Here is a 140,669-nt window from a genome sequence, read left to right on the forward strand (position 1 = left end):
ATGCTTGGTTTAGTGGTTGACATCTAGTTTTATAGCAATTTATCCAAAATTAACAATGATAATCTCACATAACAGTTTCATTTGTCTGATACCAAGTTTTTGATGACCTAAAGATAACATTTCAATATTTCTTTTTGCTTTCTTTCTTAACAGAGAATATTTTTTCTTTTTTTTTAGGTGAAACTATCATACATTTATTTATTTATTTTTCAGAAAAAATCTATCCTAATATGGAATATGGACTCTAGATACCCAAAATGATCTCAAAAAAGAACAAAGCTAGAAGATGTATATTTTCTGATTTCAAACCATATAAAGCTACAATAATTGAAACAGTGTAGTACTGTTCTAAAGGCAGATATATAAACCACTGGAGTTAAATACAAGCCTAGAGCTAAATTCTTCCCTATATTATCAAGTTATTTTTGACAAGGTTTCCACGAACATTTGGTGGTGGAAATAATAATCTTTTAACTAAATATTGTTGAAAAATAATAATTACATGAAAAAGAATAAAATTGGAGCCTTACCTAACACCTTATACAAATATTAACTCAAAATAGATAAAAGACCTAAATATAAATCTTAAAACTATAAACTTTTAGAAGAAAATTTGGGTCATAAAACCTCACAACATTGAACTTGGCAGTGATTTCTTAGATATGATTTCAATGGCACAGGCAACAGAAGGGTATACAAACTCCCTAAAAAAAAAAATATTGTATATCTAAAGACAATGTAAACAGAGTTAAAAGTTACTGATAGAATGGGATAAAATATTTCCAAATGCTATATCTGAAGGTATATTAATATTCCAACTAGAAATCCTAAAAATTAGCAACAATAAAAGCAAACAATACCCTTTAGAGATAGGTAAAAGACTAACATAAATAATGAATCTCCACAGATAACCAATCTTAGTTGTCTGTTGGATGGAAAATCTTGTTTCTCTGGTTCTGGTGAGTGTTACCTATTTCTTCTTTGTAGTTAATCTCTTTGAGTATTTTCTCTAGTGCTGGTTTTGAAGACATAAATTCCTTCAGTTTCTGTTTGTCATGGAAGCTTCTTATTTCTCCATCTAATTTGATAGAAAGTTTTGCTGGGTAGGAAATTTTTGGCTGGAAGTTGTTTTCTTTCAGAGTTTGGAATATGTTACTCCAAGCCCTTCTGGCTCTCATGACTTGGTTTGGGAAGTCTGGAGTGATTCTAATTGGTTTGCCTCTGAATGTCACTTGGCCCTTTGTTTTTGTTGCCTTTAAGATTCTCTGCTTGGCTTCCACAGTGGTCATTTTGACAATTATGTGGCGTGGGGATCCTCTTCTCCGATCCTGTCTAAAGGGAGTTCTATAAGTTTCCTGGACCTGTGTATCAACCTCTTGCTCTATGTTTGGAAAATTTTCTGCTATTACTTCCTTGAAGAGATTGTTGATCCCTTTGGTTTCACTTTCTTTTCCCTCCTCTATTCCAATTATTCTTAGGTTAGCTCTCTTAAAATGGGCCCATATTTCTTCAATGTCAGATTCCTGCTGTCAGATATTTTTTTCTAAATTAGAAACTATGTGTTCATTTTTGGAGTGCTCATCTTCTAAGAACAAGATTCTATTCTCCATTATGGTCTAATCGGTTGTTTGTACTTTGAATTGAGGCCTTTACTTCATTAATTGCATCCTTTATCTCTTTTTGGCTCTCTCTGAATTCTTTTCAAAACACCTCTATTATTTCTACAGTTATTTTCCTGATTTGATCTTCTAGAAATCTCTGATTTTCTGTTTTATCGGGTTCTGATGTTGTGGGGTTGTGGGCATTCACTGCTCCATTGTTATTCCTCTTTCCCATGATTTCGGAAGTTTGTGCCTTCTCTGGGTTCTTCCCTGGGTCACTACGACTTCACTTAAGGTGCTCTGGATCTTGAGTCTGTGGTATCTCAGTCCCCACTACTCTTTACTGGGTTATATGGCAGAGTCTCCGACCCAGGGAGTCGATAGAGGCTGCTTTAAACTATGGGGGGTGCCAGGTTGCACGTTCTCCTATGGTGTGATATCTCTGCCACCGCCACTCCCCCACTGGGTCAAGTCCCTGGGAGTGCCGTACTGGGATTTCTCCTCTAGGGCCGCAATTTGAATCACTGTTGATGCGTGCACTGATGGAGCTGTGGTGGATTCGGTGAATTCGCTGCTGCTGCCGCAGGTGGCAATATGGCGCCACTGCCACGCCCTCAGCCATGAGGCTGGCGTATTTCTTCTCTGGTTTTGAGCTCCGCTCTGAGTCCCTGCAGGGTGTGCTGAGCCCAGCCCCGGGGAGCTTATGATGCTCCCTGTGCTGAAAAATCTGCCAAATTTCGCCCAGCTGTTCCGCAGCAGCTCACCTTGGCTCACTGTCCGCTGCTCCTCTCTGGAGCCGGGTGGGCTGTTGAGTGTGTTGGTCTGGTGCTGTCTGGTGAATTTGCCGCTGCCGCCGACAGTAAGCCGCTGCTGCCTCATTCTCAGGCGTGAGGCCGGCGTATCTCCTCTGTGGCTCTGAGCTCCGTTCTGAGTCCCCCTCCTCTCTGGGGCCTGGTGCTGCAAGGGAAGATGGCGCCTGTGCTGCTCCGTGCCGCGGCTCCAGCCGCAGCACTGTGGTCTGGTTTCTTTCTGGTGTCTCGTTTTTCCAGCCCTCTTTTTCTCTGTCCCTTATAATTACATTTCTTGTTTCTCTGCTGATGGTGTTTTCTGGCTATGAAAGGTGTTGATTTTGTGGTAATAGAGATTGGTTGTTAGCGGGGCTCCCATCGCCATCTTCCCAGAAGTCCGTCTGTTTTATTTTTTTGAAACAGTGTGTCATGAAGTTGCTGAGGCTGACTGAACCTGAGCTCCTCCTGCCTCAGCCTCCCCATTCCTGGGAGGACCAGCGTGCGCCGCCGCGGCTGGCTCTTGTATGCTCACGTTGCATTGTGACTGTGACTTGTCTCTTGGTGGCGCTTTGCACTGTGGCATCACGTCCAGGCTCCAGAAATTTCGGATTTGAGGTTTTCAGATTAGAGCTGCTCAAACATGTATATACTGGGAGATATTTCTGCTCTATATGTGACAAACAAAGGTCTTATTTCTCCAAGTTCTGAACAGCTTGTGCAAATATTTGAGTTAAAGAAAAGAGTAGAAGAGTTGACAAAGGGCGTGGTGGGTGACGCACTCGTCGTCCCAGCATTTGGCGAAGACAGGAGGATCGCGGGCCCGAGGCAGGCCTCAGCAGTGTAGCAGGCCCTCAGCAACCTGGCAAGACCTTGTTTCAAAGTAATAAAAGGAGCCGGGCGTGGTGGCGCACACTTGTAATCCCAGCGCTTGGGAGGCTGAGACAGGAGGATTGCACAGGTTCGAAGCCAGCCTCAGCTACTTAGTGAGGCTTCCAGCAACTTAGTGAGATCTGTTTCGAAATAAAATATAAAATAGGCTGGGCGTGGTGGCACATGCTTGTCATCCCAGCATTCGGGAGGCTGAGACAGGAGGATCGTGGTTCCCGGACAGCCTCAGCTACTTAGTGAGGCCCTCTTCAATTCAGTGAGGCCCTGTCTCAAAATAATGAGTAAGAAATAGGGCAGGGGTGTAGCTTGGAGGTAGAATGCCCCCCGAGTTTCATCCCCAGTACCGCAAAAAAAAAAAAAAATTAACGAAGGATATCACATTGGTTCAGTGGCCTGCTGTAACAAGGGGTCATAAACTGGGCTTTTATTTATTCTGTCTCTGAGCTCCACTCCCAAATAAATAAATAAATAAATATTTATTTATTTTTATTTTTTTGCGGGTCTGGGGATGGAACCCAGGGGCATTCGACCTCCGAGCTACACCCCCTGCCCTATTTTTTATTCTTTATTTTGAAACCAGGTCTCACTGTGTTGCAAAGGGCCTCACTAAGTAGCTGAGGCTGGCCGCAAATGGCGATCCTCCAATCTCTACCTCCCGAATCTGGTATTACAAGTGTGCGCCACCACACCCGGCTTATTATTTTATTTATTTATTTATTTTATTTATTTTTTTTGGTGGTACTGGGGTTCCTGGAAGCCCTTCTACCTCTGGGCTACACTCCCAGACCTATTTTTACATTTTTATTTGGAAACAGGGTCTCCTAAGCCAGCGCACGCGGCTGGCTTCGAACCTGCGCGATCCTCCTGTCTCTGCCTCCCAAGCGCGGGGATTACAAGCGTGCGCCACCACGCCCGGCTTATTTTATTTATTTTTGATACAAGGTCTCACTAAGTTGCTGATGCTGACTGTGAACCTGAGATCCGAGAACTGGGATCCCAAGTGTGTGCCAGATGCCTCTGGACTTTCTGCGTGCTCTCTGGCCTCTTCCTTACCAACCTGGCCTGCTCCTGGTGGGAGCGACCCGCTGGGTTGACCAGGACTAAGGGGTCCAAATCCTCACCGCATCCCTTCCGCCCACATGAGGCTGAGGGTCCTGAGCCCCAGGGCAGGACAGGCCAGGCTGACAGAGGAGATCCCCCAGGGCTGGCCCTCCCGGGAGATGTGGCAAACCTCGTGGGGTGGGGCGGGGAGGCCGGCCATCAGTCAGCCTCCCTCTGCAGCCCCTGGCTTGGTGGACGGGATCTGGGTGGGAGTTAGCACTTGTGACCCTGCCAGGTGACCGTCCCAGGTGTGATCACAGCCCCAGCCTGCGGTGGACTCAGCCTGTGGCCCGGGGTTCCTTAGAGGAGAGATGGATCCTGTGAGAGGTCCCCTGCTGGGGCTCCACCGGCAGGCAGCGGCTCTTTCAGGCCCGCAGGCAGAGGCGGTACCCCAAGAAGATGGGCTGGGAGAGCCCCACGGGGACTCGCAGCTGTGCGGGCAGCAGGGCAAGGCGTTGGCAGCACGGGAACACCACTGCAAAGCAGAGCCCGGCGGCGGGGCCAGCAGCCCAGGGAGGTGCCGGCAGCGGCAAAGCCCAGCCCGGGCGCTGAGAGAATGCGGTCGCTGTGGCAAGGTGACGCGGAGGCCGCTGAGGCCCATCAAGGACTTGCCTTAGCGGACAGTCTGTCCACGGGTGGGAGCATTTACTCCCCTGCATCAGGGCCAGCCTCACAGGCGAAGTGCACCCCACCCCTTTGGTACTGGGATGGAACCCAGAGGCAGTCTACCTTGGAGCTACACCCCCAGCCCTTTTATTTTTAATTTTTCATTTTATTTTATAGTACTGGAGATTGGACCTGGTGGCATTCTACCTCCAAGCTATACTTTATTTATTTATTTATTTATTTATTTATTTATTTATTGTGGTACTAGGAATGGAACCCTTCTACCTCTGGGCTATACTCCCAGACCTATTTTATATTTTATTTGGAAACAGGGTCTCACTAAGTTGCTGAGAGCCTCACTAAGTAGCTGAGGCTGGCTTCGAACCTGTGTGATCCTCCTGTCTCAGCCTCCCAAGCGCTGGGATTACAAGCGTGCGCCACCGTGCCCGGCTTATTCTTTATTTTGAAACAGGGTCTCACTAGGTTGTGGAGGGCCTCATTAAGTAGCTGAGGCTGTCCCCAGCCCAATCCTATTTATTTTTTGTACTGGGGATTGAACCCGGGGCATTCTACCTCTGAGCTACACCCCTAGTCCAACTTATTTTTTTTCTTTCTTTCCTTCTTTCTTTTCTTTTTTCTTTTCCTCTTTTTTCTTTTCCTTTTCTTACCTTTTCTTTTTTTTTCCTCTTCTTTTCTTCTTGTGGTACCAGGGATGGAACCCAGGGGCATTCTACCTCTGAGCTACACCTCCAGCCCTATTTTTTATTCTTTATTTTGAAACAGGGCCTCACTAAGTTGCGAAGGGCAGAAGTAGCCATGGCTGGCTGCGCACCTGCGAGCCTCCTGTCTCAGCCTCCCACGTCCTGGATGACCAGCGGGCGCCACCACGCTACCTGGCTATTTTACTTAGTCGCCATCCCGGCCAGGCAGGTGGCCAGTCTTTCCCCCACTGGTACAGATTGGGAAACCCAGGTCCCCGTGGGTTCAACCACTTGTGCCCGGCCTCGCAGCGGCAGGTGGCGAGCCTGGAGCCATGCCGGGACCCCCGGAGCCCCCCTTCATCTGCACAGCCTCGGGGTGCACGGTCGCTGCCCCGGGGGGAGTCCTGACCTCGCCCCGCCGCCTCTCACCAGCGCCTGGAGATGGAGGTGGCTCCCCTCCCCTGCGCGGGCCAGGCCAGGCTGCCCCCTCGTGGCCGCACAGCTGACCGCAGGCCCAGGCCCGCGGCGGGGCTCCAGGGGCAAAGAAAGGTGGTGTAGGTGTTGGAGGCTGCAGGAGGTGAGGACAGCAGGCAGCGAGTGTAGACGGTGGGTTGAGTAGCCTGGCAGCTGATGCGAAATTAAGGAGATAATAAAAGAGGCTGGCGAGGGTTTTGTTTCTAAGAAAGGACACTTAAGACCCGGGCATGGTGGCGCACGCTTATAATCCCAGTATTTGGGAGGCTGAGACAGCAGGATCCGAGTTCGCGGCCAGCCTCAGCCACTTAGTGAGACTCTGTTTCAAAATAAAGAATAAAATATCAGGCTGAGGGTGTAGCTCAAAGGTAGAGAGCCTCTGGGTTCAATCCCCGGTGCCACAAAAAAGAAAGAAAGAAAGACTAATTTAGCTTTGCACACATGTGATCCCAGCTACCTGGAAGATTATAAACTAGAGGTCAGCTTGGGCAACTTTGATAGATAGATCCTGTCTCAAAATAAAAATATAAAGGGCTGGGAGTTGTAGCTCAGGGGCAGAGCACTCTGGTTGAACTGCAAAATAAATAAATAAACTACGCATACGGGCAGAAACAGGTGCCCACCACTCAGACTGCACACTTCAGAGCGCTCTGCCCAACCCCACAGGGCCCAAGCCTTGTTCTAGGCTTTGCAGCAGGCACTTGGACCCAGAATTCCCGGCCCCAACAGTGCAGAACCATACGGGTGCCTCCTCCAGGCCGACCCCTACCGATGGGCCTGGCCCCTGTGGCGGGGGCAGTCAGGCTCTTGTCTCTAATGTTCTGGCACAGTACTTGGAGGATTCTGGAAAGTTCCAGATGGAACCACCTTCCAGGTGTTGTGTGGTGTAATGGTCCAGCCCAGAGGGTGGAACAAGCCTTCCTTATTTCACAGCTCGTTCACTGATATGGACCTTAAAGAAAATCCAATGGCCTCAGCTGGGAGTGCTGGGGGAGGCTGCATTGGGAGGATCACGGGTTTTGAGGACAGCCTCAGGCACAGAGCGAGAACCCTCAGCAACTTAGTGAGACCCTGTTTCAAAATAAAAAATCTTACAAAAGGTCTGGGGATGTAGCTCAGAAGTAGGATGCCTCTGGGTTCAATCTCCAGTACCGAAACTATCACACAAGACAGCAAAAAAAGACCTCATAATTTTTTAATCTTGCTTCAAGATTTGTTAAGGTCTCGCCACGCTGGCCAGAAATATAGATATGTTGCGGAGTCCGTGAGGCTTCTCCACAGTCTCATTCGGAAGACATTTCCTGAGGACATTCTCCCATGCCGTGGGATCATCTTGCTGTGCCTGCAAGAAGACCAGGTAATCAGAGGGATTTTTTTTTTTTTTTGGTGGCACTGGGGGTGGAACCCAGAGGCTTTCTACCTCCAGGCTACGCTCCCAGACCTTTTTTAAATATTTTATCTGGAAACAGGGTCTCACTAAGTTGCCGAGAGCCTCACTCACTAAGTAGCGGAGGCTGTCCGCGAACCGTGATCCTCCCGTCTCAGCCTCCCAAGTACAGGGAGCTGGGGAGGAGGGCAGGAGGGATGGCACCCGGTGTTTGCACTGCCCCTGATAAGCTAAAGGCCAAGCCCGTGGCTGTTGTTGCCTGGCCGCTCACGGGTCATGGGGCAGGGTGGCCTCGCCAGGGTTGGCTGAACTTTCCAGATCAGAGGCTCAAGGCAAGCACGCGCAGGGATCACAGGCTGCGTGAGATTGTCCACGGCGTGGGAGAGACGGAGTCAACGCTCAGAACCTGTCAAACCTGCGGGCTGTGAGGGCGCCAGCCCCAGCCCCTTCTGCCCAGAGAGAAGAGGCGGAGGAGGCTCCTCCACCAGGGGGCTCTGCTGCCCAGCCCGGCCCCTACACGGGGAGGGATGGGGAGAAGCTGGTCTAATGATGCAAAACCCCAAGTCCACTTCACAGGAATCCCATCTCCGATGATGGCCATCATCAGCCGGGCGTGGTGGCGCACACCTGAAATCCCGGTACTCGGGAGGCTGAGACAGGAGGATCACGGGTTCAAGGACAGCCTCGGCAAGCAGTGAGCCTCTCATCAACCTAGCGAGACGCTGTTTCAAAACAAAAAAATAAAAATAAAAATAAAATAGGGCCAGAGGTAGAATAGCCCTGGGCTCAATCCAGGTGTCCTACTGCAGCCTGACATCGCACGGCCCCTCAGAGCTCGTGGGTCGGTGTTGGGGTTGATTAGTTGTCGTGAGGGCCGTAATCACATCCGTAGATGTCTGGTGTGGCCCTGGGTGTGGCCTCGGCATGCTGCTTGTGTCTCTGAATGGCCTCCCTGGCTTGCTCTCTGCTCCCCGCCGCCATGTGCGAGCGGAGTCTGGGGAACTCGCCCTCTCCCCCTCGCTCTGCTCCCGGCCGCCATCCCCTGAGTTTCAGACCCTGGCCTCCCATGGACTGAACCCAGAATCTCCAGAAAACTGAGATCAGTTCAATCCTTCCTCTCGGTTGCGTGGTTAGTTGTTTTGGGTCACAGCGTGAGACTGTGGATTGTGACGGTATCCGTGTTTATGGAACTCAGTTCACCCTGGTCAAGTCAGGGAGTCGGCTTAGGGATCCGCCAACAGATAGATTAAAAAATGTTTTAAACTCTCAAGTTTACTCAAAAGAGGGAGGCGAAGAGGAAAAGGGAAAGAATCAGGGAATTAAGTTAATCAAATTATGTTATAGGCATGTTTGAAAATGTCACAGTAAGTCCTCCTAACTTTGTTTGCTTGTTTCTTTTATTTCTTTTTTTTTTTTTTTGCCTTTTTTAAAATTTTTGTGGTACTGGGTGTTGAACCCAGGGGCATTCTACCTCTGAGCTACAACCCTCCCCAAGACCTATTTTTTATTCTTTCTTTTGAAACAGGGTCTCACTAAGTTGCAGAGTCCTCACTAAGTAGCCGAGGCCGTCCTCGAACCAAGATCCTCCTGTCACAGCCTCCCACATACTAGGACTACAAGTGTGCGCCACCGCGCCACCAGCTGGGCTTGGCTTGTCTCTTTGCCTTGATACTTCATATCCCAGGCTCCCATCATGCACCTGGCTCTCAGTACAAGCCAGATAGCTGAGAATTATGGGATTTTTTGTTTTTGTTTTTGTACTGGGGATTGAACCCAGGGGCATTCAACCTCTGAGCTACATACCCCCAAACCTTTTTATTTTTATTTTTTTGGAAACAGGGTCTCGCTAAATTGCTGAGGCCGGCCTTCAACCTGTGACCCTCCTGTCTCAGCCTCCTTGCACTACTGGGTCTGCATGCCTTTCTTTTGTGGAGACACCCACCGCTGGACTTAGAGTCTGCCTGGATAATCCCGGATGAGCTCATCTCCGTGTCCTTACCTGAATTCCACCTACGGAGGCGCTCTACTAAAATTCACTGACGTTCAGTTTCCAGAGATCAGGATATTGTTTTGGGGGGATACCATCAAACCCACCACAGGTGTCTTTGAGGCACTTAAAAAGAAAAATAATAGCCGGGTGTGGTGGCGCACGCCTGTAATCCCAGCATTCGGGAGGCTGAGACAGGAGGATCACAGTTCGTGGACAGCCTCAGCAATTTAGTGAGGCCCTCAGCAACTCAGTGAGACCCTGTTTCCAAATTAAAAGGACTGAGATGTAGGTCAGAGGTAGACTGCCCCCCAGGTTCAACCCCCAGGACCAATAAAACCCGCATGTCCACTCCGCAGTCTGTGGGATCACCTGAAGCTGTACACTGGCTCGCTGTCCAGCCTGGCCAGGGCCAGCTCTCCCCTGAGGCCGGCTGCAGGCTGGCAGGAGGACCGGGAGGGCTGAAATGCTGGCTGCAGACTTTTTTTTTTCTTTTTTGGGGGGTCTGGGGATGGAACCCAGGGGCATTCAACCTCTGAGATACACCCTCTGCACTACTTTTTATTCTTTATTTTGAAACCGGGTCTCACTGAGTTGCGGAGGGCCTAGTAGCTGAGGCTGTCCGCGAACCGCGATCCTCAGATCTCAGCCTCCCGATGCTGGGATCACAAGCGTGCGCCCCACGCCCGGCTGGCTGCAGACTTTTGGAGGGAGAAGAAGTAGGGGGTGACTGCCCCGGTGCCCGGCACATCCGCCCTCCCCCCATCTGGGCTTAGGGTTAATCATAATTTATGTGAACGCAGTGTTTTAAGACATAAAGAATATTTTTCAAGTCTTATTCAAAGTTTAAATCAGCACAGAAAGGTAGAGGTTGAACAGATATCCCCATTCGTGTGTGTGTGTGTGTGTGTGTGTGTGTGACTGAGGATTGAACTCAGGACTCAGGGGTATTCTTTTTCTTTTTTTGCAGGTCTGGGGATGGAACCCAGGGGCATCTACCTCCGAGCTACACCCCCTGTCCTATTTTTTATTCTTTATTTTGAAACCGGGTCTCACTGAGTTGCAGAGGGCCTCACTAAGTAGCTGAGGCTGTCCGCGAACCGCGATCCTCCAGGTCTCAGCCTCCCGAATGCTGGGATTACAAGCGTGCCTACACGGTCAGCCGGCTACATTCTCATCTTATGAATAAGGAAACTGAGACTCAGAGAGGTGGAAGCTCAGCCTGCGCCCTCCACACCCTGCTGTTTCCATAGAAACCTCGAGCCGGGCGTGGTGGCACAGCCTGCAATCCTAGTACTTGGGAGGCTAAGACAGGAGGATTGTGGGTTGGAGGCCAGCCTCAGCAATTGAGCAAGGACCTCAGTAACTCAGTGAGGCCCTGTTTCCAAATGAAAAATGAAATTGGGTTGGGGTGTAGCTTAGATGTAGCAGGCCATGGGTTCAATCCCTAGCACCAAAAGAACAATAATAATAATAAGAAGAAGAAGAAGAAGTAAATACAAAAAGGAAAGAAAGAGCCAGCCATAGTGGTGCACACATGTAATCCTAGTACTTGGGAGGCCGAGACAGGAAGATTGCAGGTTTGAGGACAGCCTACAGCCTCGGCAAGTAGTGAGACTCTCATCAACCTAGTGAGACCCTGTTTCAAAATAGGAGCCGGTCGTGGTGGTGCACGCTTGTAATCCCAGCATTTGGGAGGCTGAGACTGGAGGATCGCGGTTCGCGGACAGCCTCAGCTACTTAGTGAGGCCCTCTGCAACTCAGTGAGACCCGGTTTCAAAATAAAGAATAAAAAATAGGGCAGGGGGTGTAGCTCAGAGGTCGAATGCCCGAGTTCCATCCCCAGACCCACAAAAAAAAAAAAAAATAGGGCTGGGGGTGTAGCTCAGAGGTAGAATGCCCCTGGGTTCTGTTCCCTGTAACACACACACACACACACACACACACACACACACACACACTCATTGTGGTTTAAGCACTCAGTCCGCAATGTAGAATGTCTCTGGGCTCAATCCCCAGTGCCACACACATACACACAAAGAAAGAAGAATATGTGGTCCTGCAGCCTGACCAGGGCCCACCTCCGCACTGCGGGGTGCCCTTGGGGGGCTGTGAGGGCGGCAGGAGCGGGCTTCCCCGCGGGCCCCCTGGGGCGTAGCTCTGACACTGCAGCCAGGCTGGCCAGGCGCGAGGGCCCAGGACAAGTCTCCCTGGGAGGGACCCCAAAGGCGCTTTCCGCCAAGTGGAACGGGCTGAGATGCCCTGGGACAGAGTCCCTGCCTGGGAAAGGATTGCCAGGGGACAGGTGCTGGGCCCGGTCCCTGCCCTGGGCTGGAACTGGCTTCTGAGGGCGGGCTTGGGTGTGAGCGCTTCCAAGCAGGCCCAAGGACAGCGTGCCAGGTGACCTTGTGGGGAATGGAGGCTTAGCGCGTCCTCCGGCGGCTCACCACACTGGAAGAGTCTAAAAATTACTGTCCTCGCCCGGCCCGGTTCTGCAGAACGAAATAGCTGTGAGTTCCGGTGCGTTCTTGGCATATGACTTTTCTGAGACTTCTGACTGGAGTCGGGCAACCGGGGATCTGCTGCTCACCCGCCTGGGGGGCCCAGGGTCCCGGCCCCTCCCTCCCTGGGGTGGGGTTGCTGGTGTCTCTGGTGGTCCTTCTTGGGAGGCTGAGACAGGAGGATTGCCAATTCGAGGTCAGCCCCGGCAACTTAATGAGATGCTGTTTCTAAACAAAAAGGTGGGGGTGTAGCTCTCTCCTCAGTAACCCCCCACCCGAAACAGAGGAGGTCAGGCTTCCTCCCACCTCCAGACACTACAGCCTCCACCTCCTGTGTTTCCCCTACAAGTACAGCAGCCAGGCTCCCGGCCAGGTCTTCATTCTGATTGTTTTTTCTTTGCAATACTGGGATGAAACCCAGGGGTATTCAACCTCCAAGCTACACTCCCAGCCCTATCTTTTATTTTATTTTATTTTTGTGGTACTGGGGGTAGAACCCAGAGGCTTTTTACCCCCAGGCTATACTCCCAGACCTATTTTATACTTTATTTGGAAACAGGGTCTCACTAAGTTGCTGAGAGCCTCACTAAGTAGCTGAGGCTGGCTTCGAACCCGCGCGATCCTTCCGTCTCTGCCTCCCAAGCGCGGGGATTACAAGCGTGCGCCACCACGCCCGGCTTTCACCCTGATTTTCTCTGCCTGAAATGCGTCCCCCAGGCACAGAGCCATGTTAGCATTAACTGGATAGCACAGCACCTTCACTTTCCCGGGGCTCCTAGCGGTCTGTTAATGAAAGGGCTGCTTTTAAATGTCCTCTGCAAGCCGGGCGTGGTGGGGACGCTTGTCATCCCAGCACTTGGGAGGCCTAGAGGAGGATCGCGGTTCGCGGACAGCCTCAGCTACTTAGTGAGGCCCTCTGCAACTCAGTGAGACCCTGTTTCCAAATAAAGTATAAAAAATAGGTCTGGGCCGGGCGTGGTGGCGCACGCTTGTGATCCCCGCACTTGGGAGGTGGAGACAGGAGGATCGCGGAGGTTCCAGCAGTGAGGCTGGCTTAGGAGACCCTGTTTCCAAATAAAAATATAAAATAGGTCTGGGAGTGTAGCCCGGAGGTAGAAGGGCTTCCAGGAACCCCAGTATCACCAAAAAAACAAAAACTAAAACAAAGAATAAAAAAATAGTGCTGAGGGTGTTGCTTGTAGGTAGAATGCCCCTGGGTTCCATCCCCAGTACCGGAAAAAAAAAAAAAAATCCCTCTGCCATGGTGTCACCGCCTTCCTTCCTAGTGTGCAAACCCCACTAGGGCAGGGCCCCGGCCTGGCCACCGGCTTCGCGCGCTCACAAGTGCCTGGGGACAGGTGGCTGGGTCCGCAGGTGCGCGGGGGCTCTGCTAGTCCCATCTGCACGCAGGCCCCCGCTGAGCTCGGCGGATAAGGAGCAAGGACCCCAGGAGGGGCTCCAGCCAGGCCGCGGCGCTTCTGGAGAGCCGCAGGGCCGGGCTTCGAACCCGGCCAGGCTCCGGAGGTCCTCGGGGCCGACGTGACCTGCCTGGGCTCCCGGGCCTGGAGGGGCTCCCCAGCCGCCCCGCGCTTCCGAAGGAGGAAAGCAGAGAGAAGCCAAGAGTTAAAAAGTCAAACCTGAGCCGGGTGGCGGCTGGTCATCCCAGTACTTTGCGGGCCTGGACAGGAGGGTCCCAGGTTCGCGGCCAGCCTCGGCTACTTAGCGAGGCCCTCGGCAACTCGGCGAGCCCGTTTCAAAATGAGGAATAAAAATGGAGTTGGGGGCATAGCGCGGAGGTCGAACGCCCCCGGGTTCCACCCCCAGTGCTGCAAAGAAAAAAGAAGAAAGAGTGAAACCCGGGGTCAGGGCTCCCCGCCCCGCAGGTGAGCCACCTGCGGCGGGCCGGGGCGGGGCCTCCGCGCGCCCCGCCCCTCGCCCCGCCCCCCGCCCCGCCCCCCGCCCGCCCCGGCCCGAGGGAGGCGGAGCGGCGCCATGGGGCCCGAGTGAGCGCGGGCGTCCGGCCGCCGGACGACATGGACGCGGCGCCGCCCCGGGCCCCGCCGCCGCCGCTGCTGCTGCTGGCGCTGTGCTGCGGCCTGGCCCCCGCCGCGGGTAGGTGCGGGGCGCGGGCCTCGTGCGGGGGGACCGGCGCCGGCCCCACCTGCGCCCGGCCGGCCGATGGCCGCAGGCGCGGGGCCGAGCTGCCCGGCCGGGCGCCCTCTGGCCCGCGAGCCCCAAGTTGCAGCCAGAAAGTTCTGCGCCCCCGGCCCCCGGCCCCCGGCCCCCTGGACCCCGGACCCCGGACCCCGGACCCCCGGCGGACACCTGCCAGGTGCCGGCGACCCGGTGACCCCGGGGGGCCGGGGGTGGCCGCCCGGGGCTGCCCCCACCCTCGGCGCGCCCCGGGTGGGCCGAGGTCGCCGCGCCGCACAGGTCCTCTCCATCCGGAGGTCGCCGGCCCGCCGCCCCGGCGTGGCCGGAGGCGCGTCCAGCGGCGTGGCCGCCGGGGTGGGTGTGCACACCTGCGCGGCGTGCTGGGGTGGGGGCGCAGGTCCCTTTGTTTGGGCTTCCTTAAGGCGAACAGCTGTCTCCAGCATTTCCCTGCGCAGCACTGGGCGAGGAGCTGCGGGCCTGGCTCCAGTTGGCCGGATTCCGGCCGCTCGCCCTCCGGGGGGCGTGGGGGGCGGGGGGCGCGGGGCTGGAGGCGCGGGAGTTTCACCCCACCGGGGCTCTCGGGGGAGTGTTTACGCGGTTGGCGTTAGCCAAGGCAGGTGGAGCACGGCCTGGTCCCGGCCCCTCTTTCCGGAAATGCCTGGGTCCCTCCGCCGGGGGCTTTGGAAGCGGGTTGTTTTAGAGGTGGGCTTCGGAGGCGCCGCCTTCGCCCTGGAAGCCCCTGGACCCCGCCGCAGCTTTGGACTTCCTGTGTGTTTTGGGGGTGACGTTGTTGGAATCCAGCGCCGGTCGGGACACCCCTTAGGGAGAACAACATTTTGTTCTCTTAGGAGAACAAAATTGCGCCTGTGGAGTTCAGTTGTGTGTGTGTGTGTGTGTGTGTGTGTGTGTGCGTGTGCGTGTGCGTGTGCGTGTGTGTGTGTGTGTGTGTGTGTGTGGCAAAAATAGAGTTGATTATTTTAACATTAGGAAGCCTGGCCCAGGGACACCAGCCAACATGGTAATCCGGCCCCAAGATGGAGGGGAAGGGAGGATCTTTCTGGAGCAGAGTTTTGAGTTCCTGAGAGTTCTGCCCCTGAGGTCCTCTGTTAGACACACTTCAGGTCCAGAGTGACGGCAGTAAGCTGGCACTTTTTTATTTTCCCCCGATTGCTTCCTGCTGCAATTTGAAGCCGGGAGCCCAGGGAAACGCCTTTGTTGCAGAGGTTGGCGTTTCCCAGCTCTGGAGCCCGGGCCTCCCTCCTCTGGGCCCAGGGCACTTGTCCCAGGACTGGCCCGGCCTACCCCGCTCCCCCCGGGGAGCCAGGTTTTTGCAGTAGGGCACAGTGCCTGTCCCCCCGGGGAGATCCCAGCCGACAGGTGTGGAGTCCCCGCCACAGCAGGCAGAGGGCCTCCCTCCCAAGCGGTCCAGCTAACATTTGTGTGTGCCTCTCCCAGGGGTCCCCTTTTTAGTTACCATCAGGTTTTAAAGCCTTTCAGTTGGGGCTACAATGTGTCACTGTGCAGGGATTAAGCAGAATTGCACATGGGGGTCACGCAGCCCCATGAGGACTCAGCGTGGTCCTCCCTCTGCCCTACGCGTCAGGGCTGGGGCGAGGGGGTGGCACGCTGGGGTCAGACTTGCCTGGGTATTTGCACGCTCGGTTGCCGTTAGACTTTGGGCGACTTACTTGACCTACTGTTGTCAGGCTCCCTCCTCTCCCAGGTCCAGAGGGTATTTCCTACCAGGTCTGTTTTCTGAGCTGGGTCTTGGTTCCTGTGTGTGCGTGGGGGTCCGGGTGAGGGATGGTGGGGGCGGAGCTCCGGTGCCTGCAGTCCCTTGGCCCGGCCTTGATCCTCTCTGGTCTTGAAGCTGCAGGGTCGGCTAGGGCGCAGCCGGGGTTTTCCAGCCACTGACGGCCTCCTTTACGGCTACAGCGCGGTGCAGGGCGGGCGGGAGATAGGGAGTGGACAGCCCTGGTGCCCTGCCTCTGTCCGGCTTTGCCCTGTGCCACCTTTGCGGGCTCGGTTTTCTCTCCCGTCACAGGGCGGTGAGGGTGCTTCCTATCACAGATGCAGCGAGTTAGGCTGGACGGAGCTGGCATCCATCAGCTCCTGTTGTCAGGGCTGCTTCTCTGTGGTGTCTGGTGGCCGGTTAAGTGCTGGGGGTGGAGCGGGCTGGGGTGGTGAATGCAGCCCCCCAACCCCGCTCTCCACATGGGGGGTGGACAGGAAACCTACGTGTGTGCCCAGAGGTGTTCATAGAAGAACTGGAGGATGGCAGGCAGGGGTCGTAGAAGATGCAGGTGGAGTCAGGGTGATTTTAGGTGGAAAGTGGACCCAATTTATTTGTCTATTTTGTGGTACTAGGGATGGAACCCAGGGGCATGCTACCTCTGAGCTACACCTCCAGCCCTATTTTTTTTATTCCTTATTTTGAAACAGGGTCTCACTAAGTTGCAAAAAGCCTCACTAAAGAGCTGAGGCTGGCCAATAACCCGCCATCCTCCTGTCTCAGCCTCCCAAGTACTGGGATTAAAAGTGTGTGCCAACACTGGTTGTGGTGACGTGCGCTTGTAATCTCAGCTTTTGGGAAGCTGAGACAGGAGGATCTCAGTTTGCAGCCAAACTCAGCTACTTAAGCTTGTAATCGCAGCATTCCGGAGGCTGGGACAGGAGAATGGTGGCTCGAGGACAGCCTCAGCTACTTAGGCCTTTTGCAGCTCAGTGAGACCCTGTTTCAAAATAAAGAATAAAAAATAGGGCTGGGGTGTGTGGCTCAGAGATAGAATGCCCCTGGGTTCCATCTCCAGTACCACAAAAAAAGTATGTGCCACCATACCCAGATCTGTTTTTTATTTTAACTGAGCTGAAACTTACATAATATAAAATTAATTTTTTTGGCGGTATTAGGGATGGAACCCAGGGGCATTCTACCTCAAAGCTACACCTCCAGCCCTATTTTTTATTCTTTCTTTCTTTTTTTGCAGGTCTGGTGATGGAACCAGACCTATATTCCTTTATTCAAAATAAGGGATAAAAAAATAGGGCTGGAGGTGTAGCTCAGAGGTAGCATGCCCCTGGGTTCAATCCCTAGTACCACAAAATAAATAAGTAAATAAATTAACTATTTTAAAATTAACTATTTTAAAGTATATAATTTCATAGACATTTTTGGCAAATTTACAATGTTTGCAACTATCGCTTCTAACAGGCTTCTGCAGGGCTGTGGGTATAGCTTGGAAGTAGAATGCCCCTGCGTTCAGTCCCCAGTACCCCCTCCACAAAGATGCCTGGGATTGTACCGGCTGAGGGTTGGCTGCCAAGGGGTGGCCGGAGCCCCAAGCCAGGTGCAGAGCTGGCTGTCCTGCTTGGGCCCTGGGCAGGATGGAGGGGTCCCTGTGCCCCGCAGAGGTGCGGCTGGGGCACCCTGGCCCCCCTGTCTGGTCACCGCCCTCCCCCCCAGCCCTCAGCTCCGGGCAGTCTTCACGCTGCTGCTGCTCCAGGTCCAGACGTTGTTCCCGAATTGTCCTCGCTTGCGGGGCCTGCGGGCTGCGGGGTGGCGGCGGCCCCGCAGCATGAGCCCTGCGCTCAGATGGAGCCGGCTGTGCCGGGATTCTGCCGGGGTTTCCTATTCCAATATTGTTCTTTACGTGCGGAGTGGGGTTGGGGTGTCTCTCTGCCACTGACCCCCTGGGAAGGGGGGGTGAATTTGCCTCTGAGCCCAGTTTTGAGGTTCAGGGGACTATTCTTATTTGTTTAACCGGATGATATTCAACTCAGTATACATTACAAGCGTGGTGGCGCACGCTTGTCATCCCAGCATTCGGGAGGCTGAGACTGGAGGATCTCCGTTCAGGGACAGCCTCAGCTACTTAGTGAGGCCCTCCGCAACTCAGTGAGAACCTGTTTCAAAATAAAGAATAAAAAACAGGGCTGGGGCTGTATCTCGGAGGTAAAATGCCCCTGGGCTCCATCCCCAGTGCCACAGCACAACAATAACAAAGTCTGTTCCTGCTGGCGGCCAGCGGCTGCCCCTCCTTGAACCTCACCACCGTAGGGCGGTGGGGTCTGCCGACACAGGGGTCTGCCCGGCCCATCACAGGAGTCGTCCCTGTGCCCCTCCTGCCTGGAACACCCTGCCTCGGTGGGCCCTGGCGTTTCCCGTAGGTGTGCGGGCGGGGGCTTCCGCAGGGGGCCTGCCAGGCGGCTTCAGGCTTCCTGGGGAAATGGGCCGGCCGGGAAGCCACTTTCCTGGAGTCTCTCCTCCCCCTCCACGCCTGAGGTGCGTGTGCGTGTGTGTGTGTGTGTGCACGTGCGTGCGTGTGTGTGTGTGTGTGTGTGTGTGATCCAGGGCCTCTCACACGCTAAACTCACACTCTACCCCTAAGTAGCACTCCCAGCTTCTCCAACTGAGTATTTTTTCAATTCACAATTACTTTTTAAAAAATTATAGTCAAATATGAACTTTGCCATGTAGACTATATTTACATGCAGAGCTCAGTGATGTTAGTACATTCTTTTTTTTAAAAATTTCTTTTAAAACTTTTTTGCGGTACTGGGGATGGAACCCAGGGGCATTTTACCTCTGAGCTACACCCCCATCCCGATTTTTTTTTTTCGGCGGTACTGGGGTTCCTAGAAACCCTTCTACCTCTGGGCTACACTCCCAGACCTATTTTTATGTTTTTATTTGGAAACAGGGTCTCTTAAGTCAGGGCGGCTGGCTTCGAACCTGCGCGATCCTCCTGTCTCCGCCTCCCGAGCGCGGGGATTACAAGCGTGCGCCACCACGCCCGGCCTTATTCTTTATTTTGAAACAGGGTCTCGCTGAGTTGCAAAGGGCCTCACTAAGTAGCTGAGGCTGTCCATAAACCACGATCCTCTTGTCTCAGCCTCCCAAAAGTTGGGATTACAAGTGTGCGCCATCACGCCTGACTTTGGCTTCCTTATTTATTTATTTATTTATTTATTTATTTATTTATTTATACTGAGGAGTGAGCTCAAGGACATTCTGCCTCTGAGTTACACCCTCAGCCCGTTTTATTTTGAAACAGCCTCACTAAATTGCTGAGGCGGGTCTTAACCCGACCTTTGTCTCGGCCTCACCAGCGCTGGGGTTTCCCAACGCGCCACCATCCCCAGCTTGTCTGGCTGATCTACGCGAGGTTTTTCGTGAACACTGACTATACCATTTTTGAGACTTGTCTGAGCTGTAGCACGTGCGTCAGGATCTTCCTTTTAAAGGCTGCCTAGTACTCCGTCGTGTGTCTACACCGCCTTCTGCAGCTCTCTGCCCTGGCTGCTGGGTTGTCCCCAGCTTGGGCCGCTGTGGATGGTACTTGTGGACACAGCGGTACGCGTCTCCACTCAAGGCCCGGCTCTCGCTTCTGCTGTGGCCAGGCCTAGAAACAGAATGACTGAAGCAGATAGTAATTCTTTTTTTTTTTTTTTTTTTGGTGGTACTGGGAGTGGAACCCAGGGGATTTCTACCTCCGGGCTACACTCCCAGACCTATTTTATATTTTATTTGGAAACAGGGTCTCACTAAGTAGCCGAGGCTGGCTTCGAACCTGTGTGATCCTTCTTTTTCAGCCTCCCAAGCGCGGGGATTACAAGCGTGCGCCACCACGCCCGGCTTTATTTTATATTTTATTTGGAAACAGGGTCTCACTAAGTTGCTGAGAGCCTCACTAAGTAGCTGAGACTGGCTTCGAACCTGCGCGATCCTCCTGTCTCAGCCTCCCGAGCGCGGGGATTACAAGCGTGCGCCACCACGCCTGGCTGTCCCCATTTATTTAAAATAATACTCTTTAATCCTAGCATTCAGGAGCATGAGACAGGAGGATTGTGGTTCACGGACAGCCTCAGCTACTTAGGCCCTTTGCAATTCAGTGAGACCCTGCTTCAAAATAAAGAGTAACAAATATAAGCATGTACCACCATGCCTGGCTGAAAATGCTACTCTTGAGGCTGAGACTGGAGGATCACAGGTTCAAGACCAACCTCAGCAATTTAGTGAGACTCTTAGCAACCTAGTGAGACCATGTTTCAGAATAAAAAAATTTAAAAAGTAGTGCTAGGGTAATAGGTTGGAGGTAGAATTGCCTTGGGTTCAAACCCCCCAAAATAAATAAATAAGCCCCTCTTTGACGCATGGCTCTGGGCATCTTTCTGTCCGCTGGGCTGCTGTTCTGATCTTTGTAGCTGTCAGAGTATATTTTGTGATCAGTTGTGTGAATTCCCTCCTCAGCGGTTCTTTTCAGAAATGGTGTTGAGCCGGGCGTGGTGGCGCACGCTTGTAATCCCCGGGCTTGGGAGGCAGAGACAGGGGGATTGCGCAGGTTCGAAGCCAGCCGCGCGTGCGCTGGCTTAGGAGACCCTGTTTCCAAATAAAAAAAATGTAAAAATAGGTCTGGGAGTGTAGTCCGGAGATAGAAGGGCTTCCAGGAACCCCAGTACCACCAAAAAAAAAAAGAAAAAAAAGAAAAAAAAGAAAAAAAAAAAAGAAATGGTGTTGACTCTTCTGTATCTGACGCTTTCACGGTAAGCTTCAGAGCCAGGTATCAGGGCCTGTCCTTTGATCTCTCGGTCTGGGGACAGTAAGCGGCGACATCGGCCGGTGCCAGAGGGCCGGGTTTTGCTTGTTCTGACCCCTGAGCCAGTTCCTGGTTGAAGTTAATTCACCTGCCGCCCGCAGATGAGCCGGTCTTGACATCTGTGGTTTTTTCTGGACACCGCGCTGTGCTTTCCAGGTGCCGGGCGGGCTGGACACCCCCGCCGCCCAGCTCGCTGCCTGATCCCATCATTAGCTGGAAGGCAGATATAATTACTGAGTAAATTACTGCTCCCTTCCCCTGGTTCATTCTCGAATAAAACGTGACCACCTTTCATTTCTTTCCAGGCCAGGGGGCCGGAGCTGCCCGGCAGACCTTGGGGAAATTGCTCGATGGGTGGAATATCCTCCAGGGCCATGGCCCTGTCCTTGTCAGTCTTGGACAGCTGCCACCCTGGATCCAGCCGGGAAGGGCGGCTCGCTGCGTGGCGGGAGCTCACCGCGGCCAGGTGGTTTAACGTGAGACCGGGTCTCGAGCTCGCCGTCATGGGCGAAGGCCGTTTCTCCCAACTTTGTCTTCCGGGAGGAGACGGGCTGCTGGGCAAGGGTGCCGGCGCCCGAGCTCCCCGCTCTGGACCCCAGGCCCTGAGGCTTCTCCCCCCAGAGGCCTGGAGCTTCCGTCGGTGAAAGACGGGATTCAGAGCCGATGACATCAGCTTTTAATTGGTCTTGCTTTCTGGAACCTTCTCCTTGCCCATTTATTTTACTGGCTCTGGCCAGAACGATTTCTTCTAAAATGAGTTTTCGCCATGTTCTTTTCTTTCTCAGTAGACCATACGGCTCCCCAACATCTAAAGTCGGGGCTCAGCAGGGCGCGGGGGCGCACGCTTGGAATCCCAGCACTCGGGAGGCTGAGACCGGAGGATTGCGGGCAGCCTCAGCTCCTTAGTGAGGCCCTCTGCAACTCAGTGAGACCGGGTTTCAAAATAACGAATAAAACGTAGGGCTGGGGGTGCAGCTTAGAGGTAGGGTGGCCCTGGGTTCCATCCCCAAACCTGGGGGAAAAGTTGGGACTCCTTGTGTCAGCCTTTCCCTCCTTCCCCAGCGCACAGTGTGAGCCCTGGGCCAGCCAGAGCCTCTCTGCAGCGTCTAGAACCTTCTGTGGCCCGCTGCCTCATCCTGTCTTCTTGCCAAGAGGATCCAGTCTGTAGACGCTGGGGACCCCTGCCCCCCAATAAGAGCCTGTGTTTGTGAGACTGGGGGCCTGCAACGCAGAGCGGGTTTACTGTGCCCCGTGCTCCCACCCGGACCAGGGAGCCCCCAGTCCACCCCGCACAGACCCGCCTCCCGCACCTGGGTCGGGGGCCATGGGGCGCGCGCTCCACACTTCACTCGGCACCTGCAGTATTTTCAGGAAACATCATGTGAGCATTTTTAACAGTGGGAAATGGGATAATGGGGCTATGTATTTTTTATGCTGAAAAAGTTTTGGTGCTTTTGAGTTGGAACTATAGAGCAGGTAGCAGAGCTAGTGGTGTTCTTTATGGTATGGTGCTATTATTTTATTATTATTATATATATTTTTTATTAGTGCAATGCAGTCATGCATTTCAGGAGGGTACTAGATGGTAGAGGCAGACACGCACACATCACTCATTTAGCCCTTCCTATTAATTAATTAATTAATTAATGTGGTGCTGGGGGTTAAACCCAGGGGCATCCCACCTCTGAGCTACACCCCCTGCCCTATTTTATTTTGAAATAGGGTCTCACTAAGTAGTTGAGGCCGGCCTCAAACCTGCGATTCTCCTTTTTCAGCCTCTCAAGTCCTGGGATTACAAGCATCTGCCACCACATCTGGCTTATATATATATATATTTTTAAATTTTGAAACAGGGTCTCGCCGAGTGGCTGAGGCTGGCTTCAAACCTCCTGTTTTAGCCACATACTGAGTACCGAGATTATGGGCGTGTGCTACCCCACCTGGCCTGGTGGTGCTTTAGAGAAGAGGGGCACCCCTCTGAGGTCGTGCCCCGGGGGTCCAGGGCTTGTTCAGGTCTCGTCACCGCCCAGGGCCAGGCGGCTTTGCTGCAGGCTGGACACCCAGGACCTGCGTGCACACCTCCCGAGAGGCCCTCCGCCCTCACCCACGCCTTCAGGGGCTTCGTATGTGCTAAGGATACCGTGAGCCCGGGTGGTGGGCGCTGCGGTAGGGTTCGCCCTAACTCTGATGCTGCCGCCAGCGCCTGACTCCTTAGAACCAAGTGGCTACAGCTCTGGGCCTGCTGTGGAGTGACGCCCAGGTGCAAGGAGTCAGGTGCGCAGCACCGTCTCCCTGCAGATGACGGGCCATCGCCCCTCGCCATGGTCTGGGAGCAGCACGTGACCCCGTGCCAGGCCCCAGGCCCGATGGGCTGGGATCTGGGGAGCTGCGTCCCTGGGGAAGGCTGAGAGGTGGGCAGGACCCAGGGTGGCCCCATCTGCTGGCTGGGGCGGTCTGTGCTGTGTGGTCCAGGACCGCCCAGCCTTTTTCCTCCAGATGACGGGAACAGCTGGAGAACAGCTGGCTGAGGACTGAGGGTTTTTTCAGCCAACCCTAGAGGGCACCTGAGTGGTGGACATTCCGAGACACCGGCGGGGGGCTGGCTCCCAGTGAGAGCCGGGCGAAGGGCGGCTTCCATTCTCTGGCCACCGGGTTTCATTTTCTTTTTAAATTTTCCTCCTGCGGGGCGTGGTGGCACACGCTTCTAATTGGAGCATTCGGGAGACAGAGACCGGAGAATCGCGGTTTGCAGACAGCCTCAGCTACTTAGTGAGGCGCCTTGCAACTCAGTGAGACCTTGTTTTGAAAATAAAGAATAAAACAATTAGGGCTGGGGGTGTCACTCAGAGGTAGAATGCCCCTTGGGTTCCATCACCAGTACTGCAAAAAAAAATTATTTTTATATTCTCCTGTTTTGAAAGATTTTATCCTGTTAAGGACGGGGCATTTGCCCGGTGCCAGCCTCTTCTGCCGCTGGTGGCTCCGCGGCTGGTGGCAGAGTAGCTTGGGTCTCACGAAGCATCACTTTGCCGGGCCGGTGTTGGAAGCCCGTCAGGTACCAGGACGTCTCCGTGACCCCAACCTTGGAACAAATGATGTGAGGGTGACGTGGGTCTGCTCCGGGGCCCAGCGGGCCCGCTGACAAGGTGGACGCTGGGCCCTGTGTGGGCTCCTGCACCCTGACCCCGTGCTGGACACCAAAGATTTGCCTGGAGTGTCCGCTTACCCCCCCCCCCCCGAGGCCTTCCTAGCACCCACCCCACTAGGTTGAGACACGCCAAGCGTGGGACCCCATCCTGCCTGCTCCTCCCACCCCAGGCGCAGTGGCCACACCCGAGGATCCTGTCAGGACGCTGCCTGGCCTGGCTCTCTGGATGTTTTTGTGTGTGTGTGAGCTGCACTGGGGATGGAACCCAGGGGCATTCTACCTCCAAGCTACACCTCCAGCCCTATTTTCTTCTTTATTTTGAAACGGGGTCTCACTGAGTTGCAGAGGGCCTCACTCAGTAGCTGAGGCTGTCTGCGAACCGCGATCCTCCTGTCTCAGCCTCCTGAATGCTGGGATTCCAAGCGTGCGCCACCACGCCCGGCTGGCTCCCAGGATTTAACCAGCGGTCGTACGGTGATGGGGGTTCAAGGTCCTCCGGTGGCTGGGTCCCAGGGATGGCGCGGATCTGATGGGGAACCCCTCAGGGCTTCCCCGGCTTCTCTGGCTGCCCAGTGGAACAGGATGTAGGAGTGAGCGGAAGGCGTGTTCAGGAGCGCGTCCTGGTCCGCGATCCCCGGGGTCCTCGGCCGCGTCCTGGTCCGCGATCCCCGGGGTCCTCGGCCAGCCGCGGCGCAGGGGTTGAAGTGTGCCCTCTTGCTCTTTGTGGGTGTGGAGAGGACAGGCGGGGCTTGCTGGCTCATGCTTAAGGCCAGCTGGACACTCCGGGAGGCCACTCTGCTCTGGCACCGGCGGCCTGGCGTGGACGTCCACCCAGCGGCCACGGCAGAGGCTGCTATCTTGGGCCCTCCCGGACGGACTGAGGATGCCCAGTCTACCTGCATTTGCTGTAAACAGCTGGGGCTTAACAGAGAGCCGCGGAGGTCCCAGGGCTGCCCGGCGTGGACTCTGGCGGGGCGTGTCCCGGCCGCCTCACCTGCTCTAGGCGTGTTTCTGCACGGCTCTCTGGTCTTGGATGAGCCGGTCGACCCTTCTGGGCCTCAGTTTCCTCTCCTGTAATGGGAAGGGAAATCATCGTCACGCCCTCCCCACCCCAGTTCCTTGGGAGGGTGCAAAGAGGCAGTGTAGAAAAGCACTCAGCAATCATTGCAGTTATTAACAACTAATAATTGTTAGTTATTAGGATTATTAGTGCGGTCGTAATTGTTACTCTAGCGGGAGGGCCCTCAGGGGATTCTGTACTCGGGCACGGCCATCTCAGCTCTCCAACTCAAGCCCGGCAATTTGGTTAGAAGGGAAGGGGAGGGGAGGAGGAGCCGGGCGTGGTGGCACACACGCGTGTAATCTCAGTACTTGGGAGTCTGAGACAGGAGGATCGCAGGTTGGAGGCCAGCCTCAGCAACTTTGTGAGACTCAGCAACTTAGCAAGACCCTGTTTCGAGGTGAAATAGGGTTGGGAGTGTAGCTCAGAGGTAGAAGGCCTCTGGATTCAACCCCCAGACCCCTCCCCTGCCAAAAGGGTGGGGGAGGGGCATGGGAATCCATCCAGTACCATCTCAGCCCCTGCTCGGTGAGGTTGGCATTTATTCTTAGTGGGAGCCCTGGTCAGGGTGGTCTGGGAGCCTGGGATCAGCTGCAGGGATTGAGGGGCCCTGCTCCCTGCTCTCCCTCTGGGGCGTCTGACGGCCTGCTAAGGAGCCATGTAGAGCCCTGCCAAGCACTGGGTGCTGGCGGGCCTCCCTGCCCCACCAGCCTTTCCAGGGCCCACCCCCTCGTCCAAGGCCCTGCTCTGCCCAGCCTCCTCCCCCAGGACGCGGGTGGTCAGCGCTTTCCTTGGCCTGATGATGGGCGAGCCTGGTAGGTAGGTGCTTTGTGGTGAGCGAGAGGCTGGTCTACAGTGGAGGGCGGAGCTCCCCGCCCTTCCGTAGGGCCGTGGCTCTCTATGGCCGGCAGGCAGGGTGAGCGCAGACCCTGCCCAAGCCCTGAGTCCTGGCGCTCTAGGCCTGGGTCCTGGCCGTTCCTAACTCCCTGGCTGCCTCCAGCCCGGGATCCTGTGTGTCTCAGCAGGTGTGGGCTGAGTAGCTGCTGCGCCTGCCTCAGAGTTAGGCCACCGGAATCAGGGTGGGGGGCGGGCCAGGGCCCAGAGACAGCAGGCCTGTCCGTGTGATTGCGCCAGGGGACACTGGGAGGCACTCTCCTCCCCTGTGCCGCCTGGACCCCAGCTTCCTCTCAGTGTGTGTGTGTGTGTGTGTGTGTGTGTGTGTGTGTGTGTGTGTGTTACTGGGATTGGAACCAGGAGCATTCTACCTCTGAGCTACACCCCAGCCCTGTTTTCTATTCTTTATTTGGAAACAGGGTCTCATTGAGTTGCAAAGGGCCTCGCTAAGTAGTAGCTGAGGCCATCTTCTGCGATCCTCCCGTCTCAGCCTCCCCAATGCAGGGATTACAAGCGTGCGCCACCATGCCTGGCCATGTTGGGACCCCTTGGGGCACTCACCCCTCTATCTGTGCTCCCCTGCCTGACCCTTTTGCAGAGACATGGGGCCATTCAGGGGGCAAGGTGAGTCGTTTTTACGCATTGTGGACCGGGCACTTGAGGTCTGAGCGGACGCCAGGGCTCCTCCGCGACGGCTCCTGCTTTTCCTTTGATGGTCTTCGTCTGTCCTGCTGAGGCGGGTCTGCTGTTGGGTCCCAGGCAGCGGGGTCCTCGGCCTTGGCACGGCGCACCGCTGTCTTCCAGGAATAGCGGATCATTTGAAAGCGGAGCCTGTGGATTTTTGCTCAATAAACAGATTTTGTAGAGTGATGAGAAATTTGGCAGGCCTTTTTTTTTTTCAACCGTTAAAGAAAATAAGAACGGGTACAAAGGTATGTTTGTTTCTGGAATGGGCTTCCTTTTGCAGACGTTCCTTTCTGCCAATTCCAAAACGCATTCTGAGCTCCGATCTCCAGTTTCTTCTCTGGGGCAGAACAATGAGACCTTTGTGGCCACACGGAGCCGCTTCCCTCGCCGCCGGCCGGGGGGGCCGACCTGCCTTCTCCACCTCCGCCTGTGCCAACCTGGCCAGAGGGCTGGCGCGCTGCTGGGCTGGCACTCTCCTTTCCCGCGGTGGTAGTTTACAGGGGTGTGGCTCAGGGCTGTCCTGGTCTGCGCCTCTGGTCCAGGACCCTTGAGATGGCCGAATATACGTGCACTGAATTCTGTTTTTGTTTTTAAACTGGGGATTGAACCCAGGTGTGTTCTATGCCTAAGCTACATCTCTAGCCCTTTTATTATTATTATTATTATTATTATTATTATTATTACTAGCGGTACTGGGGATGGAACCCAGGGGCATTGTATCTCTGAGCTACACCCCCAACCCTTTATTTATTTATTTATTTACTTTATTTATTTATTTATTTTTGAGGGTCTAGGGATAGAACCCAGGGGCATTCGACCTCCGAGCTATACCCCCTGCCCTATTTTTTATTCTTTATTTTGAAACTGGGTCTCACTGTAATCCTAGCATTCCGGAGGCTGACACTGGAGGATTTCGGTTCATGGACAGCCTCAGCCACTTAGTGAGGCCCTCTGCAACTCAGTGACACCCTGTTTCAAAATAAAGACTAAAAAATAGGGCTGGGGGTGTAGCTTGGAGGTAGAATGCCCCTGGGTTCCATCCCCAGTACTGCAACCACAAAAAAAAAAAAAAAAAGAAAAAGAAAAAGAAATAGAATCTTACTAAGTTGTGGAGGGCCTTGCTTAGTTGTAGAGGTTAGTGTTGAAACTGCGATCCTCCTTTCTCAGTCTCCCAAGTGCAGGTGTGAGCCACCACACCTGGCCATTTTTCATTTGAGTTTGTGGGGTGCGGTGGTGCATGCTACTAACCCCAGTACTCTGGAGGCCAAGACCATACTGAGGCCCTTAGCAACTTAATGAGACCCTGTTTCAAAATTAAAAAATTGCCAGGCATGGTGAACGCTTGTAATCCCAGTGCTTGGGAGGCTGAGACAGGAGGATCGCGTAGGTTCAAAGCCAGCCTCAGCTACTTAGTGAGGCTCTCAGCAACCTAGTGAGACCCTGTTTCCAAATAAAGTATAAAAAGAGTAGGTTTGGGAGTATAGCCCGGAGGTAGAAAGACCCTGGGTTCCATCCCCAGTACCACAAAAATAATTTTTAAAATATATAGGCTGGAGCCGGGCGTGGTGGCGCGCGCTTGTGATCCCCGCGCTTGGGAGGCTGAGACAGGGGGATCACGCTGGTTCGGAGCCAGCCTCGCTGGCTTAAGAGACCCTGTTTCCAAATTTAAAAAAATAGGTCTGGGAGTGTAGCCCGGAGGTAGAAGGGCTTCCAGGAACCCCAGTACCACCAAAATAAAATAAAATATATAGCCGGGCGTGGTGGCGCACGCTTGTAATCCCCGCGCTTGGGAGGCAGAGACAGGAGGATCACTCAGGTTCAAAGCCAGCCGCGCACACTGGCTTAGGAGACCCTGTTTCCAAAATGAAAATGTAAAAATGGGTCTGGGAGTGTAGCCTGGAGGTAGAAGGGCTTCCAGGAACCCCAGTACCACCAAAAAATAAATAAATAAATAAATAAATAAATAAATAAATAAATAATAAAATAGGGTTGCCGGGCGTGTGGCGCACGCTTGTAATCCCCGCACTTGGGAGGCGGAGACAGGAGGATCGCGCAGGTTCAAAGTCTCCTCGCTGGCTTAGGAGACCCTGTTTAAAAAAAAAAAAGTATATATATATCTATATATTGGGTCTGGGAGTATAGCCTGGAAAAAGGTTTCCAGGAACCCCAGTACCATCAAAAAAATAAATTAAAAAATTAAAATAGGGTTGGGGTGTAGCTTGGAGATAGAATGCCTCTGGGTTCAATCCCTAGCACCACAAAACAAAACAACAAGAACAAAATAAAAATGGTTTTGTTAAGTTGCAGAGGCTGGCCTCTGACCTGCGATCCTCCTGCCTCAGCCTCTCAAGTTCTTGGCTTTCAGGCATGCACTTCTGCCAATGGTGTGCCACCGAGCCTGGCTCTGAATGTGCGTGTGTGTGTGTGTGCGTGCGTGTGCGTGTGCGTGTGTGTGTGTGTTGCAGGGGATGGAACCAGGGGCCACGCACGGGCTGGGTGTGTGCTCCGCCAGTGAGCCACGCCCCAGCCCGTGCGCTGAATTCTTCCGCTTTGCGCAGCTGCTGGATCTGGGCCTGCTTCGTTACTTGCAGCTGTACACCCCGGCGTCTTCCTCGTGTCTTAAGATGGCCTCTGCCCCAAGGGGGTGGCAGGGCTCAGGCAGCTGGTGGGGAGCTGGGGAGTGCCTGGGGTGCCGCCAGAGGCCCGCAGGCGGGGCAGGGGTGGGGCGGGCGGGGTGCGCTCCCTGGGAAGCCCTGCACCCAGCACCACAAGCGCGCACACGCACACACATGCACACACACGCCTCGCAGCTCCCCCTGGGTTGATTTCAAAGCACAGCTCAGAGCCCGCACGAAGCTTGTTTGGTTAGGGTGGTTTTGCCACTGGTCTGAGAGCAGTCTCTAGGGGGTTGCTTTTTGTGGGGGGGTATTTAGTAAAAATCCTTATTTTTAAGTTTTTTTTGTGTGTGTGGTGCTGGGGGTGGAACCCAGGGGCTTTTCTACCTCCGGGCTACACTCTCAGACTTATTTTTATACTTTATTTGGGAACAGGGTCTCACTAAGTAGCTGAGGCTGGCCACGAACCCGTGGGATCCTCCTGTCTCAGCCTCCCAAGCGCGGGGATTACAAGCGTGCGCCACCATGCCCAGCTAAAATCCTTATTTTTAAATAAATGCATTCTGCTTTAGAACACCCACGATACAGAAGTAGATAAGAACAGCTGGCGTGCGTGCGTGTGTGTGCGTGCGTGCGCGTGTGCTTGTCGTGTGTGCATCTCCATTGTAACTGGCTGGGTTTGGGGCTGTCCAATGGGCCTTTTGACGCTCACCGCCTGGAGGGCCGGCTCCTCCCTCCCAGGTTTAGATGAGGAAGCTGGGGCGGGAAGCCCTCAGGGACTAGAAGTTGGCAGAACGTGGCTCCATGCCCACGTGGTGAAAGTCCCCCAAGTTGTAGAGCGTGTTTTTTGAACGGGTCCCAGCCCTGCAGCCAGCCTGCTCCTGAGCTCTTTCTGCCCTGCCCTGGGCCCGGCTCAGCAGTGGGGAGATGGAGATGGAGGGTGGCAGAGCCGCCCTCCTGGGGCGCCGCCTGGCCCCTGTGCAGAGGGGCCTGTGACTGAGGGCGGGAGCTGGGCTGTCCCCCGGGAGCAGTAGTGACCCACCCCCACCGGCGTGGCGGGGCTTACCCCCCCCCCCCCCGCGCCTCCCCATCTCAGGATCGCTTCTTTGTCTCTTGGCCACGGTCGCGGGCCGTTTCTGAGAGCCTGGCAGGCCGGGAGCTGTGGAACGGAGATGGTATGTAATCAGAATGCTATATTTTGTCGAAAATAAGAATGTTAGCCACGGGCTGGTTTCTGGCACGTCAGACTGGGATGCCGAAAAACATATTTTTTCTCCGCCCTGCCCTAAACCTTGTAATTAGCGAAAACGCACCTTCACAGACATAAATCAGATGTCGTGATCCTTCGCGACGGACCCTGGCTATCGCCGAGTGTTATACTCAAAGTCCAGGGGGAGAGAGACCACCATCCCACAATAATGCAAAGGCAGGAAGGGGTTACTGGGGAACTGGCTCGAGCTGGGGTCCAAGGCTTGACAAGGACCCGAGTCTCTGTTGCAAGGCAGTTTTATACACTTCAGTCACTCGGGCCGTGATTTACAAGGAGTTATCTTTAGACCAAAAGGAATCTTTGCTGCTGTTATCACACGCAAGGACAGGATCCTTGGTGCCTCCCATGTGGTTCGCGCCTCCTGGGGTTTGGTTGGGAGATTTTCATCCTGACCCAGGTGCCAAAACTGGCGCTTAACTGTTAGTTATGTATTCCTGGGAGACTGAAACAGGCCTAGCGTGTTTGCTGTATGGATAGAGCCTGTCACGGCCCCGCTTCGGTCCTACACGAGTCGCTGACGTTTCCGAGGTGCTAAATCAGGGCCTGCGGAGTGTGCGTGCACGCGCGTGTGCCCGTGTGCGGGAGGGCGCGAGGCAGAGGTGCCACTTCCTTCTCCGGCCGCCTGGCCACAGTGCCGAGACTGCGCATTTGCCCAATTAAAACCTCATTAGCAGGGGAAATGGCTGACAGGGCGAAGCCCTTTTGGGAAAGCCTCGGCTGCAGCCAGACCCTCGCTCCCACCCACGATGGGCCCCACTTGAGAGTCGCTTTCGGAGAAGGTAATTTGTCTCCGCTAGCCGGGCCGTGCGCGCCTGGGTTTCCTCCCGCCTGGGAGTCTTGGCCAGCTGCAGACGGCGCTCGGAGCCAGCTCGGAGGCCGGGGGCTGGCTGGGCTGCGCGGGTCATTCTGGTTCTGCACCATGTTGCAGACACTCAGAGCAGTTGGATTTTGTGTCTGGGGTGGTTGGTTGCAGTCTGACGGTGCTCAGATCAAGAACCTTAGTGGCCGTCAGGGCATGGTGGTGCACGCCTGCAATCCCAGTCTTTGAGGAGGCTGAGACAGGAGGAACGCAGGGACGAGGCCAGCCTCAGCAACTTTTTAGCAAGACCCTATTTCAAAATAAAAAAGGATGGGGGATGGAGCTTGAAGGTAGAATGCCCTGGGTTCAATCCTGAATACTAAAAAAGAGAAAAAAAGAAAAAAAGCAACAACAGCGGGGTACCTAGCTGGCGCGTGGAGGGTGCCCTGGGGTGGCCTGGGAGCCTTCTTGGGAGACCTCCGCCTGTGAAAGGCAGGGGGCTGGAGGAGGAGTACAATTAGCCCCCTTCTGGGGTTCCACACACCTCTGCCCAGGCTTCCCATTCCTACAGCCAGCCTTATGCTGTGTTTGACAGTTCATTTCTGCCCCGAGGCTGGTGTCTTTGAACACATGTCCCCTCAATCAGAACTAAAAAAAAATGGTCTTTGATCAGATGTATTTGGGAAATCCCAGAGGGAAAAGATTCTTGGTTTCCGCAGTGCGGGACTCCTCAGAGCCCTTACGTGGCAGTTACACCCCTCCACTGAGGAGTGCGTTACAGGTGGGGAGGAGAGGGCAGGTCTGGGCTGACCCCCCACCCCGCCAGCGCCGTCCCTTACGGTCTCCCCAGCTTCGGTGTCAGAGTCCTGCGGATAACGTCAAGGTGGGCGCTGTCTCTGGTGAGGGTGACGAGCGGTGTCTGTGTTTGGAGGAGCTTCCTGGCTGCTCCTTGGGTTTCAGGACCCGGCAGTGTGGGGGGCAGATAAGAGGTCGTGGGGGAGCGCGAGGCTTCTGGGCTGAGGCCCGGTACCGGGATGGCGGCAGGGCTGAGCTGGGCGCCCAGGCCCACGGCCAGCTCTCTCCTTTCCCCTCTGCCCCCTCCCAGGTCTGAAACCCTGTGGGCTCTGGGGTCAGGGGCTGCGACTGAGAGTAGGTAGCTGGGACTTTGGGAGCTGGGCCCCCATGACTGGCCGAGTGGCCTTCCTCAGGCTGCGTCCCACCTGGCCCGGGGCCCTGGAGTCGGGGCGCTCAGAGCAGGGGCACCCGCAGCGGAAGCGCGTTGAGGGCAGCAGCGGCCCGACACCCCAGCGGGCCCGGGCCCGGGCCTGCTGACTATCTCAGGGCTGTCTGGAGCGGCTGGGCGCAGCCCTGGGCCAGCTCCTGTGCGGGCCGAGCCCTTCCCGGAGCCCTGGCAGCGCTGGCCAGCCCTGCAGCCTGCGTAGGCCCTTGGTGGCCTCATGGCCGGGCCGCGGCCCCCCCCGCTCGGGCGTGGAACAGCGGGGCCCCTCCAGTGCACACCCCTGTTCACGGAAGGCCTTTTCCCTGCTGCCGAAGGTGTCTTTTCCTCTGTAGAAGTGATTTCTAGCTTCCTGCTCCACCCCGACCTGCCGCTGCGGGCCGAGCGCGTTTCCTGCCCGCCTGCTTCCCCGACCTTTGAAATGTGCTCTCTGCTCGGGAAGCTGGCCTGGACCTCAGAGTTAATTACGGCCTTCCTCTGTGTGTGTGTGTGTGTGTGTGTGTGTGTGTGTGTGTGTGTGTGTGCGCGTGCGTGCAATTTGGGGGTGTGAGCTTGAACGAGAAGGTGAATTGCACGAGGGTGTGTCTGCGTTGGGGAGACCGGGCTGCAGCGCTGGGGGGCCGCAGTGTGGGTGCCGGCTGAGAGGCAGGAGCGTGGGCTCCCGCCGCGATGGGGAGGTAGTCCTGGAAAGGAAGCAGGCGCTGCTGGGAGCTGGCAGATGTGACTCCTGCGTGTGTGCGGGGGAGAGGGGACATGGCGGGGCTGAGCGGCCAGGTAGTGCAGTGCCTTGCGCGGGGCTCAGGAGCGCAGCCCGGAGTCGTGGCCGCTCACCGCGCTGGCTGGGTCAAGGGCAGAGCCACCACGCTCCAGAAGCTTCCTCTGCTGCCTCCCGGCCTCCTCCCTCCCTGGCCCTGGAAGCCGTGTCCTCGGCAGCCCGGTGTGTCTTCCTCTGCTCCCGGCTCCTGCGGTCCTGAGACGTGCTTCCGATCGTTCCGGCAGCCTCACCTGGGGAGGAGACGAGCTCTCCTGAGTAGGGTGCTGTTGGCACCAGCTCTGGCCCCGTTTTTCTGGACTCAAAGCCACCTTGGCGTTAAAACGGTGTCTTGATGCAAACAAAGCAGCCCGTACCGTCCGTGGTTCTGTCGGTCAATGGATGAATCAGTTAAGTTTTTTGTTGTTTTTGCGGTACTGGGGATGGAGCCCAGGGGCATTGTAACTCTGAGCTACACCCCCCCCCCCAACCATATTGTTTTTTTTTACTTTTTATTATTTATTTACTTATTTTGGTGGTACTGGGGTTCCTGGAAACCCTTCTACCTCTGGACTACGCTCCCAGACCCATTTTTATATTTTTTATTCAGAAACAAGGTCTCTTAAGCCAGCGAGGCTGGCTTCGAGCCTGTGCGATCCTCTTGTCCCAGCCTCCCAAACATGGGGATTACAAGCGTGCGCCACCACGCCCGGCTACTTTTTATATTTTTGAAACCGGGTCTCACTGAGTTGCGAAGGGCCTCGCTAAGTAGCTGAGGCTGTCTGCGAACCGCGATCCTCCGGTTTCAGCCTCCCAAATACTGGGATTACAAGCATGTGCCATCATGCCCGGCCCTATTTTTTATTCTTTATTTTGAAACAGGCTCTCACTGAGTTGCAAAGGGCCTCACTAAGTAGCTGAGGCTGTCTACGAATCACGATCCTCCTATCTCACTTGATCCTGATCATGGCTGAACCTGCGATGGGCAGGGCAGATCCAGGCTGGCGTTGGAGGCTGGGCCATGCCCTGGCATCCCCATGTCTCCCCTGAACCCCGTGTAGGTCCCTCAGGTACAGGTGCCAACCACACATGCGGGGGAGGCCACGTGAGCTTGGCAGGTTCCCAGAGGACATGGGCTTTCTGCCGGCATCTGGAGGCTAGGCTGCTCTCAGCCAGGTATCCATCGCCCTGAGTGGAAGCCGGACGGCATGGAGAGGCCCTGGTCAGGTCTGCTGGAGGCTTGTCTCCTCTGGCGGGGTAGGGCTGAGGCAGGGCTGGGGGCCAGGAGAGGACTTTGTGGCTGTGCCCTGGCTTAGTGGGTTCTAACGTGGGTGGGTGGGTGGGTGGATGGGTGGATAGATGGGTGTATGTATGTATGTATGTATGTATGTGTGGGTGGGTGGGTGGATGGATGGATGGATGGATGGATGGATGGGTGGGTGGATGGATGGATGGGTGGGTGGATGGATGGATGGGTGTGTGGATGGGTGGGTGGGTGGATGGATGGATGGGTGGGTGGATAGATGGGTGGATGGATGGATGGGTGGGTGGATGGATGGATGGATGGATGGATGGGTGGGTGGATGGATGGATGGATGGGTGGATGGATAGATGGGTGGATGTATGTATGTATGTATGTATGTATGTATGGATAGATGGGTGGATAGATGGGTGGATGGATGGATGGATGGATGGATGGATGGATGGATAGATGGGTGGATGGATGGGTGGGTGGATGGATGGATGGATGGATGGAAGGGTGGGGGGGTGGGTGGATGGATGGATGGGTGGGTCGATGGGTGGATGGATGGGTGGATAGATGGGTGGGTGGATGGATGTGTGGGTGGGTGGATGGATGGATGAATGGGTGGGTCGATGGGTGCATGGATGGATGGATGGGTAGGTGGATGGGTGGATGGATGGGTGGATGGGTGGGTGGGTGGATGGATGGATGGGTGGGTGGGTGGATGGATGGATGGATGGATGGGTGGGTCGATGGGTGCATGGATGGATGGATGGGTGGGTGGATGGATGGATGGGTGGGTGGATGGGTGGGTGGATGGATGTGTGGGTGGGTGGATGGATGGATGGATGGGTGGGTGGGTCGATGGGTGCATGGATGGATGGATGGGTGGGTGGATGGATGGATGGGTGGGTGGATGGATGGGTGGATGGATGTGTGGGTGGATGGATGGATGGATGGATGGGTGGTGGATGGATATGTGGGTGGGTGGATGGATGGATGGATGGGTGGGTCGATGGGTGCATGGATGGATGGATGGGTGGGTGGATGGATGGATGGGTGGGTGGATGGATGGGTGGATGGATGTGTGGGTGGGTGGATGGATGGATGGATGGGTGGGTGGATGTATGGATGAATGGATGGGTGGGTGGGTGGATGGATGGATGGATGGATGGGTGAATGGATGGACGGATAGGAGTTTGGGGAGGGATGTAGATTGTTCAGCCAGGGTGGAAGTAGGGGCGCAGAGCCTTCCTGGGGCACCAGGAGATGTTATTGAGGATTCCAGTCCGGCTGGAGTTTGACGAGCTTTCCATAAAAGGCAGAATGTCTGCTCTGTGAAAGGAAACCTGGGATTTTATTATTGCTGTGAACGGCGAGTCCCTCTTGCAGGCAACTGTGGAACAGTAGCCCTCAGCTGGGCCCGGAATCCTGTGGCCGGAATCGGGGTCCCCATGGTCACCCAGGTTTGCGGGGCACTGCCACCCCCGGGTGCAGCCGCTAGGGCGGGCGGGCACTGCCCACACAGGCAGGGGCATTGAGTGTCTTCTACCTTAACGCAGAGTTTGCTGAGAAGCCCCGCTGGGCTGGGCCTGAGCTGAGTTCTTGGCTGCGGACTCGCACTGCCCGTGGGTCTGAGAGGAGGGTGGACCCTCACTGTCACTGTGAGCTCGCTCTGCGGTCCCATCTTTTAGCAAGAGCAGTGCTTTTCAGACATTTTCTCTTAGAGGGGAGTGGACTCCCCGGCGCGGGGATGGAGCGTGGCCCCTACAGCGATCTGAGTGTCTTGGAGATTTCACGCTTTTTCTTGCTGTTTTGTTTTTGATGCTGGGGATCGAACCCAGGGCCGTTCTGTCTGGTAACTACACCCCCAGCTCTACTTATTTTTATTTTTATTTTTTGTGGCACTAGGATGGAACCCAGGGGCATTCTACCTCCAAGTGATACCTCCAGTCCTATTTTTTAATTCTTTATTTTGAAATAGTTTCTCACTGAGTTGCAGAGGGCCTCACTAAGTAGCTGAGGCTGTCCAGGAACCAGGATCCTCTGGTTTCTGGTCTCAGCCTCCCCGTGCTGGGATTACAAACGTGCGCCACCACGCCCGGCTATGGCTTATTTTTTTTTTTTTTTTATTAATCTTGAAACACAATCTCACCAAGATGTGGAGGGTCTTGCTAAGTGGCTGAGCCTGGCCGCATCCTGCAGTCCTCTCGTCTTGGCCTCCCAAATACCAGGAACACAGGTGCACGCTACGTGTGTAGCTATCTTACAATGTGACTACGGCCGGGCGTGGTGGCGCACGCTTGTAATCCCCGCGCTTGGGAGGCGGGGACAGGAGGATCACGCAGGTTCGAAGCCAGCCATGCGTGCTGGCTTAGGAGACCCTGTTTCCAAATAAAAAAATGTAAAAATAGGTCTGGGAGTGTAGCCCGGAGGTAGAAGGGCTTCCAGGAACCCCAGTACCACCAAAAAAAAAAAAAAAAATGTGACTACGATCTCTGTCATAGTCATGCTAATTGTATTTCTTTTTAAATATGTTTTGAAGTCAGGCGCGGTAGTGTATACCTGTAATCCCAGTACTTGGGAGGCTGAAACAAGAAGATTGCAGGTTCATGGCTCAGTCTCAACAGTTTAGTGAGATCCTGTTTCAAGATTAAAAAAAAATACAAAGGGCTAGGGGTGTAGCTCAGAGGTAGATTGCCCTTGGGTTCAATCCCTGGTGCCACCAAAATAAGTACATACATACATACATACATACATCAATCAAGCAATCAAGCCAGCCAGCCAGCCAGGTGTGGTGGTGCACACTTGTAATCCCAGTACTTGGGAGGCTGAGACTGGAGGATCACGGTTCGTGGCCAGCCTCAGCTACTTAGTGAGGCCCTCTGCAACTCAGTGAGACCCTGTTTCAAAATAAAGAACAAAAAATAGGGCTCCCCTCTTCCAGGAAGTCTGCCCGGGTCACCCCAGCCAGCTCCTCCTCCTGGGGGCTCCGGGCGCCTCCTGTCCACGCCGCGGAGGGGTTAACCAGGGCTTGGGTCGCACACACCTAACACTGTGTCCTCCTTGCACAGGGGCCCTGTTTCTTCCCTTCTTGGTCTCTTCCCCTGCAGTCAGTGTGAGACAGTATTGCCCCTGGGTGAACAGAAGTGAGGTGCGGACTGGGAAAGCTGTTTGGGTGTTGGAGTGCGGGTTGGATTACCTCGCGTCGGGCCGTGTTTGGTGTAACCATGTAAACAGTAGAAAATATAGGCTATTGGAGTGGAAGCCCGGGACATCTGTTACGAATTCTATATATAAATATTGGATATGCTTACACGGGTTAAAATGGGATTGTTGGCGCTTGGGTTTTCCGACCCGTGATTCCGCTGTGGCGGGGCCCGTGAGCCGCCCCGAGGCAGGAGGGCACAGCCAGCCGTGCTCGGATGCCAGTCGGGCCCTGGGAGCACCCATCCAGAGAGCGTCTGGGCTCTTTGTTCTTGCATCCCCATGGGAGGAGCTGGGAACTCCCAGGGATGTCGGTTTCTCCAGCACCCCCCCGCCCCCCCCAGCAGTGCTGCACTGGATTAAACTGACTGGGGCCTGAGGACGTTATTTCCCTTGAGAAATTCACAATACATAAAATTAGCCACTTTGAAATGCACAGTTTGGCCGGGGTGTGGTGGCACACACTTGTAACCCCAGTACTTTGGAGGCTGAGACAGGAGGATCGTAGGCTTGTAGCCAGCCTCAGCAACTTACTGAGACCCTGTTTCAAAACAAAAATTAGGGCAGGGGCTAGGTATAGTGGCGAATACTTGTAATCCCAGCATTTGGGAGGCTGAGACAGGAGAGGATCGCGGTTCGCAGACAGCCTCTCCTCAGCTACTACTTAGTGAGGCCCTTTGCAACTCAGTGAGACCCTGTTTCAAAATAAAGAACAAAAAATAGGGCTGAGGGCATAGCTTGGAAGTAGAATGTCCCTGGGTTCCATCCCCAGACCTGCAGAAAAATAAAAAAGAATAGGGCAGGAGTGTAGCTCAGAGGTAGAATGTCCCTGGGTTGTTTATTATTATTATTATTATTATTATTATTATTATTATTATTATTAATGGTACTGGGGTTCCTGGAAACCCTTCTACCTCCGGGCTACACTCCCAGACCCATTTTTATATTTTTTATTTGGAAACAGGGTCTCTTAAGCCAGCGCGGCTGGCTTCGAACCTGCGCGATCCTCCTGTCTCCGCCTCCCAAGCGCGGGGATTACAAGTGTGTGCCACCACGCCCGGCATGTCCCTGAGTTTAATAATCCTCAGTACCACCAAAAATACCCCTAAACACACACACACACACACACACACACACACACACACACACACACACACTTTGGGGTATTTAGGAGTTTCACAACATGGAATAGCCCCGACCTCTGTTTAATTACCCCCAAAGAAAGCCCCATACCCTCAGCCGCTATCCCTTATCCCCCACCTCAGCCCCTGCGCACCCCGGTCGAGGTGTCTGTCCACAGGCTCCTCCGTTCTGGATGCTTCCGTAGAGGGAATCATCCAGCTTGGTCCTCTGTGTCTGACCTGCCTCACTGAGCGCCGTATCTCCCGGTATCGTCCGTACTGTAGCATGGCAGCACCCCATTCCTTTTCGTGGCTGAGTAATATCCCATGCACGGAGAGAACACATTTTGCTTATTCATTTCCCGTTAGGTGGACACTGGGCTGTTTCATCCTTTGGCCGTCGTGAGTATTGCTGTAAACACGTGCGTATACGTGCCTCTGTCGGGGTGCCGGTTTTCAGTTCTTTGGGGTGTAGAATTGCTGGACCATACAGTAATTTTTTGTGTTAACTTTTTAAGAAACTGCCCATTTCCCATGGCAGCCAGAGGTGCCTATTAATAATAGTGACCACTTTCTTTTTTATAAATGAGGAGACAGGCTCAGAGAGTAGCTACGCTAAACCTGAGAGCGGGCGGCCGGGCCTGGGTTTGAACCTCGGCCCCCCCGAACTAGAGTCAGGGCAAGTTCGTGGAATTGGCCTGGGGCTGGTGAATGAAACGTTTAATTGATGGGGACCGCTCCAGGGCCCGGTGGCTATTACCCAGCCCTTTTCCGTGCGGCCTCTGGACTCAGCTTTTGTCCGCATTACCTTGGTGAAGGCTGCAGTCTCTGATGTGGGGCGCAGTAATTAACTCCATTACACAGGCCGCACGTTGAGGTCAGACGTGGGGAGCGGTGGCCACCTGAGCTGGCCCCAGGCCTCCTGCCCTGGGCTCACCTGGCCTTTCGTCCTTGTGATAATTAATCCTGAAAAACAGATGTGCACAAATCGCATCCGAGCAACATAAATGACGTTGGAGCTAAAACATCTCAAAAATGTATTTACCGGACGGTTCTTGTACTTGATAAGGTCGCCTGTTACCCCTGGTCCCCCAGCGCCGTCTCACGCCTGTGGGTCGGGCACGCGCTTGTCTCTGTGCTGAGCGTGTGTACGGTTCTTTCTGTGGTGCTGGGGATTGAACCCAGGGGCGTTCTACTGCTGAGCCGCACCCTGTTTATTTCAAAGCAGGGTCTCGATAGGCTGCTGAGACCGGCCGCGAACCGGTGATCCTCCTGTCGGGCGTGCACCACTGCACCCGGCTTGCAGTTCTTATATCTGACGCAGTGTTTCCCGACGGTACCTGGGCCGGTGTCTCGTCAGGTTAGGACAGAGCTTTTCCTCCCAGGACACGGTCTCGTTATGCCCCCAAATTGGAGATCTCTTGTTATCTTTTTTGATTTTTTTCTCTTTTGTGAACAAGATCACAGCAAATATCACGCTGAGGACTTGAGATGGAGTCCTGAGAGGCAGAGCCGCGGAGGCCTTCAAGTTTTTTTTTTTTTTTTTTTTCTCAGTACTGGGGATGGAACCCAGGGGTATTCTACTTCCAAGCTACACCCCCAGCCCTGTTTCTTATTCTTTCTTTTGAAACAAGGTCTCACTGAGTTGCAGAGGGCCTCACTAAGTAGCTGAGGCTGGCCTTGAACCTGTGCTCCTCCTGTCTCAGCCTCCCGAAAGCTGGGATTACAAGCGTGCGCCACCACGCCCGGTGGGCCTTAAACCCTTTATGGTCCTAACAGGCCTCTACACGGGTATGGAAGGTCTGTCTGGCCTCTGTCATGGAGACAGTCCCTGAAGCCCGAGATCTCACAGACATGACCCCCGCAGACTGTAGATGTGAGGTCTTTGTTCGGGGAGAAGCCTCTGGCACGGGGGAGCCTATAGGCTGAGCAGCTGCCATGTTGGCTGTCACTCTGCCCCCATGTGGACCTGCCTCAGGACCTTGGCCCGTCCCTGGCTGCCTGCCTCTCACCCAGCCTCCCCGAGCGGCCCCACTCTCTCCCCTTTCCGGCTGGCTCCCTGGCCCACACTGCAGCGTCCCCACCTCACAGCACCAACGTTTCCCAGTTGGTGTTTTGGCTGAACGTTCTCTTCCTTCTGGAATGGACTCGCAGCTGGCTCTTGGATTGGGCCGTGTCCGGTGCCCAGGCAGCGCCGGGGCTGGCAGCGTGGACGTCCTGGCTCGGCTCCGCTGTCTTGACTTCTTTCTGCAACCTTCTCCATGTCTGTTTTCTCTCTCAGCCTCCTTCCTCATCCTCCACCAGGTCTGTGTAGATGACCTCCGGCGTCCCAGGAGGTGGCGCCCCCCTGGACGGGGCAGTGGGTGCCCAGGGCAGCCAGGGCTCCCTGGGCTGGGGGGGGCCGTGGTGCCAGCTGGGTGGGGCCGGAGCCGCCCTGCCTGCGCCACCTTGACCGCCATGGGCCGGGGCGCGCCGGGCCCTCCCAGGGGAAGCCGGCTCGGGACGGAGCGTGCTGTGGGTGCCTCTTAGGAATCGCGTGTGCGGTGTCCCTCCACGACTTGCAAGGGGCGCGGCTGCACCCCAGCCCCCCCGCCCCACGAGTCCACAGGAAATTAACCCGCCTCTGAGAACCCCAGGGAAATGCGGTCTTTCCAGTTTGGGGAGAGCAGGGCAGAGCTGGGTTATGTGTGCCAGGATCCGCTGCCAGGGCCGCCCGCCGCCCTCCCCGGCCAGCCTGGTGCCAAGGACTCCCCAGGACCCCCAGCTTGGGGGACAGGCTCCTGGGGTTCCCACCAAGCTGCCCGCCTGCCTCTCGGGGTGTCGGCTGGAAGCAGCGGCCTCTGCCCGGGCATCCTCCGGCCTCGAGGTCTGTGCCCCAGCCCATTTCTCCCTGGCCCTCCTCCCGCGCGCTGGGGGCGTCCCTCTCCTGCTGCCCGGGGAGCCGAGTTAGGGGAGAAACTGAGGCAGTGCCTGTGTCCCCGCCTGCTTTGGCTGGGTCCCCGGCTGGGGCTCGGCCCGGCCTGGCGGGCCTCCACGTGGCCCGGGGACAGTCCGCGTTTGCATCTGGACAGAGGCGCAGCATTTGGAGGGTTCTGCGGCCCCGGGGTGACGGGCGTGTGCCATGATGCCCAGCTCAGAATGGTTTTTGATGCGCAGACTTTAAAACTCTTCAGAAACCGGGTTTGCCTGTCTTTCCTTGGTTGCCCGGGGCTTTCCAGTGGCTCCCGCCACGGGAGCTGCAGCCCCGGCGCCCTGCTGTGGCCCCACGTCCTGCCACCCTGCAGAGGGGCTCCCTGGGGGACCGGAGGGGCGTGGATTTGCGCTCAGGCTCAGAGCCCGCCGCCCAGGGTGCTCGTCCCTTTTTTCTGGTCCTGGGTACCCCCAGGGGCCACACGGAGGAGGCAAATCCTCCCCCAATGAAATGGAGCCCACGGAACTGGCCACAGGAGCCTGGTGGTGTCTGGCAGTGCTTGACCGCGATTCATTTTATTTGTTTCCAAAGGACTCTCCTGGTGGGGGTGGGGGGTGGATTGGCTGGGCCCCCACCTCTGCAGGAGACCCCAGTGGCCTTCAGTTTCCACGAGGAGGGTCAGCGGCCTCCGGCAAGTCCTAAGATGGCTTTGGGGGGTTCATAGGAGCCTTCCCTAGCCCTCTGACCAGTGGGTCAGTGCCGCTCGCTCTCGGGTCCTGGTCCCCCGTGTCCACGCCTCCTGAGTTCCCTGGGGTCTCCCTGGTGTGTGCGTGGGAGGAGGGGGCTGGACTCTCCTGGGCCGGCCTCCCCGGCATGTTGGGGGGTGACAGTCTGCAGGGCCCCAGGTTTGCACCTAGCACGGTGGGGGGTGAGGGGCTGGTCTCGGGAGAGGCTCTTGCAGGGGCTGATGGGGCTGGGGGCCGCGGGAGGTGGCTGTGGTGCCGGCTGGGGGCCAGATCAGGACACTGGGGTCCAGGTGGTGGGGAGGAGAAGGCACAGGTAGGAGAAGCCAGAGACTGGAGGCCGGGTGGGCCGCGCAGGGAGCATGGCCTGCTCCTTAGGTACCAGCACAAGGAGCCCTTAAGGGTGCTTGGGCTGAGGGGCCCCCAGAGTGGCCCATTTACTTATTTATTTATTTATTTATTTATTATTTATTTATTTATTTATTTATTTATTTATTTTTGGTGGTACTGGGGATGGAACCCTTCTACCTCCAGGCTTCACTCCCAGATCTATTTTATAGTTTTAATTTGGAAACAGGGTCTCTTAAGCCAGCGAGATCCTCCTGTCTCTGCCTCACAAGTGCGGGGATTACAAGCGTGCGCCACCATACCCGGCCAGAGTGACCCTTTTAGATTGTTTTTGGGGTGTGTTTAGGATCAGGGTGTGGGATGCCTGGGGTGCGGAGGTGGGTGGGACCCTGAGGCCACAGCCCTTCCCCCGTCCCTGCAGCGGGCAGAGTCGCCATGCCCGGGGGCTGAACACACCAGCTACTCAGTACAGTAGCTTCGTGATGGGGTCTAGCGATGGGATGACTTTGTGGGTGTTGTGGGCCTGCCTGGCCGCTGGCCCGCCACCCCTGGGCAGCGTAGGGAAGAGGCCCCAGGCCTTGGGCGCCGGGGGCCGGGCCCGCCCAGCCAGCCGAGCTCACGGTCTGCTCCTGCCCGCAGCCTCGCCGCTCCTGCTGTTCGCCAACCGCCGGGACGTGCGGCTGGTGGACGCTGGCGGAGTGAAGCTCGAGTCCACCGTCGTGGTGAGCGGCCTGGAGGACGCGGCCGCCGTGGACTTCCAGTTCTCCAAGGGGACCGTGTACTGGACGGATGTGAGCGAGGAGGCCATCAAGCAGACCTACCTCAACCACTCGGGGGCGGCCGCGCAGAACGTGGTCATCTCGGGCCTGGTCTCGCCCGACGGCCTGGCCTGTGACTGGATCGGCAAGAAGCTGTACTGGACCGACTCGGAGACCAACCGCATCGAGGTGGCCAACCTCGACGGCTCATCTCGGAAGGTGCTCTTCTGGCAGGACCTGGACCAGCCGCGGGCCATCGCCCTGGACCCTGCTCACGGGTGAGCCCCCGCTGCCCTCAGCCCGGGTGGGGCCGGCTTCCCTCTGGAACCTGCTTGAGCCCCACCTCCGTCTTCAGAGACCTTGTAGCAACTTTCACCTGAGCTCACCTTCCAGGGTCTGCGGTTAATGGGAAGCAGTTCCCTCCACGGCCCATATTTCTGTGTCTTCTTAAATTTGTCGTGTTCAAGGTGACCCTGTGGTGAGCTGTGGATCTGAGTGTTAGACATCTCTGCTGGGAGCTGGGCGAGGTGGCATGTGCCTGTAGTCCTCGTAGTTTGGAGGCTGAGACAGGAGGATCGCAGTTTGCAGCCAGCCTCAGCTACTTAGTGAGGCCCTTTGCAACTCAGTGAGACCCTGTCTCAAAATAAAGAATAAAAATAGGCCTGGGGGTGTTGCTTGGAGGTAGAAAGCCCCTGGGTTCCATCCCCAGTACTGTAAAAAATAAGTAAATACATATATACATACATAAAGAAATGGGTCAGTCGTCCCGCGGGCACTCAGAGCGCTTTCTTGTTCTGTTGCTTCTCCGATCCTTTTAGATCACTTAGTCCTCAGAGCGTTGGGAGGTCCCAGCCTGGGTCTTGGCAGGTGAGCAGGTGTGGGGCATCTGTGGGACCTGCCCGGGTCTCCAGAGTTAGAAATCCCAGAGATGGGTTGGCAGGGCTCTGGACGCCCTTCCCGTGGCCGTCCCCAGCAGTGGGAAACGTCTGGGCTCTGAAACAGGACGAGGCCGTCGGCGCGCTGAGGTCTCCCCGCCCTGGTTGCACCTCCATGCGTCTGTGGCCTGAGCCCAAGTGGCGAGAGTAGGTTTAGGCGTGCCCGCCCTGGGCAGTTGAAGGGAGGCTGGGAGGCCTGGTGCCTCCTTCAGAGCTGGAGTTAAGAAGAGGCTAGGTGTGGGGTGCCCCGGCGGCGGGGTCAGCAGGTTTTCTTGGGGTGCTGACGGGAGGTGCGCTGGACTGGCTTCTGAGTGCGTAGGGCGGCGGGAGCCTCTGACAGAGGTAGAATGCCTTGGGTTCCATCCTTAGTACCACAAAAAAAGAACTGCTGGGTGCTTGGTTGGGAGGTGCTTTATGCTTAGTTGGGAGGTGCTTGGTGCTTGGTTAGGAGGTGCTTGGTGTGTTGCTGGAACATGCTTGGTGCTAGGTTGGGAGGTGCTTTATGCTTGGTTGGGAGGTGCTAGGTGCTTGGTTGGAAACAGGTTTCCCCAAGCTCCCGTCTGGGCTGTTTGCCGGCATCCTGTCTGGGATCCCGTCTCTGTTTGGCTGTGACTTTCCATAGAAAATGTTTACGTTTATTCGCTGAATTCTCCTCTTCAGGCTACAGGGCCCCCCCTTCCACCCTGCCCCCCGGGGCGAGGTTGGCCTTGGTGCTGCTGCCCCGGGCAGGATGGGCACCCCGCGCCGCTGTCCCAGTAAAGCATCTGAGGAGTGAGACCACCGCGGCCCAGCTTCCCGAGTGCGGCTGAGGTGTGCGTAGCCCTCTGGCCCCTCGGGTGCCAGGCCACTCGGAATGGATGGCTGTCCTGGAGCGTGGGGAGCTCTGTCCTCTGTCCCTGCCACAGCAGGAGGTTGCCAGGGGCGGCCTCCCCAGCCCGTCGGCGCCCCTGCTGTCTCCTCACGGCCGTCTGTGCTGCCGTCCTTTCTGGGGTGAGGGGACACCGTCGTCAGGAGACCCCAGGCTTGCACCAGTGCTGATCGGACGTTGCCGGCCGACCAGGGCAGAGGTGCCGCAGCGTGGGGCAGGGCGGGCCCAGGGCGCCCTGGCCCCTTCTCACCAGCGGCCCCTCCTGTTGAAGACCCAGCCTGGGCAAGTCCACGCCGGGGGGCCTCTAGTAACCAGCAGCCTCGCAAATTCCCCATTTAAGGAAGCCAGCACGCCCTTGTTATGAGCGTGGCTCAGCTCCAGGCAGAGGCCCCGGCCTTCACGCTTCCCGGGGCAGCGTTTGGGGAGGGCCGGCTCACCAGGCTGGGGGCTCCCGCTACCTTCTCAGCAGGGCCCTGACTTCCTCCAGGGTGCTGGGGAGCAGAGGCGTCTGTGCAGGCTGCACTTCTGCTGAGCAAAGTTCACCCCCACCCCGGCCCTGCTGGCCAAGGGGTGAGTCACAGCCGACAGCTGGCCCGGGCCTCAGCCCCGAGCTGCCCCGCCGCTTGGCCCGCGCCGGGGCGGGGCAGCCTCCGGGAGCCCCGTGTCCTCGTCTGTCTCATGGGTGTAGCAGCGTGTTGGTCCGGCTCTCGTGAGATGCGGAGGGCGGCATGGAGGTGCTGTTGGAGGAGCGTCCGTGAAGTGTGCCGTCCTGGCCCTCGGGGGCTGGAGGCGGTGTAGGTGTGTAGATCCCAGAGGCGTGCCACGGGCCCGGCAGCTGCGCAGGGGACGGGGACCTGTGTGTGAAGCCCCTGCATCCGTATTCCCCCAGATCTTACAGCCAGCCACTCTGGAAAGTGGTAGTGGCCGTGAGCAGCGGCCGAGCTCCCCCAGTGGCGGGGAGACAGCGGGGTCTGTCGTTTCCTCTCTCCTGCTGATGGAGACCCCGAAGGGCTCCGCCGACCTTGTTCCCTGGGACTTCAGTGACCACTCTGGTCCCTGGGTCAGCTCAGGGTTTACAGGAATGAACGATATTTCACCTCCGAAGATGTGGAGGCCGGCCCGGCCACGGTGAGGGTCGCTTGCCAGGTACCGGGGAGAGTGGGCCAGAGGAGCCGAGGACTTGCCGCCCCACAGAACAGGGTGTCTGAGAAGCGCCACCGCGCTCCACCAAAGGACATCCTGCCGCCGCCCCCTTCTCTGCCAGAGGGGCGGGCAGAACAAGGTGTCTGCCTCCCGTGCGTCCTGTGACTTCCACAGCCGCCCGGCTGGATGGGCGCCTGGTGTCCTCCAGGCCGGCACGGCCGCGCCCAGCCTCCGCACACACCCGCGGTGGGCAGGGGGGGGACCTGCCACCCTGACACCAGTGTGGAGCAGCGTGCTGCACGGTCTGCTTATTGGGGTTTGGCTTGCTGGCGAGAGACCAAATAAAGCCTTTCGGGCACTGTGGTTTCTCGTGGATTAGTGGTATTTGCTTCTTGTTGGACCTTGGAACACAGTTTGGCAAAGGCCGTTCACCCACAGACCCACCCAGGAGTAGCTGCTGCTGTTTTTGTGCACCCACCCTTTTTTTTCTTTTTTGTTTGTTTGTGTTTGTGGTACTAGGTATTTTAAGCCAAGGGGCATTCTACCTCCGCGCTACACCCTCAGCCCTTTTATTTTGTTTTATTTTACTTTTTGTTTTTGAAACAGGATCTCAAAAGCTGGCTGTGGTGACACAAACCTGGAATCCCAGTACTTGGGAGGCTGAGACAGGAGGATTGCAGGTGTGAGGCCAGCCTCAACAACAACTTAGACCCTGTTTCAAAATAAAACATAAAATAGTCCTGGGGGTGTAGCTCAGAGGTAGAATGCCCCTGCTACCACCAAAAACAAAAACAAAGGAAGAAAAGAAACAGGAACTCACTATGTTGCTAAGGCTCTCCTCAGCCTTCCAAGTACTGGAATTACTGGTGCGCCACCACCACGCGTGGCTTGCGGTTTATTTTTTTGGGGGGGCCGTCTGGGGACGGAACCCAGGGGCATTTGACCTTTTGAGCTACACCCTCTGCCCTATTTTTTTTTTTTATTCTTTATTTTGAAACAGGGTCTCACTGAGTTGCGGAGGGCCTCACTAAGTAGCTGAGGCTGTCCGCAAACCGTGATCCTCCAGTCTCAGCCTCCCGAATGCTGGGATTACAAGCATGCGCCACCACGCCTGGCTATGACTTGTGTTTTATTCTTTTTATTTTTTATTTTTACTTTTGGTACTGGAGATGGAACCCAGGGGCATTCTACCTCCAAGCTACATCCCCAGCTCTATTATTTATTCTTTATCTTGAAACAGGTTCTCACTGAGTTGCAGAGGGCCTCACTAAGTATCTGAGTCTGAGGCTGACGGAAAACCTACGATCCTCCTGTCTCAGCCTCCCATATACTCCCATATACTGGGATTACAAACGTGCGCCACCATGCCCAGCTTTCTATTTATTTATTCTTTTTTTTTTTTTTTTTCAGTACTGGGAATGGAACCCAGGGGCATTCAACCTCTGAGCAACACCCCAGCCCTATTTTTCATTCTTTATTTTGCAACAGGGTCTCACTGAGTTGCAAAGGGCCTCACTAAGGATCTGAGGCTTCAGATGTGTGCAGTCTTCCTGTCTCAGCCTCCCAAATACTGGGATTACAAACATGCACCACCATGCCCGGCTTTGTTCTTTTTAAATAGACTTTAAGCCGGGCGTGGTGGCACACATTTATAATTCCCTGCGCTTGGGAGGCTGAGACAGGAGGATGGCACAGGTTCGAAGCCAGCCTCAGCTACTTAGTGAGGCTCTCGGCAACTTAGTGAGACCCTGTTTCCAAATAAAGTATAAAATAGGTCTGGGTATATTCTGGAGGTAGAAAAGCCCCTGGGTTCCACCCCCAGTACAATAAATAAATAAATAAATGAGTTTATTTTTTAGGGTACTTTTGGGTTCATAGGAGGACTACGGCCTCCCCTCTTATCGGCACCCCCGGCAGAGCCGTTATTGGTTACAGGCGATGAGTTTGCGGCAGCGTTGGCCTTCGGGTTGGTGCCGGGGGTGCACATCCTGAGGTTTTGGACAAAGGCGTAACGATGGTACCCATCTTTCCAGAATCGTACAGGACTGCGTCACTGCCTCGAGCCGGCTGTGCCCGGCCGACGCGGCCCTCCCCGCCAGCCCCTGGTGCCCGCCGATCTTCGAGCTGCGGCTGTATTTTGCCCTCCGCAGGGTATCGCGGGCTGAAACCACACTCTAAGTGGCCTTTTCAGCCTGGCTCGCTCCTCCTAGTGATCAGCACTGTGGGTTCCTCCAGCTCGTTCTGTTTTAGCCCTAAATAGATTCCCCCTAACCCGGGGCGCACGTTGTCATCCCAGCACTCGGGGGCTGAGACCTGAGGATCGCGGTTCGAGGCCAGCCTCAGCTACTTAGTGGGCCCTCCGCAACTCAGTGAGACCCTGTTTCAAAATAAAGAACAAAAATTAGGGCAGGGGCTGTAGCTCAGAGGTCAATGCCCCTGGGTTGTGCCCCAGACCTGCCCCCCCCAAAAAAAAATATATATTCCATCCTGAATGTTTGGGATAGTCTTTTAGATTTTCGTTTATGCCATATTCCTAGAGGCAAAGAAATCAGAGGTCACCCACAAGTGGCATATGAGCTATTGAAGTGACCCATGGAGCAGGGCACTGTACCACCGTCAAAGAAACAGGGAGTATTTGTTGGCCAAGGGGAAGGCCCGGAGCACGCACTGAGAGCCGGGGGCGCCTGCAGTCGTGGGCCGCACGATGGCGTTCGGTCAGTGAGGTCCTACGTGGACATAGATATTGCCTGGTGATATCGTGGCTGTCTTAGTCTGTGGAAGTTCATGTGATGATGTTTGTATGATAAAATTACCTAATGGTCCATTTTTCATCATTCTTTTTTTTTTTTTATTTTTTTGGTGGTACTGGGAATGGAACCCATGGGCCTTCTACCTCTGGGCTACACTCCCAGACCTATTTTATATTTTATTTGGAAACAGGGTCCCTTTTTTTTTTTTTGGTGGTACTGGGGTTCCTGGAAGCCCTTCTACCTCCAGTATACACTCCCACAGGCTACACTCCCAGACCTATTTTTTAACATTTTAATGTGGAAATAGGGTCTCTTAAGTCAGCAAGGCTGGCTTCGAACCAGTGTGATCCTCCCGTCTCCGCCTCCCAAGCGCGGGGATTACAAGCGTGCACCACCACGCCCGGCCATTCTTTTTTTTTTCTTTCCCATTTTCTCTTTTGGTATTAAGATTGAACCCAGGGGCATTCTGTCTCTCAGCTACACCCCTACTCCTTTTCCTTTTTTACTTTGAAATAAACTCTCGCTAAATTGCTGAGGGTCTATGTTGCTGAGGCTGGCCTTGAACTTGCGATTCTCCTATCTCAGCTTCCCAAGTACTGGGACTACAGGCATGTACCATTATGCCCAGCTTCATCATTATTTTTATTTAAAAAAAATTTTTTTTTTTTTACGTTATTGGGGATTGAAACCAGGGGCATTCTACCTCCGAGCTCCTCCGACGTACACCCTAGCCCTATTTTTTATTTTTTTTTAATTTTGAAACAGGTTCTCACTGAGTTGTGGAAGGCTTCACTAAGTAGCTGAGGCTGGCCGCGAACCTGTAATCCTCTTGTCTCAGCCTTCCAAGTACTGGGATTATAAACGTGAACCACCATGCCTGGCATCTTTTTTTTTTTTTTAATGTGTGTGTAACTGGAGATTCAATCCAGGTGCGTTCTACCTCCGAGCTACAAGCCTAGTCCTATTTTTCATTTTTATTTTCAAAGAGGGTCTTGCTAGTTTGATGAGTCTTACTACTTGCTAAGGTTGTCCTTGAACTTGCGCTCCTCCTGTCTCCGCCTCCCAAGCGCGGGGATTACAAGCGTGCACCAGCACGCCTGGCTAGCCTCCTAACTTTATTTTGAAACGGCCTCACCGAGTTGCAGAGGGCCTCACTAAGTAGCTGAGGCTGTCCATCAACCCGGATCCTCCTGTCTCAGCCTCCCGAATGCCTGGATTACAAGTGTGCGCCCCACGCCCGGCTCCATCCTCCGTGTTCTTAACTGGTTCCCATCTAGGGCGCACGCCCCCTCTTTGGTTCCCCCACCTTGAAGCACTGGTGCCCGTGACTCTGACGTCTGAGCCCTGAGAGCACACATCAGAAGTGGAAGCCATCCTCCCCTCTCTCTCGCCCTTCTCATTAGATACATGTACTGGACGGACTGGGGGGAGACGCCCCGGATTGAGCGAGCGGGGATGGACGGCAGCAGCCGGAGAATCATTGTGGACTCGGACATTTACTGGCCCAATGGGCTGACCATCGACCTGGAGGAGCAGAAGCTGTACTGGGCCGACGCCAAGCTCAGCTTCATCCGCCGCTCCAACCTGGACGGCTCGTCCAGGTACGTGCCTGCTGGCTCCGGGCGCCGTCTCCGGGGCACTGCGCTGCCCGAGGGCCTCGAAGGCAACCTCCTTAACGCCCGCATCAGGCTCTTATCTGAAACCCCCAGGCTGAGGAATTTGGGACTTTTCAGGACTCACATTGGACGTCACACCTGGGGCGGCCTCTGCCGTCCAGCGGTGACCGCTCCTGTAGCAAAGTGTAGCGCGGCCATTCCGAGCTGGACGGAAGTGCGCACGTCCACACGCTGGGCTTGTTGCCAGATAATCTTTGAATTACCACAGTAACTTTGAATTTGCAGAATGCTTTGGACTTTAGCCCTGCAGATAAGGGTCTGGCCTGCGGACGGGGTTGTGAAGGCCCTGCCTCGGTCTGCTCCGGCCCTGCCTGGGCATCTGATCATACATTATTGTCCAGGTCAAACTGCGGTCCTCTCACCAGGACCCAAAGCTTCATTAAACCTGACTTCTCCCTGGCTCAGCCTTCCAAGCACGTAGAAAAGAGAAGCCTTTTGGTGGTGAAGCCAAGTTTCTTTTACTCTGAAACTGTAAATCGTGGCTTCTTAGGAATGAACCCTTGTGTCTGGCCACATTTGTGCTGAGTTCAAGCCTTGGGACAGTTCCTTGTCCCGGGTGTGGCCACCCTTGCCCTTTTTATGGAACTGGGGATCGAACCCAGGAGCATTCTACCTCCACCTGGGCTCCACCCCACCTATTTATTTATTTATTTATTTACGTACTTACTTACTTACAACACTGAGGATGGAACCCAGGGCTCTGAGCTACACCCCAGCCCTATTTTTTAGTCTTGTTTGTTTGTTTATTTATTTATTTTTGGTGGTACTAGGGTTCCTGGAAACCCTTCTACCTCCGGGCTACACTCCCACACACCTATTTTTTATGTCTTTTTTATTTGGAAACAAGGTCTCTTAAGCCAGCGCTGCTGGCTTCGAACCTGCGCGATCTTCCTGTCTCTACTTCCCAAGCGCGGGGATGACAAGCCTGAGATACCAAGCCCGGCTTTAATTTTTATTTATTTATCTTTTTCTTTTTCAGTACTGGGGATCGAACCCAGGGGCGTTCTACCTCCGAGCTACACCCCTAGCCCTATTTTCTTTTTTTTTTAATTAAAAAAATTTTTAAATTTTTATTTATTTATTTATTTATTTATTTATTTATTTATTTATTTGGTGGTACTGAAGTTTCTGGAAGCCCTTATACCTCCGGGCTACACTCCGAGACCTATTTTTACATTTTTTTAATTTGGAAACAGGGTCTCCTAAGCCAGCGCGCACGGCTGGCTTCGAACCTGCGCGATCCTCCTGTCTCTGCCTCCCAAGCGCGGGGATTACAAGCGTGCGCCACCACGCCCGGTTTTGTTTTTTTTTTTTAAATTTTGAAACAGGGTCTCACTGAGTTGCAGAGTGCCTCATTAGGTAGCTGAGGCTGTTCTCGAACAGCGATCCTCCTGTCTCAGCCTCCCAAGTACTAGGATTACAAGGGTGAGCCCGGGTCTTTTTTATTTTTGAAACAGGGTCTCAGTGAGTTGCAAAGGTCCTTGCTAAGTAGCTGAGGCTGTCTGCGAACCGTGATCCTCCGGTCTCAGCCTCCTGAATGCTGGGATTACTCCAAGCATGTGCCACCACACCCGGCTTATTTATTTTTATTTTTATTTTTTGCAGTAATGGGGATGGAACACAAGGGCATTCTGTCTCAAAGTACAACCCCAGCCCTATTTTTTATTCTTTATTTTGAAACAGGGTCTCACCAAGTTGCAAAGGGCCTCACTAAGTAGCCGAGACTGTCTGCGAACAGCAGTTCTGTCTCAGCCTCCCGAGCGCTGGGATTACAAGCGTGCGCCACCACGTTCAGATCCCTTCCTTGCCGTTTGCCTCCTCCCTTCTCCTGGGGACCCCCCCTCACTGTCCCAGGCTGGCTGGGTTTGGAAGTTGCCCGTGCACTCAGAGAAGGGATTCGGAGAGGTGCCACGGGGTGCGCTCAGGGCTCCTGTTGTCTGCTTGGACATGAATGGGTCCGCCGTGGCCATGGGGGCTCTCAGAGGGGGCACCCCTTCCCTGCTCTCCTGAGGCTGCACCCTACCTCCCTGCAGGCAGAAGGTGGTGGAGGGCAGCCTGACGCACCCCTTCGCCCTGACGCTCTCGGGGGACACGCTGTACTGGACCGACTGGCAGACCCGCTCCATCCACGCCTGTAACAAGCGGACCGGGGAGAGGCGGAAGGAGATACTGGGCGCCCTCTACTCGCCCATGGACATTCAAGTGCTCAGCCAGGAGCGCCAGCCTTTCTGTGAGTGGCGGCTGGAGCCCGCGTCGGGGTCGGGAGGCTCGTCTCCAAGGGGCGCTTGCTGGGCCGGAGGGGTGCGCAGAGCCGGGCAGGCCGGGGGCAGGCATAGCGCCTCTCTGCAGAGCTGGCCTGGGGCGGCTGCTGCGGGGCCCAGGGCGGCAGTGGGGCTCCCAGGGACACCGCCCTTTGCGTGTTCGTGAGCTCCAACTCACAGGTTCTCAGCCCGGGGTCCCCCGGGTGGTCGCAGAAGCGCCTTATGGGGACACAGGGACAGGGCTCTGGTTCCTGCAGACCCACAAGGACCAGGATGGAGATGTGGGGCCAGCTTCAGCAGCGTACCGGAAGAGGCCAGTCTTGCAGTGCAGCGAGGCTCTCAGCAACTTAGCGAGACCCTGTTTCCAAATAAAAAATAAGAAGGACTGGGGGGGGCCGGGCGTGGTGGCGCACGCTTGTAATCCCAGCATTTGGGAGGCAGAGACAAGAGGATCGCAGTTTGTGGTCAGCCTCAGCTGCTTAGCGAGAGCCTTTGCAACTCAGTGAGACCCTGTTCCTAAGTTAAAAAAAAATTAGGGCTGGGGGTGTAGCTTGGAGGTAGAATGTCCCTGGGTTCCATTCCCGGTATTTATTAATAATGATTAATATTAATATTAATAATAAACAAGCCAGGCATGCTTGTAAATCCCAGTACTTGGGAGGCTGAGACAGGAGGATTGCAATTTAGTGAAACCCTGTTTCAAAACAAATAATAAAAAGGGCTGGGAGCATAGTTAGAGGTAGAGAGCCCCTGGGTTCAATCCCCAGTACCTTAAAAAAAGAAAAATAAATCTCAGCCCAGCTGGCGAGGGTGGGGTCAGCGTGTGGTGGGAGAGGTGGCACTCGGATGCTGGGGCCAGGGTGTGGCGAGGCTCCCGGGGCTGGCATGCCGGCGCATGAGGAGGGGGGTGCAGTAAAGAGCGCGCGATGTCGGGGTCTCTGGAGGTGGGACGCCCTGCGCCCTGTTCTGGAGCTTTCCCGCCCTCTGCCCTGGTTTTCGCAGTCCACACGCAGTGCGAGGAGGACAACGGCGGCTGCTCCCACCTGTGCCTGCTGTCCCCGAGGGAGCCCTTCTACGCATGCGCCTGCCCCACGGGCGTGCGGCTGCAGGACGACGGCAGGACGTGCAAAGCAGGTGAGGCCGGCCACGGGTGTGCAAGGAAGCCGGGTGCTCGCGGAGGGGTGGGCTGCTCCCAGGTGTGCGTCCCCGTGGGCCTCCCAGTGAGCGGCCCGCCGTCCTGAGCTTCGAACCATAAATTATTTATTATTAAAAAACGCCAACAACACGGTAGCGTTAGCGGCCGCGCTGTGCGGCTGGAAGAGGCCATGACCGCGGAGGCATCTGGACTTGCTGCACCGGGAGCACCGCCTTTGATTTCATTCAGGCTTCCTGCTTTCTTCTGTGTTTTTCTTTTTTCTTTCTTTCTTTTTTTTTTTCTATTTTTTGTGGGTCTGGGGATGGAACCAAGGAGCATTCGACGTCCAAGGAGCATTCGACGTCCAAGCTACACCCCCTGCCCTATTTATTTTCCTTCCTTCCTTCCTTCCTTCCTTCCTTCCTTCCTTCCTTCCTTCCTTCCTTCGTGGTACTGGGGTTCCTGGAAACCCTTCTACTTCCGGGCTACACTCCCAGACCTATTTTATACTTTTTTTAAAATTTGGAAACAGGGTCTCTTAAGCCAGCGCGGCTGGTATCGAACCTGCGCGATCCTCCTGTCTCTGCCTCCCAAGTGTGGGGATGACAAGCGTGCGCCACCACTCCCAGCTGTATTCTTTATTTTGAAACCAGGTCTCACTAAGTTGCAGAGGGCCTCGATAAGTAGCTGAGGCTGTCGGTTTACTGCAGTTCTCGGGTCTCAGCCTCCTGAATGCTGGGATTACAAGCGTGCGCCACCACACCCAGCCAAGACTGTGATTTGAAACTAAAAAATAAAAAGAGTTGGGGGTATGGCTTGGAGATAGAATGCCCCTGGGCAGCACACACACACACCTGGAGATCGTAGCTGGTTGCCAAGGGTTACGTGAAGAAAGCCCTGCCCTGCTGTGTGCCATCCCTGAGGCCGTGGCTTCGAGGCCCCGGTGGGCAGAGGCCTCGTGCAGGGCACCCTGCCAGCCAGGATGTCAGAGGATGTCTGGCTGGAAGGGAGAGGTACCATGGGGCTCCCAGGACCTGGGAGCCTTCCGAGGTGTCCGGTTAGAGGATGGAATTCGGGCTGGGCAGAGGACGCCAGGGCTGCACCGGGATCTCCTGCCTGTTGCCCCTGTGCAGTGCAGCGTCACGGGAGGTGCACGATGAGGCCCTGTGGCGAGGGCTGTGGAGGTGGCCATGGGCCAGAGGAAAGGCGTGCAGGGGGTGGAAATGCAGGTAATGGAGGCAGCCGTGCTGCCGGGACTTCCCGACTTCAGGAGCTCCAGGAGGGAGCAGCAGATGCTTTGGCCATGCGCGCTTCGAACCTGCGCGATCCTCCTGTCTCTGCCTCCCAAGTGCGGGGATTACAAGCGTGCGCCACCACGCCCGGCCTTTATTCTTTATTTTGAAACAGGGTCTCTCTGAGTTGCAAAGGGCCTCACTAAGTATCTGAGGCTGGCCTTGAACCTGCGATCCTCCTGTCTCAGTCTCCCAAATGCTGGGATTACAAGCGTGCGCCACCACGCCCAGCTTGCTGAAGACTTTTTGGTGGAGCAGAAACTGTCAGACACACCCAGAATTCAGAGCACCTATTTTTTGTTTGTTACTGGGGATTGAACCCAGCGGCATCCTACCTCCGAGCTCTACCCCAGACCTATTTACTTTTTCCTCTGGAAACAGAGTCTCTCTAAGTTGCCGAGGCTGGCTGCAAACCTGCGGCCCTCCTGTCTAGCCTCCCAAGCATGGGGATCACAAGCGTGCGCCCCCACGCCCGGCTCAGAGGCCCTGATGTCCAACTGGGTAGCGGCTCCCACTTCTCCATCATCACAATAGGGTATTTTAGCCCCATCCTGGGCTGTGTGGTCTCTGAAAAGGACTTTGCCCTCTGTGCCCCCTCTTCTATAAAAGGGGGGCAGCGACAGTGCTCCCTCTGGGTGGTGGCTGGAGGAAGGCCTGACTGCGCAGCCTGTACAAGCTGCGCTGGGCTTGAGCTTTACCTGGTAGCCAGGCCGGCAGTCCGATTTGAAGCCAAGTCCCTGGCGCCAAGGTTTTGTGGAGCCGGCTGGGGAGGCAGGCAGACCCCGACCTGGCCCGGGAGGGGGCGTCTGTCCTGGGCTCTGAGTGTGTGCGGCTCCCTCTCCTGTGGACTGGAGGCCAGCAGTGTTCTGGGGTGGGGTTAGGGGCCAGGATGTGTCGCATATGCTAGGACCCATGATTTTCCTGGCCCATCCCAGGTTCACCGGCTGGGGTCTCTGTGGCAGGGACAGGAGGGGCCTGTGCCCTAGACAGCCCGCCAGGCCTTGAGGCCAGCGAGTGCCTCTGGTCGGCTCTGGGATTCCTGAGCTCTCTCTCTGGTGTCTGACCTTTTACGCTTCATGGAGTTGGAGATGAAGAAACTTTTGCGACGTCCGGAATCTTGCTTTTTCCCGATTTTTAGTCAATGAAAACCAGCCCCAGCTGGGTGTGGTGGTGCACGCCTGTAATCCCAGTGATTGGGAGACTGAGGTAGGAGGATCAGGGTGTCACTCAAAGGTAGAATGCCACTGGGTTCCATCCCCAGTAACATGCACACGCACGCACGCACGCACGCACACACACACACACACACACACACACACACACACAGCCAGCCTAGAGCCAGGCGTGGTGATGTATGCTTGTAATCCCAGCTGAGGGTGGCCACACCAGATCGCTGGTGAATGGGGGCGCGGGGCCCCTCCTCTGCCCTGTACCAGTGGAGCAGGGCTCGTCTTACGCATCACTTTCCGTCCTGTGATGTGGGGAGACTATAGCATGGGTGGGGGTCAAACGAGGGTCCTGGTGCCCAGAACTTCCCATGCCGCCTGCGGGGTCTGAGCACGCTCGACCATCCCTCCCCACGGGGACTCCCTCCAAAGTCCCTGTCTTTGGGGCTCAGGAGTGTCTTGGGACCCTGTGGGCGGGGTGGTGTTGGCCGTCCATCCATCCCAGTCTCTGCTCCCAGCCCCTCCAGAAGTGGCCCCCGTGAGACTGGGGGTGACATCCCCGCAAGCGGCCCTCTCCTGCCCAGCGCTGTCGGGCGGGCTCAGTGCCGCCAGCCCTGGATGGCTGTCCTGCGGGTCTCTGGAGTCAGGGCGACCGCCCTCCCCGGGAGCCTGGGGGAGCGTCCTGGGCTGGCCCGCCCGCCCTCGGCAGCTGGCTGTGCTTTCTCCATGTTTTTCTAATTATGTGGATTGGGCTAAAAACAGCAGTAGCGGGGCCTCCTATGGGAGTCGCCCGCAGTCCGGAGCCCCAGTGTCCGCTCCTTGTAGACCGGGACTGCGGCCTTCACTTCGGTCACCCATGCCGTCCTTGCCGTGGGAGGTGTGCCCGCGTGCAGGGCCACCAGTGACCAGCCCTGGGCCATGCCAGGCAGGGCTCTTCCCCTCCACGTCACCAAGACGTCGTTTTAACAGATGTTCCTCCATCCACCGGGGGCAAGAAGCACAGAGCCTTATGGCCGGGAGGAACCGGGCTCCCCGGTCGGCCCCACGGGCAGGCGGCGGGTACCGGGCACCCTGCGTCAGTTCCTGCTCAGCAGAGGTGGCTCTGGGCCTGCCTGGGGCCGGAATGACAGGCATGTGTGTTCCCACAGTCTGGAGCGCTGTCCCTTATCAGGAAGTAGGTCAGAGGCAGAGCCAGGAGGCCCCTTGGGGAGTCTGTGCCGGGCCCTGATTGCAGGGACTTTGCAGACAGAGGCAGCTGCTGTGCTCAGCCACAGACCGGGAATTTTTAATAGCAAGAAAATGGGATCGCACAGTCCAGGAAGTGGGGAGCCAGCCCCAGACAAGACGTTTTTCCCTTTCAACCAAGGTGTAACTTGTGGACGGCAAGACACACACATTTTAAGCGTACATTTTGGCCGGGCGTGGTGGTGCACGCTTGTAATCCCAGCATTTGGGAGGCTGAGACAGGAGGATCGCGGTTCGAGGACAGCCTCAGCTGCTACTTAGTGAGGTCCTCTGCAACTCAGTGAGACCCTGTTTCAAAATAAAGAATAAAATTAGCCCCCAGCTCGTTTTCAAAGAAAGACTAGAAAGTTCCATCCCCCTCCCAGGCTCCTTTCTTTGCTTACCTTTTTTTAAATTAAAAAAATTTTTTTTGGTGGTACTGGGGTGGAACCCAGAGGCTTTCTACCTCCAGGCTATACTCCCAGACCTATATTTTACTTGGAAATAGGGTCTCACTAAGTAGCTGAGGTTGGCTTCGAACCCGTGTGATCCTCCTGTCTCAGCCTCCCAAGCGCGGGTTTACAAGCGTGCGCCACCACGCCTGGCTTCCTTGCTTACCTTTGACCTCCATGAAACTGGGTGGTCCGCCCCTCTCCACCCACCGAGCACCCACCGCCTTCCCTTGCTGTTGCTGTGCCCACCGTCTGGTGCACCTACCTGGCCTGGGCACCTGTGCCCTCCCTCAGACACCAGCCCTTGCACCGTCTGCTCCGGGAGGGTGGCAGGCGCCCAGGCTCTGCCTCCACCACCGCCAAGCAGGGAAAGATTTTGCCTGCTCACCCCGTGCTCCCACGGGGCCGCCTGGGGCCCAGGAGAAGGCCGAGGTGTCGGACGCTTGTGGTGGACAGAGCTGAGGTTCTGTGGCATCACCGGAGCCAGCGGCGACCCTCCTGAGGCGTCCGAGGGTCCCTGTCTGTCCCTCTGTGCCGCCACAGGATGGGGTGGACCGGGGGCATCTGTGATGGCCTGGACTCATCCTTCACGTGTGGCTGGGAACCTGCCTCTCGAAGGGCCTTACAAACTGTAAAGTGCCTGCTGTGGGGTTAGGTTGGGCCACGGCGGGTGGCTGGTTGTCAGCACCTTTAACCTACAGCAGTGGCATTTTCCGGTGCTTCAGTCAAATCCAACCTTCGCGCTTCCGCCTGGCCTCCCTCCTGCAGAGTTTCCGGGGGCCTCCGATAGCGCGGCAGAGCTGGCGTCAAGCTGTAGCCGGTGGCTCCGCAGACAGGACAACATGTCATCCCTGGTACAAATCATCCCTGCTCCCGATTGGACGCCTGCTCTGTGCCTGGGTTCAGAAGGGCGCCTTCTGCTTCTTTGGATCTTGTGGTACTGGAGACTGCACCCCGGGGCCTTCTACTTCTGACCTCCACCCCAGCCCTTTTTTTATGTTTTGTTTTGAAACAGGGTTTCACTAGGTTGCTGAGACTTTTGCTATTGGTGAGGCTGGCCTTGAACCTGCCACCCTCCTGTCTCAGCCTCCCAAGCACTGGGATTATAGGTGTATACCAGCATGCCCGGCTTGGCTCTATGTTGGCTTTTTTTTTTTGGACTGGGGGGTGGAACCCAGGGGCATTCTACCTCTGAGCTGTACCCCAGCCCTATTTTTTTTTTTTATTCTTTATTTTGAAACTGGGTCTCACTGAGTTGCAAAGGGCCTCTCTAAGTAGCTGAGGCTGGCTGTGAACCGCGATCCTCCTGTCTCAGATTCCCAAATGCTGGGATGACGAGCGTACATCATCATGCCTGACTCAATGCTGGCTTTTTTTTTTTTTTTTCAGTACTGGGGATGGAACCCAGGGGCATTCTACCCTCTGAGCAACACTCCAGCCCTATTTTTTTAGTCTGTATTTTGAAACAGGGTCTCACTGAGTTGCAAAGGACCTCACTAAGTAGCTGAGGCTGACCGCAAACCGTGATCCTCCTGTCCCAGCCTCCCAAATGCTGGGATTATAAGCGTGCGCCACCACGCCTGGCTCTATGCTGGCTTTTTGACGATTGAAGCCACACACGGGCGGGACAGACGGCAGATTCCTCCCAGGCTATAGCCGGGGGCGTCTGCAGGCCACTCTTGGTGGGCGCAGCCTCCCCTGTGTACTTGCTGGGTCGCTCGGCGGCCGGCCGTGCGGGTAGACAGCGCCTGGGGCCTCGGCCCAGCGATGGGCCTGGCCACTTCCTCGGAGCCTGTGACCCTGTGGTCACTTGGCACGGAATCCCAGGCCAAGGTGCCGAGCTGCGGTCTCAGCATTTGTCCAACCACTTACCCCAGGGGGCAGTAGAGAAACTTAATCAATTGCTCAAAACAAAAGTAACCTGGCCAGCCGCCAGGTGGGAAGCCGCACCGCCAGGCTGTTTACAGCCTTAGAAGCTGCAGAGTGGACGGCGGCCGGCGCTGGGACGGGCTCTGCCCGCACGGCTCCAGGCTCGGTAGGTGGCGGCAATTGGCCATGTGTCCTCTGGGGGGAGCTGGGCTGGGGACCCTGGGGCCGGGAACTGAGCTGAAGAGGTGTCAGAGATGCAGAAGAGTCAGGCTCCACTTTCTTCCAGAATTCAGCTCTTCCTCACCAACAAGAATAGAAGGCGGGAGCTGAGACAGGAGGATCACCGTTCCAAGCCAGCCTCAGCTACGACTCAGTGAGGCCCTTTGCAACTCAGTGAGACCCTGTTTCCAAATAAAGAATAAAAAATAGGGCTGGGGGTGTAGCTTGGAGGTAGAACTCCCCTGGGTTCCATCCCCAGTATTGTAAGAAAGAAAGAAAGAAAGAAAGAAAGAATGAATTAATTAATTAATTTAGCCGGGCGTGGTGGCGCACGTGAGGATCGAGGTTTGTGGACAGCCTCAGCTGCTTAGTGAGGCCCTCTGCAACTCAGTGAGACCCGGTTTCAAAATAAAGAATAAAAAATAGGGCAGGGGGTGTAGCTTGGAGGTCAAATGCCCCTGGGTTCCATCCCCAGACCTGCAAACAAACAAACAAACAAACAAACAAACAAACAAAAAAGGCAGGACAGAGCTGTCCTGGGGTGGTGCCGCTGGTGGCCACAGGAGCTTCCGGGTGGAGACCCAGGCCTCCGTGACCTGGTCACCACAGTTGGTTCAGTGTGGGAGATTACAGTGTCCACTCTGGCCCCTGGGATGGTCCAGGTCCTGCCACAGGGTACAGGAGGCTGAGGGGCCTGCCTCATCTCTCTTTTTTTTTTTTTTTTGGTGGTACTGGGGTTCCTGGAAACCCTTCTACCTCCGGGCTACACTCCCAGACCTATTTTTATATTTTTATTTGGAAACAGGGTCTCTTAAGCCAGCACGACTGGCTTCGAACCTGCGCGATCCTCCTGTCTCCGCCTCCCAAGTGCGGGGATTATTGCGGGTCTGGGGATGGAGCCCAGGGGCATTCTCGCTCCAAGCTACTCCCCCAGCCCTATTTTTATTCTTTATTTTGAAACAGGGTCTCACTGAGCTGCGGAGGGCTTCACCAAGTAGCAGCTGAGGCTGGCCGTGAACCGCGATCCTCCTGTCTCGGCCTCCCGAATGCTGGGATGACAGGTGCGCCTCCACGCCTGGTCTGCCTCCTCTCATGTGTTGGAAAGTGCTATTATCTTGCTTGTTGTGAAACAAACAAACAAACAAAAGCTTTTCCCATGTTGGAGTATGGAGATTAACCACTAAGCGGGCACCGGCCTGCGGGGTGCCTCTCTGCAGGACCCAGGCGCTGCTGGGCCAGGGCTCCGTCCTCCCGGCCTTCGGCCTTCGCACACGCTCAGACCCTGGAGCTGGACAGGCCACCGCCCCAAGCCACGCTCGGGGCAGGGGCCTCAGGCCGTCCATCCCCACGCTGCCTGGGAGGGAAGCGCGCCGGCCTAGGCTGGCCTCTCACCCAGACAGAGGGCCCCAAGAATGAGTCTGTCCCCGAGGGCCAGAGCCTTGTTATTTTCCTGTTAGAAAGGAAACTTTATGCTGATTGTAGAAGGGAAAACATCGTGCAAAAGAATGCAGGAAATGAAAACGGCCCAGAATTTTGCCACCCAGAGATGGCTGCTCTCGAGCTTCCTCGGGCTCCTTCCTTCCCTGAGTGAATCCAGCTACATTGTTTCATTTGAGGGCTTTGTGTTTACTGTTGACGAGAGTTTTCTGCCTCCTTAGGCTTCTCTGGAGCCCGCCGGAGTAGCAGTCCTAGAACTCAAGGATTTAAAATGCATAGCCAGAGCCAGGCGTGGCGCAAGCTTGTGATCCCAGCATTCGGAGGCTGAGACCGGAGGATCGTGGTTCGCGGACAGCCTCGGCTACTTAGTGAGGCCCTCCGCAACTCAGTGAGACCCGGGTTCAAAATAAAGAATAAGAAATAGGGTTGGGGTGTAGCTCAGAGGCAGAATGCCCCTGGGTTCCATCCCTAGTACTGCAAAACTAACTAACTAAATAAATAAATAATTTTTGTGTGTGTGGTACTGGGGATGGACCCCAGGGGCATTGTACCTCTGAGCTACACCCTCAGCCCTATTTTTTAGTCTTTTTATTTTTATGTATTTATTTATTTTTGTGTTACTGAGGGTAGAACCCAGGGGCTTTTTCTACCTCCGGGCTATACTCCCAGACCTATTTTATACTTTATTTGGAAACAGGGTCTCACTAAGTTGCTGAGAGCCTCACTCAGTAGCTGAGGCCGGCTTCGAACCTGTGCGATCCTCCTGTCTCTGCCTCCCAAGCTCTGGGATTATAAGTATTCACCGCCATGCCTGGCTATAAATAAATTTAATAAAATAAAATAGGACTGGGGTGTAGTTCATGGTTAGAATGCCCCTAGGTTCAGTTCCTAGTACCACAAATAAATATATAAAAATCTAAAAGGTATTTTTTTTCTTTTTAATTTTTTTCTCCACTAGAGATTGAACCCAAGGGCACTCTACCTCTGACCCATTCATTCCCTTGGCCCTATTTTATTTTATTTTTTCAAACAGGGTCACATAAGTTGCAGAGAGCCTTGTACCTGAGATCTCCTGCCTTAGAAGTCCTGGATTACAAGTGCACGCCACCACACCCGGCTCTGATTTTTCACCTTGAATCAGGGTCTCACTGCGTTGCTGAGGACCTAAGTAGCTGAGGCTGGTTGCAAACCTGCGGTCCTCCTCTCTCGGTCTCCCAAATACTGGGATGACAGGTCAGCCATTCCAGGCGGCGCTTTACTTGCTGTTAGACACACGGCACAGACTTTTTGTGCATGTGAACACTCAGGCACGGTGCTCACGTGCCTCTTTACACGTGGAACTTTTAAAGGTAGCGTTTCGTAGTCTGCTGAGCTGAGATGTCGCTGCACCAGGTCAGGCCTTTGCGCACAGTAGGTGTTGTCTGCGCCAGGCCGCTTTCTACCCGTGGCGGTGGTTACGGCCCGCTAAACTGAAAATATTTACTCTCAGACCCTTCGTAGAAAATCTCAGCCGCTGCCAGTTTAAGAACCAGGTGAGGACCTTCCAGGCATTCCCGGTGGCTGTTGGTGTGGTTGGAGTCCTACTATGTGCACAGCCTGCTGTTTCCCAGTGGCCAGGATGGGCTCAGAGCTGCCTGGTGTCCTGCGCACAGTGGGTCCTCACCAAAGAGTTGTGGCCCATGGGAAAACTGTTTTTTTTTTTTTTTGGTGGTGCTAGGGATTGAGCCCAGGGGCATTCTTCCTCTAACCTGTACCCCCAGCCCTTAAAAAAAAATTTTTTTTTTGGCTGGGCATTGTGGCGCACACTTGTAATCCAGCATTTGGGAGGCTGAAACCAGAGGATTGTGGTTCGCAGACAGCCTCAGCTACTTAGTGAGGCCTTCTGCAATTTAGTGAGACCCTGTTTCAAAATAAAGAATAAAAAATAGGGCAGGGGGTTTAGTTTGGAGGTCGAATGCCCCTGGGTTCCATCTCCAGACCTGCAAAAAAAAAAATTTTTTTTTTAAATTTTTTGAAAAGGGTTCACTAAAGTTGCTGCGTTTCTTGCTACATTGCTGAGGCTGACCTCAAACCTGTGATCCTTCTGTTTCAGCCTCCAAAGTCCTGGGATTACAGGCGTGTGCCACCATGCCCTGCACCTCCTGCTCCTTGAATCAGACCAGCAGCCCAGTAGGTCCAGCCCCGGGGCGCAGAGTGGCACTGGTGGCCGCTGGCCTCAGTGTGCTGCCCAGGCCGCTCCTCCCCAAGCCCCCTGTACCTGCCTGGCACTCTCCTCTGTCCTGTTGACGCCTCCCCCGGAGCCCCTGCTCCCTGCCTGTGGTTACAAGTTGGATTGTGGCCCTCAAAAAGCTATGCCCCAGTCCCGATTGGCACGCATGTGACCTAATTTGGAAACAGGGCCTTCACCGCTGTGATGGGTGGAGGGGAGAAGGGGGCGAAAGACAGACACAGGCCTAGGGCCGTGGGAAGCGGGGTCAGAGGTCGCAGTGATGTGGCCAGGATCCAGGGACGCCAAGTATTTCTGGCAGCAGCCGCTGGAAGGGGCAGGAAGGGTCCTCCCTGGAGCCTTGGTGGGGAGTTAGCCCCTCCACACCTTGGCCCTGACTCCTGACTCATGGCTGCAGGACTGCCAGAGAACCAAATTCTGTTACCCCCTCCCTCGCTGGGGCGCCGCGCTGCGGCAGCCTCGGGGTTCTGCTGCGTCTGCATGGCCGGGGTTTGGGCCACCGGCCAGGGTGCATGGCGGCGGCCGCGGTGGGGGCAGGGGGATGCGCAGAGCGCGCCCCGCAGGAGGCTCTGCCGGGCCTGGCTCGAGCTCCCCAGCTCCTGCCCCATCCTCCCTGCGCGGCCGGGAGGAAGGGGCTTGGTCAGGAGGGCGGCCCGGCTGGCGGGAGGCCTCCCGGCCTTGGCAAGGCTGTGGGGCTGTGGCGCAGGCTATTCCTTGGACCAACCCCAAAGAAAACCACTTGGCCAAACTGTTAGTTTCTAAGCAGTTTACTTCTCTGGTGTGTAAACAAACTCCTCCCAGGCCCCGCGGCCCGTCCCAGGGAGGGGGGCAGGCCCTCCTCAGTGCCCGTGCCCGGTGCCTCCCCACAGGGCCCTCCCAGGCGGCCACATGGTGCTCACCACCGAAGGACCTTCTCGGGGGATGCGGTGGGCGCCCCGGGCCGGGCGCTGGACCGGGCAGGCACGGCTTCTTGTTCCTTGGACACGCGGGCTGGGCTGCGGCGCTCCCCCAGGCATCCGGCCCTGGTCTCTGTCTTTTTCTTGGCAAATTTCAAAAACCTCAAAGGGCTTGTAGCCTGAAAGATGTTGGAGACCCTCTTTGGAGCCAATTAACACCTGCAGTTTATTCCAACCACCAAGTACTGCCCCAGCCACGACGGCCTGATTCTCAGTCCTTCTGAGGATGGGAGGGAGGGTGTGCTGGAGCCTCCGTGTGGACCTGGTTATTTGTGGAGGGCTAGGCCCTCACGGTGAGGTGCGCTGGGCCCCGCTGGGACGCTGCTCCTACACGCTCTCTCTCTCTCTTCCTCTCTCCTCTCTCTCCTCTCTTTGTGGTACTGGGGATCGAACCCAGGGCATTCTACCTCCGAGCTACACTCCCAGCCTTATTTTATTTTTCATTTCTTTATTTATTTTGCAGTACTGGAGGTTGAACCCGGGGCCATTCTACCTCCAAGCTATAGCCCCAGCCCTATTTTGTTTATTCTTTATTTTGAAACAGGGTGTCACTAAGTAGCGGAGATTGGCCACAAACCTGCAATCTCCTGTCTCAGCCTCAGGAATAGTGGAATTACAAGCGTTCGCCACCACGCCCAGCTTGTTTTGTTTTGAAACAGGGCCTGGCTAGGTTGCTGAGAGCCTCACTACTTGCAGAGGCTGTCCTTGAACCTTCAGGCCTCCTGTCTCAGACTCCCAAGTACTGGGATTACAGCCATGCATCACCACGCCTGGTTGACCGAGGCTCTGGAGCCCCAGAGCAGACCCCAGCCTCAGCAGCCCCCTTCACGCCCACCCCCCAGCCTTTACTGCACCGGTTGGAGTTTGTGGTCACGCATCCTTCCACGGTCTCATTCAGCCACCGTCTCTGCCCCGTGTCCTGGGGCCTCGTGGGGTCGACCCTGTGTCTGTTTTGCCCACACAGCTGGTCTAGGGCCTAAAGTAGCTACTTAAAGATATCACTGGGAGCCCAGCATGCTGGCACATACCCATCACCCTAGCACTTGGGAGCCTGGGACAGGAGATCGTAGGTTCCAGGCCAGCCTCAGCAACTCAGACCCTATTTCTCCCCCCCCCCGCCCCCCATGGTACTGGGGATTGAACCCAAGGGCATCTTTCCTTGAGCTACACCCCCGGTCCTGTTTTATTGTTGATTTTGAAACGGGCTCTCACTAGGTCGCGATGACCTGTGTTCCTGAAGTCCCTGCTGGAGGTCAGGCGGGCGCCGACACGCCCCTCGTCCTCAGCTTAGGAGCTGGCAGCCTCTCTGGAGACGGGCACAGGTGCCCCTGGGACACAGCTCTTCCCGGCCATGCTGGAGGCTCCCACAAGCGCCCCGCCCCTGTGTTTGCAGTTTAAGCTGGAACCCTCCAAGGCCTCTGGTTTACGTCAGAGCAGCTCAGGGTTGCGTTTCTATCGGGTCTGGCTGATGAGACAAGCCTGGAGAGAGCCAGGCACTGGCCACGGTCACACAGCAGGCTCAGGGCCGGGGGGGTCTGTCCCGAGCGCGCTCTGCTCGTCCCAGGAGGCAGAGATGCTTTGCAATGGCGAGTTTAGCCCCTGCTCTGGGCTCAGTGCGGTGCAAAGGGCCTGTGCCAGAATTCATAGCGGGCCAACTGGGGGGGGGCAGCCTCTCCACAGGGGGCAGCAGCATTCCAAAGAGCGGGCGCAGCCTGTAGCCTGGGCCTTGAGGGGCAGATCGATGTCAACAGGACGTGGTGCATCCCGGGGGAAGAAACTCCACTGAGGTTTACACTCCCCTCCCCGGGAACACACCCCAAATCGGATCTTTTGGGTACACCTCTCACGTATCTGAATTCAGGTCTCAGGGGCTCCAGTCGCCACTGGGCACCACCTTTCCAGTGCTGCCCGCTGCCCCCTTTGCCCGGTTGCCTGCCTCAGTTTCCCCAGCCTGGGTTCTGCCTTGTTGCTGTCACACGCGTGCCCTCTAGTGGAGGAATCGGGCCATGTCCATGAGCTCGGCGTGCGGCAGGAGGCCCTGCCTCCATTTATATCCGGGTTGGGGCCTGGAATGACTCTGGGTTCCTGGGCTCGCTGAGGCAGGAAGCCAGCACTGGGCACTGGCCGTAGTTCGAAGGCCACGTCTTGGCCCGGAGCCGGGTGTGAGCGAGACCCCAGTCCCTTCTGGCTCTGTTTCCTGAGCTGATCACTGTCCCCAGATCCCCAGAAATGGCCTGTGGCCGTGATGGTCGCAGTTCTGTGGGTCCTTCGCGTGGGTGGGGACCCAGCTCTGAGGCGGGAGCCACGGCCCAGCCAAAGCTTTTTTATTTTTGCGGCACAGGATGGAGCCCTGGGGCATTCAACCTCTGAGCTACACCCCCAGCCCTATTTTTTATTCCTTACTTTTTTAAACAGGGTCTCACTAAGTTGCAAAGGGCCTCACCAAGGAGCTGAGGCTGTCCACGAACCACGATCCTCCTTTCTCAGCCTCCCAAATGCTGGGATTATAAGTGTGTGCCACCAGGCCCAGCTTCCAGGCTGGGCTTTGAGAGGCGTGTGTGGCAGGGTCGGGGGACATGTCTGGGGCCCCCGAGTCTACGTGAGGTTCTGATTCTGTGGCTGGGATCCAGCAGGGACACCCTGGTTTCTGCAAATTAGGGCGGTGGAAACAGACCCAGAGAATACTTGGACCTGGCTTCCCACATGGGGGCCCACAGATGGGGTGCCCAGGGCGACAGGTACACACTGCCCAGTGCTCCCAACACACTTTTGAGCCACAGCACAAAGTCCCCGTCCTACAGAGCCCTTGGGTCACCCTGGAGATATGTCTTGACTTGTTGGTCACCTGGCCTGTCAAAGGCCTTGGGAGGCTGAGGCAGGAGGATCGCACAGGTTCAGAGCCAGCCTCAGCTACTGAGTGAGGCTCTCAGCAACTTAGTGAGACCCTGTTCCCAAATAAAATATAAAACAGGTCTGGGAGTGTAGCCCAGAGATAGAAAAGCCCCTGGGTTCCACCCCCAGTATCACAAAAAAAGAAAAAAAAGAAAGGCCCTTGAATTCCGGGCTAGTGCTTGGCACAGCTGACAGTGACCTAGAATCAGGCTCTCCCACCATCTCCCTGCTCCTTGAACTTCAGCAGGTGTCCCTGGACCCGCCTGGGAGGGGCCGCAGAGTGGGGCTGGGAGGCCCGCCCCCTGGGCGCCCCGGGTCTGCAGCTGTCTCTTAGGTGGGTGGGAGGATGGGGCGGAGCCAGGGAAGGTGAACAGCTGTAACAGCTGGAATGGGGTCAACAAGTGGGATCCAGAGCCCAGTGGCCCAGCAGGACTCTGGTTGGGGCTGGTTTGTAGTCAGGAGAAGGCGGGCAGGGAGAAGAGCGCTGACCCAGGTGACTTTGACAGGTGGCCCGGCTGGGTGGCTTTCAGTTGGTAGTTTAACCTCTCTGTCCCTCAGCTCTTTTCTTCTATAAAACAAGGAAAGAGCCGGGCGTGGTGGGCGTGGTGGCGTAAGCTTACTCGTAATCCCAGCATTTGGAGGCTAAGACAAGAGGATGATTGTCCCTGGACAGCCTCAGCTACTTAGGCCCTCCGCAACTTAGTAAGACCCTGTTTCAAAATAAAGAATAAAAAATAGGGCAGTGGGGTGTAGCCTGGAGGTCGAATGCCCCTGGGTTCCAACCCCAGACCCCGCAAAACAACAGAAAACAAAAACAAACAAAAAACAAGGACACAAACACGGCCCACCTCACTGAGCTCTGGCGATGATGGGTGCTGGGACGGGCCTGGTGCTGTTCCCTGGGTGCCGGGCCGAGACCCTCCCGTGCCCACCGTGAGCCCGGTCTCCCGTGCCTGCCACGGGCTGCTGACCCCTGACCCCTGACCCGCCGCTCTGTCTCCCCAGGGGCGGAGGAGGTATTGCTGCTGGCGCGGCGGACGGACCTGCGGAGAATCTCGCTGGACACCCCGGACTTCACCGACATCGTGCTGCAGGTGGACAACATCCGCCACGCCATCGCCATCGACTACGACCCGCTGGAGGGCCACGTGTACTGGACGGACGACGAGGCGCGGTCCATCCGCAGGGCCCGCCTGGACGGCTCGGGCGCGCAGACGCTGGTCGACACCGAGGTCAACGACCCCGACGGCATCGCGGTGGACTGGGTGGCCCGCAACCTCTACTGGACCGACACGGGCACCGACCACATCGAGGTCACACGCCTCAACGGCACGTCCCGCAAGATCTTGGTGTCCGAGGACCTGGACGAGCCCCGAGCCATCGCGCTGCACCCCGTGATGGGGTAAGGCTGGGGCGGGACCGCAGGTGCCAGGGCAGGCTTGCGCACGCCTGCTCTGGGGGCTTCCAGGCTTTGAAGTGTGGGTCAGGTCGGGTGCGATGGCACGTGTGTGTCATCACGGGAACAGGATTGTAGGTCCGAGGCCAGCCTCTGCAATTTATCGAGGCCCTCAGCAACTTAGACCCCATTTCAAAATAAGAAATAAAAGCTGGGCGTGGTGGAGCACGCTGGTAATCCCAGCGTTTGGAAGGCTGGGGCAGGAGGATCACGCAGGTTCAGAGCCAGCCTCAGCTACTGAGTGAGGCTCTCAGCAACTTAGTGAGACCCTGTTTCCAAATAAAATATAAAATGGGTCTGGGAGTGTAGCCTGGAGGTAGAAAAGCCCCTGGGTTCCATCCCCAGTACCACACACACAAAATAATAATAATAATTAATAATAATAATAATAATGATGATGATGAAGATAAATACAAATAAACAAGAGATGGGAGGGACCCAAAGGTAGAAGGCCCTTGGGTCAATCCCAAGTACCATATACAAAAAAGGGGTTCTGACCGGGTGTGATGGCGCACTTATTCAGGAGGCTGAGACAGGAGGATCGCGGTTCGAGGACAGCCTCAGCTACTTAGTGAGGCCCTTTGCAACTTAGTGAGACCGTTTCAAAATAAAGAATAAAAATAGGGCTGGGGGTGTAGCTTGGAGGTAGAATGCCCTGGGTTCCAAGGAGGTTGTGAGGAGCAGATCCGGACGCCTGCGGCCTAGATGTGGCCAGCTTGCAGACCTCAGGGTGCTGGGCCAGCAGGCAGGCGTGTAAGATCACGGGGTCCCGGCAGAGCGGCCCGGCACAAGGGGCGGCGGGGCGGGGCTGGGAGCGAGGCGGCCCTGGCGCAGCTCTTTCAGACGTGGGGTGCCCCGTCACTCACTCACGCACGGCAGAGGAGCCTGCGGCCCTGCGAGGCCCAGGGCGCCCCAGGAGGTGTCGCACTAGGAAGCGGGGATGCGGCCGAGACAGACGGCCGCCGTCACGGACACTTGCTTCTTCTCCAGCCTCATGTACTGGACGGACTGGGGGCTGAACCCCAAAATCGAGTGCGCCAACCTGGACGGGCGGGAGCGGCGTGTGCTGGTGAACACCTCCCTCGGGTGGCCCAACGGCCTGGCTCTGGACCTGCAGGAGGGCAAGCTTTACTGGGGAGACGCCAAGACGGACAGAATCGAGGTGAGCCGCGCCCCGGGAGTTTGTGGGTCAAGAAGCCACGTGAGACAGGCGCGCCGCGGCCCGCTGCCGACTGTCCCCGGGCCCCGGCCTGGCCCGCAGCCTGTTAGTGTGGGAATCTGTCCATGTCTGTGTTCTGCTCTATGGCCAAATGGAATCCTCAGAAAGGTGATATTTTCTTTTCTTCCAGTACTAGAGATTGAACCCAGAGGCATTCTGCCTTTGACCTACACCCCCAGTTCAATTTTATTTATTTATTTATTATTTTTTTATATTTTATTTGGAAACAGGGTCTCACTAAGTTGCTGAGAGCCTCACTAAGTAGCTGAGGCCGGCTTCGAACCCGTGCGATCCTCCTGTCTCAGCCTCCCAAGCGCGGGGATGACAAGCGTGCGCCGCCACGCCCGGCTCCCAGTTCAATTTTAACTTTTCTTTTGAGACAGGGCCTCGCTAAGTTGTGGAGGCTGGCCTTGAGCCTGCGATCCTCCTGCCTCAGCCTCCCAAGTCCTGGGATGAGCGGCATGGGCTCCCAAGCCCGGCTACCTAAGGTTAATTTTCCCTGGCAACTCGCCTCTTGCTCACCGCAGACCCCTGCCGCACGCTCTCAGGCACAGCGTCAGCTTTGTCACATTGTAGGGTCGTCCCTAACTTTGGCACCTGGCTTCGGAGCAGTGACCCTTCTGGACAGCGCTCCTGTGTCCGTTTCCACCTCTCGTTGACATCACCATGGGGCCAGCTTGCAGAGAGGGCAGACTTGCGAACAAGCCGTGTGTCTGTGCGCCAGGACTTCAGGCCCTGCTTTTCAGCGGGTGTCCTCTCAGCACTGTCAGTGACGAGAACTCAGGGCTGGGTCGGGCATAGAGGCATACGCCTGGAATCTTAGTACTTGGGAGGCCGAGATAGGAGGATCGCAGGCTCGAGGCCAGCCTCAGCAAGTAGTGAGACTCTCAACAACCTAGAGAGACCCTACTTCCAAATAAGAAATAAAAAATCAGGCTGGGGGTGTAGCTGAAAGGTGGAATGCCTCACAGAAAAAGAACTCGGGGCTGAGGGAGGCCAAGTAGAGACCCTTCCCATGGAAAATCCAGGAGCTGAAGTCTTGGCTATTTCCTGAAGGGGGTTTCCTATAAATGGCCTTATTTAATATTAATAATGCCAGGCATGGTGATGCATGCTTGTAATCTTAGTACTTTGAAGCCAGCCTGAGGTAGGATGATTGCAGGTTTTGCTAAGTTGTTGCTCAGCAACTTAGCAAAATTCTGTTTCAACATAAAAAAAGCTGGGCCTGGTGACGCACGCTTGTAATCCCAGTACTTGGGAGGCTGAGACAGGAGGATCACAGGTTCGAAGCCAGCCTCAGCTACTTAGTGAGGCGCTGCACAACTTTAGAACCTGTTTCAAAATAAAGAATAATCCGGGCGTGGTGGCGCACACTTGTAATCCCTGCGCTTGGGAGGCGGAGACAGGAGGATCGCGCAGGTTCGAAGCCACTCAGCTACTGAGTGAGGCTCTCAGCAACTTAGTGAGACCCTGTTTCTAAATATAAAAAATGTCTGGGAGTATAACCCGGAGTTAGAAAGCCTCTGGGTTCAACCCCCAGTACCACACACACACAAAAAGAAAAATAAATAAATAACAAAATAAAGAATAAAAAATAGGGCTGGAGGTATCACTTGGAGGAAGAATACCCCTGGGTTCTATCCTCGGTACTGCAAATAATAATAATAAAATAATAATAATAATAATAATAATAATAATAATAATAAGCCGGGCGTGGTGGCCCACGCTTGTAATCCCGGCATTCGGAAGGCTGAGACCGGAGGATCGCGGTTCGCAGACAGCCTCAGTTACTTAGTGAGGCCCTCCGCAACTCATTGAGACCCGGTTTCAAAATAAAAAAATATTGGGCAGGGGTTGTAGCTCAGAGGTTGAATGCCCCTGGGTTCCATCCCCAGACCCGCAAAAACAAACAAACAAAAACAAACAAATAAAATACAAAAAAATAGGCCTGGGAGTGTAGCCCGGAGGTAGAAAGCCCCTGTGTTCCACTCCCTGTACCACACACACACACACAAAATATATGTGTGTGTGTGTGTGTGTGTGTGTGTGTGTGTGTGTGTATACATATATATATGTATATATATATATATGTATATATTTTTATATACTCCCAGTAACCCTCCAAAATAATAAAAGTAAAGTAGGAAGGTGTTGCTGGCCCTGGGCCTGAGAGCTGGAAGGCAGGCCCTTCCAGGGTCGCTCCGTCCACGCCAAGGCGGCAGTGTGGCATCCGGGACGTTCACAGCATTGTGTGACTGTCATATATACACACACACACACACACACACACATCCTTGGGGTGTACCTGCCTAGGAGCGGAATTGCTGGGTCATATGGTCATTTTGTGTTTGACTTATTGGAGGCCATTAAACTGTCTCCATGGCAGCCGCACCATTTTGCATTCCTGTTGACAGTGTGTGAGGGTTCCAATTGCTCTGACTTCTTACAATTATTTGCTTAAAAAATTTTTTTTCAAGCCGGGCGTGGTGGTGCCTGCTTGTAATCCAAGCATTTGGGAGGCTGAGACAGAAGGATTGCAGGTTCACAGCCAGCTTCAGCTACTTAATGAGGCCCTCCACAACTCAGTGAGACTCTATTTCAAAAATAAAGAATAAAAAATAGGGCCGGGGCCGGGTGTGGTGGGCACGCTTGTAATCCCCGGCTTGGGAGGCAGAGACAGGAGGATCGCGCTGGTTCGAAGCCAGCCCCACTGGTTTAAGAGATCCTGTTTCCAAAAATTTTAAAAAAAGTATAAAATAGGTCTGGGAGTGTAGCTCGGAGGTAGAAGGGCTTCCAGGAACCCCAGTACCACCAAAAAAAAAAAAAAAAAAAAAAATAGGGCTGGGGGTGTAGCTTGGAAGCAGAATGCTCCTGGTTTTGAGGACAGCTTCTTTAAGTAGTGAGACCCTCATCAACCTAGTGAGACCATGTTTCAAAATTAAAAAAAAATAAACCAGGGCTGGGGGTGTAGCTTGGAGATAGAATGTCCCTGGGTGCAATCTCCATTACTACAGTTTTTTTGTGTGTGGTACTAGGGATTGAACCAGGAATGTTCTACCAATGAGCTACAGGCCTAGTTTGTTATATTTTTTGTTTCATTATTATTTTTATTTGTGGGTACAGTATTGGGAATTGAACCCAGGGGCTTCTACCTCCAGGCTACACCCCAACCCTTTTTATTTCAAAATAGGGTCTGGCTAAGTTGCTGAAGCCGGCCTTGAGTCCTGGGATTACAGGCGTGCGCCACCTGTAATCTTAAACTTCAACTTAAAACGTCCTTGTGGCGTCCTAGCGGGCGTGCGGTGGCTTCTTGTGCTGAGGGTTTGCGATTCCCTGATGACTCGCGATGACCTTGAGCCTCTTGCCATGGGCTCCTCCCTGGACGGCGGTTTGCTAAAAGTCATGTGGTCTCCATTTGCAGAGAAGCTGAGGTCCAGGGACAAGCCGGGGGTCTCCAGGCAGTCTGGCTTCAGAGTAAAGCGGCTAAGCCCCTTCCTGCAGGCTCCTCGGCTTCTGAGGTCTGGTCAGGGACCCTGGTGTGGCTGCGTTTCAGATGGGGTCAGCGAAGTGCGAAGCGAAGGCACGTAGAACAGATGAAGCCGGGCGCGGCGGGCACGCTTGTCATCCCCGCGCTGGGGAGGCGGAGACGGGAGGATGGCGCGGGTTCGAAGCCAGCCTCAGCTACTGAGTGAGGCTCTCGGCCACTTAGGGAGACCCTGTTTCCAAATAAAGTATGAGATAGGCCTGGGAGTGTAGCCCGGAGGTAGAAAAGCCCTTGGGTTCCACCCCAGGACCACCAAAAAATAAATACATAAAATAGAACAGGTGGATGCATGCGGCACGCTGTATCGGGAGGTCGGGATTGGGGTAGCGAGAGTTTTAATGCAAGGAGAGTGATTTCAAGGTAAAGGAAGAATTCCAGGGTCTATTCCCTCCCTCCCTCCCTCCCTCCCTCTCTCTCTCTCTCTCTCTCTCTCTCCCTCTCTCTCTCTTTTTTTTTGCAATTCTGGGGATTAAATGAGGGCTCTCAGACAAGCTCTGCCACTGAGCCACACCCCAGCCCCCAATCCACATCTCTGTGCTGTCCTTGGGAAGTTAGAAAGCCTTAGTGCAGCCAGGAGAATCCGGTGTCCCTCCCGGGAGGGGGCAGAGGCCTCCCAGAGCTGCCCCATGGCCGGCGCTTGCCCGGGTCTGTGCTGTCGCCGTGACTTGAGCACCATGTTTTGATATTCTACTTTTTTTTTTTTTTTTTGGTGGTACTGGGGTTCCTGGAAGCCCTTCTCCCTCCGGGCTACACTCCCAGACCTATTTTTATTTTTGGAAACAGGGTCTCTTAAGCCAGCGAGGATGGCTCCGAACCTGCGCCATCCTCCTGTCTCCGCCTCCCAAGCGCGGGGATTACAAGCGTGCCCACCGCGCCCGGCTGATATTCTACTTTTAATAACAGTCCACATGGAGGCAGCCCTGTGGACAGCATCGGCTGCTGAAGGGAAGAGGCACCCTAGCTGTGGTCATGGGCAAACTGAAGGGGGAGGAGTCGAAGGCAGGAGGGGAGGGGCGTTGACATCCTCATCTTGTGAACACTGAAGGAGCGGGCAGGGGAGGAGGAAGCCACCCAGGTGTTTGCCTGTGGGACGGGCAGTCGTTGGGCAGGGTTGAAAGAGCTGATCCGGGTGCATTGCACGCAGCAAGCTCATTGCCTAACAGGTCACCTGACTCCCCGGAGCTAATTGCCAGAGACCTGGAAAGGAGGCAGTGGTGGGTGGGAGTCTCCGATCCTGTGGACCTGGGAAGGCTTGGGCACCCCACCGGGGTCCAGCCCTCCTTAGAGCCCTTAATTTGCTTAAACACTCTGTTTTAGAGAGGGGAAGAAATTACGTAAGTGTTCTCAAGCTGCACGATCAAAGGTCCCTTTGTCCCTTCCCGCGGCTCTGGCGGCATGCACTTTGGGACTGCCAGGCGGGGCCGAGGCACGCCAGTGTGTGCCCGCAAGTCCAGAGCGGCAGCTGTGGGGTCCGGGTGCGCCACCCCTCACCCCAGGGCCACGCAGGTGCACGGTGGACCTGGACGTGGCCGGTTCCGCGTTTTCTGCCGGGGCTCTTTTCCTCCTGAGAGTCGTGGCGCTCGTCCAGGCTGAGCCTGGGAGCAAGCCCGAGTGGCATCTCTTCGGTAATGCGATGCCCTGGTCCAGGCTGCTGACGTGGGCAGGATTCTGGGAGCTCCCTCGTGTCCTTGCGGTGGACCCGCCTCTCACTTGAGAGCTGGGGGCTCGCCACTGCTCAGTCAGCAGGTGCCTCCGGAACCCTTAGCGTCCCAGGCTCCAACCGGGGCCCTTCGTAAATAGGCCGTGCGCCCCTGGGTGCGTCTTCCAGAGACCTTGGCATTAGCTACCAGCCCCAGCCCCAGCCAGACAGCTGCTGCGATGTAGGGAGCCGCTGAGATAAGAGGATCCTGCTGACCTGGAAGCGCAGCTGGGCTTCAGTGGGGGAAGAAAGGTACGGACCCCCAGGGCATGAAAGAGACAGGAGGTGCTTTGAACCACGTCATGGTTCTGGGAGGCCGTGTCCAAAGATGACCACGTGCCCAAGGCGGATGTTTTGTCTCTTGCGGTTGGGAGGAGGGACTTCGTTAGGTGTGGTTTTGTGCATGGCGGACTCAGAATGCTGTGCAGGTGCCGGAAGAAAAGGGCCCAGTGCAGGGGCGCACTGGCCCTCTGAAGGGGCACCCGGCTCCCCGCCCACGGAGGGCTTTGTGGCAGCGCATCCCTCTGTGAACCGGGAGGCACACAGGCCGGACTGGCCGAGCGGAGGGTGCGGGTGAGGCGCGGCGGCCTCTCCAGGTGGGTCTCCAGCTACCCTGGCCTGTGATGGCCGTCCTGGTCCTGGAAATCAGGGCCCAGGCCAGCCCCCCGCAGCAGTCCACCCAGCCTTCAGCCGGTGGCCATCACCAGTGGCTCCAGGGGTCGCTGGTGGCTCCGGGTGTGGCTGGGGTCACCCCTTGCTCCCCCACTGGGAGGTGTCCCCAGGCTCCCTCCCTGCCTCCTGGGCTCGTCCAGGCAGTTGGAGCGGTGTTGGGGACCTGCCCCTGAGCGGCCTGGGCCGCGTGGGTCTCGGTTCCCCTGTCTCTGCTGTTGCCTTCTGGCCTCCTGGGCCAGGAATTCCTGCGTGAGCAGGCTTGGAATTGGGAATTTCCTTAGCCCTCCGCCAAATCTAGAGCCCTCGGGATTGGAAGTCACCCCCACTCAGCCCACCTGCTGGGGACCCCCCCCCCGCCTGTGGGGCCCCCAGCCCCTCTCCCCAGCTTCTGTGACCTGGCAGGTCCTAGGCGCCACCAAGTGCAGCTTCATTTGTGAACATGACCAGGGGCCACTGGCTCTCTGGGGGACACTTGGGCCTGTTCCTCTCTCCCTTCCGCCCGCCAAGCTTCCTAGTGGTTAGAGGCTGCACGCGCTGGCTTAGGAGACCCTGTTTCCAAATAAAAATGTAAAAATAGGTCTGGGAGTGTAGCGCGGAGGTAGAAGGGCTTCCAGAAACCCCATTACCACCCCCCCAAAAAAAAAACTCTGAAGGTCTGGCGTGGTGGCGCACGCTCGTAATCCGAGCATCCGGGAGGCGGAGACCAGAGGATCCAGTTCGCAAACCGGCAAACAGCCTCAGCTACCTTGGGAGGCCCTTCGCAACTCAGTGAGACCCTGTTTCAAAAAATAAAAGACTAAAAAACAGGGCTGGGAGTGTAGCCCAGAGGTAGAATGCCCCTGGGTTCCATCCCCAGTACTGCAAACAGAACACAACAAACTTTGAGTACCAGCTTGCGGTGGGGTGGCGTACACTTGTGATCCCAGTACTTGAGAGGCAGGAGGGTCACAGGTTCGAGACTGGCCTCAGCAACAGAGTGAGACGTTCGGAACCTAGCAAGACTTGCAAAACAAAAAGTAAAGAGGCCCGGGGAGTAGCTCAGAGGTAGAATGCCCGGGGTTCAGTCCCCTAGAACATACACACCCACACGCGCATGCACGCACAAGCACACACATGTACACCCTTGACTTCTTTTTTTCTTGGTGGTGCTGGAACCCAGAGGCTTTCTATCTCCGGGCTACACTCCTAGACCTATTTTTTTTTAATTTTTTTTTTTATTTGGAAACAGAGTTTCACTAAGTTGCTGAGGCTGGCTTCGAACCTGAGCGATCCTCCTGTCTCAGCCTCCCAAGCGCGGGGCTTACAAGCGTGCGCCACCATGCCCGGCTCCTTGACTCCTTTCTTATTCTAGGTATGGGTATTTTTTTTCTAGTATCCATGTACCATAGCTCTAGTCCCCACAGCCCGGGTTCTCCTGAGTCTAGGAAGGAAAGGGCTGGGCCAGACCGGTCAGACCTGCCTCCCCGGGGGCTGCGCCTCTTCCCAGCTGCAGGCCCGGGGCCAAGGCCCATCGTCTGTGGTTTCAAGCACAGCATCCCAGCTGCTCTCTGCAGAGGTGTTGGTGTTGACCGACAGCCCTCGTTGTGGGGCGCAGGGGAGCCGGGAGCCCGGTGCACACTGACCCGGGCATGCAGCACCCACCCTCTGCTGCACGGCTGGGTGCGCCTGAACTCCGAGCTGCGGGCGAGGCCAGCGGAGTGCATCTGCTTGCTGCTGCGGCCCCTGGAGAGTGGCCTTAATGCTTCTGTTAAATGGCTCCAGGCTGGGTGACCTGGCTAGTGTCCGTTCCCTCGGTTACAGGTGGGGAGACTGAGGTTCATGTGTACAGGACTCGCCCAAGGACACAGCGCGCCGGCACTGCCGCGGGGGAGCTGCCCCTCCCCAGCTGCCCCGCAGTTCTGACCCTCGCTGTCCGGCCACAGGGAGCAGTCTCTTCTGCTCAGCGCGTTCCAGTCGCCTGATGTTTTCACTGCCAATAAAGACCATCTGTAGCTTCTCTCTCCTCTCTCTCTGCACCGGGGATGGAGCCCAGGGCATTCTACCTCCGAGTGACACCCCCAGCCCTATTTTTATTCTTTATTTTGAAACAGGGTCTCACTGAGTTATAAAGGGCCTCGCTAAGTAGCTGAGGCTGGCCACGAACCATGATCCTCCTGTCTCAGCCTCCCGAACGCTGGGATTGCAAGCCTGCGCCACCACACCCAGTTTCTTTTTTTCTCCTTTCTTTCTTTCCTTCTTCCTTTCTTTCTTTCTTTCTTTCCTTCTGTAATGGGGAGATGGAACCCAGGGGCCTTCTATCTCTGAGCTACACCTCCAGACTTATTTTCTTCTTTATTTTGAAACGGGGTCTCACTAAGCTGCTGAGGCTGGCTGCGAACCTATGGTCCTCCTGTCTCAGCCTCCCAAATACTGGGATTCCGAAGCGTGCACCACCACGCCTGGCTATTGTAGCTTTTCTGACGAGCTGGAAACAGAACCTGGTTCCCAGGCCTGCTGAGGCTTGCTGTGCCTGCCTGGTCTCCGCTTCACCCTGTCCCGACACCCCGGAGCTTGTTGCAGCTTCTCAGGACTTCAGATCATCAGAGTCCCGTCTCGCTCTGTGTGCTTCAGCTTGTTAAAGCGTCTTAAGGGGTTTTGTTTTGGTTTTAGTATTGGAGATTGAACCCAGGGACATTCAGCCTCTGAGCTGAATTTTTTATTTGGAAACAGGGTCTTGCTAAGTTGCCGAGGCTGGCCTCAAGCTTGAGATCCTCCTGTCTCGGCCTCCCAAGTCCTGGGCTCACAGGCATGTTCCACCACACCCAGCTGACACCTTATATTTGAGAGTGTCCGCTGTAGCTTTTGTGGTGACTGCTTCTAAAATCTCTAAGAACAAGAGTTCGCTTTTCCACCTCAGAGTAAATGGGGAGGGAAGTGACTTGGACCCGGTGTAGACGTAGCAGAGGAGTTGCGCTCAGAGTTTGTCGGGTTCCGAGTGAGCAGGAGCTGAGCTCAGGAATAGCCCAGGTCCCGCAGTCGCCCAGCGTTCCCACGTCCTCTGTGGAGCTCCCTTGTGGTACCCGCGGCAGGCATTACTAATCGATCCCCAGGCTCCTGACGGGGGAGCCTCACCTGCTCTGAGTCCTGTTCACCTCTCCTCACACAGTATCCCCACCCAGGTGGGGCGGCAGCGGGTCCTGGAGCCGGGTCTCCGCTCTGTCAGCCCAGGATGTACCATCACTCCTGCGGCACCCCAGCAAGCCGTGGCACCGGGCATGTTATGGGACCTGGTGAGGTGTAGGTGAAGTGGCGTCTCCCGGGAATTGAACCCATCTTTTCTGGGGCGACTCAGGCCCGAGGCAGGGTCAGGGCTGGCTCTCAGCGGCACAGCTTCCCTCTGCCCACCCAGCCCCGGGTCTCTGCCGCCCCCAGGTGATCAATGTGGACGGCACGCAGAGGCGGACCCTCCTGGAGGACAAGCTCCCGCACATTTTCGGCTTCACGCTCCTGGGGGACTTCATCTACTGGACAGACTGGCAACGGCGCAGCATCGAGCGGGTCCACAAGGTCCAGGCCACGCGCGACGTCATCATCGACCAGCTGCCCGACCTCATGGGCCTCAAGGCCGTGAACGTGGCCAAGGTGGTGGGTGAGTTGGCGCAGCCCCCAGCGGGCACCAGGAAGAAGCGACGGGGCTAGGCCGCGAGCGTCTACTGGGGATGCCCCCCTCGGATGGACAGGGCCCAAGGTGGCTAGGACAGATGAGCATCCGGGTGGGATGTGGCCCAGGGAGAGGGTCTAGGTGGTAGTTATGGACCTGGAATGTTGGTCATAGTTGTGGTTTAGAGCCAGGCGTGGTGGTGCACGCCTGTAATCTCAATATTTGGGAGACTGAGACAGGAGGATCACAGGTTAGAGGACAGCCTCAGCAAGGGGTGAGACTCTCATTGACCTAGTGTGACCCTGTTTCAAAATAAAAAATAAAATAGGCCTGGGGGTGTAGCTTGGAGGTAGATGCCCCTGGGCTCAATCCCTAGTCACACACACACACACACACACACACACACACACACACACACACACACACACACACACACACGTTTGAATACTGTTGAGCACCAGCATGTAGCGGACCCCATCTCAGGTCCTTAGTGCCCGGAGCGGCCCGGGTGCTGGTCACAGTTACTGCCCATGGACACAGGGTGGCGCCATGGCAGCTCAGGGGCACTGAACTCAGGACTCGCCCGGGCCTGGCCTGGCCTTGTCACTGAGCCGGCCCACGACCGCTGTCCACTGAGGCCAGGCTGGGACCCTCAAACGCACACCTCGTACCTGACAGCTGGGACCAGCAAACCAGACCTGCGGGAGCCCCTTGCTTGACACGAAGACCTGTGCTTTCTGAAAAGGGTTCCGAAGGCAGGTGCACCGGGCACACTGGAGAGCAGCGTCCTGGTGCTGGGGGAGGGGCCGTGGGCCGCACAGGGCGGGGCGCTGGTCCTGGCCGGGCCTGGGGCCTGGCTAGTGCTGCGCCTGCGCATCTTGGCTCCCAGGAAGCCTCTGCCCAATGGCTAATGAAAGAACAGGAGGACCCGGCAGGAGGACCCGGCACGTGTGCTGAAGTTTCTACAGCCTGGTGGGGGAGGCGCCTGGTCTGCTACCAGTTGGGGGGCTCCAGCTGTGCTGTTAGTGTGTGTGTGTGTGTGTGTGTGTGTGTGTGTGTGTGAGACAGGGAGACAGACAGACACAGACAGACACTGGGACTTGAACCCAGGAGCATTCAACCTCTGAGCTACGCCCACAGCCCAACTTCTTATTTTATTTTGAATCAGTCTCACTAAGTTGCAGAGGGCCTCATTAAGTTGCCAAGCGAAGCTCGTGGTGAACCTGAAATATTCCCGTTTCAGCCTCTCAAGTACTGGGATTAGAGGCGCGCACCACCTCGCCCTGTTTAAAAGGTGGCTTTAAAATACGAAGGAGGGGCCGGGCGTGGTGGTGTACACTTGCCATCCCAGCATTTGGGAAGCCAAGACAGGAGGATCGCGGTTCGAGGATAGCCTCAGGTACTTAGTGAGGCCCTTTGCAACTCAGCAAGACCCTATTTCAAAATAAAGAATAAGCCGGGCGTGGTGGCGCACGTTTGTAATCCCCGCGCTTGGGAGGCTGAGACGGGAGAATCGCGCAGGTTCAAAGCCAGCCTCAGCTGGCTTAAGAGACCCTGTTTCCAAATAAAAAATATAAAATAGGTCTGGGAGTGTACCCTGGGGTAGAAAGCCCCTGGGTTCCATCCCCAGTACCACCAATAAATAAATAAATAAATAAATAAATAAATAAGAATAAAAGCCGGTGTGGTGGCCCACGCTTGTAATCCCAGCATTTAGGAGGCTGAGAAAGGAGGATCATGGTTTATGGCCAGCCTCAGCTACTTAGGCCCTTTGCAACTCAGTGAGACTTGTTTCAAAATAAAGAATAAAAAATAGGGCTGAGGTTATAAGTCGGAGGTGGAATGCCCCTGGGTTTCAAACCCCAAACCGCAAAATGTGTGTGTGTGTGTGTGTGTGTGTGTGTGTGTGTGAGAAGAAGGGGGTAGGGTATAGCTCAGTGGTAGTAAAGTACTTTGCTTCAAATGTGTCCATCCTCAGCACCACAAAATAAGCAAATATATAGGAAACAAAGGAGGTAGCCAGACGTGGTGGCACATACATTTCCTTATATGGGAGGCTGACCGGAGAATTGCAGGTTCAAGGCCAGCCTCAACAACTTAACAAGACCCTGTTTCAAAATAAAAAATAAAAAGGGCTGGGGATGTGGCTCAGAGGTAGAAAGCCCCTGCTGTGTCCAATCCCCAGTACTGGGGGAAAAAAAAAAAAACTCCAATAAAACAAAAAACAAAGCTGGGCGTGGTAGCATACACTTGTAATCCAGCATTCGGGAGGCTGAGACAGGAGGATCATGGTTGGCAGACAGCCTCAGCTACTTAGTGAGGCCCTTTGCAACTCAGTGAGACCTGGTTTCAAAAAAATAAAGAATAAAAAAATAGGGCTGGGGGTGTAGTTTGGAGGTAGAATGCCCCTGGGTTCCATCCCGGTACCCCCCAAAAAAACCCTGGAACCGGGGAGCAGGTGGGGCGCAGACATGCCAGGGAGGCCTTCGGTGAGGCAGCCAGGTGACCTTAGGATCAGCCGTGTTTCCTGTCTGTGCACAGTCTTTACAGCAGCTGTGCCGCTCTGGCAAAGGCTGTGGTGTGGCAGGCTTAGTTTTCTTTTTTTTGTGGTACCGGGGATTAAACCCAGGGGCATTCTACCACTGAGCTACACCCCCAGCCCTTTTTTAATTTCTTACTTTGAAACAGGGTCTCACTCACTGGCTGAGGCTGCCAGGACCCTCCTTTCTCAGCCTCCCAAGTCCTGGATTACAGGCGTGCACCGCTGCACTGGCGGAGACGGGGTTAGTTTGCAGCCACCTTTAAGTACACACTCACAGCCACTGTGGAAGGTGAGATCCACTTGTGATTGTTTAAAAAACAAAAAATTGGCCGGGCGTGGTGGTGCACCTTGTAATCCCTGAGCTTGGGAGGCTGAGACAGGAGGATCGCGCAGGTTTGAAGCCAGCCTCAGCTACTGAGTGAGGCTCTCAGTGGGTTCCACCCCCAGTGCCACCAAAAATAAAAATATAAAAATAAATTAAAACTCATTAGAATAGCACTCCATTAGCAGAGTGAGACAACTGGCTGGCCTGAAATAAAGGAACTTGTTATTACCATCTACTTTTAAAAAGGGGCGGAACGGCTGGGCGTGGTGGCCCACACTTGCAATCCCAGCACTTGGGAGGCTGAGACAAGAGGATCGTGGCTCGCGGCCAGCCTCAGCTACTTAGGCCCTCCACAACATAGTGAGACCCTGTTTCCAAATAAAATACAAAATAGGGCTGAGAATATAGCCTAGAAGTAGAATGCCTCTGGGTTTCACCCCCAGTACCACAAAAAAGTGGGGTTTAGCCAGCCACTGGGGCACACACCTGTTTTTCCAGTACTTGGGAGGCTGAGATGGGAGGATCGCAGGTTCAATGCCAGCATATGATAATAAGACCCTCCTTCAAAATACAAAACAAAAGGAGCTGGTGTGGAGATCAGAGAGCGAACACCCCGGGTTCAACTTGTAGACACACACACACAAACACACACACACACACACACACCCCACACCCCACACCCCCCTCTGCTGGCCGTCCTGTGCAAGTCCGAGCTTGGAGGTGCCTGAGAGCGCGGCGATCCCCAGGCAGCCTCTGGGCGCTCCTCGGGAGCTGCCCTTGCTAACAGGCCGGGTCCAGGCCTAGGGCGGGCAGCTCGTGCCCTGCTGGGCTAGGGTCCCCGGCCAGGAGGCTGGGCTGGCTGCTGGCTTTTTCCTCTAAGCTGTTCCTCGCTTCCTTAGTTACTTCCACAACTCCTCTGTGACTCAGTTTCCTCCCCTGGAAACCGGGGTTGAGCCTGCCTCCCGAGTCCATGGGGTGGGGTAGGGCGGGCGGCCGCTAGGCCCAGCAGCTGGCACGTGGCAGGGACCGTCCCAGGAAGGCCTTAGGTGGCCATCCTGCGGGGCTTCCTCCCACTGTCCCCAGCCCCCTGGCCCTGTGTGTGCGTGCGTGCGTGCATGCGTGCGTGGCCAGGCTGCGCCGGCCTCTGCGGTGACTTCTAGAGCTGTGTGTTCGCCTCCAGGGACCAACCCGTGTGCGGAGGGCAACGGGGGCTGCAGCCACCTCTGCTTTTTCACCCCCCGCGCCACCAAGTGCGGCTGCCCCATCGGCCTGGAGCTGCTGAGTGACATGAAGACCTGCATCGTCCCCGAGGCCTTCCTGGTGTTCACCAGCAGGGCCGCCATCCACAGGATCTCCCTGGAGACCAACAACAACGATGTGGCCATCCCGCTGACTGGCGTCAAGGAGGCCTCGGCACTGGACTTTGATGTGTCCAATAACCACATCTACTGGACAGATGTCAGCCTGAAGGTATGACGCTGAGCTCGCACTCGCAGCCTTTATGTGGAAGCTTTGCGCCTGGTATCGCAACTCCGAGGCTAAGGGCGGGCGTATGTAAAGAAATGTCATGTCAGCCGAGCGTGGTGGCGCACGCCTGTGATCCCAGCACTCGGGAGGCTGAGACAGAGGATCGTGGTTTGCGGACTGTCTCAGCTACTTAGTGAGGCCCTCTGCAATTTAGTGAGACCCTGTTCCAAAATAAAGAATAAAAAAATAGGACAGGGCTGTCAGTTGGAGGTAAAATGTCCCTGGATTCTATCCCCAGACCAGCAAAAAAAAAACAAAAAAAACCAAAAAAAACTGGTCCCAAATGGCTCAGAAGTGGTCCCAGGTAGCCAAGCACCTCATGGTTAGATGTTTGCAAAAGGTGCTGCTTCTGAGTGCGATGTGGTGGTATATGCTTGTAATTCCAGCCACTTGGTAGGCTGAGGCAGGAGGACTGTGAGTTCCAGGCCAGTTCCAGGCAACTTAGCGAGACCCCGTCTCAAAAGAAAAAAAAAAAAAAGATGTTGGCTCCTAAAAACGTGACCCTTCTCCCCGGCCCGCCCAGACCATCAGCCGAGCCTTCATGAACGGGAGCTCCGTGGAGCATGTGATTGAGTTCGGCCTTGACTACCCCGAAGGCATGGCGGTCGACTGGATGGGCAAGAATCTCTACTGGGCCGACACCGGGACCAACAGGATCGAGGTGGCCCGGCTGGATGGGAAGTTCCGGCAGGTCCTCGTGTGGAGGGACCTGGACAACCCCAGGTCGCTGGCCCTGGACCCCACCAAAGGGTAAGATAATCCGGGCATCGCTGGTGTGGTGGTGCCGGCGGGATGGCCGTCCCCGGCTGCCCACCAGGCCCTGTGATTGGAGTCACACTAACTGCCATCAGCCTCGAAGGCGGCCAGGGCTGGCGGGGCCCTGGAGGCCATCCCTTAGCTCTGCTGGGCACTGGGCTGCCAGCGCAGTCTCTGTCTCTCATGTTACAGATGTAGAGAAGCTCCCTCCACGAGGTCCATGGCTGCCTCGGCTGGTACTGGGCCTGGCAGTGCCATTTCGGGCCCCACGAGGGCCCGGTTTCCTCACCCTGTGGCCACACTGCATGCAGAGCGGCCTTGAGGTCCTCAGGTGGTCAGAAATGGAGTCTTGCAGGCTGCGGAGCCACAGCCTAAGAGGCAGTGCGGGCTGGGCGGGCGGCCGTGCAGCCGCTGGACCCGGACATCCTCCCAGAGCATCCTCGACGTGTGCGGAGCATCCCAGGCCTGCCTGTCTCCCGGCTGTTCGTAGCACGCGCGGTTAGGGAGGAGGGGAAATTTCAGGACCATGGAATCCTGCTGCCAAGGGAAATTCCAAAATTCCAGAATAAGGGCGTGAGCGTCCTTTTCCCACCAAGCCGGAGATGTGGTGGGCAGCCGAGAGCCCCCGCCTCACCTTCTCGGCGCAGGGTCTGGCTCTCTACACTGCAGGTAAAGGGCCGCCTTCCATCCCAGTTTGCCCACACCCACACGGCATCCTGGCCAGCCGAGGCAGCGCTTGTCCCCACCAGTGCGCCTTCTCCTGAGTGGTCCGTTCTACAGTCCCTTCCTCTGTGTGCTGGTTTTTGTGGCTGCAGATGCATGTTTACCAGGCTGGGGTGTAGCTCAGTGGTAGATCTCTTGCCTAGTATGTGCGAGAACCTGGTATTCAATCCCCAGCACTGCAAAAAAAAAAAAAAAAAGTATTTTGCCGGGTATTATGGTGCGTGCCTGCAATCCTAGTACTCTGGAGGCTGACACAGGGTTGTTGGTTTTAGGCCAGCCTCAGCAATTTAGCAAGACCCTCGGCCACCTAACAAGATCCTGGTTCGTTGTAATCCCAGCATTCTGGAGGCTGAGACAGGAGGATCGCGGTTCAAGGACAACCTCAGCTACTTAGTGAGGCCCTCTGCAACTCAGACTCTGTTTCAAAATAAAGAATAAAAAATAGGGTTGGGATGTGGCTCAGAGGTAAAATGCCCCTGGGTTCCATCCCCAGTACCACCAAAAAAAAAAAAAATAATAATAATAATAATAAATAAATAAAAGATCCTGCTTCAAATTTAAAAAATAACAAGGTGAAGCCAGGTGTGGTGGTGCACGCTTGTAATCCCAGCATTTGGGAGATTGAGATAGGAGGATCACAATTCACAGACAACCTCAGTACTTAGTGAGGCTCTTTGCCACCCAGTGAGAGCCTATTTCAAAAATAAAAAGAAGCCAGACATGATGGCGCACGCTTGTCATCCCAGCATTTGGGAGGCTGAGACAGGAGGATCGTGGTTCGCGGACAGCCTCAGCTACTTAGTGAAGGTTAGGGTTACTTAGGGTTAGGGTTAGGGTTTGCAACTCAGTGAGACCCTGTTTCAAAAATAAAAAGACTAAAGCTGGGCGTGGTGGCGCACGCTTGTAATCCCCGCGCTTGGGAGGCGGAGACAGGAGGATCGTGCAGGTTTGAAGCCAGCCGCGCACGCTGGCTTAGGAGACCCTGTTTCCGAATAAAAATGTAAAAATAGGTCTGGGAGTGTAGCCCGGAAGTAGAAGGGCTTCCAGGAACCCCAGTACCACAAAAATAAATAAATAAATAAATAAATAAATAAATAAATAAATACTAAAAAAATAGAGCAGGGGGTGTAGCCCGGAGGTACAATGCCCGCCTGGGTTCCATCCTGGGTACCACAAAATAAAATACAAAGAATAAAAAAATTGGGCTGGGGTGTGACTCAGAGGTAAAATGTCCCTTGGTTCCATCCCTGGTACTTCACAAACAAACAAGGGCTAGAGTGGTAGCCTGGAGGCAAGATGCCTCTGGTTAAATCCCTGGTGCCAGGTAAGCCTCTTTGGAAGTTCAGGGAGCGCACTTCAGAGCAGGGTGTGACCTGTCCTGCTGGACGTCACCGTGGGAGGGCGAGCCGAGGCCAGGTCGTAGCCCCTCCATCTGCAGCGCTTGGCCCGGCTCACTCCGCCTGTCCGCCCTCCCCGCTGCCTTCCAGCTACATCTACTGGACCGAGTGGGGCGGCAAGCCGAGGATCGTGCGGGCCTTCATGGACGGGACCAACTCCATGACGCTGGTGGACAAGGTGGGCCGGGCCAACGACCTCACCATTGATTATGCCGACCAGCGCCTCTACTGGACCGACCTGGACACCAACATGATCGAATCGTCTAACATGCTGGGTGAGGGCCGGGGGCTTGGCGCTGTGGGCGGTTCGCAGGGGTCGGCCTCCCCCTCGGGGCCCTCCTTGCCCACGCCTGCTGCTTGGGTGTCCAGAAGCCCCGGTGAGCCAGGGCGCCACAGCGCTCCATGTGACCCGGGCCCTCGCCAGTCTCACCCCGCCCTGCGCGCGTGCCAGGTGTCCCGCAGGGGCACGCTCATTTCTTTATCATAGCTGACAAAAATGAAGCCCAGCCAGGCATGGTGCATGCGCCTGGGATCCCAGGACTTGGGAGACTGAGACAGGAGGGTCTCAGGATTGAGATCAGCCTTAGCAATTTAGTGAGACCCTCAACAACCTAATGAGACCCATTTCAAGACAAAAAATAAAAGTCTGGGGGTGTAGCTCAGAGGTAGAATGCCCCTGGGTTCAATCCCCAGAACCACACACACACACACACACACACACACACACACACACACACACACACAAGATAAAGCTTGAGAAAGTTTTAAAGAACCTGTCCCTCTAGCCCCTGGAGCAGTAGGAACAGGATGGGGGTCCAGGACAAGGGACTCTGGACTCCACTCTGCTGGGGTGGCCCTGTGAGCTCTCTGGGTGGTACACCAAGTCACAGGGTATTGTGCACAACAGAGACCCCCGCTGGGAGAGCGGGAGGACTGAGGTGCAGAGGCCTAGGGGCCCACGTCTGTCCCCCGGCGCCCACGGCTTCAGCGCAGGCAGAGGAGGAGCTGCAGGAGGACGGCTCCTGGACGGCCCTGCCACTTGGGGTCTTTGCTGGTCCTGACTGGCTGATTCTGCCTTGGGCCGTAGGGCTGTGTAGTCCTGCAGAAGGCCTCAGGAAGAATGGACAGACTTTAGCTCTCTTCCTAATCCCTGCCCCGACCGTGTGCAGGAGATGCCGCTGCGCCCCTTGTATGGATGAGGAGACCGAGGCCCAGGTCCTAGGCAGGGCCGGTGCCCAAGCCCCTGCTTCCTGATGTCTGTCTGGGGTGGGCTGCAGACCCCGAGATGCTGACCGACCTGGTTCATGAGCCCAGGTCTGAATGTCCTGGAGGCTTTTGCTGCTGTCCCATTGGGAGTCACTTGCTCAGCCTCTGCCCGTAGCTGGTGCCAGATAGGGACCAATCACAGGGCAGCTGCAGCGGCTGCAGGGATTACCCTCACGGGTCACCCAGGAGGGCCGCTCAGAGGGAAGCCAGCCAGAGTCCTGGAAATGGTGGCCCTGTGAATCGAGGTGGCCAGTACACTGACTGGCCTGAGGACTGTCGCTGGACTCCTCCACTGATCGCCCCAGATGTTGCCTGGGGTGTAACGGGGAAGCCGGGCCGCTGCCGGGGTGGGGGTCACGGTGCCTGACACCATTGGCTGCCTGGATCAGGACCTGGGTCTGGGTCTCGCTGCCCAGCGTGCACCGCGCCTGCCAGGTCCCCAGCCCTCTGTGCCTCGGCGTCTTCTGCCCCGCAGAGTTGTGGCTGTGGGATTAGTTGCCTCACCCAGGTGCTCTGCCTCTGAGTGTCGGGTCACCGTGATGGCTGTGGGAGGCTGCCCGGCCCCCAGTCCTGGGCGAGCACGCGAGAGAGAGGGAGAGGGAGAGGGAGGGAGAGAGAGACAGACAGACAGACAGACAGACACATGGAGATAGACGAAGGCAGCTGGAAGCATCTATGACTTTGGGGGGTCTTTTTGGTTTTTCTTGGCGGTATTAGGGATGGAACCCAGGGGCATTCTACCTCTGAGCTATACCCCCAGCCCTATTTTTTATTCTTTATTTAAAACAGGGTCTCACTGAGTTGCGGAGGGCTTCACTAAGTAACTGAGGCTGTCCACGAACCACGATCCTCCTGACTTAGCCTCCTGAATGCTGGAATTACAAGCACGCACCACCATTCCCACCTGGTGCATGCTATTAATCCTAGTACTTGGGAGGCTGAGATTGGAGGATCGCAGGCTCGCAGCCAACCTCAGCTACTTAGCGAGGCTCTTTACAACTCAGTGAGACCTGTTTCAAAAATAAAAAGACTAGCCGGGCGTGGTGGCACAAGTTTGTAATCCCCGTGCTTGGGAGGTGGAGACAGAAGAATCATGCAGGTTCGAAGCCAGCCTTGCTGGCTTAAGAAACCCTGTTTCCAAGTAAAAGAAAAACATAAAATAGGTCTGGGAGTGTAGCCTGGAGGTAGAAGGGCGTCCAGGAACCCAAGTACCACAAAAAATAAATACATAAATAAATAGCTAGGCCTGGTGGCACACACTTGTGATCCCAGCGCTTGGGAGGCTGAGACAGGAGGATCGCGCAGGTTCGAAGCCAGCCTCAGCTACTTAGTGAGGCTCTCAGCAACTTAGTGAGACCCTGTTTAAAAATAAAATATAGCTGGGCGTGGTGGCTCACGCTTGTAATCCCCGCGCTTGGGAGGCGGAAACAGGAGGATCGCGCTGGTTCAGAGCCAGCCTCGCTGGCTTAAGAGAACCTGTTTTCACATAAAAAAAGTTAAAAAATAGGTCTGGGAGAGTAGCCCGTGGGAGTGTATCCCGGAGGTAGAAGGGCTTCCATGAACCACAGTACCACCAAAAATAAAAAATAAATAAAATAAAATATAAAATAGGGCTGGGAGTATAGCCCGGAGGTAGAAAGCCCCTGGGTACCCGGAGATAGTAATTCCAGTCCTTGAGAGGCTAAGACAGGGAGGATCTTGGGTCTGCAGCCAGCTTCAGCTACTTAGTGAGGCCCTCTGTAACTTAGTGAGACCCTGTTTCAAAATAAAGAATAAAAAATAGGGTTGGAAGTGTCGCTCAGAGATAGAACGCCCCTGGGTTCCATCCCCAGTACCTTGAGAGAGAGAGGGACAGAAAGCGCACGTGCACGCGCCAGTGGCCAGGCGTGGTGGCGCACGCTTGTAATCCCAGCATTCGGGAGGCCGAGACAGGAGGATTGTGGTTCGCAGCTGGCCCCAGCTACTTAGCGAGACCCTTTACAACTCAGTGAGACCTTGTTTCAAAACAAAGAATAAAAAAATAGGGCTGGGGGTTTAGCTTGGAGGTAGAATGCCATACCTATTTTATGTGCATATAAAATATAGATTATATTGCTATTACTTTTCCACTGTGCAAAGACACCCCGTTTTTCCATTGACGGAGGCCTGGGTCTGGCTATTACAAGTCTTCCCTTTGCGCCATCGTGCTGCGTGTGTTCCTTTTGCGTGTGCGCCCTGGCGCGCGGTGGCCGGGTCGGTGGGCAGCGGGCAGTGCCAGCTGAGCTTGTTCCTGAAGCCGCGGAGCCCTGAGGCCGAGGCGTGGTCCCCGGCTGCAAGGGGCCCTGCGCAGTGCCCTGCGGCCAGCCGGCCAGCGCCAACCTCGCGCCTGCGTCTCCACGCAGGTCAGGAGCGGGCGGTGATCGCCGACGACCTCCCGCACCCCTTCGGCCTGACGCAGTACAGCGATTACATCTACTGGACCGACTGGACCCTGCACAGCATCGAGCGGGCCGACAAGAGCAGCGGCCGCAACCGCACGCTCATCCAGGGCCACCTGGACTTCGTCATGGACATCCTGGTGTTCCACTCGTCCCGCCAGGACGGCCTCAACGACTGCGTGCACAGCAACGGCCAGTGCGGGCAGCTGTGCCTCGCCGTGCCCGGCGGCCACCGCTGCGGCTGCGCCTCGCACTACACCCTGGACCCCGGCAGTCGCAACTGCAGCCGTAAGTGCCCCCCGCCCGCCCCTCAGCCGTAGCTGGCCGGCCCTAGGCGTCCCTGGGCGCACAGGGATGGCTGGGCCAGTGGTGCACCTTGGCAGCAAAGAACCTGTTCCTTCATCAAGGTACAAATAAACAAAACAGGCCAGGGCCTGTGCTGGCAGATGCCCAGGGAGGGTTTTTTTTTTTTTTTTTTTTGCAGTGCTGGGGATGGAACCCAGGGGCATGTGACCTCCAAGCTACACCCCCTGCCCTGGTTTTTTTTTTTTTTTTTTTTTTTGGTGGTACTGGAATTCCTGGAAACCCTTCTACCTCCGGGCTACACTCCCAGACCTATTTTATATTTTTATTTGGAAACAGGGTCTCTTAAGCCAGCGAGGCCGGCTTCGAACCAGCGCGATCCTCCTATCTATCTCTGCCTCCCAAGCGCGGGGATTACAAGCGTGCACCACCACGCCCGGGTATTTTTTTATTCTTTATTTTGAAACAGGGTCTCACTAAGTTGCTGAGGCTGTCTGCGAACCGCGATCCTCCTGTTTCAGCCTCCCAAATGCTGGGATTACAAGCGTGCGCCACCATGCCCAGCTTACTCTTTTTTTGAAACAGAGTCTCGCTGAGTTGCAGAGGGCCTCACTAAGTAGCGGAGGCTGGCTGTGAACCGTGATCCTCCTGTCCTAGCCTCCTGAATGCTGGGATGACAAGCGTGCCCACCACGCCTGGCCCCAGGGAGGGTTTTTGAATGTCCCAGCCTTGGGGGGTGGCTCAGGTTGTCTCTCTGTTCTAGGCGTGTCCCTGGCCCTTGTTTTTATTTATTTATTTTTTTTTTGCGGGTCTGAGGATGGAACCCAGGGACATTCAACCTCCGAGCTACACCCCCAGCCCTGTTTTTTATTTTTTATTCTGAAACCAGGTCTCACTGAGTTGCAGAGGGCCTCACTAAGTAGCTGAGGCTGTCCGTGAACCGCGATCCTCTGGTCTCAGCCTCCCGAATGCTGGGATGACAAGCGTGCGCCGCCGCATCCGGCTCCCTGGCGCTTGTTTAATCCCCACTCCCACAGGCAGGCAGTGCCCCAGTCTTCATTTCCCAGAGAGCTCTAGTAAACCACGTAAGGCCACACAGTGGGGAAAGTTAGAGTCTGTCTTGACGCAGCAAACTTTCTTGCAGGTGGCCATGTGTAGCTTGGGGAATCCTGCGCTGACCCTCTGAAGTAGGTGTGCCTACTCGGGCATGGTGGCGCTTGCCCAGAATTCCAGTATTTGGGAGGCTAAGACAGGAGGATTGTGGGTTTGAGGCCAGCCTCAGCAAGTTGGTGAGGCCCTAGAGCCCCCCCAAAAAGAAGTAGGTGGACCTCTTTGTTCTCGTGTCAATAATAAGAAAACAGGTTGCAGCGAGGCCTGCAGGGACTCACCCCGGCTCCGTGAGCGCAGGTGATCCTGGTAGCCCGTCTGTGTGGCCACCCAGAGCCGGTCATAATTCCGCCCCTGCACAATACCTGACCAGCTATGAAACTGTCTGTGTCCGGTCCTTGCCTGAGCCTGTGCTGTACAGAGCACTAGCAACGATGTCACTGAGGAACCTGGGATTGACCTCCGAGCTACACCCCCCTGCCACTCACAGCCAGGTGTGGTGGCGCACACTAGTAAGTAAGCCCAGCATTTGGGAGGCTGAGACGGGAGGATTGCGGTTCGCAGCCAGCCTCACGTAATGAGGCCCTTTGGGACTCAGTGAGACCCTGTTTCAAAATAAAGAATAAAAAATAGAGCTGGGGGTTTAGCTTGGAGGTAGAATGCCCCTGGGTTCCATCTCCAGTACTGCAAAATAAAATGAATTGGGAGGCTGAGACAGGAGGATCGCACAGGTTCGAAGCCAGCCTCAGCTACTTAGTGAGGCTCTCTGCAACTTAGTGGGACCCTGTTTCCAAATAAAATATAAAATAGGTCAGGGTTGTACCCTGGAGGTAGATGGCCCCTGGGTTCTAACCCTAGTACCCCCCCACAAAATAAAAATAAAAGAGCCGAGTCTCACACTAGACCACCAGCCGCTGTGTGGTGGGCAGCCTCGGCCTCCCACCCCGAGTTCCCTGGGCCTTGTTGTTCTCTGTCTCCCCGGGCCCCAGACCCTGGGGCGGGTGGAGTACAGAAGGGGTACCGCCTTGGAGACCCGACCCCCACACAGTGACCTGGATTTCCACTGCCCGCCATAACCCTCTGCTAGCGACCGCAGCTGGTGGCTCCCCACGCATCTGAGTGGCCCAGGCAGCTGGCTGCAGGTCTCTTGCCCATCCTGCCGCGAAGGAGAGGCCGCCCTGATCTTCCGTCTGCTTTGCTAAGGAGGTGGTGCGGTCGTCTCTCGGCCTCACCCGCTGACCACAGCCTCCTCCGTCTGCCCTGCTCTAGCACCCTCCACCTTCCTGCTCTTCAGCCAGAAAAGTGCGATCAGCCGGATGATCCCGGACGACCGGCGCGGCCCGGACCTCGTCCTGCCCCTGCATGGGCTGAGGAACGTCAAGGCCGTCGACTACGACCCGCTGGACGGGTTCATCTACTGGGTGGACGGGCGCCAGAACATCAAGCGCGCCAGAGATGACGGGACCCAGGCAGGTGCACCGTGAGCGGGGCCCGGGCGGGCGCGGGGGGCAGGCGGCAGTCGAGCAAGGGTAAGGGGACACGGTGACTGGGCCCCCATTATGTAATTGCAGGGTGTGGTCCTGAGCATGGAACCCTGGACTGTGGTTAGGTATAGCAGCTGGATTTCCCAGCTGAGGTAGCAGCGCTGGTGGTGTGGGTCAGGCCGCACCTGGGGCCTTTTCTTTCCAAGCTGTTCCCGTTGCAGAGACCGAGTGGGAAATGGTTACTCTGGGTGGAACCTTTATGTCGTATAGCAAATGTATAATTAATCTTGTAAAGTAGTAAGGGAGCTCCTAAAAGTCGCTTGTGGGTGGGTGTAGGGCAGGACACTCAAAAGCCCTGTTAGACTGGGTTCCGTGGTGCGTGCCTGCAATATTAATGCTTGGGAGGCGCCGGGCGTGGTGGCGCATGCTTGTAATCCCAGCATTTTGGAGGCTGAGACCTGGAGGATCCGGGTTCTCGGACAGCCTCAGCTACTTACTGAGGCCCTCTGCAACTCTGTGAGACCCTGTTTCAAAATAAAGAATAAAAAATAGGGCAGGGGGGTGTAGCAACGGGAGATCACAGGTTTGAAGCCAACATTGGCAATTTAGTGACACCCTCTGCAATCTAATGAGACCTGGGGGTTTTGTTTGGTTTGGTTTCACGGTACTGGGGATGGAACCCAGAGGCACTGTATCTCCAAGCTACCCCTCAGCCCTTTTTTCTTTTTTTTCTTTATTTTTTCAAATAGGGTCTCACTGAGTAGCGAAGGGCCTTGCTAAGTAGCTGAGGCTGTCTGTGAACCGTGATCCTCAGGTCTCTGCCTCCCGTATGTTGGGATTACAAGTGTGCACCACTGAAACGGGGGTTTCTTGCGAGAAAACCCCGGCGAGTTCCTGTCTACGGAGAGCGAAGAATGACACCCGCAGACCTCAGGAAGGGGAGTAAAAGGTTTATTGGAAGCAGCAGGGAATGGGGCAAGGGTGGCTGAACACCCCCAAAGGGCTGGAACTCTGGGTCCAGCAGCTGCCTTCAGGACAATACTTGAGAGTAGCCCAAGCCGAATTGCCTTCAGGTGCAGGCTGCTTTCTTCCAGAGTCCACGCGATCTGCCAGAAGGGAATAGAGAAAAGTGGCCGAACACCCCATAGGGGCGGTCGGAACTCCGGGGTCCAGTAGCTGCCTTCAGGGTCACTATCCGAGTGTCGCCCGAGCCAAGTGCCCATCAGTTGCAAACTACTTTCTCCCAGAGTCCACGCGATCTGCCAGAAAAGAGGTACAGGTCACCCCTAGGGGCCTGGTCAGCCATGATGTCCAGCAGAGGCCTTCAGGTCACTACTCGAGAGTTGCCCGAGCCACGTGCCCTCAGATGCACTCTGCCTTCTCTCAGGGCCAACACGACCTGCGAGAGAGAGAGAGAGAGAGAGAGAGAGAGAGAGAGAGAGAGAGAGAACAGCTCCCCAAAAGGGGAGGGGGTCCCGAGCGGGAAGTCCCCCCCTTTTGCCATCTGACTGGCCGATGCCTGACCGTTTGTGTTAGGGTGACTCCAAGGAGAATTTGCATAGGACATTTGTAAGTCCTTTGAAGGGTCTCCTTTCAGGAATGCCAGACTTGCTCTGGTGGGTTTGTAGATTAGGAAACTCAGGATGGCTTTGTGAAGCTCTGGCCTTCTTATCTCTGAGCCTTTGGAGTTTCAGGCATTTGTCGCCCCTCAGGAAACTCAGGAAATTAGCTTTTTTCTACCAAGGCCTTTTCCCTATCTGCCTATTTCCTTTCTATCTCCTCACCACCAAGGCTTTAATGAGACCCTGTTTCAAAATAAAAAATAAAATAGGGCTGGGAACATAGCTCAGAGGTAGAAAGCCTCTGGTTTTAATCCCCATCAACACACACAAACACACACACACACACATACCCACACACGTAAGCCGGCACAGTGGTACACACCTCTTAATTCTAGTGACTTGGGAGGCAGGAGGATTGCAGGTTTGAAGCCAGCCTCAGCAACTTAGGCTCTCAGCAACTTAGCGAGACTGTTTTACAAAGGTAAAGAAAATAAGCTGGGTGTGGTGGCGCACGCTTGTAATCCCAGCACTCGGGAGGCTGAGACCCGGAGGATCGCGGTTCACGGACAGCCTCAGCTACTTAGTGAGGCCCTCTGCAACTCAGTGAGACCCGGTTTCAAAATAAATAATAAAAATATAGGGCAGGGGGTATAGCTTGGAGGTCAAATGCTCCTGGGTTCCAGACTCTGGGTATTCCATCCCCAGACCCGCCAAAAAAGAAAAAAAACAAAGAAAATAGGTCTGAGGATGTAGCCTGGAGTTGTAGAAAGCCCCTGGGCTCCATCCCTATTACCACAAAATTAATTCATCAATTCTTTTCTTTAAAAAGGGCTGGGGATATAGCTTAGTGCTAGAGCACTCCTGGGTTCCGTCCCTGTACCACATGCGCGCGCACACGCACACACACGCACACGCGCACGCACACACACACACACACACAAATGGGCTGGGTGTGTAGCTCAGTGGTAGAGTACCTGCCTAGCTTGTGTGCGTCCCTGGGTTCGATCCCCAGTATCGGGGCGGGAGGATGTATGTGATACAGTAGAGCGTCCTTTCCGTCCTGTGGTAAGGTGCACACCTCCGTCCTGCGGTCAGCCCGCGAGGCTGGTCGAGGCCGGGAGTTGCTTGTGATCAGGGGCTCAGACGAGGTCTCTGAACGGAGGAGCGAGGCCTGCTGCGTGAGCGGGTGGAGGTCCGGCCCAGGCGGGGGTGGGCGTGGAGTGCGCTGCCCTCTCGCTCACTTAGGGTTTCTCCTGGATGAAATTGTCCATGAGCAGAAATAAAAATCTGGGTCGTGCTCAGGCTGACCTCTCCCGTATCAGCTGCCTCAGAACACGTCTGTTTTCAGAACATGCCTTCTGCCAGGCTTGGTGGCGTATCCCTGCAAGCCCAGTACGGGGGAGGCTGAGGCAGGAGGGTGGCAGGCTCGAGGCCAGCCTCGGCACCTCAGGAAGACACTCACTCAGCAACCTCAAAGGACCCTGTTTCAAAAACAGAAAGTGCCGGGCGTGGTGGCGCACGCTTGTAATCCCCGCGCTGGGGAGGCGGAGACAGGAGGATCGCGCAGACCCTGTTTCTAAATAAAAAAAAGTATAAAAATAGGTCTGGGAGTGTAGCCCGGAGGTAGAAGGGTTTCCAGGAACCCCAGTACCACACAAAAAAATAAAAAGTAAAATAAGGCTGGAGGTATAGCTTGCACGTAGACTGCCCCTGGATTTATTTATTTATTTTTGATTTTTTGATTTTTTGGTGGTACTGGGGGTGGAACCCAGGGGCTTTCTACCTCTGGGCTATACTCCCAGACCCATTTTATATCTTATTTGGAAACAGGGTCTCACTAAGTTGCCGAGAGCCTCACTCAGTAGCTGAGGCTGGCTTTGAACCTGTGCGATCCTCCTGTCTCAGCCTCCCAAGTGCTGGGATTACAAGCGTGCGCCACCACACCCAGCTCCCAGCTTTTATTCTTTATTTTGAAACAGGGTCTCACTAAGTTGTAGAGGGCCTCACTAAGTAATCAAGGGTGGCCTCAACCCTGCGATCCTCCTGTGTCAGCCTCCCAAGTACTGGTATTACAAGCATACGCCACCATGCCCTGCTCATTTTAACTTTTTGGTACCGGGGATAGAACCCAGGGGCATTGCACCTCCAAGCTCCACCCTCGGCCCTATTCTTTAGTCTTTTTTATTTTTGAAACAGGGTCTCGCTGAGTTGTGAAGGGCCTCATAAGTAGCTGAGGCTGTCAACAAACCACTATCCTCCCATCTCAGCCTCCCAAGTGCTGGGATTATAAGTGTACATCACCATGCCTGGCTTATTTTAATTAGTTCTAAGTGCACAATTTAGTGGCATTAGGCACATTTATATTGCTGTGTCACCATCCCCACTATACCCATCTCTAGAACTTTCTCTTCCCAAACTGAAACTCTGACCCCACTGGCTCTTTATCCCCTCCCCAGCCCCGGCATCCCCTCAGACTTCCCGTCTGAACCTGATGAGCCTAGGGCCCTCACCTAAGTGGGGTCACGCTGTATCTGTCTCTTGGTGACTGATTCATTCGTGTGGTGGGTGTGACAGCTACTTCCTCCCTTCCTAAGGATGGGTGCTATCCATTGTCTGGCTGGGCTCCATCTGTTCACCCACTGAGGGACACAGACCCTTCCGCCCCTTGGCTCCTGTGAACACTGCCAGTTGCCTAAGATTTCATACCTGAGGGGACTAATTGTGACAATGAACCAGGTGCTGTAAGAAAATTTACGCTACGCCAGGCATGGTGGCGCATGACTGTAATCCCAGTATTTGGGAGGCTGAGACAGGAGGCTCATCGGTTTGAGGACGGCCTCAGCAACCTAGGGAGTGAAATAAGCGAGTCCGAGGGCATGCCAGGAGCTCTGACATAGGCCGGTGTCAGGGAAGTCCTGTGCGTTCTCAGCTGGGCACCTGGTTAAGAGCAGATCGGAGCAGAGCACCTAGCCGGGTGTGGTAGTGCATATGGGCCTCTAATCCCAGTACTTGGGAGGCTGAGACAGGAGCATTGTGGGTTTGAGGCCAGCCTCAGCTACTTAGCGAGGCCCTCCACAACTGAGTGAGACCCTGTTTCCAAATAAATAATATAGCCGGGCGCGGTGGCGCACGCTTGTCATCCCCGCGCTTGGGAGGCGGAGACAGGAGGATCGCGCAGGTTCGAAGCCAGCCGCGCTGTTTCCAAATAACACAGAAGGCCCTGTTTCCAAATAAAAATATAAAAATAGGTCTGGGAGTGTAGGCCGAAGGGTTTCCAGGAACCCCAGTACCACCCAGAAATAAATAAAAAAATAATATAATAGTACATTAATATAATAATTATAAATAATAGGGGTGTGCACTTGTAATCCTTGTACTTGGGAGGCTGAGACAGGACAATCGCAGGTTCGTGGCCAGCCTCAGCTACTTAGCGAGGCCCTCCACAACTCAGTGAGACCCTGTTTCCAAATAAAGAATAAAAAATAGGGCTGGGGGTGGAGCTCGGAGGTGCAGTGCCCCTGGATTCAACCCCCAGTACCGAGAAAAAACTACATGTAAATATTATGACATATATATCATATATCATATATCACATGTGTGTGTGTGTGTGTGTGTGTGTGTGTGTGTGATCAGCTTGGGGGTACTAGGAAATATCTATATGTAAATATGATTAGCCTGAGAGTAAGGTTTAGAGGTAGAATGCTCTGAATCCAATCCCCAGTATCACATAAAACAACAAAAAAGAAATATCCCCCGATCAGTGCTGGAGTTTGGCTTCCAGCTGCGCTCCGGGCTTCACCTCCTTGAGCTCTCGGGGTCTCTGACTACCCCAACTTTGGCCTTTTCTGTCCTGCAGCCCTTCGTGCTGACCTCCGCGGGCCCCAACCAAAACCCGGACAGGCAGCCGCATGACCTGAGCATTGACATCTACAGCCGCACGCTGTACTGGACGTGCGAGGCCACCAACACCATCAACGCGCACCGGCTGGACGGGGAGGCCATGGGCGTGGTGCTCCGAGGGGACCGTGACAAGCCCCGGGCCATTGCAGTCAATGCCGAGAGAGGGTAGGAGCTGGCAGGGCGGTGTGGGCAGGTGGGCGGCGCTGTACCGTGCTGGAGAGCGTCAATGATGTTGGGAATCGGGGATTTAGCCGAGGGACACAGGAAGGACTCTAAGAAGAGAATGTTGAAGCCGGGCGTGGTGGCGCACGCTCGTAATCCCAGCATTCGGGAGGCTGAGACCGGAGGATCGCGGTTCGCGGACAGCCTCAGCTACTTAGTGAGGCCCTCTGCAACTCAGTGAGACCTTCTTTCAAAATAGTAAATAAAAAAACCAGGGTAGGGGTGTAACTCAGAGATAGAATGCCATGCCCCTGGGCTCCATCTCTAGTGCTGAAAAAAAAAAAAAAAGTTCTGAGGCCCGTGTGTGTGTGTGTGTGTGTGTGTGTGTGTGTGTGTGTGTGTGTGTTGTGTGTGTGTGTGTGTGTGTGTGTGTGTGTGTGTGTGTGTGTGTGTGTGATGCCAGGGATGGAACCCTGGGGCATTCTACCTCTGAGCGACACCCCCAGCCTGATTTTTATCCTTTATTTTGAAACAAGGTCTCGCTAAGTTGCAGAGGGCCTCAGTAAGTAGCTGAGGCTGGCCGCCATCCTCCTGTCCCAGCCTCCCCAGCGCTGGGGTTATCAGCGTGCGCCTCCTCTGTCTCTTTGAAGGGTGCGTTCACTGGGTCGAGGATGAGACCTGCCCCAGCGCGTCTTGGTTACCCTGTGTAGCGCTGGAGCCCGCGGTGGGCGCGGACGGGGCGCGCTCGCTCAGGCGCCTGGCTGCCCCCGCCCTCTGCAGGCACCTGTACTTCACCAACCTGCCCGAGCGCGCCGCCAAGATCGAGCGCGCCGCCCTGGACGGCACGGAGCGCGAGGTCCTCTTCACCACGGGCCTCATCCGGCCCGTGGCCCTGGTGGTGGACAACGTGCTGGGCAAGCTCTTCTGGGTGGACGCGGACCTGAAGCGCATCGAGAGCTGTGACCTGTCAGGTGTGGCCTGGGTCCCCGGCCCCTTGGCCTTGCCCCTGGGCTCAATCCCCAGTACCACCCAAAATAGAAATAAATCAAATAGGTTTGAGGGGATAGCTTGGGGACAAAATGCCCCTGGGCTTAATCTCCAGTACCATAAAAAGAAAGGTGCAGGAGGGAGGGCCCCATGTTGAGGGGCAGTGCCCGGGATCTGCATTGGGGCCTGTGGCGCTGCCCCCCAGGCCAGCCCTGCTGGGAGCAGCGTGACTTCAGGGCGCCTGGCAGCCCCCGGGTCTGTCCAGAGCACGGGGCCGCAGCTCCCTGGGCCTCTCTTTAAACCTCACTCCCCCGAGCGAGCGGAGCAGAGGCCGCACCCCAGAACCACCGCGCTCAGGGACCGTCCTCCTGCAGGGGCCAACCGCCTGACCCTGGAGGACTCGAACATCGTGCAGCCCGTGGGCCTGACCGTGCTCGGCAGACACCTCTACTGGGTCGACCGCCAGCAGCAGATGATCGAGCGCGTGGAGAAGACCACCGGGGCCAAGCGCACGCGCGTCCAGGGCCGCGTGGCCCACCTCACGGGCATCCACGGCGTGGAGGAAGTCAGCCCGGAGGAGTTCGGTACGAGAGGCGGCCCGCGGGGAGGGCGGCGTCGGCTCCCAGCACTGCGGCCCTTGGCGCAGGCAGGAGGGCTCATTATCTCCCATTAGGCGGTGGCTGAGCACTCAGGTCCTGCCCTGAGTCGCAGCACGGAGCAAGCAGCGAGTGTCTTGTCTTTTCTTCTTTTTCTTTTCTTTTCTTTTCTTCCTTTTCTTATCTCTTTTTTCCTTTCTTTCTTTCTCTCCTTCCTTCCTTCCTTCCTTTCTGCAGTACCCAGGATGGAACCCAGGGGCATTCTACCTCCGAGATACACCCCCAGCCCTATTTTTTAGTCTTTTTATTTTTGAAACAGGGTTTCACTAAATTGCAAAGGGCAACTGTCTGGTCTCTGCCTCTGGAATGCTGGGATTACAAGCGTGCACCACCATACCCAGTTTTTTTTTTTTTAAGAGCCACACCCTCTACCCTATTTTATTTTTTATTTTGCTTTTTTTGTGTGTGTGGTACTAGGGATGGAACCCAGGGGCATTCTACCTCTAAGCTATACCTCTAGCCCTATTTTTTAGTCTTTATTTTGAAACAGGGTTTCACTGGGTTGCAAAAGGCCTCACTAAGTAGCTGAGGCTGGCCATGAACCGAGATCCTCCTGTCTCAGCCTCCTGAATGCTGGGATTACAAGCCTGTGCCACCACGCCCGGTTTATAACCTTTTTAATTTGTTAGTTTGAAACAGAGTCTCATTTGATTTCTGAGGGTCTCACTAAGTAGCTGAGTCTGGCCTTAGACCCATAATCCTCCTATCTTAGCCTCCCATGTACTGGGGTTTCCAGTTTACACCACCTGTGCCTGGCTGTGTGTGTGTGTGTGTGTGTGTGTGTGTGTGTGTGTGTGTGTTACCAGGGATTGAACACAGGGCCTGGCACATTCTACCACTGAGCTACGCTCCAACCCCAAGCTTTCTTTTGCTTTTTTCCTCCCTTGGGGGTCCAGGCACTGACCCAGGGCCTGGCACCAGCTTCTGTCCTCTCTGGTGGGGACGCTTGCTGTTGGATTTAGGCCCCGTTTATATAATCCAGGGTGACCTCATCTCGAGGTCCCTTGACTTAGTTATATCTCCAAAGCTCCTTTTCCAAATGAGGTCACACTCACAGGTTCCAGGGACAAGATGTGGACATAGCTCTTTAGGGCACCCCACGGAGCCCCCGTAGATGATGCAGTGATGGGCAGTGTGGTGATGGGGACACAGAGGGGCTGGCACGCCCCCTGACGGGCAGGAACATCACGCTTGGTGGCGTTGGTCGAGTTCTCTAATTGTTTAAATTCCATCACGATGTCAATATCTATGTCCGTAGGGGGAACAGAACTAACTCTGCAGCCTGCCTAGAGGACTAAGCGGGAGGACGCCCTGGAGGAACCTGGCGCTGCGTCCCCACCCCCCACAATCTGGCCCTGAAGTGGGGGGCAGAGCCTGACGCCCCATCTTGCTTTGTCCCTGCAGCAGCTCACCCGTGTGCCCGGGACAACGGCGGCTGCTCCCACATCTGCATCGCCAAGGGCGACGGGACGCCCCGGTGCTCGTGCCCGGTCCACCTCGTGCTCCTGCAGAACCTGCTGACTTGTGGTGGTAGGCGTGACCTTCGTGTTTATGTTGACTCTAGACAAGGGCCCGGTCATCTGCCCGGTCACTGCCCTGCGTCCTCTGCAAGTTAGAGTCCCTGTGACATCCAGTTTCTAGAGGAGACCACCTCTTCATTTATGTTCCTTTTTTTTTTTGGTGGTACCCGGGTACTGGAAGCCCTTCTCCCTCCGGGCTACACTCCCAGACCTATTTTTATTTTTGGAAACAGGGTCTCTTAAGCCAGCGCGGCTGGTTCAAACCTGCGCGATCCTCCTGTCTCCGCCTCCCAGGCGCGGGGATTACAAGCGTGCGCCACCACTCCCGTCTATATTCCTTTCTTTTCGTGTGTGTGTGTGTGTGTGTGTGTGTGTGTGTGTCTATGCATGTGTGTCTATGTGTGTGTGTCTGTGTGTGTATAAAATTCGCACGCTTGTAATCCACTCGCGTGGGAGGCGGAGACAGGAGAATCGCGCAGGTTCGAAGCCAGCCAGCCATGCTGGCTTAAGAGACCCTGTTTCCAAATAAACAATATAAAAATAGGTCTGGGAGTATAGCCCGGAGGGAGAAGGGTTCCATCCCCGGTACCAAAAATAAATAAATAAATAAATTAGAAAAGGCTAGGGGTGTGGCTCGGAGGTAGAAAGGTGCTGGGTTCAATCCCCAGCACCAAAAAAAAAAAAAAGAAAAGATGTACCTGTCCCAGCAGCAGTTCCTCAGCCTGCCGGCCTTCTGGGGCTGGAGGTGGGCAGTGGGCTGCAGACCACACTGGACAACGTGTGGGTGCGGCACCCGGACCCCGAAGCGAGCCAGATCACGCCACTGGGCCGGGCCGCGTGACGTGATCCCTCCCTCCCCAGAGCCTCCCACCTGCTCCCCCGACCAGTTCGCGTGTGCCACCGGGGAGATTGACTGCATCCCGGGGGCCTGGCGCTGCGACGGCTTCCCCGAGTGTGACGACCAGAGCGACGAGGAGGGCTGCCCGGTGTGCTCGGCCTCCCAGTTCCCCTGCGCGCGGGGCCAGTGCGTGGACTTGCGGCTGCGCTGTGATGGCGAGGCTGACTGCCAGGACCGCTCCGACGAGGCCGACTGCGGCGGTGAGCCCCGCCCGCCGCCCACCCTGCCAGGGCCGCTTGCGCCGCCGGACCCTGAGCCCTGAGCCAGGGCTCAGTCAGACCTGGCCTGGCAGGGAATCACTGAGCCCCCCTCGGCTGGGGAGGGGACGTAGTTCATTTTGGGCCCTAAATGCTCTAGTCTGACCCCAGCCTGTCCCAACAAGCAGGTGACTTGAAGGCAGGCTAAGAATTCGTCTCACCTTCCCAGGTACGGTGGAGAACTTTGCAGACACCCAGGGCAGATCCAGTAGCTGGCTGGGGATGTCCATGGCCTGCAACCTGGTAGACCTCCCTTCCAAAAGGCAGCGGCTGTAGCTGGGTGTGGTGGCATGCACCTGTAATCCCAGTATGTGGGAGGCTGAGATAGGAGGATCTTAGGTTAGAGGCCAGTAAGTTTGAAGACCTTGTTCAAGGCCCACAAGTTTGAAGACCCTGTTTGTTTTGAGTACTGGGGATTGAATCCAGAGGCATTGCACCTCTGAGATTTATATTTATGTATTTATCCATTTATTTATTTATTTATTTATTTATTTATTTATTTATTTATTTTGTGGTACTGGAGATTGCATACTCCGAGCTATAACCCCAGCCCTATTTTATTTCTTATTTTGAAACAGGATCTTACTAGGTTGCCGAGAATCTCACTCAATTGCTATGACTGGTCTTGAACCTGCCATCCTCCCGTCTCAGCCTCCCTGGTACTGGGATCACAGGCGTGCATCACCATTCCCCACCTGTTTCAAATTTTAAGAATACATGAATAAGACGGGCGTGGTGGCGCACGCTTGTCATCCCAGCATTCGGGAGGCGGAGACAGGAGGATCGCGCAAGTTTGAAGCCAGTCGCACTGGCTTAAGAGACCTTGTTTCCAAATAAAAATATATAAAATAGGTCTGGGAGTGTAGCCTGGAGGTAGAAGGGTTTCCAGGAACCCCAGTACCACAATAAATAAATAAATAAATAAATAAATAAATAAATAAATAAATAAATAGGACTGGGGTGCAGCTCAGCGGTAGAGTGCCCTGGGTTCCATCCCCAGCACTGTAATAATAATATTAATAATAATAATACGTAAAAAGTAGGGCTGGAAGTGTAGCTTAGAGGTAGAGTGCCCCTGGGTTGCGCCTCTCCTCCCAGAGTGCCTGGCGGAGGGTATGCTGCCCCCTGGTGGGCTGCTTCCCCTTCTCGGGTCCGGTTCAGCCACGCTGGCCTGCCCACCTGCTCTAGCGCGGCCAGGCTCCTCCCAGAGGCTCAGCTGGCTTCCACCACCTCCCCAGGAGCCCGGAAGGACCTCGAGGAGGGGCTGCAGGCCTGAGCCCGGGTGGTGCCTAATGGTAACCTCTGGGGGCAAGTGGACACGGTCTCTCCCGTGCCAGGCCCTACCTGGGCACCGCACAGGCCTCGGAACGGGTCCGTCCCAGCAAGGGCCCCGTGCACCTCTGTTTGAAACCCGGCCCTTCCTGGCGGGGCCCCGGGGTGCAGGGCAGGGGCGCTGTGGCCGCCCGGCCGACCTCCCTGACCGCAGCTCCCTCCGCAGCCGTCTGCCTGCCCAGCCAGTTCCGGTGTGCCAGCGGCCAGTGTGTCCTCATCAAGCAGCAGTGCGATTCCTTCCCCGACTGCATGGACGGCTCCGACGAGCTCATGTGTGGTGAGCGGGCTCCCGCGCTGCTGGGCCTCGGGAGGCTGCAGCCAGGAGGGGAGGCTGGGCAGGGCGTGTCCCAGCTAGGGATGGAGGCTCGCAGAGACAGGCAGAGAGGCGGGGAGGCAGCTGGACCCGCGAGCTGAGCGTGAATCTCTCTCTACCACTGGGGCCTCGATGTGCCTACACTGTCTACAGCAGGATCGTCCAGGGCTACAGCCTGCAGGAGCGACACACACGCGCAAACATTCACACGCACACACGGAGGTCACGCATGCCCCTTGAGTGATGGGGCCTGTGCAGTCAAGGAGAAGGGCTGGAGGGTGGGTGGCCAATCAGGGCAGGCTTCCTGGAGGCGGTGGCTCTCGCAAGGCTCTCTGATTCAGATTGGAAGGGAGCCAGCCGGAGCATCCAGGTGTCTGGGACCATGACCACCCCTTCTACTGCAGAGGGAGGATAGAGGGGGGTAGGGAGAGGAGAGGGGCCCCCAGGGACTTGCTTACATCTTTGGTGCCTTTCACTTCAACCTGGGTCAAAAACGGTAAGCGGGCAACATCTCCAGAGAGTGGCATAGAGCCAGATAGCAGAGTGGGGGGCTGCGGGCGCCCCACTGCTCTGCTGGGCAGGTCTCTATCCAAGAGGTCTGGGTCGTGTCCTCCAGTGCAGCTGTGGGCCCCGGCGAGTGGAGCGATGCTTACCCACAGGCAGCCCTTGTCCTGCGAGGCCGTTTTCCTCCCGTTCCTCTGGGCTTGGGACCCCTACAGGGGAGCTTAGTCAGGACCCTGGGGTCTGGCTGCGCCCGCTGTGCCCTCGATCTGACCCCGCCCTGCATCTGTGGCCTGGGGCAGCTCCTCACACCTGGCTCCGGGGTCTCCTGACTGAGCTCTTGCCTAGGACACACAGGCGCCCACTTCCCGCATCACCAGGGGCCCTGATCAAACAGGCGAGTGGGAGCCAGGGGAGGGGGCAGGGTCCAGGGCAGAGGAGGAGCAGCAGGCAGTGGTCCTCGCCATTTCTGCTGCCCAACCATGGGTGCTGGGGCCTGTTAAAGCCGGCCATTCCAGGGGCTGACTTGGCCATCTCTTCCTGTCCATCCTCTGGCAGAAATCACCAAGCCACCCTCGGACGACTCCCCGGCCCACAGCAGTGCCATCGGGCCGGTCATCGGCATCATCCTCTCGCTCTTCGTCATGGGCGGCGTCTATTTCGTGTGTCAGCGCGTGCTGTGCCAGCGCTACGCAGGTGCCAATGGGCCTTTCCCTCACGAGTATGTCAGCGGGACCCCCCATGTGCCCCTCAATTTCATAGCCCCGGGCGGCTCACAGCACAGCCCCTTCACAGGTGAGGAGCAGAGGCATGCCCTTGGGGCGTTGGGGCGGGCTGTCTGGGCACCGATGGGGAGGTAGCTACTATATACCCACTTTGGTGCACATGGCAGACATCACCAATCAGTCTCTGCACTCGGCTTTCTCTCGGTGTCTGAGCTTGGCTCCTTCTCAACCCAGAGCCCCGGGAGCTGCAGTCTGTCCTTCGGCGTTAGAAGTGGAGGGAAACCCCTTGGCTTAGCCTTCAACAGTCTTGTAGGGTATTTCCTGAATTATGCTCCCCACGCGGTGACCGCCCGGTCTGCGGCTGAGCGGTTGTAGCCGCCGGCTGCCGCAGCCACAGCAGCACGGGTCTTGTTTGCAGGTGCTGGGGTGCGCACCGCAGGTTCAGCCCTCCTGGTCTGTTTCATTTTGGTGGAATCAGTAGGTCCTGTGCCCTCTGGGGCCCCTGTGAGTTCTCCTGTGGCTCCAGGGACACTGTGGGATTGCCCGGGGCCTGTGAGCCCTGCCCTCCTTCTGTCCTGTCCTGTTCCGCTCTGCCCCAAGCCAGTGCCCGGGCTCTGCCATCTCCAGTAGAGGTGTGACGTCATTCTTCCTGCGTGCTGGCTCCCGGAAGCCCGCGTGGTGGCAGCATCACCCGCCTGGCAGACCCTGGGGAGTGGGACCCCCCTGGGCTGCTCTGTGCTCAGCTCTCCTCCTCAGCTCCCTCCCAAAGGCCCTTTGGGGGAGGTACTGTGCGTCTCCCCACTTTACAGGGGGGACTTGGAGAGCCGGCCCCGGCAGTGGCTGAGAGGCCTGCGGGAAGCTGGGACCCATGACAGGCAGGACTGAGCTACGCTGACCCGGGCTTTGCTAGCAGGGGTCTCCTGTGTGTGTGTGTGTGTGTGTGTGTGTGTGTGTGCACGCGTGTGCGCTGGGTCAGCTCCCCACCCTGACCCGCCTGGCCCTTTCCCTGCAGGCATTTCCTGTAGCAAGTCCATGATGACCTCTGTGAGCCTGATGGGGGGCCGGGGCGGCGTACCCCTCTACGACCGGAACCACGTCACCGGGGCCTCGTCTAGCAGCTCATCCAGCACAAAGGCCACACTGTACCCTCCGGTGAGTGGCTGGTGGGTGGGCGGGCAGGGTGGGCTGGCCTGCAGGGTGCCCACGGTGCCCCCCAGGACCCTGGGATTGACCTCAGGACTAGTGATTGATTGTTCACTGTTGCAGAGAGCTCCTTCCAAACACTTTCAATCTTTTTCTTTAATAACCTTGTTTCTATTTAGAAAGGGAATCCTGAGCTGGGCAGCTGGCCGTGGTGGCGCACACTTGTAATCCCAGCATTTGGGAGGCTGAGACAGGAGAATCATGCTTTGGGAACACCCTCAGCTACTTAGGCCCTTTGCAACTCAGTGACACCCTATTTCAAAATAAAGAATAAAAAATAGGGCTGGGGGTGTAGCTTGGAATAGAATGCCCCTGGGTTCTATCCCCAGTACCACAAAAAAAAAAAAAAAATACACCAACCCGGCACAGTGGCACATGCCTAGAATCTCAGCACTCGGGAGGATCATAGGTTCAAGGCCAGTCTCAGCAATTTAGTGAGACCCTCCGCAACTTAGACCCTGTTTCAAAATAAAAAATAAACAATGACTGAGGCATAGCTCAGAGGTAGAATGAATGGCCATAGTTTAGTCCCCAATACCAAAAAGTGAACAAACACTGATGTATGTCTGGCTCCCACCAGAGGACTCCTCCTAGCTGGGGGGACCCCACTTCCTAGAGGACAACCTCAGGTGCCCAGGGTGAGCTCCCGGCTCAGGGGTAATTGGTGTGTGGGAGCCCCCCGACCTGCAAGTAGCCCCTGTGACCTCTGACTGGGGCCTGAAGCTACAGATAGTAGCAGACAAACATACTCATATTCTTCTTTTCAGGTGGATTGTGACGAAGTTTATTTATACATTAGGCACAATAGGAGATTAACAGTTACTAACAGTGAGCCAGAGCGAGCCAGGCAGGGTGTGTATATCTGTAATCCCAGTACTTGGGAGGCGGAGACAGGAGGATCGCAGGTTCAAAGCCAGCCTCAGCAACCTAGTGAGACTCAGCAGCTTAGACCCTGTTTCAAAATAAAAAGGGTAGCCGGGCGTGGTGGGCACGCTTGTAATCCCCGCGCTGGGGAGGCGGAGACAGGAGGATCGCGCAGGTTCGAAGCCAGCCTCAGCAACCTAGTGAGACTCAGTAACTTAGACCCTGTTTCAAAATAAAAAGGGTAGTAGCCTGGATTACAGGCATGTGCCTGATAATAGGCACATGCCTGTAATCCTAGTACTTGGGAGGCTGAAACAGGAGGATTGCAGGTTTGAAGCCAGCCTCAGAAACTAAGTAAGACCCTCTGCAGGTTAGTTAGACCCTGTTTCAAATTTTAAAGATAAGACTGGGGGTACTGAGTTCATAGGTAGAATGCCTCTGGATTCAATCCTCAGTACCACAAAAATAAAAAAATAATATAAATAAAAAGGTCTGGGGGCACAGCTCAGAGTTTTAGAATGCCCCTGGGTTCAATCCCCAATACCAAAAAACAAAGCAAAACAAAACAAACAAAAAAAAACCCCAAAACACCAGCATGGTGACACATGCTTATAACCCCAGCATTCGGGAGGCTGAGACAGGTGGATCCCAGTTAGCAGACAGCCTCAGCTACTTAGTGAGGCCCTGTTTTGAAATAAAGAATAAAAATAGGGCTGGGGGTGTAGCTCAGAGGTAGAGTGCCCCTGGCTTCCATCTCTAGTACCGCACGCACGCACGCACGCACGCACATCCCAGAACAATACAGTGCCAAGTTATGTGAATGTGGCTTCTCTCCATTATTAATTGAGCCTGGCAGCAGGGGCAGCAAGGCAGGATGAGGGAGGCCCGCTGTGCCGGCAGCGCCGCGCGTGGCTGGGTATGCTCTCGAGCTCCTGAATTCTTCCCAAACCCGACTCTTCCCCTGCTGTGGGCTCTGGAGCGCCCTCTGAGGTGCCCGCAGTGAGCCTGCCTTGCTGGCTCCCGGCATCCCCCTGGCTTATCACACGGGCCCCAGGCAGGCCTGGGACTAGGGACTTGGGAAGGGTGTTATCTCCTGGTCACAGGCAGGAACTTAGTCTCTGGTGGCTCCAGCCCTATTTTTATTTTTTATTTTGAAACGGGCTCACTGAGTTGCAAATAGCCTCGCTAAGTAGTAGCTGAGGCTGGCCGCCACCCCTGATCCTCCCGTCTCAGCCTCCGAATGTTGGGATTACAAGCGTGCGCCACCACACCCAGATAGCTCGGGCCAGTTTTACATATACACATTTGAAAACCGAAAGATAGTGCCCGGTGGGCTCCAGCCCCTCTTTGGCTGCCAGTGGCCTTTGCCGAGCACTTCCCCGTGCCCAGCCGCAGTGCAGCCTGCAGGGCACACGGCAGCCCATCCCAGAGGGTCCGTCCTTAGAAGCTCAGGAAGAATGGGGTCGTGCCGACTGCAGCCTAGGTTCAGTCCTCCGAAGGCTCTGGAGCCTGCTGGTCAGACTCCCTGCCTCCCCCCACACTGCTTCTGCACCCAGAGTGTTTCCCATTCTGCGCTAGGGGTCTGAGCCCTCCGACCACTCTGGCAAGCAGCCTGCGTCCACAGGGGCCGTCCCTCTTCCCGCCAGCAGAGGCCACGTGGCGGGGTTGCCCCGCTTTCTCCCCACCAGTCTCTTAATAGGGTCCAAAGGGCACCATGTGGAAATCTTAGGTTTCGGTTTTACCACAAATAACAGCAAACATCTTTGTGCACGTTTAAGGAACTTTGTAATTTTTTTATATTCTCATTCTTTTGTGAGTCTATTCATCTGTATAAATTGACAGAGGTATATGAAGAAAATTAGCCCATTTCCTGGGATAAGTTGTTGAAACTTTGTTTCCCAATTTTTGTTTGTTTGTATGTATGTATGTATGTATGTATGTATGTATGTATGTATTGGTATTTCGGATTGAATCCAGGGTTATTCTACCTCCGAGCTATACCCCCCAGCCACATTTTATTTTACTTTTTTATTTATTTATTTTTATTTTTTGGTGGTACTGGGGTTCCTGGAAACCCTTCTACCTCCGGGCTACACTCCCAGACCTATTTTATACTTTTTTATTTTTGGAAACAGGGTCTCTTAAGCCTGCGGGGCTGGCTTCAAACCAGCGGGATCCTCCTGTCTCCGCCTCCCAAGCGCAGGGATTACAGGCAGGCGCCACCACGCCCGGCTTCATTTTTTGTTTTTTAATTAATTAATTAGTTAATTAATTTTGCACTACTGAGAATGAGAATGGGACCCGGGGGCATTTGACCTCTGAGCTAAACCCCCAGCCCTATTTTTTATTCTTTATTTTGAAACCGGGTCTCACTGAGTTGCAGAGGGCCTCGCTAAGTAGCTGAGGCTGTCCGCGAACCGCGATCCTCCCGTGTCAGCCTCCTGAGTGCTGGAATTGCGAGTGTGCGCCACCGCGCCTGGCAGTAATTTTTTATTTTGAGACAGAGTCTTACTAACTTGCAGAGGGCCGCACTGAGTTGCTGTGGCTGGCCTTGGGATTGCAGACATGCACCCCCAAGCTGGACTCCACTATTATTATTATTTTTTGAGTTGGGTTCTGGTGTGTCTTGCCATTTATATACCAAACCATCAGTCTTCTTTTATGGTGTCTAGTGTTTTTCATGTCATGCTTAGAAAGTTTCTTGCCATGTTCTCCATCTTAAAGTCCTCACGATTTAGTGTTTTCTATTTAAAATCCTTGCCGCCGGGCGTGGTGGCAACGCTCGTCATCCCCGCGCTCGGGAGGCGGAGACAGGAGGATCGCGCAGGTTCAAAGCCAGCCGCGTGCGCTGGCTTAGGAGACCCTGTTTCCAAATAAAAAAATGTAAAAATAGGTCTGGGAGTGTAGCCCGGAGGTGGAAGGGCTTCCGGGAACCCCAGTACCACCAAAAAAAAAAAAAAAAAAAAAATCTTTGCTGCAGCCTGCCGTGGTGGTACATGCTTGTAATTCAAGTAGTTGGGAGGCTGAGACGGGAGAATCCAGGTTTGGGTTCTTGACCAGCCTCAGCTACTTTAGTGAGACCCTGTTTCAAAATAAAAAATACAAGCCGGGCGTGGTGGGGCACGCTTGTAATCCCCGCACTTGGGAGGCCGAGACAGGAGGATCGCGCAGGTTCGAAGCCAGCCGCGCTGGCTTAAGAGACCCTGTTTCCAAATAAAATATAAAATAGGTCTGGGAATGTAGCTCAGAGGTAGAAGGCCCCTGGGTTCCATCCCCAGTACCACTGAATAAATAAATTAATAAATAAAAAATAAATAAAAGTAAAAAATATGAGCTGGGCATGATGGCACATACTTGTATCCCAGCATTCGGGAGGCTGAGACAGGAGGATTGCAGTTCTCAGCCAGCTTCAGGTACTTAGTGAGGCCCTTTGCAACTCAGTGAGACCCTATTTCAAAAATAAAAAAGCTGGGTGTGGTGGCACAAGCTTGTAATCCCAGTACTCGGGAGGCTGAGACCGGAGGATCACGGTTCACAGCCAGCCTCAGCTACTTAGTGAGGCCCTTTGCAAACTCAATGACACCCTGTTTCAAAATAAAGAATAAAAAATAGGGCAGGGGGTGTAGCTCAGAGGTAGAATGCCCCTGGGTTCCATCTCCAGTACTGTGAAAGAAAGAAAGAAAGAAAGAAAAAGAAAGAAAGAAAGAAAGAAACTAAGAAAGAAAGAAAGAAAGAATTCGGAGACCCACATCCTATTTTCTTTCTTTGTGGATGGCTCCTGGTGATTTATATTAGTCAGTCCAGTCAGCAGGCAGAAAGCACAGGCACCTTGAAGGGAGCAGGTTCAGTGCACAGCCCTAGGGGCCGGCCCTCGAGAGGGGAGCAGCCTTGCTGAGCTGGAGCCGGGCAGAGCCTCCCGGCCTGGCTGCAGTGGGCGTTCAGCCTTAGTGCTGGGCCCTCCAACTTTGCAGTTGAATCTTTTGTGTGTGTGTGTCTTTTTTTCTTTTTTTGCGGTACTGGGGATGGAACCCAGGGGCAGTCTACCTCCTAGTTAATTCCCCAGCCCTATTTTGTTTGTTTATTTATTTGTTTGTTTATTTTTTTGCAGTACTGGGATGGAACCCAGGGGCATTCTACCTCTGTGCGACACCCCAGCCCTATTTTTTATTCTGTATTTTGAAACAGGGTCTCGCTGAGTTGCAAAGAGCCTCACTAAGTAGCTGAGGCTGTCCACGCACAGTGATCCTCCCGTCTCAGCCTCCGGAATGCTGGATCACAAGTGTGCGCCACCACGCCCGGCTTTGAGGTTGGGTCTTGAGGAATCCCCAGACTGGTGATTTGGGCTGAAGAGGACCTGCCCCAGATACAGCACTCTGGCACTCACGCACGGGCCTGGCCTTCCTGTAGGGCGTCACCATCCTCAGAGCAGCCTACGGGGCGGGTCTTGGCCCTGTGTTAGAGCTGAGGAGACCCAGGCACAGAGAGCTGAGGTCCCTGGCCAGGAACCAGAGGAGGACCTTCCCTACCTCTGTCCCAAGTGGAAAGCCATGCCCTCACTACTACCCTGGAGGCAGGCGGGTCCCCACGCCAGCACCTGCAGGGACATCTATTGGGGTCAGCGGGGGCTGGCCAGGGACCCAGGGAATTGTAGGGCCCAGGACAGAGCCCCTCCCCAGGAGGAAAGCTCAAGGCAGGTGGGAGGAGGTAAGCTGGTCGGCAAGCCCCGGAGTGACCTGCTGGCTCTCCTCAGATCCTGAACCCGCCGCCATCCCCGGCCACGGACCCGTCCCTGTACAACATGGACCTGTTCTACTCTTCAGACATTTCGGCCACCGCCAGGCAGTGCAGGTGAGTCCGCCCATGTGGGCACCACGGGTCCGCTCGGCCCCCAGCGGCCTACTTTGGGGTCACAGTTGGGGGGCTATTTGAAGCTGTCAAGGTGCGGGGCTGGCATGCTGGTCCGGGTGCAGGGCCAGGTCAGAGCTGGGTGTGCATGGAGGCCTGGCCCCTGGCCATAACCCTGAGGTCCCAGCCACAGGGCCCACACTCTTGGTACAGGGACCGAGGCGGGACCTCAGTGTCTGGGTCCCTGGAGCGGCAGGACCTTCTGAGGTGGCTAGCCTGCCATCTAGTGGCCATTTTTGAACTCCTAGGCGGAAATTCACCTCCAGGGCCCCTCAGGGGAGCTGGGAACTCCAGCCTAGGCAAAGGCCCACCTCCCCCCATCACCTCCCTGCTCAAGGACCTGCAGTGGCTCCTTAGGGCCCCAGAACCACATCCGACCTCCAGTGCCCACCTGAGCTGTCACTGTCCCCAGTACCGACACATCCGTCACATTCGTGTGAGATAAGGCCTCCTGTCACGCTGTGCCTGCTCCCCCTGGGCTGCTCTGGGCCCACCTCCATGATACCGGCCCTGCTGTGAGCCCCACCATGGCAAGACTGGGCTTCTGGCCACCCCTCGAGCCCACCTGCACTCGCAGGGTCCCTGTGCTTCACCCGGATGCAGGCGGCTCTGCGAGCCAGGAGGCATGCCTGTGTTTAGACGGCTTCACCCCAACATGGTGCCATTCCAGGCCCACCAGCTTCAGACAGTGATAGAAATGATATTATGCTTTGTTTTTTTTGTGGTACTGGGGATGGAACCCAGGGGCATTCAACCTCTGAGCGACACTCCCAGCCATATATATATTCTTTTTTTTTGTGGTGCTAGTGATGGGCTTCTTTCTAGCATTTTCCATGGAGAATCTCATTTAATCTTCAGGAGCCCCTTGAGCAATAGGGCTGTTTAGCCAGGCGTGGTGGCGCACGCTTGTGATCCCAGTACTTGGGAGGCTGACAGGAGGATGGAAGATTTGAAGCCAGCCTGAAGCTCTCTGCAACTTAGCGAGACTTTGTTTGCAAATAAAAAAAATAATATAGATCTGGGGTTTAGCCTGGAGGTAGCAGGCCCCCCCAGGTTCCATCCCCAGTATCACCAAGAAAAAAAAAAGCTGGGCGTGGTGGCACGCTTGTATAATCTTAGCATCTGGGGAGATGAGACGGTTCACGCCAGCCTCAGATACTCAGTGAGGCCCTCTGCAACTCAATGAGACCCTGTTTCAAAATAAAGAATAAAAAATAGGGATAGGGGTGTAGCTCGGAGGTAGAAGGTTCCATCCCCAATACTGGGAAAAAAAAAATAGGGCTGAGGGTGTAGCTTGGAGGTAGAAGGCCTCTGGGTTCCATCCCCAGTACCACAAAAAGAAGAAGAAGAAGAAAGAAAGAAACGGGGCTGTTTCTGGCCTCCCGTTCATCTGTGAGAGCGCAGGGAGAGGTAAGTTGCTGCGGGTTAGCCAGGCGCTCTGCGGGCCTCGCTCTCCAGTTCTGGCCTGGCTTGTTGGGGCGGAGGCCGGGTATGCGTCCCCACCCGCTTTTGAGGTGGGGATTTGAGGCCCAGAGACGGTGGGTAAGCTGTCCAGGCCACACAGCGGGGTGGTCCAGACTGAGCTCTGCAGTGGACAAGCCACCCCAGGCCCCGGGCATTGAGCGTCTCCCCTGGCCCCTAGGCCCTACATCATCCGCGGCATGGCGCCCCCGACCACGCCCTGCAGCACCGACGTGTGTGACAGCGACTACAGCGCCAGCCGCTGGAAGGCCAGCAAGTACCACCTGGATCTGAACTCGGACTCAGACCCCTACCCGCCCCCTCCCACGCCGCACAGCCAGTACCTGTCAGCGGAGGACAGCTGCCCGCCCTCGCCCGCCACCGAGCACAGCTTCTGCCAGCTCTGCCCGCCCCCGCCGTCCCCCTGCACGGACTCGTCCTGACCTCGGCCGCCCGGCCTCTCTGTGCCCCTGTAAATATTTTTAAATATGAACAAAGAAAAAAATATATTTTATGATTTAAAAAATAAATATAATTGGGATTTAAAAAAAAAAAACACCAGAAATGTGAATACTGATGGGGGTGGGCAGGGCTGGGAAAACTTTGTACAGCGGAGAAAATATTTATAAACTTAACTTTTTGTAAACGTAACTGCCATTCTTTCGTGCCCTGCGTGTCTCTGTGCCCCCCGTGCACCCTGGGTGGTCCCTGCACGTGGGTGGCCCTCGGTCAACGCTCCCGTGGGAAAGGAATCTCCAAATCTTAGGGACAGCTGTGACGTCCTGCGGCTTGGCCTCATGCTCCCTGACCACTACCCTCAAATTCTCTTTTTTCCCTTTTTTGTAGCACCAGGGACTGAACCCAGGGTGCTCTACTATTAAACCAAATCGCCAATCCTTTTTCTATTTTATTTTATTGATTTTTTTTTGACTGGATTTATTTATTTATTTTTTATTTTTGGTGGTACTGGGGATGGAACCCTTATACCTCCAGGCTGCACTCCCAGACCTATTTTATATTTTTTTTTATTTGGAAACAGGGTCTCTTAAGCCAGCGCAGCTGGCTTCGAACCTGCACAATCCGATCCTCCTGGCTCTGCCTCCCAAGTGCGGGGATTACAAGTGTGCGCCACCAGGCCCGGCTTATTTATTTTTTAATTTTTAATTTTTTGCAGTACTGAGAATGGAACCCAGGGGCCTTCTACCTCCGACCTACACTCCCAGCCCTATTTTTTATTCTTTATGAAACAGAGTCGCGCTGAGTTGCAAAGGGCCTAAGTAGCTGAGGCTGTCCGCGAACCCCGATCCTCCTGTCTCAGCCTCCCGAATGCTGGGATTACGAGGGTGTGCCACCACGCTCGGCTTTCAATTTTAAATTTGAGATAGGGTCTTGCTAAGTTGCCCAGGGGGACCTCAAACATGTGAGCCTCCTGCTTCAGCCTCCGGAGTCTCTGGGATGACAGGAGGGCGCCACTGGTTTCGTATTGCTTAGGGCCGTGCGTGCCTGGCCTGGGGCTGTTACCTGGCGCACACTGGCTGTCTTCTGACCTCTTGTGTGGGGCCCAAGGTGCTGCCCAGTGTGGTGGCGAGGGGGCCAGGGCACCTTCCTGACCCCCATCTCTTTGGACCCCACTGGAGGGGGGCTGCTGAGCCTTACTCTACTGAGCTGTACTTGTCTTGGGTAGTCTGGAAGCCCCTTTGTCCCCAGAGGTGGTCCCCAAAGGAAACCAGTGCGTGCCCACGTGGGTGGTACTGGAGGAGGCTGAGAGGTGAGGCCCGGGAAGTCCCCTGTCTAGGTACAGAGGAGAGAAGCAGTCATGGCAGGCCATGAGGAAGCGGGGCTGTCCTCCAGGTGCCTTGAAGGCTGGGCAGGTACAGCCACCTTCAGGGGGGTGGACCGAACACCCTGGATCGGCCTGGGGGGGCCCGACCCCAACCGAGGTGTCGGAGGGAGGTACAAGGGGCCACACTTGGTGGCTGGGTCTGCTCTGCTTAAGGACCCAAACACGACAATCGGGAAGAAGTCCCCAGCGAGTCCCAGCAGGGCCCCGAAACTGAGCCCTCAACCTACCCAAGGGGCTAGACACATCCATGGGGGTGACAGCCAGGCCGGGAGGGGAACTCACACAGGCGCAGCTGCCTCACAGCCTCCTGGACTAGGGTACCCACACATCCTTGGTTCTGCAGGTGCCTGCCACAGGGGAGCCAGTGGCCCGGCAGGCTTGCGCTCTCTGTGCCTGGCTTCCTGGAACAGCTCTTTAAAGAGTTCCCCGGCCCCCAGGGCAATGACCGAGTCACAGCTGGATTGGCAGGAGTGGGGGCGTATTAGCTTTTTAAGTTGCTGTGACCAAAATTGCCGAGAAGGACAGGAGGGGAGGAGAGGTTTATTGGGCTCAGAGTTTCAGAGGTTTAGTCCCTGGCCGGACAGCTCCAAGGCGGAAACTTCATGGTGGCAGGCGTGGTATAGGAAAGCCACTCGGGGCAACTGAGAAGCAGAGAGAGAGAGAAAGGAAGGGGCCAGGGCAGAGAGAGCCCAGGCCCAGCTCCTGTGACCGGCTGTCCAGCCGCACCCGCCACCTGCGCCAGCGCCCCTAGGTCCATTCAGTTATTTTCATTTATGTATTATTTGTGTGCGTGTGTAATGGGGTTGGAATCCAGGGGATTCTACCTCCGAGTTATACCCCAGCCCTATTTTTATTCTTCATTTTGAAACAGGGTCTCACTGAGTTGCAAAGGGCCTCACTAAGTAGCTGAGGTTATCACTGAACCGCGATCTCCTGTCTCAGCCTCTCAAATGCTGGGATGACAAGCGTGCGCCACCACGCCCGGCCACCTGGGATCCTTTTGTCTCAGCCTTCAAAGTAGTTCTCTTAAATTACTAGAGCCTGGCATGTTGGTGCATGCCTGTAATGCTAGTACTTGGGAGACTGAAACTGGAGGATTGAAGGTTCTAGGCCAGCCTCAGCAACTTAGTGACAAGTAAGAAACTGTTTCAAAATAAAAATAAAATAGACCGTGGGGGGTGTCGCTCAGGGGTAGAATGCTCCGGGTTCAATCCCCATCACACACATAAAATAAAGCTGTGGAGCCGGGCGTGGTGGCACACGCTTGTAATCCCAGCATTTGGGAGGCTGAAACAGGAGGATTGGGGGTTCGCGGACAGCCTCAGCTACTTAGTGAGGCCTTGTTTCAAAATAAAGAAAAAAATAGGGCTGGGGGTGTAGCTTGGAGATAGAATGCCCTTGAGTTCTATCCCCAGTACTGCAAAATAAATAAATAAATAAATAAATAAATTAATTAATAATAATAATAATAGGGCTGCGGATATAGCTCAGAGGAAGAATGCCTTAGGTTCCATCCCCAGTTCAAAAACAAAACAAAAAACTGGTGAGGCCTGGCCCAAGTTCATTGCTAGTACTGGCAGACCCAGAGGGGCCCCAGCGCCCCTAGGTCCTAAGTCTGGGTCTCCTGCCTCCTGCCAGAGCTGCCCGCAGGGTCAGGGCTCTGGAGGGCCCGGAACCGCTGGTCTCAGGTTGGGTCAGGCGCCCCGAGGCCCCGACTGCACACAGGTCTCAGCAGGAGCAGCGCGGAGGGGCCACGCCTGTTTGCCTCCCGCCCAGCCATTCAGGCACGGAGCAGGGACACAGTGGCCTGGGCTGCTGACCCCTGGCCGCCTGCGCTCTCTGCAGCCCTCCTCTTCCCTCCCTCACGAGGTACTTCCCCAGGACCCCACTGGAGCTACTGCATACCAAGGGTGCCTGCCGGCAGTCAGGGGCAGCCAGTCAGGGGAGTGAGGAGCTGGCCCGCTGGCCACCTGCTATGTGCCGACTCCGTCTGCCAGTGTTCAGGAGACACTTCCAGCCGCAGAGCCCTGCACCTGACACTTGCATGCTAGGAAACCCAGAGTCGTCAGGGGTGCCCCATCCCTGAAAGCGCCCCAAGTCCAGTGAGACACAGCGAGACACAGCACGGAGACATCCCGGAGCCCAGGGGCTCGGTTTCAGGGCTCAGTCCACGTTAGGTCAGAGCTCAGGGCAATCCTGTGTGGGCAGGGGAGTACTTCTCCCGTCTGAACTCTTGGCCCTGCCAGAGAGAGACAGCGGTGCTGAATCCCCATGTTAAAACGGGTTCGCCCTCGCCCCCACAGAAGCCCGCCTGGCTCCTCTGCAGTCAGCGCCTCTCAACCTGACCAGGCGCTGGACACCTCTCAGCCTGGACCTCGGGCTGCTGGACACCAGCCCTTCCGGAAGCCCTGTCCTCGGCCGCAGCAATGGTTTTGGTCTCAGAAACTCTCCTTTGGTTACAGAACAAAAGATAACGCAGTGCCCCTCTTCAGGTTGGACTTACTCAATCTGAAGTCTTTATTCAGAGCTTGTCTTTCTTATCGGAGTGTATGTGTGCGTTAAATGTCCTTTTATGAAACCATGGTTTGTTCGTTTATTTATTTATTTTGCGGTACTGGGGGTGGAACCCAGGGGCATTCTACCTCTGAGCTATACCCCCAGCCCTATTTTTTATTCTTTATTTCGAGACGGGGTCTCACTGAGTTGCAGAGGGCCTCACTAAGTAGATGAGGCTGGCCATGAACCGCGATCCTCCAGTCTCAGCCTCCTGAATGTTGGGATGACAAGCGTGTGCCATCACGCCCAGCTTTTATTTATTTATTCATTTATTTATATTTTAAATTTATTTTTTGGTGGTACTGGGGGTGGAACCCAGGGGCTTTTCTACTTCTGGGCTACACTCCCAGACCTATTTTATATTTTATTTGGAAACAGGGTCTCACTAAGTTGCTGAGAGCCTCACTAAGTAGCCGAGGCTGGCTTCGAACCTGTGCCATCCTCCTGTCTCAGCCTCCCAAGCGTGGGGATTACAAGCGTGCGCTGCCACGCCCAGCATTATTTATTTTTGAAGTACTGGGCATTGAACCTAGGGGCATTCTATCTCTGAGCTACACCCCCAACTCTATTTTGTTTTTCATTTTGAAACAGGGGTCTCACTAAGTTGTGAAGGGACCTCTAACCTGTGACCCTCTGGTCTCAGCCTCCCAAATACTGGGATTACAAGCATGTGCCACCACGCCCTGCTCTTTTTTTTTTTTTTTTTTTGCCATATTGGGAATGGAACCCAGGGACATTGTACCTCTGAGGTATACCCCCAGCCCTATATTTTAGGTTTTTTCTTTTTTGGTGGTACTAGGGTTCCTGAAAACCCTTCTACCTCCGGGCTACACTCCCAGACCTATTTTATATTTTTATTTGGAAACAGGGTCTCTTACGCCAGCAAGGCTGGCTTCGAACTAGCGCAATCCTCCTGTCTCCACCTCCCAAGCGTGGGGATGACAAGTGTGCGCCACCACACCTGGCAGTTTTTTGTTTTTGTTTTTTTTTTAAACAGGGTCTCACTGAGTTGCAAAGGGCCTTGCTAAGTAGCTGAGGCTGGCCTGAACCGAGATCCTCCGGTCTAAGCCTCTGGAATGCTGGGTTTACAAGCTCATGCCACCATACCTGGTTCTCAGTTTGTTTTTAAATCACTACTTGATAGGATTAAAACTTGGTGACTTGGTGGTGCACGCTTGTAATCCCCACGATTACACGAGGATGCACAGGTTCGAAGCCAGCCTCAGCTACTGGGTGAGGCTCTCAGCAACTTAGTGAGACCCTGTTTACAAATAAAAATATAAAATAGGTCTGGGAGTGTAGCTCAGAGGTAGAAAGTCCCTGGGTCCCACCCCCAGTACCACCAAAATAAATAAATAAATAAATAATAAAAACTTGGTGACTGTGTCCTTTCACAGAGTTTAATGAGTGCATTATTCTCCTCTCAACTTCTGAGTATGTTTGAAAATATTAAACATGTGTTTTTTTTTTTTTTTTTTTTTTTGCAGTACTGGGGATGGAACCCAGGAGCATTCTACCTCCGAGCTACACTCCCAGCCCTGTTTTTTAGTCTTTATTTTGAAACAGGGTCTCACTGAGTTGCAGAGGGCCTCACTAAATAGCTGAGGCTGTCCAGGAACCGGGATCCTCTGGTCTCTGCCTCCCGAATGCTGGGATGACAAGCGTGCGCCACCACGCCCAGCATGTCCTCCCATTTAATTATGGTGCACAGGCCTGTGAAACACCTGCTGCTGGGAAGGTCTGAAGCACAGCGGACAGTCCTTTGACAATGGACTAGTAAAAAGAAGCGGCCGGGAGGATCGCGCAGGTTCGAAGCCAGCCTCAGCAGCTTAGTGAGACCCTGTTTGCAAATACAAATAAAAAATAGGTCTGGAAGTATAGCCGGAGGTAGAAAAGTCCCTAGGTTCCACCCCCAGTGCTACAAAAAACAAACAAACAAACAAACAAACAAACAAACCCCAGCAGGGGTCCCTGCCTTGGCTGCCCCTTCTGCTTGGCCGCCTCCCTGGGGCACCGGCCTTGCCCGCCGGCCTCGCCCCTTTAGTCCCTCCCCTTGCCCCTGCGCTCCTCTAGCCATCTACTCTAGCCATCGTTGCTCCACTCCGTCCTCTGAGGTATGGCTAGTGCTGCTCCTATCCCGGCGCAGAGGCCAGCTCCTGCTGTCCCGGCCTGACGCCCGGCTTTGTTTGCGGGTCTTGCGAGACCTCTGTAAGTCCCGTGGCCCGCCTCCTCTCCGCCCACACCTGCTCCCCACCGAATGCACCAGCACCACCCACTTCTTTTTTTTTTTTTTTGTGGTACTGGGGTTCCTGGAAGCCCTTCTACCTCTGGGCTACACTCCCAGACCTATTTTATATTTTTGAAACAGGGTCTCTTACGCCAGTGCGGCTGGCTTCGAACCTGCGCCATCCTCCTGTCTCCGCCTCCCAAGCGCGGGGATGACAAGCGTGCGCCACCACGCCCGGCATCACCACCCACTTCTATGGTGCCTCTTCCTGGCATGCCCACTCCCAACCCACCCAGGCCATCAGGTGCCCCCACCCTGCACCGCATCAGCTGACCTCAGTTTTCCTCCCCCCCCCTTTTTTTTTTGGTACTGGGGATGGTACCCAGAGGCATTCTACCTTTGAGCTATACCCCCAGCCCTATTGTTTTTTTTTTTGGCGGTACTGGGGATGGAACCCAGGGCATTCTTCCTCCGAGCAACACCCCTAGCCCTATTTTTGATTCTTTATTTTGAAACAGGGTCTCAATGAGTTGCAAAGGCCCTCACTAAGTAGTAGCTGAGGCTGGCTTGGAACCGTGATCCTCCAGTCTTAGCCTCCTGAATGCTGGGATTACAAGTGTGCGCCACCATGCCCAGCATTATATTTTTTATTTTATTTATTTATTTATTTTGGTGGTACTGGGGGTGGACCCCAGGGGCTTTTCTACCTCTGGGCTATAATCCCAGACTTACTTTTTATACTTTATTTGGAAACAGAGTCTCATGAAGTTACTGAGAGCCTCACTAAGTAGCTGAGCCTGGCTTTGAACCTGTGCAATCCTCCTGTCTCAGCCTCCCAAGCACAGGGATTACAAGCGTGCGCCACCACACCTGGGTATATTTTTTTATTTTGAAACAGGGTCTCACTGAGTTGCAAAGGGCCTAAGTAGTAGCTGAGGCTGTCCGTGAACCGCGATCCTCCTGTCTCAGCCTCCCAAATGCTGGGATGTTTCTATTTCTTATTTCGAAACAAGTTCTAAGTTGTGGAGGGCCTCACTAAGTTGCTGAGTGCTGGCTTTGAACCCAAGATCCTCTCATCCCAGCCTCCCAAGTCCTGGGATGACAAGTGTGCACCACCGCGCCCAGCTGCCTTCAGCTTTGACTGTTCTTCTCTGCTGGTGCGGGCTCTCTGAGCGGCAGGACCAGCGTATCATCTGCCCTCATTTGCTGCCTCTGAAGATCCCCCGCACTGCTCTGGGCTTGGACAGAGGTAGGTAGGTAGGCATGATCACCGGCACAGAGAAGACCAGGAGCGTCAGAGAGGTGAGATGACCCAGCCAAGGTCACCTGGCCAATATGGCTGAACCCCGTGTCTGAATGCTTTCTGAGCCTCAGTTAACTAGTCTGTTAACAGACACGGGGATGCCACTGCTGCTCTGGAGCTACCTAGGATGAACTCTCCGGAGCCTGCCTCCCGCTGTGGGTGCCCAGCCCCTCTCCACCCCAGCGGCCAGGCGCGGCTGCTGCCCCAGAGGCAGCCTCCAGACGCTGCACAGGAACTCCGCCGTGCCCTCTGAGCTGGGGTGGCCATTCCTGACAAGCCCTCCCGCACAGGGGACAGCTGCTAAGTCTGCCCGGGCGGTACTCACTGAGCCCCAGGCCCAGATGTGAGCATCGGGGACTGGCATGCTGGCACTGTCGCTCAGACTCAGTCCCCTCGGCCACGCCTGCGGCCCCAGGCCTCGCCCTGGGGTCTTTGTGGGTTGAAATGCCGCCCCCCCAGGAAGATGACCGTATAGTCACCTGCTGTTTCCTTGGCGTGGGGGCCACTCTGACTCTGCTGGGACCTTGGACCCACCTCTGGCCGCACCCCGCCGGGCCCCAGGTGCGAGACCATCCGGATAATCAGCTCTAGCGCACCTAACTCCGTGGCCCGGCGGCTTCCAACTTCTGTCCCGTTGATTTCCATGGGTGTCCAGGGCTGCCGCGGGTGCGCCGTGGAATAAGGCAGGTTATTCGCAGGCGGCATCAAGTGGACAGTTCTTAGTGTCCGGGAAGCTCGGGGGCGGGGTCCTGAGGCAGCTGCCCTCGCCATCCCCATAAGGGGAACCCGGACTGCATTTTGAAAGCAGCTAGGGTTTGTAAATCTTCTCTTAGGACAAAAGGGGAGCCCAGCCCCCTTTTCAGGAGGGTCTCCAATCTCCCTTGAGGATGGAACACTCAGTAGCCCCCACTTCCAGTTGACTACTGGAGCAGCCACTATCCCCTTCTTGTAAAGCTCAGGGGTGCGCAAGCACCGATCTTGCTACCTCCGGCATGCTAAGCAAACGCGCTGCCACCTGAGCTAATCTCTCAGCAGCGCCGACTTCCGCTTCGACGCCTATTGTGGCTCACGTAACCACCGGTCTCCCCGAGGACGGCCTAGTTCCGCCCGCCCGCCGCTACCTCGCCATCCCATTGGTTCTTTTGCGCCCCGAGCTTCACGGCCATGATTGGTTGAGCTCCTTTTGGTTTTAAAAGGCACTGGCCACTCGGATTGGTGGTCCGAAGCGTCCGTCAAGCGGAGGTCCGGCTGTTGCTACGGCGTAGGGGAACCCAACCAGGCTTCTTCCGATTTCTGATTTGTTTCTCAGACTCCGGGTCCTAGAGATTCCGGATCCGTCACGTCCATGGGAAAAGAATGCTCCCCTGGCGCTTGACTGACGAAGCTTCCGAGCCAATCAGAGTGAAAGCAGAGGAGCCGCTGGGCGATCCAATAGGTTGCGGGGGGCGGGGGAGAGAGGCCAATGAGCGCGGGCCGGAGGGCGGGGTCAGGGCTGCGATTGGCCGCGAGGCAGTCGGAGGGAGGGCGGGGGGAACTCAAGGCCTGCTTGATACGTCCGCCATTTTGGGCGCTTCGCTGATGGTGTCGGTGAGCGGGTTTCCCGCCTGAGCGCAACTAGCGGCGGGTCGTGGGCGCCTCCAGGTAATGGGGGCGCGGGCCGCGGCGCGGGGGGCGCGGGCACGGCGGCGGCGGGCCCCGGCCGGGCCCGGGCGGCGCGGGCGGCCGCGTCCGGCCCTCTCCCCTCCCCCCCGGAATTCGCCGTCCGCGGGCCGGAGGCGCGGCGCCGGCCCTCCCGGCCGCTCCGGCGGCGGCTGTCAGCCGGGCGGGGGCCGGGCGCCGCGGGACGCCCGAGGCCCGGCGCGGCGCGCCCCTCCCGGCTCGCGGCCGCGGCCGGCAACTTCTCCCGGGCCGGGAGCTCGCCCCGAAGGCGCCGGGGCGTCGTCGCGCCTCCGCCCGGGAGCAAGTTTTGCGGGTGTCTCCGGGGTCGCCGCGGGGACCCCGGCACGCGCACAGCCCGCCCGGCCGCGCCCCCCGGGCCTGCCAGGTGGGCTCGGCCCGGCGGCGACGCACCCGAGCGCGGACCCCCGGGCGTGTGGCCGGGGGTCGGGCCCGGCCTCGTGAGGGAGCCCCTTCCGGCTGGGAGCTGCGGGCCCTCGAAGTCCCGCCGGCCCGAACTTGGACGAGAAGTGGCAGGTGGACCGAAGGAGACCCCGATGCCCCCTGCGCCCCGAGGTCCCCGCCGCAGCGCCTGCTGTCACCGGCCTGGGCCCTTCGGGGGACGGCGGAGCTCTGTTGATGTTTTGCTGTTAGGGGCGGAGGCGCTGGGTGGCGGTTTCTTTTCGTCCTCGAAGTACCGACGTGGACGCTGCCCCACTGCTAAGTGAAGTTTACTTTGATTGTGCCCTCAAGGTCACGCTGCAGGTAAAGCTGCAAGTGGGAAAGGGACCCTGGATTTCTAAGCACGGACATGTGTATCAAGTAGCGAGCGCCTTGCTTGGCGATGCCGAGCTCTGGCGCGAGCCGGCCGGGGTTCAGATCTTGGCTGGACCACTTTCCCGCTCGGTGACCTTGGGCGAGTTACTCAACCTCTCTGCTTCCTCCGTAACGCGGGGATAACAGCAGTGTGTGCGCCAGGCGTTTGTCCCAACGAATGCTCGCGCTGTAGTGTAACTGGGTCTGTATGTTAATGAGTTAATACATAGAACTAGGATTGTGCCTGGCACAGAGAATCAGCTCGGTAATTAGTGGTGGTTATTACTAATTTGAGTTTGATTTTAAAATGTTTAGATATGATTAGGAAGTCAAATGAGTGTTTAAACTCACGTTGACTCATTAGGAAGCTCTGTGTATTTAAGGGTCAATTGGGATGAATAAAAGGAACTGGAAATTATTTTAATTTTTCTGATGAGAGAGGTTGTTGAAAATTGGTTAAGTGACCGGGGAGCGGTGGCACATGCCTGTAATCCCAGTACTTGGGAGGTTGAGATGGAGGGTGTTGGGTTCAAAGCCAGCCTCAGCCATGTAGGATGACTCTCGGCAACCGACCTAACCCGGCTTTCTTTAAAAAAATAAAAAAAATCCCAAAGAATAAAATGTTCTAAAAAATGTGGCCCAGAGGTAGACTGCCCCTGGGTTCGCCCTCGGTACCACAAAAAGGAAAAAAAAAATATCACTTGTTGGAGCAATTAGTGGTGGTACTTCAAAATGTTTTGTTTAAAGAGATGTTTAAATATGGAAAAGCCACCGAGAGCTTAGTAGGATGCTCCTCATGTACTTTTTGACACTCATTTCTGAGATACAGTGTTGAGATCTATTTTGGCTAAAATACAAGTCGAAAACTTCTAATATGCAAATTCAAAGTGCCCCAGATCCTAAACTTTGTTTTTCTTTCTTTGTTGTGGCACTGGAGATTGGACTCAGTGGAATTCTCCCTCAGTGGTAACCTTAGCCCTATTTTATTTTTTACTTTTTTTTTTTTTGGTGGTACTGGGGTTCCTGGAAGCCCTTCTACCTCCGGGCTACACTCCCAGACCTCTTTTTACATTTTTATATTTGGAAACAGGGTCTCCTAAGCCAGCGCGCACGGCTGGCTTCGAACCTGCGCGATCCTCCCGTCTCTGCCTCCCAAGCGCGGGGATTACAAGCATGCGCCACCACGCCCGGCCTATTTTTTACTTTGAAGCAGGGTCTCACTAAGTTACGGAGGGTCTGAACCTGAGACACTCCTGTTTTGGACACCCACATACTGGGATGACAGACGTGTGCCCCACACCTGGCCCCAGATGCCGAACTTTGGTGTGTGTGTGGTATTGGGCATTAACACAGGGCATTCTACCTTTGAACTATCTCAACAGCCCTGTTTTTAATTCCTTATTTTAAAACAGGGTCTAACTAAGTTGCTGAGGGCCAGCTGGGCATGTGGCACATGCCAGTAATCCCAGTACTTGGGAGGCTGAGATAGGAGGATCACAGGTTCAAGACCAGCCTCAGCTTCTCAGTGAAGCCCTCTCTAATTTAATGAGACTCTGTTTCATAATAAAGAATAAAGTAGGGCTGGGGTGTAGCTCAGAGGTAGAATGCCTCTGGGTTTAATTCCCAGTACTTAAAAAAAAATTGCAGAGGGCCCTGTGAAGTAGCTGAGGCTGGCCATGAATCTGTGATCCTCCTGTTTCAGTCTTCCAAGTACTGGGATTACAAGCATGAGCTGCTATGCCTGGTTAAATCTCAAACTTTTCTGGCTAAATCTCAAACCTTTGAGCACTGATTTGATGCTCAAAAAGTTTCAGATTTCAGACCATTCCCAATTTTACTTATTTTTATTTTTTATTTTATTTTCTTTTTTGTGAGTCTGGGGTGGAACCTAGGGGCATTCAGCCTTCGAACTACACTCTCTGCCCTATTTTTTATTCTTTATTTTGAAACAGGGTCTCACTAAATTGCGGAGGGCCTCACTAAGTAGCTGAGGCTGACCGCGAACCACAGTCCTCTGGTCTCAGCCTCCCAAATGTTGGGATTACAAGCGTGCGCCACCACGCCTGGCTCCATTTCCAATTTTAGATTTCTGAGGTTCGATGTCCCCCCGAAATTTTGGATTTTGAAGAATTTTGAATTTTTAGACTTTGGGATTAAGGATATATAACTGAATTTAACAATTCTGTGGAAATCTCCAAACTCCAGAAGAATCTGAAAACTGCTTGCAAGCATGTTAGAGAAGGGGTACTCAGCTTGTTTGAAAGGAGCTGCTGCCTGGACGGTGCTTTGGAAGCTCGTCTCCATCTCAGTGCGTCTGGTCAGGCAGCCTAGAATATTTAATAAAGTGTTATCTGTTCCAAGTCACACTTAAACTTGGTCTTTTAATACCTGCCCTGTGCTCTTTTCCATGGTACTTGAAGCCATGTTGACCTTTCTTTCCTTTGGTGTTATTTGCTGCAGACATGACTTGCTTTGTTGCACTGGGGAAGTGTATTTTTATAGCCCTGAGTGTCAGCTCAGCTATGGTAGGTACATGTCTGTAATCCCAGTATTTGGGAGGCTGAGACAGGAGGATGGCAGGTTTAAGCACAGACTTAGCAGTTTAGTGAGATCCTCTGCAACCAAGTGAGACCCCATTTCAAAACAGAAACAAGAAGGTTCTGGGGTGTAGCTGGGAGAGTAAAATGCCTCTGGTTTAGTCTCCAGCACAGGGAGGGGGGAGGGAGAAAAGTCAAGATGAGCATCTTGCTGGTGTAACTTAAGGAGTGAAGGAGATTGTTCTGGGTCTGCGAGATATACTTGGGAGGCCAAGACAGGAGGATCTAGGGTGCAGGCCAGCCTCAGCTACCTACTGAGACCCTGTTTCAAATTAAGAACAAAATAGGGCTGGGGGTAGCTTGGAGGTAGAATGCCCCTGGGTTCCATCCCCAGCACCACAAAAACCAACAAAAAGGCTCACAGGAAAACGCAAAGCATAACACACACAGACCAACTTGCTGGATTAACTTTATTGCTCTACAGGTGATTGAATCTAGGGTCTCATACATTCTAGGCAAGCATTCTCCCACTGAGCCATATCTCTGGTCCCAGCTTGCTCATTTCAATTAGCTAATTGAACATTTGCAAATCAGCCTCAGATGGACAGAAAATGAATAGTAATAAATTTGAAACGTGACAGGGTGAGGTTTACTTAGCTTCTTTAAGATAAATTTTTGCATCAATTTGGTCCAAAAGATAATGTGCATGTTACGAGTAAACATCTCTTCCTTAAAACAGTAATGACGGAATTGGTACTCAGTTTGTTTCTGTGATAATTTTTTATGTTGCAATTTTATATTTTTGATATTTGAGAAGTCTAGTTTTACCAGTATGTATTGGTGTAAAAGTTTCCATGGTACTATAATCAGGACGGTTAATGATAATGAAACTTCCATTTATTTTTAATTAATTAATTTATTTATTTATTCATGCTAGGAATGGAACCCGGGGGCATTCTACCTCTGAGCTACAACCCAGCCCTATTTTTTTTTTTTGTGTGTGTGTGGGGGGTCTAGGGATGGAATCCAGGGTTTTTTTTTACCTCCGAGCTACAGCCCCTGCCCTATTTTCTCTCTCTTTCTCTCTCTCTCTCTCTCTTTCTTTCTTTCTTTCTTTCCTTCCCTGTCTGTCTGTCTCTCTGTTTGTCTTGGTGGTACTGGGGTTCCTGGAAGCCCTTCTACCTCCGGGCTACACTCCCAGACCTATTTTTACATTTTTATTTGGAAACAGGGTCTCCTAAGTCAGCGCCCGTGGCTGGCTGCGATCCTCCTGTCTCTGCCTCCCAAGCGGGGATTACAAGCGCGTGCCACTACGCCGGCTTATTCTTTATTTTGAAACCGGGTCTCACTGAGTTGCAGAGGCCTCACTAAGTAGCTGAGGCTGTCTGCGAACCGTGATCCTCCGGTCTCAGCCTCCCGAATGCTGGGATCTCAAGCGTGCGCCACCGCGCCGGGCTTCCCAGCCCTATTTTTTTCTTTATTTTGAAACAGGGTCTCACTAAGTCACGGAGGGCCTAAGTAAATGAGGCTGACAGTGAGCCTGCGATCCTCCTGTCTCAGCCTCCCAAGTGCTGGGATTATAAATGTGTGCCGCCACAACCAGCTAAAAAACTCTTCCATTTATTAAACTAAAACTTCGCATTATTTTTATTTTCTAGAAAGCATTAGGCTCTGGACCTTGTGATGTAGCTCAGTGATTGCCTGTTGTGTACTAGTCTGTTTTCAAGATTTAAGCCGCAGTCTGAGCTGGGTAGTGCAATCTGCTTTTTCTTAGGATGTACAGAAAAAATAGGTGGAACTTCTTGGCTTTAAACAACTTCCATATTTGCTTTTTTTTAAAACAGCAGTACTGGGCATTGAACCCAGGGCCTTGTACATTCTGGGCAACTACTATACCACTGAGCTACAACTCTAGGCTTTCTTACTTTGAAACAGAGTCTCCCTAGGTTGTCCAGACTGCCTTCAAACTTGGAATCCTCCAGTCTCAGCCCCCTCCTCCCCAGTTGCTGATTCTCCTTTTTTTTTTTTTTTTTTTTTTTTTTTGCGGGTCTGGGGAAGTAACCCAGGGGCATTCGACCTCCGAGCTATACCCCCTGCCCTATTTTTTATTCTTTATTTTGAAACTGGGTCTCACTGAGTTGCAGAGGGCCTCACTAAGTAGCTGAGACTGTCTGTAAACCGTGATTCTCTGGTCTCAGCCTCCCAAATGCTGGGATTACAAGCGTGGACCACCATGCCCGGCTCCTAGTCCTATTTTTATACTTTATTTTGAAATGAGAGTCTGACCTTAAGAAAACTTCAAATGATTTCTTGTAGTTTTTCTTTCTTTTGTGTGTGTGTGTGAGTACTAGGAATTGAACCTAGGGACATTCTGCCACTCAGCTACACACACAACCCTGGCCCTTTTTTTTTGTTGTTTTGAAATAGGGTCTTGCTAGGCGTCTCTGATAGTCTTGCTGAAGTTGCTGATGCTGGTCTCGAACCTGCGATCTCCTGTCTCAGCCTCCCAAGTACTGGGATTACAAGTGTACGCGCCCATGCCTCAAGTTTTCTTTTCAGGTAGCATAGTTGCTTATGTTTATGGGTACAGTGTAGTATTTCAGTATGTGCGCTTATGTGTTGATCCAGCCGGAGTGTTAGCACTCCCTTAGCCTTTCTTTTATGTTGGGAGCCTTCGAGTGTCTCTCCTCTAAGCTGGTCTTTAAACTGGGGGTGCAGCTCCGCTGTAGACCTCTTGCCTAGCATGCTAGAGGTTCTCTCTCTAGCAGTGCTCAAAACAAACAACCACCCCAAACAAGTCAGTAAAAGCGGGCGTGGTGGGCACGCTTGTAATCCCAGCATTCGGGAGGCTGACACAGGAGGATTGTGGTTCCTGGACAGCCTCAGCTACTTAGTGAGGCCCTTTGCAACTCAGTGAGACCCTGTTTCAAAGTAAAGAATAAAAAATAGGGCTGGGAGTATAGCTTGGAGATAGAATGCCTCTGGGTTTCATTGCCAGTACCGCCAAAAACAAAACCAAAAAACAGTAAAAAAGATTGGCATTTTATTTTTTACTTTTTGCGGTACTGGGGATGGAACCCAGGGGCATTCTACCTCTGAGACACTCCCAGCCCTAATTTTTTATTTTTTATTTTGAAACAGGGTCTCACTGAGCTGCAAAGGGCCTCACTAAGTATCTGAGACTGTCTGCAAACTGCAATCCTCTGGTCTCTGCCTCCCAAATGCTGGGATTACAAGCGTGCACCACCACACCCAGCCTAAAATTGGTGTTTTATTTACTGCAGATTAGGGGCTTTCAGCTGGGGGTGTCAAGCCTCCCCTCCCCATATGTTTGGGAATGTCTGGAGACATTTTGCCTATTGGGCCTCTGTTGTGCTGGAGGGTAAAGGCCAAGGCTGTTGCCGACCATCCTACAGTGCACAGGGCAGCCTTCTGCCCCCAAAGAATTATCCAGCCCCAAATATCAATGATACTGAGGTTGAGAATCTCTGCTCTAGAAGATGTTATACTGGCCTGCATTAGAATCATTTAGGATACTTAAAGACCATAGATAATAGAGTTCTCTGGATTTTTTTTTCTTTTTGGTGGTACTGGGGGTAGAACCCAGGGGCTATACTCCCAGACCTATTTTATACTTTATGTGGAAACAGGGTCTCACTAAGTTGCCCAGAGTCTAAGTACCTGAGGCTGGCTTTGAACCTGTGCAGCCTCCCAAGCACGGGGATTATAAGCGTGCGCCACCACGTCCGGCTGAGACTCTAATTTTAAAGGCTTCCTGGCGGTTTTGGAATCACTCTTCTAGACCAGATTTAAGTGACTGAGTTACTGGATCCCTTGGGTGGCCTGTGAGCTGTCTTTCTACTTAGGTCCTACCTTGGGGGCTCTTTAGTTGCCAGGAGACAGAGTGTACACAGTTTTCCAGATGCTCGAAAGCAGAACTTTAAATATTAAATGAATTGATTTTGGTTAGATAATTTAGAAACTTTTTTCTCTACCTCATGAAAGTACATTGCCACATTGTGCTGAAACTCAGCAGAATTCTCAGATTAGGATTTGCTCCTGTGCTGAGTAACTTTATACTAGTCTAATTTTTGAGTTTTATATCTTGCCCTCATCTTGTCAGTCAGCTGTCAGTTCTGTTTTTAGATCCCAACCTCAGCTTTAAAATTTTTTTTTTAAATGAAACTGGGCGTGGTGGCACACACTTGTAATCCCAGCATTCCAGAGGCTGAGACAGGAGGATCGCAGTTTGTGGACAGCCTCAGCTACTTAGGCCCTCCGCAATTTAGTGAGACTGTTTCAAAATAAAGAATCAAAAATAGGGCAGGGATTTAGCTCGGAGGTCAAATGCCCCTGGGCTCCTTCCCTAGACCCTTTCCCCATTTATTTTTAATGAATAATTTTTCTCATAGAACTAGTCCTAGATCATTTTACCAGTTCTGTCTATTGAGAGCAGGAGAGAGGGCTGTGGTATGCTTAGCACAGTGACATTGCCTGTAAAGGGGATGCCTCTGTGCCCTGGGCTCCGACCCAAATAGAATGTGCTTTCCTCCTGGCGAGATGAAGCGTAGTAGTAGAGAGAAGGGCAGATACTCTTTTCTTTTCTTTACTGGAGATTGAACCCTGGGGTATTCTACCTCCAGGCTCTACCCCTGGCCCTATTTTTTACTCTTTAGTTTTGAAAAAGGGTCTCACGAACCTGTGATACTCCTGCTTCAGCCCAAGTACTGGGATCACAAGCGTGCACCACCACCATACCTGGCTTTTCTTTTTTTTGCCCATACTTGACTTTTAGGTTAGTTTACTAAAAAGAATGTTAGGATGAAAACGCAAACGTTGAGGAGCTAAATGTTAATGTTGGACATAGAGAAGACAGCCGGTCTCCTGGTGCCATGGCACACGCTAGTAATCACAGTAATGGGAGGGTAAGACAGGAGGACCACATGTTTGGAGACAGCCTCAGCAACTTGGTGAGACCCTGTTTCAAAATAAAACATTTAAGGGCCTGGGGGTGTTGTTGGAGGTATAATGCTCCTGGGTTCAGTTCCTAGTACTAAGAGGAGACAGAAGGTCATGGAGGTCCCCGTCCCCGTCCCCGTCCCCGTCCCCACGAGCTAGGGTTGGAACGCAGGGCAGTCACTCTACCACTGAACAACATCCCCAGCCCCAGGAGGCACTTTCTGAGTTTCTCATCCTGAAATTTGGCCTATGGTTGTTTTGAGAGGTACAAGAAACCCCATCTCATCCTTCTCCTGGGGAGCATTTTTCCTCTGAGCCCTTTTGAAATGGGGTCTCACTATGTTACTGCTTGCCAGCCTCGAACCTGTGATCCTCTTGTCTCAGCTCCCAGGTATTGGGATTACAGGCATGTGCCACAGCTAATCTTTATTTCTTATTTATTTATTTATTTATTTACTTTTGGTGGTACTGGGGTTCCTGGAAACCCTTCTACCTCCGGGCTACACTCCCAGACCTATTTTATATTATTTTTATTTGGAAACAGGGTCTCTTAAGCCAGCGCGGCTGGCTTCGAACCTGTGCGATCCTCCTGTCTCCGCCTCCCAAGCGCGGGGATGACAAGCGTGCCCACCACGCCCGGCTAATCTTTATTTCTTTAATCATATAAATTAATTGAGTTTTTACTCTGCCAGGATTGTATCAGGGATTCACTGATGAACAAGCCCTTGAGGACTTGCAGTCCAGAGGGAGCAGCAAGCAATTCGGTTTTAAAGGAAACCAGTGACCAGTCTTGTTTGAATGGTGTAGTCGGTACTTCGCATCCCTGTGTTTGGATGGTATGGTCGGTACTTCGCATCCCTGTGTTCTGCATCCCTGCATAAAGTCTGTGGGTTCAACCAGCTGTGGATGGAAGCTTAAAACATCCCAAGCTGGACCTGGCTGATGCAGGCCTGTCTGTGATCCCAGTTCTTGGGAGGCTGAAGCAGGAGGATCTCAGGGTCAAGGACAGCCTCAGCAAGTAGTGAGACTCTAATCGACCTAGAGAGACCCTGTTTCTAAATAAAAATAAAATAGGGCCGGGAGTATATGCCCCTGGATTCCATCCCCAATGACCTTCCCAAAAAACACATCCAGAAAATTTTCAAAAGCAAAGCTTGACGTTGCCATAGGCTCTTGAGCACGTCACTGAATGTGGTGGCGTGGTGTGGCCACAGCCACGTCACAGACACTCGGCCTCTCCACACTGGAGTGTTGTTTCTCCGCTTCTCTTTACGAGGGAGTCAGGCCTGGGATGGTCGCTGGTTGCATCTGTATTGAACGGGTGCACTTTTTTCTTGTCATTCTCTGAGCAACTTATGTTGCGTTTCCACTGTATTAAGTATAAGTAATCTGGAGCTGACTGAAAGCATACAGAAGATATGTGGAGGTTATATGCAAATATGTTGCATTACAGGTAAAGACTAGAGCATCCTCTAGTATGGGTGCTGATGGGGAGTGTCCTGGAGCAGTCCCCTGCTGATACTGGAGGACCACTGCATACGGACAAACAGCTCTCAGTGAGAGGCCCAAGGGCCTAGGCACAGGCCTGCCTGCGGGTTGGTTGGTTGATTTCTTTAAACTTGGGCGTAGCTGACGCCGGGCGTGGTGGCACACACTTGTAATCCCTGCGCTTGGGAGGCGGAGACAGGAGGATCGCGCAGGTTCGGAGCCAGCCTCGCTGGCATAAGAGACCCTGTTTCCAAATAAAAAAGTATAAAAATAGGTCTGGGAGTGTAGCCCGGAGGTAGAAGGGCTTCCAGGAACCCCAGGACCACCAAAAACAAAAATAAACTTGGTGTAGTTGAGATTGCCAGGAGCCTTGCAGAAGAATCAAACAGGTACACTTTTGTTTCTCATTTGTGCTGAGGGGTTACTTTGACTTCCCTCCTTGGTTTGGGTGTCTTAAAAGCGATGCCATTCCTCTAAGGCTGGTGAAGCTGCTTGGTGGTGACAGAGGGTGGTGGCTTACTGCTCCAGCACGCGTGTCGTGAGCAGACTTAAAACCGTGGTCCCGAGCCCTCGGGGCTTCCTGTGGTTCTCACCGACTGTCCTGCATCGGAGTGCAGGCTGGGGCGGCCTTTCTCCCTGCTGCAGTGCGGATCTGGGCTGACGAGGTGGTTTTTGTGGCCTTTTGACTTCGGCTTACACTTAGTTATGGAAGCTATCCCTCCCCATTATCTTAATTGGAGGGAGAGAGTTACTAGTTAGGTTAATAATCAGTTGAACTCCAGTTTTAAAAGATTATAGGCTGATATCTGGACACCGGTTAGATTGGCTAGATGGTGAAGAACAAATTAAAAGAGCAGTTGGCAACACATAAAAAGGCTCTGTACTTCTACCTGCGACATTGGACATTTTCCTATCACAGACCGGGCGGAGTGGGGGTGTCGAGTGCTCGTCCCTGCAGTCGGCTACTGTCAACCTGTCTTAGAAGGATGAGTGAAGACAATGCCTTTGACTAAACTTATACAAATAAAGTTTGGTAGATTCTGAACACGTGACACAAACAGCCTCTCTGTTGTAAAACCAGGGTATTAATTTTATGGTTTCTTACAGTGGGAATATATATTAACAAGAAATGGTTTTAATACCACAATGGTGCCTGCCTTGGAATCTGGTGGCCCAAAGAAAAGATGAATGAAAGATTAGTTTTCAGAACATTAGAGAGCAGAACTGGAAAGGCTGCGTACGTGAGAGCGGCTGGATGCTGAGTCAGACGTGGAGAAAGTTGTGTGGATCCCAGTGGGCGCTTTGCGTCCCCGAACCTGGCTGTAAAGCTGGACTACCATGCCGGGGCCGAGGCACACTCGGAGAGGAGCTCAAGGCTTCACAGGGCCTGGTAGGTGGACTTGGCTGGTGAAACAGGCTGGGCTGTTTCCAGGTAGGAGCTGCCGTGAGAAGAACGGGGATTACTGGCTCGATTGGCATTTGGGGGCTTTCTTTCATGAGGATCATGGTTTGAGACTAAAACTTTTTTTTTTCCATTGTTTTTTTGCAGGTCTGGGGATGGAACCCAGGGGCATTCAACCTCCGAGCTACACCTCCTGCCCTATTTTTTATTCTTTATTTTGAAACCGGGTCTCACTGAGTTGCAGAGGGCCTCACTAAGTAGCTGAGGCTGGCCGTGAACCGCGATCCTCCGGTCTCAGCCTCCCGAATGCTGGGATGACAAGTGTGTGCCACCATGCCCGCCTGAGACTAAAACTTAAAAGGTAGCCGGATGTGATAGTGCAGGCCTATAATCCCAGTACTTGGGAGGCTGAGACAAGAGGATCACAGGTTCAAAGCCAACCCCAGCAATTTAGCAAGGCTTTGAGCAGCCTAGAGAGACCCTTTTTCCAAATAAGATATAAAATTAAGCTGGGGGTGTAACTTGGAGGTAGAATGCCTCTGGGTTCAATCCCTAGTGCAAAAAAAAAAAGGGAAAGAAATTCAGTGTTATAATGTTTTATTCTCCGTGTGTGTTTATTTATTCCTTGCACCTATTGTTGTGGAGTCTCCCTTGTTACACAGAAACGTGTTTTTTTTCACCTGCTGTTTATAATCTCTTACGCCAGGATCAGTGCATATTAGATGTTTAGGCTTAACTTTCTTTACAGATTCCATCTTCTGATCAGGCCTGTTGAGGTCTGCAGACTTTCTGCCAGGCTTCCCAGGCTAGGTGGCCTCTGTAACTACTCAGCCCTGTGAATGTGGCCGCAGCCAGTATGTAAGCTAAGGGAGATGGCTGTTTTCCCAGAGAATTTTATTTTTATTTTATTGCAGTACCGGGGGTTGAACCCAGGGGCATTCTATCTCTGAATTACACCCCTAGCCCTATTTTTTATTCTTTATTTTGAAACAAGGTCTCATTAAATTGCAGAGGGCCTGGTAGCGGAGGCTGGTCTCAAACCTGTGCTCCTCTTGTCTCAGCCTCCAAGCCCTGGCTCCCATGGAGCTTCAGTACTAGAACCAGGTGGTGGAGCCGGGTGTGGTGGCACACATTTGTAATCCCAGTATGTGGGAGGCTAAGACAGGAGGATTGTAGGTTTGGGACCAGCTTCTGCAATTTCTGGAGGCCCTCTGCAACTTAGTGAGATTTTAAAATAAAAAATAAAATAGAGCGTAGCTCAGCCACCCTGGGTTCAGTCCTGTCACCCCCACCCCACGGCATGGGCTGCATCTGTCTGTGGGCGGTATCTTACCCACCTGTTCAGAATTGACGGCTGTGTGCCCGCGCGCCATCACGCGAATGTTGTCGCGCCCTTTGGTTCCCCGTGTGTCCTTCCTCGACTGCTTTCCCCTCTCGGGGCTCTGTAAGGCATTCTGTTGCTTTGCTTCTTTGGTATTAGCATCTATGAGTGTGCCCTTATGTTACTTAGTTTTTCCATGTCATTAAACTATATGAATCGAATCGTTCTGATCTGTGGCTCTTCTCCCCTTCAGCCTTGTTTCCAGATCTCTATCCAGACGTTGGAGTCCTTGTGCTTTAGGTACTGTTCTAGTGCTGGTATTAGCAGTGCGCCCGGGCCAGAAGTCCCTGCCCAGGCGGCGCTCATGGTTTGCTGGGAGGAAGGCAGTGGATGAGTGACAGGGTAGTGAGCGAGGAGGGACGGCGGCTGGTGGGCGTGCAGGTGGGAGTGCAGTGCTCAGGCAGGCCTTCCTGAGCAGGCCCGGATTGGGGGGGGGGGGTCCTGCACACGGGCTCAGCGGGGGCGCCCTGCTGTGTTGGAAGGAAAAGAGCTGGCCACTGCGGCTGGGGTGGTAGATTAAGTCTCCTGGGCCACTATTAAGATTTTCCCTTTTAGCTGGCAGTGGTGGTGCACGCTTGTAATCCCCGCGCTTGGGAGGCGGAGACAGGTTTGAAGCCAGCCGCACTGGCTTAAGAGACCCTGTTTCCACATAAAAAAGTATAAAAATAGGTAGGTCTGGGAGTGTAGCCGGAGGTAGAAGGGCTTCCAGGAACCCCAGTACCACCAAAAAAAATTTTTTTTCTCTTTTTTTCTGAGTGAGATGGGAAGTCAGTCGGTGTTTTGAGCAGAGGTGTGATGATCTGGTTTCTAAAAGGTCCCCTGATGCTGTGTTAAGAATAGCTGTTCCAGCCAGGTGTGGTGGCCCACGCTTGTAATTCCAGCATTTGGGAGGCTGAGACAGGAGGATTGTGGTTCGAGGCCAGCCTCAGCTACTTGGGTCCTTTGCAACTCAGTGAGGCCCTGTTTCAAAATAAAGGGAAATAGGGCTGGGGATGTAGCTTGGAGGTCGAATGCTCCTGGGTTCCATCCCCAGTACCGAAAAAAAAGAAAAAAAAGAATAGCTGTTCCAACCTGGCGTGGTGGCACACACTTTGTAATCCCAGCATTTGGGAGGTGGTTTGCCGCCAGCCTCAGCTACTTAGGCCCTCCGCAATTTAGTGAGACCCTGTTTCAAAATAAGGATTTAAAATAGGGCAGGGGGTGTAGTTCGGAGGTGGAAGGATCCTGGGTTCCATCCCTAGACACCCCCCCACACACACACACACACAAAGAATAGCCTTTGCAGAGCCGCGCTTGTCACCCCAGCATTCGGGAGGCGGAGACCTGAGGATCGCAGTCCATGGACAGCTTGAGCTACTTAGTGAGGCCCTTCACAACTCAGTGAGACCCCGCTTCAAATAAAGAAGTAAAAAAAACAGGACTGTGGTGTTGCTCGAAGGTAGAATGCCCCTGGGTTCCTTCCCCGGTACCGCAAAGAAAAAGTAATAGCTGTTCTGTGGTGCCGGAAGGAGGCTGGAGGCGGAGGAGCTGGCCCGGCAGCTGGGGTCGAGGGGAAGGGCCAGCGAGGGTGGCTGGTCTGGAGCCTTCGTGCTGGCAGGTTGGAGGTGGGTGTGAGAGAAGTGGAGGATGATGCGGGTCTTGCTGGCGTTTGAGTTGCCCTTTATGAGGAAAGGGAAGCCCGGGAGAAGCAGGCGTCGAAGCAAGATGGGGCCGGGTGTGGGCATGGGCAGTTTGCGACCAGCCTGGAGGTGTGTGGATGAAGGCATTCGGGTGGGCTTCAGGGAGAGGGTTGGGCTGTGTTGGGTGTTGCGCAGTGAGGCGCTGAGGCCGGTGGGTGGGGAGCAGCCTGGCGGGAGGAGCCAGGCGAGGGCGCCGTGGAGGGCTGGGAACCTGTGCTGCACGGCTGCTGCGAGGTCCAGGGTCCAGGCTGACGGGGTGGTTTGCCCCTGGCCTTTGTCGCGGTGACCTTGAGAGCAGTTCTCACAGGGCAGCTCGAGGCCTGGAAGCTGCAAACAACACGTTCACTGGTCTTGGATTTGCCGCCGCGACCAGGGAGATGTGGAACCTTGATGTTTCTTTGCGATGAGTGAACCCTCAGGTTTCTGGAATGTTGGAGGGGGTGATCCTGGGAAGCCCCACGAAGAGGCAGCACTCCCCGCCTGTGAGCTTCCTGGTATGGGAAGGGGAGCCACTGGGGCATTTTCTTTTCTGCTTTTCTTTTTGGCCCTGAGGTTTGACCCAGGGCTGTTCTGCTTCCAAGCTGCACTCCCGGCCTTCTGTTGTGTTTGAAGCAGGCCCTTGCTAGGCTGCTGGCTGTCTCTACATGGCTGAGGTGGTTCTTGAACCTGTGATCCTCCAGTCTCGGCCTCCCAAGGACTGTGCAGACGGGCGTGCGCGACCATGCCCAGGCCCTTTTTTTTTCCTTCTCCGTGAAAGCTGGGGAGATTCTCAGCGGTGAGTGAGCATGAGGACTTGGGGTGAGTGAGGTGTGAGAGAGGGTAGAGGATGAACAAGTGAGCGTGTGAACGGCTTGGCAGCACACAACGTCGTGGCCCCAGGAGAGCCGTGGCCCCAGGAGAGCGGTCCTCAGCGGAAGTGCCCAGGGCTCTGCTGCTGGATTCCCTGCAAGCCGTGTAGGCGAGCAGGCCTCATTTCACTGGGGTCGTGGTGCCCAAGCAAAGAGGCAAAGCATGAGCGGGCAGGGGTGGCTGGGAAAGGGAGGGCCGGCTGTGTCCATCCCTTGGCACTTCTGTGTTATTTTAGACTGAATAAGTCATTTCATTCTCTGTCTTGCCATTGGAGGATAGGATAGTTTACACTTAAAAAAAAAAAGGCTGCTCTCAATTGCAAAATTGAATTCCAGAGAGTAGAACTTGGAGAGTTGCTGGGAAGCAGGATACATACATCTTCAGCTCTAGGGGATGGCGCGTGTTCCTTCTCTAGTGGCAGCGCTGGTATCCTCTGCTACCAGCGTGGTGTTCCACAGCCTTGCCAGCTCTCTGGATTGACAGACTGTTCACCTGGTGGGTGTGAACTTCATATTAAAGGGTTTCTTTGCCGGGCGTGGTGGCGCACGCTTGTCATCCCAGCATTCGGGAGG

At 54.8% G+C, this 140,669-nt stretch overlaps 1 protein-coding gene across 2 annotated transcripts; it reads left to right on the forward strand.

Moving 5' to 3' along the window:
- Positions 1-14,067: 14,067 nt before the first annotated feature.
- Positions 14,068-115,844, forward strand: LRP5 (LDL receptor related protein 5; the record flags this gene model as incomplete). Of its 2 annotated transcripts, none has more annotated exons than XM_080717297.1 (23): positions 14,068-14,146; positions 43,458-43,854; positions 50,676-50,873; positions 52,982-53,178; positions 54,212-54,343; positions 69,084-69,480; positions 70,525-70,696; positions 80,080-80,296; positions 84,356-84,645; positions 85,226-85,452; positions 87,669-87,853; positions 91,226-91,549; positions 93,941-94,140; positions 99,574-99,782; positions 100,560-100,750; positions 101,141-101,350; positions 102,827-102,952; positions 103,804-104,040; positions 105,584-105,706; positions 106,802-107,038; positions 107,981-108,120; positions 113,786-113,883; positions 115,583-115,844. In XM_080717297.1, 23 exons carry the CDS (start codon positions 14,068-14,070, stop codon positions 115,842-115,844), a joined length of 4,848 nt encoding a protein of 1,615 aa, XP_080573423.1. The 2 variants fall into 2 exon arrangements, with proteins under 2 accessions (XP_080573423.1, XP_080573424.1); XM_080717298.1 differs by having other exon boundaries at positions 105,596-105,706.
- Between the last annotated feature and the right edge of the window lie 24,825 nt (positions 115,845-140,669).

The sequence above is a fragment of the Muscardinus avellanarius genome (assembly GCF_963383645.1).
Source record: "Muscardinus avellanarius genome assembly, chromosome: 1".
In the NCBI taxonomy this organism is placed as follows: Eukaryota; Metazoa; Chordata; class Mammalia; order Rodentia; family Gliridae; genus Muscardinus; species Muscardinus avellanarius.